Genomic DNA, 143,854 nt, shown 5'->3' with positions numbered 1-143,854 from the left:
ATCTCAGCCTCCTGAGAGGCTAAGATTACAAGCATGAGCCACGAGCATGCTGCTGCTGTGAGCTCCTTTTAGTCATTCTTGAAACACATGCTTACTGGGCCATATTCAGATATTTTGCTGAACTTAAGTGAATTAAAGACTCTTAAGACATGCCCCTGAACTCAAAGGCCTACGGCTCAGTGTGGCAGTCCTGTAAGTTGGTAAGTGTCCCAAGGAGTTATAAATGCCACAGCCAGGAATCAGTATTGGCGGCTAGTTCTCTGAATAAAGAATAGGCCCACGTTATTGAAGATGTGGCGGAAGGATTAAAAGGTTGTGGTAGGGAAGCTGCTCCCTCGGTTACCACATGACCCAGGGCAAGTCACTGCATGGTGGTGAAGGAGATGGCGATGGTAGAGATGATTTCTTGGGATGGGTGTGGAGGTGGAATGAGGAGTGGAGAAGCTAGCTTAGCACATTGTGTAGCCAAAAGAATGTGCAGCCATAATAAGAATTGACCCACGCAGGCGCCACCATGCATGCCAGAGGGAAAAAGGTGGGAGCAGAAATCCCTTCTTGCTTTTCCATATCAAGGATCACTACGAGTAAATACATGGGATGCGTTTTTAACTTCAATATACATGAAGGAATGATGAAGTCATTGCTAGACTTTTTTTCTTGTCTGTGCGTTCCTATCGTTTACCGCCTGCATAATATTTCCCGATCTCGGGGCCTAGCTCACACCTCACCTGTGAGCTGCTGACACCTGAATGCCCTCCTCCCCAGCCATGTCCTTTTGGTTTCACAGTGTTTCCTATAAATGAAATCACACCACAGAAGACCTGTATCCCCTTTGAAAAATTAATGTCACAAAATTCATCCCCATTAAAGTGTACAATTGCCTTTATTTATGAAGACATTCCTATCTGGATGAATCTTGTCCTTGTCACCTGTAATGGGATGTTGGCACATAGCAGGTGTTCAAATAAGCAGCAGTTGTTTAAATTCATGTGGGCTTTTGACCTGGAAAATGCAGTGTCAGCGACTGTGAGAGAAGATGGGGTGGGAGATTTCCTCTTACCTCTCAGCCTGGGTTCAAGCAGGAGGAGCTAAAACTGCAGATGCAGGGCCGGGCCGAATTGCACTTCCCCCTCTCCTGGCTGTGTTTGGACAAGGATGGAGTCCACGGGTCGCTGTTTGTTACATTTGGGCCTCTGAGCAGCATCTGCTTCAGGGAGATGAGATGGAAGATGAGTCCCAGACAAATTGGGGACTCCGATCTGTGAATGCTACTGCAGAGTGATACACGCAGAGTTCAAGGTGCATCTATGACAACGGTGAGGTCCTAAGCATTTGTTGTTGCCTGTTCAGCCTCTAGCCTTGCTTTATTTGGTAACAATTTGTCCCATTTCTTCAGGAAATCATCCCTTCCCCACTGTCGTGCATTTGGCTTTGATGAGATTGACTTGGATGAGTGCATGGCCCTTATTGGGCCAATGAGAAATCTAGTTTGATCTGTTCAGGATGAACAAGGCTACCATCTGGTTCAATGATGACCAATGGAACTTTCTGGAAAGGAATGCCATCTGTCCACTGGAGATATTAAGTCCAGAGCTGTGAAGGGACTGCCAGCACTTATGCAGAGAAATCTCTGAGAATGAAGTCAGCATAGAAAAAAGCAGAACCAAGAGATGGCGAGAGACATGTTCTGATGACATAGTCTGAATACCTGAAACCACAAATTGCATAACTAAAAAATGCTAAGTGACACAGTTTAACAAAATGGATCCCAAGAAGCCCTGAAGTCAAGCTCTAATACCAGGAAGGAAGGAAGGAAGGAAGGGAGGGAGGGAGGGAGGGAGGGAAGGAAGGAAGGAAGGCAGGAAAAGAAAGGAAGGAAAAAAGGAAGGAAGAGCAAGGAAGAAAGAGGGAAAATTTTTTTTGTCGGTTGTGGGGCTTGAACTCAAGGCCTGGGTGCTGTCTCGAAGCCTCTTTGTGCTCAAGACTAGCACTCTACCATTTGAGCCACAGCACCACTTCCAATTTTTGAGTGTTTATTTGGAGATAAGAGTCTCACAGGCACTTTTCTGCCTGAGCTGGCTTCGAATTGCGAGCCTCAGATCTCAACCTCCTGATTGGCTAGGATTACAGGTGTGATCCACCAGTTCCCTGGTAGGGGGAAAATACGTTGAGAGAAGAAAAAAATAGGGAGAAAGCTGATCCTTAATACTTAAAATCGCATGGACCAGAAAACCAAAGATGAAGTTATATATTCGATGAGGTGCTGTGGCTTACATTTAATGCATTGCTTTACATAATCTGGACAGCTACATAGGCATGCCACAGGCCTTCTAAAGCCAACACTGAAAACCTGAGCCAACTGCTTAATTTTCCAGATGAGGAGGCTGAGCCTTTCAGAGCAGAACTTGTTCACCTAAACTCATCAACCCATTAGTTGGGGAGACAGAGACTCAGTCCTTCGCTTCTTCCTCATTATTTATTTGCCTCCACTCCAGCCTAACCAAAGATCCATATGCCTAGTAGCAAGAGAGCATCAGAGCCGCTGAGCGGCTGGAAACACATCCTCACTGGGACAGGGCATGTCACCTCGGCTCTTCCGTGCTGATTGAACATGTTTGTCTTGGATGCCCACCAGCAATACCTGTTGGGTAATGGGCTGGTCTGTATTTAAATACCTGGTAATGTTCTGTCGAAATATGTGTTACCCATTGGATGTAGCTTCCTGGTTGCTTGGCTGTGTGGTTTCACGGAGTTATTCTTAGAGACACAGAATCTAGGTCCTTTTTCCCATTTGCTGGAGTTATCCTGGTTGGCTTCCTCATGGGGTTGTCAAGTGGAAGGTCCTTGGAATCAGGAGCTGGTTCTGAGTCTGGTCCACTAGGCTATATTGCCTTAGATAATACACTTTTTTTTTTTTTTTTGCCTGTCCTGGGGCTTGAACTCAGGACCTAGGTGCTGTCCTTAAGCCTCTTTGTGCTCTAGGTGAGCACTCTACCAGTGAGCCACAGTGCTACTTCCAGCTTTTTCTGAGTAATTTATTGGAGATAAGAGTCCCATCAACTTTCCTGCCTGGGCTGGCTTTGAACTACAATCCTCACATCTCAGCCTCCTGAATAGCTAGGATGGTGGCATGAGCCACCAGCTTCTGGCTTGGATAATAACACTTCTTTCTGGGCCTGCATCAGTTTTCTCAATTGTAAAGCCATGCTCTCTGCCAGTTCCAATCTCACCTTGGCTTGTCATCTGCTATGATTTTTCTGTAGCTTCCTGTAGGTAGTAAGAGGCTTGGGAGGAAGGTAGATGGTCAACAAATCTTTAGGGAGTTGGAGTGGTCAACAAATCCCTGCGGGGGGTTGGGAGGGGGGAAACAGAGTGGCTTCTGCTTTAGCCAAGGGTTCATTCCTACAAGAAGCTGGCACACAGTAGGTTCTTGGTAAATAGTTTCTCACTTATTGGAGTACATTGGGGAATAGTTGGTTGGGATAACACCTTGAGGAACTTCATCTGAAGTCTCTTCGATTTCAGAAGATGCCTAATACAGTAGTGAAAGAAATCGAATGCAGTTCAAAGCCAAACTTATCAGCTGAGTATCTCAAAATCAGCCCTATGAATGGCTACAGAAACTCAGGCAGTTGAGGTGAGAATCTATCACCATCTAGTGTCTGAATTTGGAACTATGGCAGCCATAGCTTCATTTTCAACTCTTGTTCCAGAAAGAACTAGTTGTACCATTTGTATTCAAATGTCTTTTTTCTTTTCATGCGATTGTTTCTAACACATTTATAAGATTATTTCTTTGTTGCTTTGTAGTGCCTCCCCCACAGTATAACCCCTGCTTTCACTGTATTTCATGTCGGTATAATTTGTGGAGGGGAAGGGCAAAAACAAATTGTTTAAATAGGGATACAGGTGGACCCATTGCAACAATGAGATGTACAAGTAAACGAACTTTACAACTTTGGTGGGGGGGCAGGGAGGATTGGGGGGGCAGGGGGAGGATGGGAAGGGAGGGGAAGGGGAAACAAAGGAGGAAGCTACAATGCTTGATAAGAAATGTACTCATTATCTTGCCCATGTAATTGTAACCCTTCTGTACAGTATTTTCACAATTAAAAAAACAATACAAAAATCCCAGGAAAGCCCACTTTTAAAAAGATGTATGATCTTGGTGTAGTAGTGCATACCTGTAATTCCTAGCACTTGGAAGAGGCAGTGAGGAATGGAGTTATTTAAGGCCAGTCTGGGTTCCATAGTGAGATGCTGTCCCCCAAACAAACAGCAGAAAACTATGAATAGCCAAGCTCATGCCTGTCATCCTAGCTGCTCAGGAGACTGAGATCTGAGAATCATGGTTCTAAGCCAGCCCAGGCAGGAAAGTCCATGAGACTTGTATCTCCATTAACCACCAGAAAACCAGAAGTGGCACTGTGGCTCAAAGTGGTAGAGCGCTAGTCTTGAGTGAAAAAGCTCCGGGACAGCACCCAGGGCCTGAGCCCTGTGACCAAAGCAAACAAAAACGAAAGGCTAGGAATGTACTTTGCTGTGACATAAACATTTTTGTACTATGTGTACAGTCTCCCTAGTTGGCCCTTCTTTAATTTTTAAAAAATTATTATGAAGGTGATATACAGATGGGTTGCCATTTCATAAGTTAAGAGTACATTTCTTTCTTTCTTTCTTTCTTTTCTTGCCTTCTTTCTTCCTTCCTATCCTTCTTCCTTCTTTCCTTCCTTTTTTCTTTTCTTTCCTTCTTCCTTCCTTCCTTCCTTTATTTCTTTCTTTTTCCTTCCTTCATTCCTTCCTTTCTTTCTTTTTCCTTCCTTCCTTCCTTCTTTCTTTCTTTCTTTTCATTTTTGCAGAGCTGAGGACCAAACTCAGGGCCTTGCACTTGACAGACAAGTATTCTTCCACTGAGCTAAATCCCCAACCTCTAGTCAGCCCTTTTTGAAACTCCAATAATTATGAAAGCGTTTCATTCCTCTTAACTTTATCTGAGATATTTAGTCCTAAGGACCTGTATTCTTCGTGTGTCCAACTAGCACAGAAGGACAGGCAACAGCTCTGAAATCAGGTAAGTCAAATGTTGGGTGCTTTGCTAATATAATAATAATACTACCCATAACTGTGAATCTGTGTTTTCATGTCACATCTTAGATTGAAGACATGAGTTATCTCATGTCATCCTGGTGATTGTCCCAGGCAATAAGAAGGTTGTCTCTGATTAGCTGACCAGTCATTACAATGGACTCAGCTCCATTCATTTTTCCTGAGATTATTTAGCATGAAGCAGAAGCAAGATTTAGACTCCGCCCTGTTCTCTATCCATTACACCACTGAGATAAAGCCACACAGGACTCATCCATGACAAGCCAGCCAAATGGGCCACTCCCCTCTGTTTTTCAATCCATGCAGATCTCTTGTCAGAGATCTAAAAGACATTTAGAATTTTGATCCTTGTAGTGTCTGAGATGAATAGATGGAAATTGTTACTCTGGGAAATGGAAAGCTTGAGCTCTTTGTGGATCTCCTTTAAGGCCTGTGATGTCATGGCTTTGTAGAGCAAACATCTCTTTACATTGTGGGATATGGTTTCTCCTGCCAAGAACAGAGTCTTCTAGGCAAGAAGTAAAGCAGGGAACTCCTCACCTCAGCACAACCCTGGCGAGGTAAGAAAGGGTGGGGTAGAGAGTGAGATACTAAAGGAAAGACCCATCCTTAGAGAGAACTCTAGAGACCCTCTGCAGTCAAAGTCTGTACCTTCAAAGGTGTCAGTAGACCAGAAAAGTCCACTAGAATCTAGTCCTGAAAATCAGATGCCTCTGAGAGGCAATTTCCCTTTACTGCCAGCAGAGGGCAGTGTAGTGCAGAGGACAAGGTGAGACCAGGTGCCCAGTCAAGGTTCAAGATTATGCTGTCTGGCAGGGCAATGGTGGCTCTCACCTGTAATCCTAGCTACAAAGGAGGCTGAGATCTGTGAGGATCAGGTTCGAAGCTAGCCCTGGCAGGAAAGCCTGTGAGACTTTATTCTCCACTTAGCCACTAGAAAACCAGAAGTGGAGCTCAAAGTGGTAGAGTACTAGCGTTGAACACAAAAGCTTAGGGCTTAGGGATGGCTCCCAGGCCCTGAGTTCAAGCCTCATGACTGATCAAAGTGACAGGAATAATAAGGACTCAGTTTACCTCCTGTCTGCAAGGTCTTGCACTCTCTAGGCAGGTGCTCTACCACTTGAGCCACACACCCTCCAGTTTTTGCTTTGGTTATTTTTTGAGATAGGGTCATATGCTTATGTCCAGGATTCCATTTTATTCTTCCAGCACAGATGGATGATAGGTACATACCACATCCAGCAGACTGATTGAGATGTGTGGTGGTGGTGGTATCTCACTAACATTTTTGCCTAGAGTGGCCTCTACCTCTGCCCCCCAAGTAGCTGGGATTACAGGCATGAGCCCCTGTGCACAGTCCTGGTTTTCTTACTGTCTTGGCTGCTCCCCCATTGGGATCCATGCAGGTTTTCTCCACCAGACCCATGGGCTGGGCTGTCCTCCCTCTTCCCTCTGAACAAGCTCCCAATGAGCTCATGGTTTATTTCTCTGAAATCTTTTTCTCCAATGAAACATACGGAGCAAAGAGCTTTTCCATCCAGAGTTTCTAACACCAGAAGTAACTCTTAAACCAAGTCCTACTGGTAAGTATTTTCCTGAGACAATTTCTTGGTCTTTAAGACCATGATTCCTGTACCAACTATCATGGTCTCTAGCCTGGACTCACAGTTACTTCCTAACAGGTGACCTTCTCCAAGGGTAGCAGGTGCGCAGACACCTGAGTGACGGACTGACAGCACTTTGTGTAGAAGCAAAATGTCGACTCACAATAGCACAAAATGAAGGGTGACATAGAAAGATGCTGTTGTAAGATTCTTATGTAATATATGAGGTAGTACATATATTACATTATAATATATAATATGCACATCATGTGGGTTATAATAGCATTATTTAATATTATAGTATATTATAATAATATAGTGTATTGTATATACTACATAATAATACATTATATATTATAATATTTATATATACTATACTATAATAATAAAGTGCACATAGTAATACACTATATTACTATATAATATATCTTTATATTATACCTGTATATACCTATATATGCAATATGTAGGTATATACCTTTATAATATCTATTATATAGAGCTATTATACATCAATTATATATTATATAATAGTATATTCGATATATTGTCAAATATATGAGGTAGCTCATATATTGTTATATATTTAAAAGTAGGCTATGTTATATATTTAAAGGTAGGCTAATCATCCATCAAACAAAGAGTTATGTATTGTAGTTCATTAGCAAACAGAGGAGGTGAAATGGGAAGGGACAGAAAATAGGGGATTCCAAAAGCATAGGAGGAAATTGAAGAGTGAAGAATATGATCGTTAGATTATTGTGATGCACACTTTGAATATACACCCTTTACTGTGTTCCAATAATACTTCAATCACACTCCTAAAAAAGAGCTCTCTCACAGTAGAGTTATGGATCACTGATTTTCTTATTATCCTTTTATCTATGTTTTTCAGGGTTAAAGAGAAAGCAAAAGCTTCCAAGCTGTTATTTTTTTTTTTCATTTTTGTTTCGTTTCATTCATTTATTTATTTTTACAAAGACTGCCTATTTGTCCAGCACTTCGTTTTCCTTTCCTTTCCCTCTTCTTATGGAAAATTCCATTTGCATTCATACCTTTTCCTTCCCCAACTCTATCCACCCAGTTCATTTCTCCACCATGTTCCTTTCCTGCATCTCTCCCTGGCTTCTAGTCACTCACAGCTTAGCTGAAGTTTGAAATTCCTTCTTATGTGTAGGCTGAGCACTTTCCTAGGGGTGATGCGGTGAGCATTTCCATTCTGCACAGTTGGGTTGGGTTGTTATGCCCTTGGCCTTTGCCCTCCAGGCCACCATTCCCCTGGAGTTCCACCTGCGGCAGGCCCTGCAAGAAGCAGGAGACTAAGGAGAAGCTCCTGCCTGTCTGGAGCCCAGAGGTTCTCCATGGAGCCCTGGGGGCTGACTCCCTCCTCCCTGTACATCTCAATGGTCCTAGACAAGAGATGGCTTCAGACTAACTCCAGTGAGCATACAGAACGTTGGCCTCTCAGGAAATGTCAGGACGTGTGTGTGTGTGTGTGTGTGTGTGTGTGTGTGTGTGTGTGTGTGTGTATACCTTTCTCCCAGCCATAAGTTCTTTTAAAAAAAAAACAACCAACAAATTAATCGAATCTCAGCACCCTTGCTTTCTTTCTCCTCTTGGTTCCTCCCTTTGTCCCCCCTTTCCTTCAACTTCCTTCCCTATTTCTCTTTGTCTTCTTCTATGTAGTTCCATCCATTCCAGCACCCACCTTCCTCCATCCCTACTTCTTGGTCTGCTCTTCAATAGCAGATGCTCTTAAAATAAAAGGCCCAGCTGCTGCAATGGCTCCCTGGTGAGGCGGTTTCCAACAGGTGCATCTCATTAAGACCTGCTTCCCCATCTCCTCCCACCCTGCACACCTGCTGAGGCTCATTTCCCTCCCCTGCCACAGCTTGGGCAGAACTCGGGAGGGCAAGCCTTTAGCAGGTAACCCATAGCAATCTATCTGGCTGCCAAAAACAATACCCGTCTGATGCCAGGCAAGTGTGTATGTGTGGGGGAGTCTTCACATGGCACCATGTTTCTGGAGTTTTGCTTCTGGAAAAATCTGAACTCTAGAAGTTTGAAACCACAGGCATCAGATAAACAATTTTCCTTCCCTGGTTCTCCAAAGGACGTTCTCCAAAGCAAAGGCAAGTGATGCTGCTTGTGGGGAATGAGGGTGGGGTGGGGGGAGCAGAAACAACACAAGAAGCCACCAATAAGCCAGGGTAATTACAGAGGAAGGGGAAAGCCCTGTTGGCCTTGGCTGGAAGAACGTTATTGTTTTTTTCCTTAGTGTTCCTTGTGGTAGGGGCAAAAAAATAAAACCCTCACAACTATACTAAATTCCTGTGGATGGTTCTGTTTTTGCCAGGATGTGTCTGGTTGGGACAAAAAAAAATCTTTTGATTCTGACTAAGGGGGAAAAGCATAAGAAGTGTTGGCTGGAAAAAGATCATAAAGTCCTTGACCTTCTCCAGGCACTGGGTCTTGGCTTCTGTGCCATCTGGCTCTCAAACTATTGAAATTGGGGACCTTTGACCTCTGGGTCATTAAGCGCTAGGTTTCGTGTTTCTTTTTCTCACCTTGGCTGCGGCTTGGACCTGTCTAGTGAGCCACTCACCTTAAACCTCAGCAGAGCCCCTGAGATGGGGCAAAGGAGGCAAGTAGGCCTCAAGTGACTATTTTAAAGAATTTCGTTAACAGTAGCCTTGCCTCAGTTTCTTGCCCTGGCTGGAACTAATTACTGCATACTTAATGCCGTAAAGCAATACAGCTGGGTGCTGGTGGCTCACACCTGTAATCCTAGCTACTCACGAGGCTGAGATTGGAGGATCATGGTTCAAAGCTAGCACAGACAGGAAAGTCCATGAGACACTTATCTCCAATTAGCCACCAGAAAATCAGAAATGGATCTGTGGCTCAAAGTGGTAGAGCATTTGCCTGAAGCAGAAGAGCTCAAGGATGGCATCCAGGCCCTGAGTACAAGCTCCTGATGGACAAAAAGTAAACAACAACAATACAGATTTATTCTCTTACACTTGTGCAAGTTAAGGTTCAAGATTGGTCTCACTGAGCTAAAGTCAAGGTATTGCCAGAGCTGTGTTCCTTCGGGAAGTTTAGCAGAGACTCTGTTTCCTTGCCTTCTCCAGGCCACCTACATCCCTTGGCTCCTAGTCTCTTCAAGGCTGGCACTGCGATATCTTTGATTCCACACGGTATCCCTCTGATCCTCTGTTTCCATCTTTGCCTCTCCTTATCTGGTTCTTTTTAAGGTTCCTTGTGAGTATATCTGGCTTATTTGGTAACTCAGGTTCTCAAGAGCTTCAGCTTAATCACACCAGTTGAGTCCTTTTTGTCATATAATATCTTCCCAGGCTTCTGGGATGAGGGGAGAGGACAATATCCAATCTACCAGGGACCTCTTTAGTCACATGGTAAGATTCCCAAGGACAGAAAACCCTGAAGGGACTTCCTTTCAATTGTAGAGTCAGTGGGAGGGGACGGGGCATTGAAAAATGGCTTAGGATCCTGTCTTTGCACTGTCCTAGGATTTGAGGATGAGCTGGGGTGTTTGTAATGCAGTTCATAGCAGTGAAGTAATGAGGTAGCCCAGCCCAGAGGGTGTTGGAAGGGATGATTTAAAATTTATAGCAAAGCTGGGCACTTGTAGTCCTAGCTACTCAGGAGGCTGGCATCTGAGGATTAAGGTTCAAAGATAGCCTGGACAGGAAAGTCCATGAGACTCTTATCTCCAGTTAACCACTCAGAAAAATGGGAGTGGTGCTGTGGCTCAAAGCACTAGCCTTGAGCTGAAGAGCTCAGGTGCCCAGGCCCAGAGTTCAAGCCCCAAACTGACAAAAAAAAAATTATAGCAAAAGTAGGTTACAAAGAGGAAGAAAAAAAAATCTTTATAAGTTCCTTTTAAATTATGCAACAAGAATTATAAGATTAGATGGTTAATGAAAGGAAACCATAGATATATATTTATATATACATACATACACATATACATATTTACCTGTTATGGTTGTTGAAAAAAATTATAACAGTGGTAAAATCAAGCATCAAAAGGCAGGGCACTATGGTAAATGCTTAAAGACCTTACTTCATAAAACAGTTCTCAGAAGAGTGGAAAGTAGGAACACCTAGTTCCTTTTTACAAGGGTGAAGTCCTAGGTTAAAGGAAATCAGATAAAGGAGTGAAACCAGTTGGCAAAATCACGACTGCCTGGTTTTGGAGCCTGTGTTCTTGTGAGTAGCTGTGGGCCTATCTGGTGACACAGGTTTTGCGCAAGCTTGATGAGGGCCCAAGGGATGAACTCAACATACTTCTGGTGGGAGAACATTTTGCTATTTCTTCTAATTTACCCAAAAGGCTGAGTTAATAACACTTAGAAGGAGAGAAGGTATTTATGGGGATAAAATCCGTACCCAGTAAGCGAATAACTCTTCTAATGTTCTACAGCCATGCAGAGTCAAGGCCAAGAGTAGGTATCTGTCAACTATGGGGGTCCCAAGCGTAAATGGGAGCATGAAAGAGAAGCTAGAAGTGGTCCCTACTTAGAGAAGGATGTACGAACAGGCGTTGAGTGAATGATCATGGTAGGATAAAGCCAGGCCTCCTCCCCATGGCTACAAGCCCTTCATGGAGACCCGGCTTCTACCTTTCCCACAGACCTCCCACCTCTCTTTTAGCTTGCTATGTCCCCTGCTTTCTCAGTCTTTTTGTTATAACACCCCAATTTCCTTCCTACCTTAGGAGCTAGATCATGCTTCTTTGCTGAGTGAGTGTGTGTGTGTGTGTGTGTGCCAGTCCTGAGGCTAACCTCAGGGCCTGGGTGCCTTTCTTGAGCGTTTGTGCTCAAGGTTAGTGCTTTACCACGAGAGCCACAGCTCTACTTTTGGCTTTTGGGTGGTTAATTGGAGATAAGAGGCTCATAGGGTTTCCTTCCTAGGGTGGTTTTGAACCATAATCTTCAGATCTCAGCCTCCTGAGTAGCAAGGATTAAGGTGTCAACTGCCACCCCTGGCACTTCCCTCATTCTTTCCTGATTGACTCACTCTTGTCATTCCGACCAGTCCTCCAGAATATCACCTCAGGCCCTGCCTGACCACCCAGCCCACACGGTCCCATTGTTTCTCATCTGTAATCACCACTAGCTGTCACGTAGCAGAGCCACTTTTTGGTTTCTCCCCAGATACTACTATTTGGTTTTCTTAGTCATTTACTTTTTGTTTGTTTTTGGTCGGTTGTGGGGCCTGAACTCTAGGCCTGGGCACTGTCCCTTAGCTCTTCAGCTCAAGGCTAGCACTCTACCACTTGAGCCACAGCACCACTTCCAGCTTTTTCTGCTTATGTGGTACTGAGGAATCGAACCCAAGGCCTCAAGCATGCAAGGCAAGTGCTCTACCATTGAACCACCCTCCCAACTCAGTCATTTACTTTTTGTGATTTGTCTCTACCTCTCTATCCTAGAAGTCTTGACTGAGTGCACTTGGGACTGGTCTGATAATTCAGTGTCCGGTGAATAGAGTGCCCTAAATAAATATTTGATGAATAAGTTGGCACTAAGATGGAGGGAGGATAGTCAGGACTTGAATAGAGGAGGAATATCCACAAATGGATGAGATGTTGAGAAAATGGAACCAGAGGCCAGTCAGATCGGTGGGGGTGGAGCTTTGGATTGAGTTGGGCTGCCATGATGGGCAGGCCAGTTCACGTGGGGTCTTGGGTGCCAACCCAAAGAGCATGGGTTTATCCTTACCACAGACATAAGGCTCTGCAGGATTGTGAGCAGGGTTGTGTCACTGTCACACTCTCCTGCTTTGTAGATCATTTGAGTTTGAAGAACGGGTTTGACCAGGGTAAGGGTGTTGAGTCAAAGATCACAGACTGTTGTATAGTCCAGATATAGGCAGAGCCTCAACGATTTGTTTAGCCTCGGGTGTTGCCAATGGTTTAGAATATCATATAACTTATACTTCGTACTTGTGTGCATTTGTTGTGCAGGCCACTAGCCTCAGTCTGTTTCAGCTGGGGAGCTAAGCGCCTTGCCTGTGGTGTCATGCCTAAGACACTCATGGCAGGGCAGGGACAGACATTTGCAGTGCCCCCTGCTGGCTCTCTCTTGGCTGCCCAGTGCACACCTAAAATAGCCTCAACCAATAGCTGATGATGTGGAAGCTAAACACCTGAAACATTAGGAGTCCATACTTACTCCTGGGCCAAATAATCTTAGGGAGCATTGGGCTCTTTGGATTTATTTCCAAAGAGAAAGAAACAGCACTTATGCAACTGTTAGGACTGAAAATATTCAACTAGCACAACCAATTCTGGTTTGATAAAACCTCTTCTCTTCTTGAACGGTCTTTCCTATTCTTCCTGCTCTGTGGATTCCCTTGCCCTGGTCTTAGAAGGGTCTAAAAAGAATGGTGATGCCAGGCATTGGTGGCTCATGCCTGTAATCCTAACCACTCAGGAGGCTGAGATCTGAGGATCACAGTTCAAAGCCAGCCAGGAAAGTCTATGAGACTCTTATCTCTAATTAACCACCAAAAGCTGAAAATGAAGCTGTAGCTCAAATAGTAGAGCACTAGCCTTGAGTGAAAAAGCTCAAGGACAACACCCAGGTCCTGAGTTCAAGCCCATAATTGACAGAGAGAGTAAGAGAGAGAGTAAGAGAGACAAACAGACAGACAGACAGACAGAGACAGAGACACAGAGAGAGACAGAGACAGAGAGACAGACAGAGACAGGCAGAGAGAGAGAAAAAGAGAAAGACAGAGAGAGAAAGAGAGAGAGAAATGAGAGAGATGCATGGAGAGACAGGGAGAGAGAAAGCACCATGTATAAATCATAGTGTATACTCAGTAATTTTTTTTAACTGCACTGAATTGAGTTGAGGGGTTTGTGTAAGTATTGGGCAAATGGGATGTGAAGTCTAGTGTTTTGGGATTCCAGTGAGGGATGTATGAACATTATCCTGTAAGCCCTGGGCTCTCATCTGGTCTCTGCTGCCAATAATACGTAAGTTACCTTATGCATGTCACTAGAACTTTCTGGGCTTTAGTGTTCAGATCCGGAAAATAGAGTCAGTTGGATCAGCAAGTGGATTCCAAATAAACCTCCTACATGCAAATCACTCAGGAAGCTTTGTAAACACAGATGACTGGGTCTGGGGTGTCTAGGATTTTAGAATTTCTTCAATACAAGCTGATGTACAAGTCAGGTTAGAAACTACTGGTTAAGGTGATTGTTAAGGTCTGTGCAAGCTTCAAGGGTCCACATTACTTGCCTTACTTGAAAAATGGGAATAATCTTAGTAGCTCTCCCCTAGAGTTCATGTCAGATTTAGATGAGATGAAGCAACTAAAGGTTGAGAATTGTTTCTTGCACATGCTGCCTACTCAGGAAGTAATCAACCCATACATTATGAAAACAGGTATTTACCAGTAGAGTAGAATCATCAGTTTCAAAATGGGTTTTAAACCCACAAATACAATGCCAAGTCCTTTTGGCTGTTTTGTTTTTTAATTTCATTTTCTTACACATTTCTAGCCTGGGACATGCTTATCCCTCTCATGTGTTTATAATTATTCCCTCTTTAAAATGTTTTCTTATCCCATCCCACCCACATCCCATGCCTGTCCTGTGTTTCTCCTTATACTGGAACTATGGATGTTGCTCACTGATTTTCCAGTTCTCCAGGCAAAATTCCATAAGCACCTCTCCCTCCCCCCTCCTCCTTAAAAAAAGCCTCTCACATGCAAGCAAGCCTCCTATAAGTTCTAGGATGAGTCACACTAGGACTCAGTAGGTGTCTGTCCTTCTGTGGTCAAGGCAGGCCTTGGGGACTGGGGAATGACTGTTGTCCTGGAGATGGGTGATCTCGGTCACGCTCAGCTTTCTGGCTGGTTTTCATTTGCGTCTTGACTTGGCCAAAGCCAAACATTTTGTGCTAGGCCAGCAGTTGTGAAATCAACGGCAGATCCAAGTAGTATTGTGTGTCTAATTTTAGATGTGTGTCCTTGGGGCCACGGAGAATGGAGGTTCTGTGGTATTTTGATGCCTCCTTCAGGCCTTACTGTCATGCAGTTGACCTCATTTTTACTCACCATCAGTAATTGACTGCAGAGCCACCTCTGGGGTTCTCTGGAACTCTCTGAGAGCTGAAAACACACTGCCTGGTTTCTTGCTTGAGAGAGAAAATGGATCTTGGCCCTAGGCACTGCTTCCAGTACATTTCTCTGAAGCTGCATAAGAATAGGCCAAAGACCAGTGAATCCCAACCCTTCTGCAGGTTCCTGATTTTACTGAGCTATTAAGGGGAAAACTAGAACTGGAGAGGTAGAATTGGGGACTCTTATTCAAATCTATCACAAACCCAATGGAAGGCAAGTGGTAGAAAGAATTTCTGCTGTTCTCACCTACCCCCTGCCTATGATAAAGGGTTCCCAATTGAACCATGGGAATTTGCATGGGAATTTGTCTGCATTCACTAGCCCAGGCTCAGACGATATGATTTAAGTGGATTTCAAATGAGCTACTTGAAGACTGGGTATGGTTCACTCTTAGTAATTGTACATGGCACTTGGTGGTTGGTCAGCCCTTACAATGTTGACAAATGAAAGAAGTTCAGCATCTGGGTCTGACAGATGCCAGCACAGATCAGTTTCCTGTCTGAGCTTTGCTTCCTCATCTGCATGACAGTGATCATAATCTCAATCCCCTATGGCAGCACTAGCTTGAGGTTGGTGGGCTACTGTACAGTTAATAAAACAATTCCTATGGAGACATCCTCAGGGATCAATGGTGAAGAAAGGCAAATTGTGATGGAAGAGAGGCAGAGTTGAGATGAAGGCCATAGCATTTGTCTATTTCTCTCAACCACAGCCCCTAATTATCTATAGGAGGATTGTCCCAACACCCCCTAATACTTACAACAGGTAGTTCCATTCATATTTTTCCTTGTATGTACGTATCTATGATAAAGTATAATGTATATACTAGACACAGTAAGAGATTGACAACCATTTCATAATTGATAATATATGGTATATTATGATGATATTTTTTATATACTATGACAATATGATGATATTTTGATCACCTGATAATATTTTATAATAAAAGTTATGTGAATATAGTCTGTTTCTAGAATTTTCCATTTAATATTCTTGGACTAGATAACTAAAATCTGCAGATAAAGGGGAACTAATGCAGTAGTCATACTGGTACCAGCCTGCATTTCACTTTGGGATCAGAGATTCAGGCTCAGGAAGAAGTGGAGAAGGTCCCTTCCCCACTATTCATTCTCTTTTTATGCTTCATACTATTATGAGAAGACAATGGATGGATGCAACAGTATGTATGTTTCTTTATTAATTCTTTGACTCAGGATTTAATTTAGTGACCTTGCTAGAAGACAATCTGTTGGTTTCTTCTTGAAACAACTTGGCTTATCAGGTGAGATTACTTTAGTAATGGGCTTTAGTTTATTGAGGTTGAGAGCTGCAGGTTTAGGGGTAGAACAGATGTCCTAACAAGTAGCTATTTTCTCTCCTTCAGGCTATGTAAAGCTTTAAGGCTAAGAGGCCTATTAATAAATGCTAGGAAACTTTACACTAAATAAATCTGGATTCTAGCCTTTAGGCAAATCTGCAGGCCTGGCTCTGTTGGGTCCATCACTTTACATCTTGGCACCTGGCTGGTGTAGAGTGGAGGCCGCAGTAGCCTTCAGGTAGTTGAGAATTCCGCATTGGCCCTAATGACCCTTTGTCCTCTGTGCTTAAAACCATTAGCTTTTCTGCTGCTGCTGTGATAAAGGTAAGCATCCTCTCCAGGCCAGTGAGGCCTGTGCAGGCTCACTCTGATCTCATCCTCTGCCAGTAATATGAGTATCAAACACAAACTAAACACAGGCAAGGCTCCAGGAGCAAGGCTCTGTTTCTCTGTTTCTCTGTCTCTGTCTCTCTCTCTCTCTCACTCTCTCTCTTTCTCAGAAACAGTAGGAGGACCTCACGCTTAGGCTGGTACTCTACCACGTGAGCCATGCCTCCAGCCTAGCCTTTTTGCTGGTTATTTTGCAAATGAAGTATTTCAGATTTTTCTGCCTGGACTGGCTTTGAACTGCTGTCCCTTGGATTTCAGCCTCCTGAATAGCTACAATTATAGGTATGAGCCACCTGCTCTGGCCTGCTTCTGTCCTCCCATTGCAGAAGAAAGTGAGGGGCAGAGAAGCCATATATCTTGCCCATGGCCAACAGTTGGGAAGAGCCAGGGATGAGACTGAAACTCAGTCTCTCAGAGCCTCTGCCCTTCACCATTTCATTCCCTCTCTTCCATGGCCCCTCTCTTCCTTTTTAGGCATATGATTCCTTCCTATGTAGGCTTTGTGGACCCCGTGCTCCTGGCCCAGAAGGTTTTTCTATCCTTCCTCAAGCTCTTTTTCTCTTAATTTACTTTCATCCTTCAGTTCTGGCTCCAATGCTGCTCCCACAGGGAAGGCTAGCACCTCAGCTTCTCATCATAGAATTTGGGTTCCTTAGGCCGGGCGCTGGTGGCTCACGCCTGTAATCCTAGCTACTCAGGAGGCTGAGATCTGAGAATCGCGGTTCAAAGCCAGCCCGGGCAGGAAAGACCATGAGACTCCTATCTCCAATAAACCACTAGAAAACCGGAAGTGGCGCTGTAGCTCAAGTGGTAGAGCGCTCGCCTTGAGCTGAAGAGCTGAGGGACAGAGCCCAGGCCCAGAGTTCAAGCCCCATGACCGACAAAAAAAAAAAAAAAGAATTTGGGTTCCTTTTCTGTCCATCAATGACCTCTGGGAAAAGCTTCTGTGCTGATGGATGGAAACACTCTAATTTATGTTGCCCAGCACAGTGGCCATTAGCCATGCTGGGTGAGTAGCTGGCCTTACTCGTTGTATTGCCTCTTGTGACTTGAAGAACAGAATTTATACTCATTTTGTTTCATTTCAATCAGTTAAATGTATATTTCAATGTCCCCTGAAGCAAGTGGCTGCCATATTGGTCCATGAAGCCTTCTGCTGGGATTCTTGTGTTGAATGTTCCTGTTGATTTGCCCCGTGTCTCTCTTAGGATCTCCATAGGGATTGGTTATTTTTTATTTAATTTTTATTTTTGTGGTTTGTGGGGCTTGAAATCTGGGCTTGGGTGCTGTCCTTGATCTCTGCAGCCCAAGGTGAGTGCTCCACCACTTGGGCCACAGAGCCTCTTCCCTTAGGATGTCCATAGGGTAGACACAGTGTTTGTTGCTCCCCATTGTGTCCCTGGCCATTTTGTGCCTAATGCATCTCAGGTGGCAGAATGGGTCAACTTCTACCCTCTTGTCTCTAGAGGAGAGAGTGTTTGGGAGAGTCATTTGATACTCCCAGGGCAGGTTGGTGACATGGCAACAGTACAGGGTTGCTTATGAACCCAGACCACAAAACTTAGGAGTTCCGCAAGCCTCAGTTTCCTCAGGAAAATGAGACATATTCTATTTTTGTGAAGAATGGATAAGTGAATGACTTGTGCTCATCACAGTTAAGACGTAGGGTGAGTTTGCCATGGGCTATTTCATCTGGCCCTCTTGGCAAGCTGAGATGTGGAAGGTCCAGGGGACATGGGGTCACCCAGGTGGTAGCACCAGGCAGGAGCTACGTGTGTGCTCAGCAGCTCTCCTCCACAGCTTCTGCTCACAGTCCCCACACAGATGCTGCTCCTGGCAGGACCCCTAGCACTTCCTACACTATCTTTGCCTCACCTGTAGCTTTTCTCTGAGTCCAGGCACAGGAGTGAATCTCGGAGTATGAGCTCCATTGGGGCAGTTCTGGGCATCTCAGGCCTCTGTGGAGTCTTCACAGTTGAGCTTACAAGAGCAGGGTTCTCCCTTCACAATAGCCCCATGGCCCTGAGGCCCCGAGGCCCCGAGGCCTAGGGACAGGAGGGCATCAGGTATCTGTGAATGGGCTCGGTTGCGCTGGCTGCTGTCTCTCTAGCTGTGACAATGTGAGGTCACGCAGAACGGCCTCCTTTCACACACCTTGCACACCCCTCTTTGAGGAACTCATTCTGAGGCAAGGGGCAGGGAGCAGAGTGGGCATGGGGGACAGTGAAGAATAAGGAAAAATGCTGGTAAACTGGACAAGTCTCACAGGCTTTTTGCTGGGCCTGTCTTTGAATCTCAGGTCTTAGCATCTTGAATAGCTGGGCTTACAGGGTGAGGAACTGAGGCCTGGCTTGTGTATTTTTTGATAACCACTTTCCTCTTTGTGTTTTCTAAATCTTCAAGTACTTGAGCTCTTTTGTAGTACTTTGAATGCTGACTGATAAGCTATCTAAGAGAAAGGAATGATCTGAGATCTATCAAGATGTCTTGGGGAAAGAAATCAACACCTATTATGTGGTAGTTATTTTACACAGAAATAAGATATGATGGGAAGGGAAAACAAAGGAGGAGGCTACAATGCTTGATAAGAAATGTACTCACTATCTTGCCCATGTAATTGTAACCCCTCTGTACAGTATTTTCACAATAAAAAAATAAAAATTTTAAAAAAAGGAAAAAAGATATGAATCCTGTGTGATTTTTTTTATCTCCATTTTTATAGTTTGGGAAACTGAAGCTCAGGGAGCAGAAATATCCAAGGCAGCCTCAGGTAGTTTTCAACCCAGATGGGCTTAAATTCAGACTTTAGGCTGGCTCCAAAGTCTGTGCTCTTTGAGCAGTGGGGTAGAACATAGAATATATGGATAGTGGAAAATGAAAAGAAACCAAATGGAGAAATGAGCAGGTTTTGGAGTAAAGGAATACAAACAGATTGAGCCCCAGAGGGGAGGAAAGTATGACTTTTGCTGGGCCCCATGTTTCTCTCTGGCCAGAGTGCTAGGACTGGAGAGATAATTGAACAAATGAAGAATAGGGTCAAAGTTTTTCTAAGGTTCACAAGCCAATAAAATGACAGCCTGCATCTAGATTATGGGATGGAAAATGGGAGTAATTGAGAGAAATTAGCTATTTCTGCTTCCTTTGGCTGTGTCTGGACCCAACATGTGTTCACTCTGGATCTATCATGATTTTCCTGCTCTGTGCTTAATTTTTTTTTAATTTCTGAAAAAGAAAATGACTTTGAAGCCAGTTTCTGAGAAATGAGTTTCATTTTGCACTGTGCAGTTTCAATGACTTTATATTACTTATTGTCATTTACAATAATCCTTTGCATATTGGAAATATAATCCTTTGGAGACAAAAAGTTACTTTCTCTTCCATCCAGGACTGATGATTCTTTTTTTTTAATAGGAAGAATGACATGAAACAGGGGAATTAAATGAAAAGAGAGGGGAAAAAAGGTCTGGCAGGCAAGCTTCTTTGGGTTCTGGTCAGAATATAGTAAAATGTGAGGCACTACCTCGCTGGTGAACTTGGGGGCAAGTTTTCTTAACTCTCTGCATCCGTTTCCTCATTTGTTAAATAAAGGTGTTAAACCAGATCATTTATAAGACTGATGTCTTCTGACTATAATATTCCATAATGATATGCCCCTTGAGCGTATATGAAATAAATAAATGTACAGTAAAATCCTGGGATTACCCATGATGCTTGCTGAGATCATGTGACCCAGTAGTTCTAAAGGGTGAAGTCTCAGTCTGGAAAAAATATCTTAGGTGCAGGTGATAGCCAGGAAACTGCTGCCAATCAGCACTCAGGTGTTTTCCATTTCTGAGATGCTCCAAACTAGTCAGTCACTAGCTCTGTCTGTCTTTCTATCTATTTGGTGCTTGAACTCAGGGCTTGGGCTCTGTCCCTGAGCTTCTTTTGCTCAAGGCCAGGGCTCTACCACTTGAGCCACAGTGCCACTTGTCACTTTTTTGGTAGTTTAGTGGAGGTAAGAGTCTTACAGACTTTCCTTTCTGGACTGAGTTTGAATGTGATTCTCAGATCTCAGCCTCCTGGGTAGCTATGATTACATGAGCCACATGCCTGGCTTACCATTTTTTTTAAATACAAAGGATTAAAATCAGCCTTACTTGGATCATGACCCCTAACCCTTTGGTTTGAATTTTGTTTTTGATATACTGTCTTATTAACTTTGCCCATGATCTTCCTACCTCTGCCTCCCAGGTATCTGTGATTACAGGTAATACCACCATGCCTGGATAAATCAGTTACTTTTAATTTTATCAATTGAAATAATGAAAGTTATTATGGTGCTGACACTGGTGTCTCACACCTGTAATCCTAGCTACTCAGGAGGCTGAGATCTGACAATTGAGGATTGGGCTGGTGAAGTTTGGCTCAAGAATCCTGTCACCTGTTATTCTCCTCCACCGGGGCATAGGCTACTTTGACTAAAAAAATGATTAGCATGTATTAGTTGTGCAAGGAGGTTTCATTGTAACATGTCCATTCTTACATACATACACTCTACCCCACCAAATTCATCCTCTCTATCATTCTCTCTCATCCATTTCCCTCTCTTCTTAAAAAAAATCCCAACAGGTTTCATTGTTTCATTTTCACACATGTTTCTAAGGTACTTCAACCACATTCACCCTCCTTTACTCTCTCCATTTGCCCTCCCAACTCTCGCAGGTAGCCCCTCCCCAACAGAGCCTGTTTTACTTCACTGCCATTTTTGAGTGTATGTTAATTGAACAAAGGCAACTCACCATACCATTTTGTACATGAATATGTTATACTTCAGTCAGATTAACACCCACTATTGCTCTCTCTGTCCTTCTAATCTCACAGTGTTTAAAATCTTTCAGTGAATTTCCTTATTCTGTCTTCCTATATAGACACAATATATTTTGATATTATTTGTCTTCCATATTTTCTTTCCCTTGTCTTTCTCATCCCCATAACAAGAACCATCATGTTTTTTCTCTATGTATATATCCACGTATATTAATATCATTCAAATAAATGAAAACATGAGGTATTTAACTTTTGAGTTTAGCTTGCCTAGCTCAACCTGATGACCTCCAGTTCCTTTCATTTTCCTTCAAATGACATGACTTTTTCTTTTTGGCTGAGTAGTATTCAGTGGTTTGTACATATTATATTTTCTTTATCTCTTCATTGGCTGTTGGGTATATCAGCTGATTCCACAATTTTGGTATAGCAAACAGAGCTGTAGTAATATGGGGATGCAGGTATCTATCTTATGAGTTGATTTATGCTCTTTTGGATCTAGCCCCATGGTGGTATGTTAGAGTTAGAAGGTAGTCTTCTTTTGGCAATTTTGCATACTGATTTCCATAGTAGTTGCACTAGTTTACATTCCACCAACAGATCAGATAATTTTTTCTTCCTAAATCTTTACCAGCATTTCCTGTTGTTTGTTTACTTTTGAGTGGCGTGAGACAGAATTTCCTTTATGATTAAGGATGTCGAATATTTCTTCATATATCTATTAGATGTTTGTATTTCTTCTTTTGAGAACTGTTCAGTTTGTTTGCCTATTTATTAATGGGGTTACTTGTTCCTTTACTATTGAAGTTTTGGGATCTTTGTATATTCTGGATATGAATCTTTTATCTGTTGAGTAGTTAGTGAAGATTGCTACCACATTGGGTGGATTGTCTTTTGGTCCTAGTAATTGCTGCTTTGGATGTGCAGAAAATTTTTTAATTTGAAACAGTCCCATTTGTCGATTCTTACTATTATTTTTCTGGGCTACTTGGATCCTATTCACAAAATAATTACCTGTGGCTATATCTTGCTGGGTTTTCCCCTGGGTTTCTCATAGCATTTTCAAAGTCTCAGATCTTACATTAAGATCTTTGATCCATTTGGAGTTGATATTTGTACAGAGTGAGATAGTGATATTTGTACAGAGTGCAAAGTGTATAACTAGTTTTGCCAGTACCATTTATTGAAGAGAATGTCTTTTCGCCAACATATGCTTTTTAACCTCTTTATCCAAATTCAGGTGCTATAGTTGTGTGTTTTCTTTTGGGTCTTCTATTTTGACCCATTGATTTTCATGTTTGTTTTAATGCAAGTACTATGCTGTTTTTGTTACTATAGTTTTATAGTATAATTTGAAGTCCAGCCTTGTGATACCTCCAACATTGTTGTGTGTGTGTGTGTGTTGTGTGTGTGTGTGCTGTTCCTGAGGTTTGAACTTAGGGCTTGTGCACTGTCTCCAGGCTTTTGTGCTCAAGACTAGTGCTCTACCACTTGAGCCACAGCTCCGCTTTGATTTTTTTGGCAGTTGATTGGAGATAAGAGTCTCCTTGTTTTCCTGCCCGGGTTGGCTTTGAATTATGATCCTTAGATCTTAGCCTTCTAAGTAGCTACGATTACAGATTTGAGCCACCAGCGCCCAGCACATTGCTTTTCACTTAGGTATTTTTTGTTTTGTTGTTATTTGGGGGAAAAAGTCCTGATTTTTATAAATAAGCCAGAACATCTGGATTTAAGAACATGAAATAACCTCTCAAGTTAAGTGATAGCAAACTTTTACTCTCTTTGAAGTTTCATCTGTTACTTCTTTGAGGGTGTCCTTCCTCTTTCCCACCAGTATGCCTCATCCGCGTGCTATCAGACCATCCCCTCTCTCCTCCATCTTACTCTATCACCTGCATGACCCCCATGTGCTGTTTGCCTCTCTTTCACACTCATCTGTGAGTCACAGTAGTTCCCTTTATCCATGACAGGTCCATTCCAAGATGCCCAGTGGACGCCTGAAACCATGAATAGTATCAAATCAAGATGGCTACTGGGTGACTAACCCACAAGTAGTACATATGTTGCAGAAACACTGGACCAAAGGATGATTTACACATGCTGAGCAGGGCAGAGAGGGATGGCGTGAGATTTCATCTCGTTACTCAGGATGATGTGCAATTTGAAACATATGAATTATTTCTATTTGCAAATGTCCTTGTGATTTTCTGGCAGTAGTTGTGAAAGAAAAGCTACAGATAAGAGAGGAGGCTAAGAATTTTGATTTGAAAGGAGCCCCCCCCCCCCCCCACAGGGTGTCAGATTCTTGGAATGACCCATTCAGCTTCCTGTAGCCTCGCACAAGACCTGGTCCATAAATGTGCCCAATAAATATGAAATGAAAATATGAGGCAATGACTAATTGAAGAGCTAAATCAATATGCTATGCTGCTACAAGAGACAGCTTACAAAGTACAGGAGCAGGCTGGTTAAAACAACATGCCCCAAATCCCTGAAGCTACCTGGACTTGACACCATAGAAGCCAGACTGCTTGTAATGTGAACAAACTTGTTTCTGTTCCATTACGTAAGTTAAACATACTGTCCAACAAAACATGCCTTGGGGCTGCCATTCTAACATCCTCGCATCTCTCAAGCCAAGTGGGAGTGGACTATATGTTATGCTCTGAAAAAACAATAATAACGTCCATGAATAAAGACATGAACAAATAAACAACAGGATATAAATGATGACATCACTTGTTATGTTGCTCAGGATACAAGTGACATTCTTTCCAAGAAAGAATGTATTATTGGATGGCAATTAATAATTCATTGAGTTGAAAATAAGTGGATAGGGGCTCATCATCTTGAATGGCTGGTAACATTTTGTCTTATGTGTTTCAAATATTTCTATGTGAAACACATACAAAATGTGAAGATAAAGTTGCATGTCTCAGCTTTCTTCTGCCAGCCTCCTTCTTCTCCCTGCCTCGCATGCCACAGGACCAGTCATGTGCAAGGAGTCAGGTTTTTCTTCTCACCTCTCGGTCACACTTGACGATGCTATTTTAAATAATAGGTAACCTGAGAAAAATGAAATAATTTCACTTTTTATAATCACAATTTCTCTGTTACTTGTCAGAACGAGAGACATAAATATTTCACTTTTAGGACTAGAATTTTCCAAAAAACATTACCAGGATGAGAGTAATTCTTAGCCCTGGCAGGGGTGTCCTATAGGGCAATGTAGGTATCCAGTGGGATTCTACCTATGGATTATGGCCAGAGAATCAACTAGACACTGGCTCTTCACATCTATGACTTCTCCATCTTGGATTCAACCAACTTCAAATTGAAAATGTTGAGAAAAATATTATCTATAGGCTGGAGGTGTGGTTTGAGCAGTAGAGTACCTGCCTAACAAGTAAGATGCCCCAAGTTCCAACGCTACCATCGCCCAAAGAAAATGGTAGCACATATGTTCAGACTCCTTATTTCTTGTTATTATTTCCTAGCTGCTATGCTGTCAAGACTGTTGATACGGTATGTACATTGTATTGGGTGTTACAGGTGATCTAGAGATGATTTGAAAGCTAGAGAAGGCTGTACATGGGTTCTATGTAAATATGGTCCTACTTTATTTAACACATTTGAGCAGCTACAGCTTTTGGCATTCACAGGGGTGAAATGGTCCTTAAATGAGTCCTTTCCAAATACGAAGAGTTGGCTCTATCTTCAAGATTTAAGGCTTCAAGGATCTGGTCACTGGTGGCTCACATCTGTAATCTTAGCTACTGAAGAGGCTGAGATCTCAGGATCACAGTTAGAAGCCAGCTTGAGCAGGAGAGCGTGATATTTTAAACTTCAATGAACCACCAAAAAGCCAGAAGAAAGGCAGCTGGGAATGCGGCTTAGTAGTAGAGTGCTTTGCCTAGCACGCATGAAGCCCTGAGTTTGATTCCTCAGTACACACAGAAAAAGCCAGAAGTGGTGCTGTGGCTCAAGTATAGAAATGCTAGCCTTGAGCAAAAGAAGCTCAGGGATAGTGCTCAGGCCCTGAGTTCAAGCCCCGGGACTGGCAAACAAAAACCAGAAGTTGAGCTGTGGCTCAAGTGGTAGAGCACTGGCCTCGAGCAAAAACAAGCCAGGTAAAAGGGCAAGACCCTGAGTTCCAGCCTCAGTACAGCACACACGTGTGCGTGCGCCCCCCCCCCCCACACACAGACACAGACACACAGACACACACACACACACACAGAGTTTCCTAGAAATCTCAAGTGTATAGCCATGTTTAATTTTTCCAGATGCCTGTGTGAGGGAGGTATTTCACTCTCATTCTGCTGATGGCAAAACTAAGACTTAGATGAAATGACAGGTTTAGCTAGCCAGCATCCGAGAGAGCTGGATTTGAACCACAGACTCCAGTGCTCATGAGAGGAGAATTGAATTCAACAACCCAGGCATCCAGCGGCCTCAGGCCTGCAGCCCAAGGCTCTTGTTCTTATTAATAATAAGGATGCCATTTGGCTCTCTGTTTTCTTTTACTCACAATTTTTCTGAAAATTTCTCTCCTTAGGGAAACTTTTTCCATCACAAAAGGTGATTTGTTTTGGAAAAGTTCGAGCAAAAACAGCTCTATTATTTCTTGAATTCCAGAGAATGGAAAAACACATGCTATTCAGTTGTATTTTTAATGGCAACTTTAAGAAATGACAGTCACTCACTCATAAATGATTTCTTGTTTGTTAATAACTCCAAATGTTATCCAATAGCCTTTCCAAAGAATCATTGGCAAGCAGCTTCTGTATGAAATATGTGTTCTCTGCTCAGAAGAGAAAGCAAACTGACTATTTCTCAGTTTTCAATTGCTGAATATTTTCAAACAACTGGCAAACTTCCAGGTGTAGGTAAGGTGGGAGCAATCCAATTAAATGGAGGTAATTCCCTACATATTCAATTTTCAACTTCGAAATCTTCTAAGATGGACAAAGGTATATGGATTTGTGTGAACTTTTTATGGCTAATAGATTTCCCAGTTGGTTTGTTTTGTTTTTGTTTTTGTGCTCATCCTGGACCTTGAATTCAGGGCTTGGGCACTGTCCCTGAGCTTTTTTTGCTCAAGGCTATTCTACCCCTTGGGCTAGAGCTCTACTTCTGGCTTTTTGGTGTTTCCTTGGAGATAAGAGTCTCAGAGTTTCCTGCCCGGGCCGGCTTTGAACTGTGATTCTCAGATCTCAGCTTCCTGAGTAGCTAGGATTACAGGTGTGAGCCATTGGCACCTGGCTTTTCCAGTGCTTTGTACTTCCAAAGCCCATTTACATACTGGGTTTCATCAGACAACCTTTGAAGGTAGAGGTCTTCTTTATCCTATCATATAGAATGGGTAAATGGCATGAGTAGTCAGTGATTGGGTGGAGGGATGGAATCACATGGCCTGGGCCCAGCTTGTATGTCATCATCTCCAGTAAAGCTGCCTAGCTGTCAGTCAGAATGAGGCCAGATTTCTTCTGTGAGCACCACAGTCCACACTCTTTCCTTTCTAGGAGCACTTCTGGTGGAGAATTCTAAGACATGTGTTTGTTTTTTATGATCCTAGTCTTTAATGATAAAGTTGTTGTTGTTTAAACCTGGACTGTCCATAGGAAAGCCTGCGCTGATCATCCTCCCTTTCAGCTCCCGTATCCCTGTGGCTGAATTAGACTCTGGATGGAAGTGACATGGGATCTTCTGGACCCTTATGGAGGGAGAGCCTGTCTGCCTTCCCCTCCTATTCCCATCAGCTGGGAGGCACATGGATGGTCAGCCATCTTGGCCCTGGACATGAAGGTAGAACCTTTAAACTTGCTGATTGTGTCAGCCATGTCCAAGCCTAGGGGACTTAAATGACGGATAACTGTTGTCTTATGGCTCTCGAGGTGTTGACAGAGGGCTGGCAAAGTTGATCTGAAGGTGGTGAGGGAAAGAGCTGCCCGGATTTTTCCAGGCAGGTGTCCATCTTCTCCTTGTGGCTTCACATCATCTTCCTTCCAGATGAGTCAGGGCCCATCTTTCCCTTCCTTGTGTATACTCCAGCCACAGGAGATTAAGGGCTCATCTGCTATCCTATCACCCCATCAAAACTTAATTACATCTGCAATAGCCTTATTACTAAGGAAAGCCTTGTTCCAGGGTCCCAGAACCTAGGGTTTCACCTATGAGTTTTGGAGGAGACTCAATGCAACTCCTAGTAGCCTGACAGTAGATACTGCAACACACTACCCAGATTGCCTGGGGGACTTAGTCCTCATGCTGCCAGCTCCCAGTCCCCAATTCTTAGCTGAGTCTAAGAATTCTTAGGCTCCAAGACCTCACTCCTTCCTAGGGTCTGGCAGTCTTTTGTCTGTGTGTAGAAATGAAGCTGGATAGACTAGGAAAAATGAGGTATGGTCAGCTAACAGCAAATGCAGGAGATATTCCTTCGTGTACTTCCCTTAAGATTAAGGGAACAAAAGTCATTTGGGGGGAAAATGAAGCAGGATAACTTATGGAGGCCTGGTGTAGGCAATTCAGAAATATGGTATCTAGAAACTTAGAAATGCTATCTTTGCTTCAAAGAGATGCAACTGAATGCATTCTTTCCTAAGGGATGTCTTTCTCACCCAAGAATTCACAACTGCCTGACAGGATGCCCCAGAATGCAGATGTTTCAAGGGTAAGGATCTGTTTTATGGCAGGATGCATTCTTACCTGGAAACTCAGAGAATAACACCAAGTGTAGTTAAAGCAAAGACAAAGTGCATAGTTTTGCATAACTTAAAGCCAGACTCCCTGCCTTTACCCTATAAATACCCAACAGCTCAAGGAACGGTGTGTCTCTCTGGGTGTCTCTGTGTCTGTCTATGTCTGGGTCTGTATCTGTCTTTGTGTCCCTATGAGAGCACCCACACTCTGCTAGAATGTGCCCCTGCCCTTCTGTTTGTCTTCTTTTTTGTCTGTCTGTCTCCTTGCTTGTTTACTTAATAAAGCTCTGCCAAGTTTTCTTACCACTGTGACTTGTCCAGAAATTCTTATTCTGTGATCGAAGTCAAGGACCCTAAGTGAAGAATTCCTATATTTAAAGGGGAGCTTCGCTAAACCTCACCTCTGTCCGGTGACTGAAAGACCTCAGTCCTTTCTCTTGTTTTGGTCAGCACTAAAAGATCATCACAGCTTCAGGTTTCTTCAGGGATTGGCTGGCACCTCCTCATAGCCTGGCTCTTTGCTCCGCTCAGTCCAGTTTTGTGTCCTCTGCTACTGGGGCAGATCCTGAAAGCAGTGGTTGCTAAGCTTCCTGCCTGCCAATCTCACCACCTTGAAATACCTCACGTGGAAGCCAAAGCTGAGGGGAGTGGTGTGCCAGTAACACAACAGAATGACCTGTCAGCCCTCCACTGACACTTGGACAGAGATGTGGACCAGAAAGAAATTTCTCCCCCAATCTAGATGCTGCTATTTCTGGTCTGGTCTGGCACCAAAGCTAACACCCTGAGCACTTGCTGAAAGCTATGGAGGATGATTTTTTTTCTGCTGAGCAGGGTAGTAGGAAGACTCTGATGGTCTTTCTAGATCTAGGTGGGCTACTCCAGATCTCTAGATCCTGTGAACAGCTTCGTGTGCATAGGGGAAGGAGGCTCTCCAAGTTTCTCTATCACTGAGAAATGCTGGTTTGGGAGTTGTATGAAAGATGTGAGAAACTTGGCTGGGTTAGTTGTAGCAGTTGAGATCTACCTGCAGTTGGTTCTTGGGGCATCCTGGTAGTGTCAGAAGGAAGGTCTGAGCTATGATTCAGGGATTTGGTTCCATTTCTTGGCTCTGTTACTTTTTTTTCCCCTGAGGCTCCAATTTCCTTATCTGTAAAACAAAATCAAGTTATTTTATTTGGAAGTCCCTTGTCTTGCCGACTTCAGAAAGTCGGTTGAGGCCAAATTGAGGCCAGATGAGGCCGGGGAAAGGTCAGTAACACCGCCTAAACACACAGGTGCTATTATCATGATTGGTTTTGACATTAAAAGGTTGTTTTGGTCATAAGTTGTATGAGCTGATGCTTGACAGATGGTGCTCCCCAAATGCTCCCAGGGGCCTTGTTGGGGAGGGGAGTGATTTTCCACTGCACACAGCTCTCTTTCAAACTTTTCTTTGTTTTGAAACCAGAGAGCCAGTGAGGAGCCTGGGTTAATCCTGGATGCTGGCTGAGTAATTCCACTAACTGTGCCTGGCACAAGCCTTTTTTCCAAGCCTGAACCTTTGGTTAGCCTGGGAAGAGATGGTCTTTCAATCTCTAAGACACCACAATTGACCACATAGGAACCTCAGGTTTGCTGCAGTTTTGAGAGATCTCAGGACTACATTGAGGTCCACACTGGCTTTGTCTTGATCTGATTTCTTTGGAGCAAGGGTTGGGAGTGGGAGGGAGAGGAAGAAGAAGAAGAGGTTCGTAGTACAGTACAGTTGGAGGGGACTTGGAGTAGTCTAATCTAATCCTGAAATAAGGATACTGGAGCAAACTGGCACCATCTTGGCAAGTAAATAGGAAACTGAGTCTGACTTGCACCATCTTGGCTTCTTGGTGGATAAAGGGAAGTCCCGCCCCCAGATGATGGACACACCTGAATACCTAGAGGCGGGGGTGGGGACCAGTAGGTTACTGGACCACCAGAACTGTACTGTGAATTCTCAGGACTCTGAACTCTGGAGCTCCCTGTGACCCTGCCCCCTGACCATGACCCTATTTAGACCCTGACCAGCTCAGCTGCCATTTTGTGCCATGCTTCTTGTCTCCTGACTCCCCTCAGTCACCATGGTGCCCCTCTTCAGTTCTCCATTAGCATTGATCTGGTTGGTTGAGATTGTTTTTCTGCTCTTACTTTATTACCCAGTTTTCTAACAGTAGTTCAGTGTATTTGAAGCTGCCAGCGTTTTGGGGACATGTGTCTGCGTGCAGTCACTGGCTTTCTAATGAAGACTCCAGTTTAATCTCTCGAAATATGGCTTCTCTGTAGCTTGCAATTGAATTCCTGTATAATGATCCAACCTCTTCATATTGCCAGTCCTGATTCAAGGCCCAGTGAGGTTTAGGATCTTGTCTAACATGACCCAGAAAACTTAAAGACACAACTAGGAGCAGAACGTAGGATTTCTAGCCTTTAGAAGTTAACAGTCACCCTAGATGGGCTTGCAGATCATAGTAACTTAAGTGTGTCATCAGAGGTGGTGGTGAGATGGAAAGGTTGGCCGCAATATCATGTCCTCCGAGATCTCTCTCATCAGGGTCCGCCTGAAGTAAGACACCTCATGGAAACTGAGTTAATCTGATATTTTAATGCGTACAGCTGTTAGTGAAGTGAGGAAACTGGGTCTAAAGAATGTGTCACAGGAATGGGGGCTGACCATCCAGCTCCAAGGCCTAGAGGTGAGACTAGTCATCCTTTAAATTACAGATGCCTGGCTCAAGGGGTAGAGCCAGGAGGGCCCTGCTTTGGGAAATATATGGGTACACTGTGTTGTCTAGCCCCAGGAGAGCTGCGCTCCCAGTGCCTATGTATAATGCTTTGCTGAGGCTTGGTCTCCACCCAAATGTGTGGCTGTTTTCCTTCAAGACTGCAGGTCCTTATGATAAGTGGCTGCCTACAGACTTCTAGGGACTCAACTTTGGCCTCTCAAAATATGGCTTCTCTATTTTCTTGTGATTGGATTTGTATCTAATGTAAGGCACAACATTAATACTCTAATTAAGAGTTATCTAGCCGGGTGCTGGTGGCTCACGCCTGTAATCCTAGCTACTTAGGAGGCTGAGATCTGAGGATCGCGGTTCAAAGCCAGCCCGGGCAGGAGAGACCGTGAAACTCCTATCTCCAATAAACCACCAGAAAACCGGAAGTGGCGCTGTAGCTCAAGTGGTAGAGCGCTCGCCTTGAGCTGAAGAGCTGAGGGACAGCACCCAGGCCCAGAGTTCAAGCCCCATGACCGACAAAAAAAAAAAAAAAGAGTTATCTGGCTTAGCAAAAATGTAACTTTTAAGGACTTAGGATCTATTTCCCTCCACTGTTAAAACTGGGACTAAGTTTCAGAAATTGAAATGTAAACTTAAAAAAATCATCATCAAAGATAATGTCCGTTCTGTTTTATCTGTCTAAAATTGCTTTAATTTCTCTCTCATTTGGGAATCAAGAAATTCTCTAAGGGGGCCCAAGGAAAAGCTTGATTCACCTAAGGAAGGAATCAAGAAAAGGCACAGTTCATCTGAGCCCTAAACGTGGTCAGGATGAACTGGCAAAGGCTTGATTCACTTCAGGAAGGAAGGAACCAAGGAGAGAGAGTTTGGTTCACTTCAGCTCCTGGGGAGGCCCAAGGAAAATGGCTGCTCACCCTGGATCTGGGGATGCCCTGTGCCAGGTTGTGGCGTGGTTATGTGTGGGAGCAAGGGGACACCCTCTCACCAGGACATGGCAGGCTGTGTATGGAGGTAAGGATACTTCGCGCGTAGGAGTAAGGGGACGCCTTCTCACCAGGACTTGGCCAAACAGAATGGGTCAGTGTTGCCTATCTTCAATGGCTAAGGCCTGGTCCATTCTGTCCAGTGGGTGTCTATGCCCATTCCAAAGGTGTTTCTATTTCTTTCTTTTTCTCTTACACTGCCCTGGCTGGCTTTGAACCACAGTTTTCAGATCAATGAGTCTTTATAAAAGACCATTCTACTCCAACTAAAGCAAGAAAGAGGTCATTAAAAAATAGTCTCCCAAGCATGGTCTTACCTGTAGCTTATTAAGGGCCAAAGTTACATCTGACATACTTATAAAAATCTTTTGTCCTTCTCTGGGCCTGCTGGAAACAGTTACAGAAAATCTGTAAAAGCAAAGCTCTATAGCAGAAACAATGAGAGTTTTGAAATAGTAATTGATTAAAAATCATATACATATATAGATACATTTATATTTGTCAGCTGGATATAGCACTTTAGGACAAAAATTGAAACCACTGTTACTAAACCAAACCTTTGTGATTACGACAAAGAATGGCTCTGTATCCAAGGCAGTTCACTTCCTTGAAAAAGGGACATGAGGAACTTGACATAAACATTGAAATAAACAGATTTAATTACCACTTAGTTTTATACATCAAAACCTAGACAAACTTACAAGACACTACGTTGAAAAACGAACTTTACAATTTAGGCGGGGAGGGGAGGGGGAAAGGGGGGAAGGGGGGAGTGTAGTTGTGGAGGTGGGAAGGAAGGGAGGGGAGGGGGAAAACAAAGAAAGAGGTAACAAAACTTGATAGGAAATGTACTCATTACCTTGTAACTGTAACCTCTCTGTACAGGGTTTTCACAATAAAAAACGTATTTAAAAATAAAATAGGAATGAAAAGTTCATTGCCAAAAAAAATTGACAAACAACAGTACACAATTTTATAGATGGACATAAACAATGAGATGTTGGTTTTACCTCAGTGTACATCTTGACCTTATTTAAATCTTAGCCAACTTAAACACATACTAATTTTACTAATATTTTATAATAATCTTTATCTTATAAAAGTTAAAACATACACATGTCATCTGCTACTTACTAGAACCTTTTGGAGTTTGTCTTATTTTTTCCCTTTTTAACAAACATTTAAGACAATTTTTACTTTTAAAATCCTTTTTTTTTTGCTAATCGAATTGCATTTTGAATTACTTTTTAGAAAACATTTCAACTCAAGTTTTTCTTAATGTAAGATTAAAAACCCCTAGATATCCTATGACATAAAATCCTTCAACAAATATGTCCAACAAGCCTTCAATGATACTGTTAAAAGAAATTTCTTTGTTAAATTTAGAGGTACAAATAATGAGATAAGTGGTCCTCCAAATAGGATGGCTTTAGACAGCCTTACTGCAGCCCAAGGAGGAACCTGCACAATTAGAAAAGTTGATGTTGTGTTGAATGTTGAATATTCCAAACAACTCAAACGCTGTCTTCTCATCCCTTCAGGACTTACACGCTCGGATTAATGCCATGTTTGACTCTGCTGTTAGCTTTAATGAGCTTGTGGTTCTCTGGAGCTATTTGGTAGGGAAAAATTGTTGTTTATCCTGATGGCATTAATATGCGGGGAAACATTAATCTGCTGTACCTTGTATTGTTTCTATGGCTTATTATCCTCCCTAATTTCTCTTCTGGCTTCCTGTCCAGTTCAAAATCTAAAGATGCTCCTAATGACATCTGATCCCAGCAATAAATGATCTTCCCATGTCACCCCTTGATACGATAGGACATGACTTTAGGTCCCTGGCTAGCCAGGGCCAATGACCTGACTCAGCTTGAAGCAGTTACTGAATATGGGTCTTCACTCATCACCTTCCCTTAAGATGAAGGGACTAAAGTCATTTAGTGGAAAATGAGGCAGAAAAGCCTAGGAAAATGAGGCATGGTAAATGGATGCTAGGGATTCAAACATTCAAGTTAAAGCTTTGTCCATCTACTTCCCTTAGGATTAAGGGAACAAAAGTCATTTTGGGGAAAATGAAGTAGGCTAGACTAGGAAAAATGAGGTATGGTCAGCTATCAGCAAATGCAGGAGATATTCCTTCATGTACTTCCTTTACGATTAAGGGAACAAAGTCATTTAGGGGACAATGAAACAGGATAATTCAAGGAAACTGAGGCCTGGTGACGGCAACTCCAAAATATGGTATTTAGAAACTTGGAAATGCTGTCTTTGCTTCAAAGAGATGCAACTGAATGCAGTCTTTCTTGAGGGATGTCTTTCTCACCCAAAAATTCACAACTGCCTGACAGGATGCCCCAAAATGCAGACAGAAGGGCATCTCCTTGTTTCAAGGGTAAGGATCTGTTTTTATGGCAGGATGCATTCTTACCTGGAAGCTCAGAGAATAACACCAGGTGTAGTTAAAGCAAAGACAAAGCATGTAGTTTCCTGTAACTTAAAGCCAGACTCCCTGCCTTTACCCTATAAATACCCAACAGTACCTCAAGCAGAGGTACTGGAAACCAAGGGCTCGGGAAGAGGGTCAGCTGCCTCTTCTGGCCATTTCTGGGGTGTAGAAAGTCCTGAAGGCCTTTCTTATGCTTGTGGCCTCAAGAAGGGAGCAGAGATTGGGCTTGGCTGCTGCCACAGTAAAAGGGTGCTGGTACTGGGAGGGTCTATTGTAAAAGCAGAGGAGGCTCCCTGTTTCTGAGATGGCTTCGGGCAAAGGAGGAAATATCTCCTGACTCCTAAAGACCACCACTGCCATTGCTTCTGTCCTCTTTGTTCAAAGTGCAACTCCTCTCTTTCCTTCCTCTCTCCTTCACCTTCCTTGCTTGCTTCCTTCCTTCCCTTCCCTTCCCTCTTCTCTTTTCCCCTTTCTTGTTATCTCTTTTTCCCTCCCTCCCTCTTTCCTTCCTTCCTTCCTTCCTTCCTTCCTTCCTTCCTTCCTTCCTTCCTTCCTTCTTTTCCTCTTCTCTCTTTTCCCTTTCTTGTTATCTCTCTTTCCCTCCTTTCCTTTCCTTCCTTCCTTCCTTCCTTTCCTCTTCTCTTTTCCCTTTCTTGTTATCTCTCTTTCCCTCCTTCCCTCCCTCCCTCCCTCCCTTTCTTCCTGCCTGCCTTCCTTCCTTCCTTCCTTTCCTCTTCTCTCTTTTCCCTTTCTTGTTATCTCTCTTTCCCTCCCTCCCTCCCTCCCTCCCTTCCTGCCTTCCTTCCTTCCTTCCTTCCTTTCCTCTTCTCTCTTTTCCCTTTCTTGTTATCTCTTTCCCTACTTCCCTCCCTCCCTCCCTCCCTTCCTTCCTTCCTTCCTTCCTGCCTGCCTTCCTGCCTTCCTTCTTTCCTTCCTCTTCTCTTTTCCCCTTTCTTGTTATCTCTCTCTTTCCCTTCTTCCCTCCCTCTCTCTCTCCCCACCACTTGAGCCAAGCCCCAAGTCCTCTCTTATACCGCTGTTATTTTTGAGGCAGGATTTCTGACTAGACTGGCTTCACCCTTGTGATCCTCCTGCTTTTGTCTTCTGAGTGGCTGGGATCACAGGTATACACTCTGCTCTGTAGCTTGTGTGAGTCTGAATTGTTAATTTACTTCCGTTTCCTCCTGTCACAATGAGATTACTGTCAGTTGCTACTGTCTTAGCTGAGTGGCTAGCTAAAGAACAACACCAGGCACAGAGTAGGAAACTAGATCAACACTTCATCTCCTTAAGAACTGGTGAATGGTTGGGTGATATTTCCTAGTAGAAAAAGAGCCAATTTTTGGGTCCTGGAGGTGATGCTTAGATCTCTTGTCACCTACTTCTCATATTGGCTCACCTCAGGTTAGATTCAGCACCTCCACCCCCAGTTCCAGATGTGGCCCCAGGGGACTTTCTCTTTCTGGTTCAGCCCTTGAAAATGAAAATCTTCCTGAGAAGGAGTGGTTCTCACTGTGGTGCTAAGAATTTAACAGATCCTGGATGGCAAGAAGGAGATAGTTACTCTGCCCAGACCCAGAAGGAGAGGCTGCAGAGAGGGCCAGAAGAAAGGAGAAGAGGAAAGGCTGCAAAAGGGACCCAAGGGACACTAAGGCCAGTTGCTTGGAGAGGCATGTGCACTCAGTTTCCCTTGCTTCTTTTTCACAAATTCCTGCTGCCTGCACTGCTATGTGACTCGGTGGGTCATCCAGTTCCTTCTCGGTGTGCCATGGGGAAAGTCCCCAAAAGAACATCAGTTCCCTTATGTGTAAAATGGGCACAATAATCTACCACGTGCATCCAGCGAGTCTAAATGGATAAGGCATCTGTGAGCTGCCAGACAGCTGCCAGCTGTCACCAGACGGAGGTGAGGTTTAGTGAAGCTCCCCTTTAAAAACAGGAACTCTTCACCTAGTCCTTGACTTCAATCACAGAATAGAATTTCTGGACAAGTCACAATGGTAAGAAAACTTGGCAGAGCTTTATTGAGTAAGTAAACAAGCAGGCAAGCAGACAGACAGACAAAAAACAGACAAGCAGAAGGGCAGGGGCACACTCTAGCAGAGTGTGCTAGACACTCTGGGGACACAGATACACATATACACTCACTCAGAGACAGACCCAGAGAAGAAGAGACAGAGACAGATACACACAAAAGAAGACACCCAGAGAGATACACAGCTCCTTGAGCTGTTGGTATTTACAGGGTAAAGGCAGGGGGTCTGACTTTAAGTTATAGGTGCTTTGTCTTTAACTACATCAGGTGTTTTTTTTCTTGAGTTTCAAGCTAAGAATGCATCCTGCCATAAAACAGATCCTTACCCTTGAAACAAGGAGATGCCCTGCTATCTGCATTTTGGGGCATCCTGTCAGGGAGTTGTGAATCCTTGGGTGAGAAATGCATCCCTCAGGAAAGAATGCATTCAGTTGCATCTCTTTGAAGCAAAGATAGTATTTCTAAGTTTCTAAATATCCTATTTCGGAGTTGACTTCACCAGGCCTCAGTTTCCTTGAGTTATCTTGCTTCAGTACCTGGCACAAAACATGAAAGATGATTGTGTGTGTGTGGTGTGTATGTGTGTGTGTGCCCATCATAAATAAAACCAAGACTCAAATAGACAGTTCTCCACAGAAGATGTACAAATGACCAATAAACACATGAAAGCATGCCCAAGCCCATTAATCACTTGGGAAATGAAAATCAAACCACAATGAGTAGCCACACTTCAAATGTTCTAGGATTGCACCCATTTTTTAAATTTTATTTTAATTTTATTATCTTAGGTTGGACAAAGGAGTGACCATTCAACACATCCATTTATAAGTATAATGCATCTTGATCAATACCATTCTTTACACCATTCTCACAACCCCTTCCAGCCCCTCCCCTCAACTTTCCAAGTTTCACAGGATATTGGATATTATGACTGTATTGATGATTATGTAACAATATGAACGATTAGGATGGTAATTTTTTTTTGTCTATTTACTACCAGAAAGCAAAAACCAAACCAAACCCAAGGAGGTTATAACAGTGTAACTAACAACAATTACTATTATCATTGTGTAAGAAGATCCTATTTTTAAAATTACTTTTTCCCTGACCCAATGTCAGGCTCCCAATACATGAACACTACAGACAAAAACAAAACAAATCTCATCATCCTAAGAAACCAAAGCCATAGTCATTTTGGAGAATGTCTCTTCCTCTGCTCATCTCCTTCTCCATGTCCCTTTCTCTAGTAGCCAGGTGCCAGGTGCTGTGTCTTTCAGTCCTATCACTGGGCTTACTACAACATTTACAATACATATATGACGAAGAAAAGACCATCTTTGTCCTCCTTAGACCAGAGAAATACCAGGTGCCTGTTGACTTGGGGGTGTTTACATGCAGCAGAGAAGAAAGAGAGCAATAAAAAGAAAACTCCTGTCCCCTGGAGCTATCAGAAGCTACCATCAATTTATCAAGTTATTCCCTTTTATGGTGGCTACTTTGAAATAGGCACTATTTATTTGGGCGCAGGGTTTATGCACTCTGATGTGTTAAAAAAAAATTCCTTCCGGGCTGGGAAGGTGGCTCAGTGGTAGAGTGCTTGCCTTGCAAGCCTGAGGCCCTGGGTTCGATTCCTCAGCACCACATAAGCAAAAAGAAAAAAAGCCGGAAGTGGTGCTGTGGCTCAAGTGGTAGAGCGCTAGCCTTGAGCTGAAGAGCTGAGGGACAGCACCCAGGCCCAGAGTTCAGGCCCCATGACTGGACCCAAAAAAAAAAAAAATTCCTTCCCTCTCCCCTCTTCTCCTCTCCTCTTCCCCCCCCCTCCCCTCTTTTCCTCTTCCTTCCTCTCCTCTCCTTTGCCCCCTTTCCCAATTGCACTTCTGGGTTTGAATTCAGCTACATTCAATATTTACATAGCTCCAGGAATGCACAAGAAAAAAGACTTCTAGATACTGCCTTCAAGGAGCTCATAGTCTAGCGGGTAGAATAAGGGCACTAACTGTAGACAAAAGAGGGAACTCAGGATGGCAATTTGAAGCCAGCCTGGATAGGAAAATCCATGAGACTCATCTTCTATAAACCACCAAAAGGCTGGAAGTGGGGCTGTAGTGAGTGGTAGAGCTCTAGCCATAGGCAAAAAAAGCTCAGGGACAGAGTAGAGGTCTTGAGTTCAAGCCCTAGGAAGGGCTTTAAAAAAATGAAGACAAAGATAGAGGTTGCTGATGTTTTTGAAAACTATGGCCAATTTTGTCTTTGTCTTGCGCTTTTTCTTGCTTTAAATTGGAGGCTGCTCCTTGCATTTCATTTCAATTTCAAAGGGACATAGAAACCCTCAACTTGGAAGCATAGCAGGCATTTCACAAGTACAAGTTCCTTTTCATTTTGATGATAGCCCTAAGGTGTCACCCCATTTTATAGATGGAAAATGAGGCTCAGACAAATTGTATGATGTGGTGGAAAGTGTTGGGGGATCCTGACTAAACAAAGAATTTTTTTTAGTTTAACTTTTCAATCCATTCACCTTCTCCCCTCATATTCTGTTCTGGTGGTGGACTGGGCTTCTTTGCTCAAAGTGGACTCTATCACTTGAGCCATACCTTCACTTCCAGCATTTTGCTGGTTAATTGGAAATAAGAATCTCGTAGACTTCTTTTCCCCCAGGTAGGCTTTGAATTGTGATCCTCAGATCTCAGCCTCCTGAGTAGTTAAGATGACAGATGCCAGCCACAGCACCAGATATTATTCTGTTTTCTTTCCATCATATCAGTTCTTCCTGGCTCCATACTTCTCTTTGAGCCTTATTCCTGGAAGTTTTCTGTGAGAGTCCAGATAGTAAATGCTGTAGTTTTTGATGACCCCCCACATTCAATTTCTGTTGAAACTAAGTGATTCTACTCCTGTAGCTCAAAAGCAGGCATCTATGCTAGAGAAGTAAATAGGCAAGAGTGTTTTAATAAATCTTTATTAGGTCACTGAAATCTTTGCTGCATGTGATTTTCATATATCACAAAATATTATTATTGTTGTTCTTGATATTAGTGCCAGTACAGGGGCTTGAACTCAGGGCCTTATGTTCTTCTGTAGCTTTTTCTGCTCAAGGCTGGTGCTTTACCACTTGAGCCACACCTCCATTTTCACCTTTATGCTTGGTAATTGGAGATCACAGTCTCTTAACTTTTGTGCCCAGACTGGCTTCAAACTGCGTTTCCTCAGATTTCAGCCTCTTAAGTAGTTAGAATTACAGGCATGAACTACTAGTACCTGGCAAGAAATATTATTCTTAATTTCATTATTTTCCCCCAACCACTTACAAATGAGGACACCAAGGCACCAAAAATTTCTCTAGAAATGTAAGGAGTAGTGACACCTTTGTCTTAGATGTACAGGGACTAAATGACATTGTCCAGAATCCATCCTTGCCCTCCCATCAGGCTATCAGGGCATGAATTTTCCGGCCTCTCAGACTTCCCATCTGTTCAAGGGTCGTGTTAGCCACTTCCAGTCCCGAGAGTCTTCTCAGCCTGTCTCCAGGGTTACCCCCCAGCTCCTGCCCCCGAATTTCCATGTCTCTTCCACGATGCCATTCTTGTTCTCAGTCCTAACTGTTGCTCACACTCAAAAAAGAACTACATTTTTTTTCCTTCCTGCTTTTTGGAGTTTTCAGTGGGCAGACATTCAGCCACTTGGTGGTGCTGTGGGAATTTTTTTTCCCCCCTGAGAACATCACCTGGATAGTTCTCCTGGTGGAAAATTTGGAGTTTTAAGGTAGAGTCAGCAGAAATGGTGGGTGTGGGGAGGGGGGAGGGGGGGGGAGATGTCATGGCTCTTCAGCATTCAGTCCACACAGTGTTAATGAGGGCAGTCAGTGGTATGAGTCAAGGTGTGTCAGGACTCTTGGAGGTGGGGCTTATATTAGAGGGACCTGGATGGAAAGCTGGATAGATCTGATGATAAGCTCCAAGTTCATGAACATTTCCAGGTCATCTGGTCTGTCCTGGAATAGATCTGTCCTTCTGCTTAGCAACTATAACATGCAGTTTCCTTTTGGAGTCCCTAAGTTTCCAATCCAATAGCCTTTATCTTCCAGTAAACTGCCCTTTTCTTTTTTTGGACTGTCCTATAAGGACTGTTTGTTAGGTGGGATATCTGGACACAAACTGCAGTGTAGTTAATACCTGAACCAGAATTCTGGCTCCTCATTAGTAAGCAGTGAGACCTCAGGTGGAGTCTCTTAATCTTACGAAAAAGGAGGAAGAAAATCAAAATATCTAAGCCCAAGTAAAGTATCATTATGAGGACTGAAAGAGACCACACTCACAGGAAGGAGGCTTGTAATCTTGCAAACTAGAAAGCATCCTCTGCATAGGAGGTCTTAGAAATCCCTTGAAGGCAGAGGACCATGTTCTGGTCCTTTCCACGCCAATCGTCACAGGCTGCATCATCACAGACGCTGAGTTCATGAATGTTGAATGAAGGAATGAGCAGGTGCTGCAGGGGGATGGCAGATTGGAAATCTGCCTGGTAAATGAAAGACTTCAAAGGATGACCTGGGAGAGGGAGCCAGAGAAACAGGCCCCGGAGAAGAATCTGGGGCTCGCACCTCATCTGCCAGGAGGACAGCTAGCACGTTCTCAGCCAGCTGGCTGTCTGGGTACCCTGGTTCCACTTTGGCCCAGTTGCCAGGCCCAGGCCATCTTAGGTCTGTGTGGCTGCCTCAGAGCAGGTGGCCTAGAGCTTTGCTGTCCATCATGGACACACTAATGACCCGCCTGGAATGTCCTCCTTCTCATGCTTGCTTTTAGAGTCTTAGTCCCTAGTGATGATAAACAGAATGGATGTAGTAGGTGATATGGAGCCGTACTGGGCCTTGGCAGGACGGAGTTGAGGGAACTGTCTCCCATGGTTAAAACACACAAATAAAAACAGAACAGGTAAATATAGGAGAAAAATCTGAGACTGGTTTTTTTTCCCCCCTGACCTAGTTTTAATTAATTATTTATTTTTGTTGTTGCTGTTTGGGATAGATAGGATTACTTGGAAAATTGCAATTGCTTCACATGGTTGCTATAGACCCAGTTTTTTTTTTAAACAAGTCTACTACTAATCTTATGAAACAGTAATAATAGCAGGTACCATTTTTGTCTGTGTTTACCATATGCTAATTTAGGTATGAGGCTAAGAACTTTCTAGACATTAGGTTCATCAGTCTCACAGGGGAAGTATGAGCCCTGCAGGATTACATCACCACTAGGAAGTGTCCCTCTTTTGCAGCTGAGGGATTTGGAGGGGGACAGTCACTTTCTAGAATCAGAGAGCAGGCAGATGAAGAAGCCAGAGCTCAAACCATTCATTCATTCATATATTCATGGTACAAGTAATTATTGACCACTTGCCTATTATGGATTCATATGTGAATAATACAGATAAAAATCCTTGCTCTGTGCAAACACAACAAGCCAGTTTCATACTATATTACATGCCAGTAAATGCAATAGTGAAGAATAAAGAGTCAGAGGGAGGAAGGTAGTGGAATGGGATGGCCATCAGAGGGTGGGCTGTAGGTTTAAACAGGAAGATCTGGAAAGATACCATGGACAAGGTGGCATCTGAGCAAAGAGTAGAGGGTACTGACTTTTTGAGCCACATGGATCGAAAAGTACAAGTAGGGGCTAGGAAGTGGATCAGTGGTAGAGCGCTTGCCTTGCATGCATGAAGCCCTGGGTACTATTCCTCAGCACCACATAAGCAGAAAAAGCCAGAAGTGGCACTGTGGCTCAAGTGGTAGAGCACTAGCCTTGAGCTGAAGAGCTGAGGGACTGTGCCCAGGCCCAGAGTTCAGGCCCACGACCAACAAAAGAAAAGAAAAGAAAAGAAAAGTACAACTGTCTGCTCTTGAACTTTCTCCAGTGGGGCAAACAAGCAAATTGGAGTTTAGAGAAGACTTTTATGGACTTACATTTTCCTTACATTCATCTTTACTCTCTTTCCCCTGGACTTCCAGGATTGGAAATGAGATAGTGAATTAAGGAGGAAGTAAAAGAAATTCATCCAATTACTCATCCACTTATCTACCTATCCATCCATTCATCCATCCATCCATCCATCTACCCACCCACCTATCCATCCATCTACCTACTCATCTGTCCAATGTATGTAAGGCACCCACTATAGTCTTGATCTGTACTTATATTAGAAGAATAAAATCTAAAATATATGTATCTTTGGGTATAGTAAATACTAGCAACATGTGGCTGTCGGCCACATAATATCTGGCTATGTAAAAATCCTATGTAATTAACTCAACTTTACACTTAAATCATGACAAACCTGTTAAACACAACTTAATAGCTTGGCTGAGATTACATTTCACTTTAATAATTGAAAATCTAGTTCTATTAGTAAGAACTATTAGTGTAAACTACTCAATGGATTTGGTAGACAGCATAAAAAATAAGTTAGGCTGTGTCAAGAATGACTTGTTTATATCATTAAATACTGCAATTATGATGTTTTCACGTATCTGGTAAAATTATTATTGAAGTTCATCTTTCTCACTTCTTTTTGCTGTGTGTGTGTGTTTTGTGTGTGTGTGTATGTGTGTTTTGGGCAGGGTTTTACCACATCACTCAGGCTGGCCTGGGAAATTGCTACATAGTCTCAAACTCTCAAATCTTCCTGCTCCAGCTTCCCAAATGCTGAGATCTCAGGCATGTACCACCATTCCTGGCAGGTTTTTTGATACTTGTTTTAAATGTGGCTGCTAGAAAAGTTTAACTTGTGTATGTGGCTAACATCATATTCCTATTGGACACCGACATTCTGGACGTGGCCATTGTCAGTCCAGCGATGACTGGGCAGCTAGGAGAAATGGAACACACAATAGAGTCATTGTAATGCCATGAGGTAACTGCTGTAACTGACCCAGGAACCAAATGCCCTGGAGATAGAGAGAGACTTTAGTTCTGTCCAGGGGAGGATCAGAGGTGACATCTTGGTCTCTGAGATGAGTAGGAATTTGTCATTTAGAAGTCAGGAAGGGAAACATTCCAGGCACTGGGCATAGCACATGCAAAGGCCAGGAGGCACAGAACACTGAGAAGTGGCCTACAATGCAGGGTGCTTTGGGGGAAGGAAGGGGAGTACAGACTCATCAGGAGATCCCTGTTTGGGTCAGACCAGGGAGTGGAAGAGAAGGGCCAACTACTCAGGGATGAAAAGGAACATTGCATGGCCTTCGTCTACCAGCCACCGTACCTGAGGCCTGCTCTTGCCTGAGCTTGTTTCTTGACTCCACACTTTTTTGCTGAGCACCTACTCTGTGATACAGCCATTCTTCCCGGTACTGAGCCAGAATAATACAGCAGGAAACAAGACAGATAAATCCTTGCCTGCAAGGAGCTGAAGTTGAATGATGTAGACAAAGTCACCCAGCTGAAGAACAAAAAGGCTGGGATTCGAATCTGGTGTTTTCTGCTACTAACACTAATGCTCTTCTTGCTCTGCCAGGATGCCTGTGTGTTGGGTTCAGGCCACAGGAGATCAGCGAGTATTTTAGGATTGGAGTGTGGTGGCCATGGGGGGGGAGGAGGCATGGTACTGCAAAGATGGAAGTACTGTTCCTTTAAAAAAAATTTTGTTCTGTTTCTGGTGCCAGGACTTGAACTCAGGGTCAGGAAGCTGTCCCTTAGCCTTTGACTAAAGGCTTGTACTTTACTGCTTGAGCCACAGCTCCACATCTGACTTTCGGTGGCTTAATTGCAGATAAGAATGTCTTATAAGAATCTTTGTCTGCTTCAGCCCAGGATCCCGAGATTTCAGCTTCCTGAGTAAGCTAAGATTACAAGCATGAGCTACCAGTGCTGGTCTTGAAATATTCTTACACATGCTAGGGGTTACATTGTCCCTTCCTTACCTCTCTAAGCTTATTTTCAATTTAGTGGCTAGAGGGAAGCTTTTCAAACTCAAGTCTGATTAGGTCATTGCTCTGATCAGATCTGGCCAATGGTTTTTCAGTCTTACTCAGACTCTATGTTCCTTGAATATGCTGAGAACATTCCTGCCTCTGGGCCTTTGTACATACCAGCCCCTCTGCCTGGAAGGTGCTTTCCCTGGATATCCAGATTGTCTTCCAGCTTTCCATATTGTCCACTTGTTCATGTCATTGGGATTTGTGCTTAAACCACCTCCCTCCAGAGAGCCCTCCCCCACCACCTTCTTCCCTCTCAGATCCCCAACACAGCTTTCTCTTTCCTGCTGGCCCCTTGCTATTAGCTGACACTGAATATCACTATTTGTCTATGGCTGCTATCTTCCATAACCCAAGGGAAAAGGGAACTTTTTGGTTTACTTCTCTATCCCCAGTACCGAGTCAGGCTGGGCCATGGGTGAGCCCTTAGTTCCTTTCATTGAAGGTATTAGCCCACTCCAGGAGCATAACGTAGAGAAACCTTGTTTACCTCTCTTCTCTACTCTGCCTGGGTCCCTCCATTCAGCCTCAATGAAACCCAAGCCTCTCCCACTGCAGCCCATTGGATTTTTCCTCCCACAGGACTCAAAACTACAGCCACACAGGACATGAATTTGCTCTCTCTCCACGCTCTAGGGTCCTGCTTTGCAAAGTGGCAGTGTGTTTCCTGCTCTGGAGTCCTGACGGTTATCTTCGCGATGAGAAAATGATCCCATTTCATTTTCAACTCCCTTCGCCCCCTAGAACCTTCTTAAGAACCTGTGCTGTTTCTTCCCTCAGCAGGAAGCCATCTTACTTTTCATTATGAAGTTGAGGATAGAGAAAACAAGACGGATGGAACTTCTGTCAATCATCCCCAGGCCCCACCCCCTTCACACCTGCGCAGAGAAGGGAGGAGGAATGGGAACTCCAAGGGAAGGCCAGGGCTGGAGGCTTAGTCCTGGGAGCCCTCTTCTTCTGTCCTGTTGGTTGTTCCCAGTGCACCCCTCTGCCTCTCAATGACAAATGGTCAGAGAAACAAAAGAGGATTGCTCAATCTAGGCGATGCTCTGAATTCTGAACTATCTACTGGTTCTTTCATCCAAAATGCTTGAATGGTTCAGATTCAGAATTTTATCAGATTGGGAACGTTTCTAAATATATATTTTTATTGTAAAGATACTGTACAGAAGGGTTAGTTACATGTGCAAGGTAATGAGTCAATTTCCTATCGAGCATTTTTACCCCCTCCTTTGTTTTTCCCTTACCATCCATCCCTTTCCTCCCCCACCTCCCACGAAGTTGTAAAGTTCATTTTCAACATAGTGTCTTGTACATCTCACTGTTACGATGGGTCAGCCTGTATCCTTATTTCAGCATTTTGTTATCCGATTGGGAATATTTCTGTATGAATGATGAGACAACGTGGAACTCAACTCTAAACACTGAATTCATGTATGTGTCACATGCACTGTGTGTGTACAGGCTGAGGTTGACTTGATATACACCTTTCCATAATTTTGTATACGCATGATGTGAGATATTTTTCCCTTCTCACCTGTTAGTCTGTTTTCTGATTGTTATGAATGACACAGACAAGTTATAAAGAGAAAGGATTGCTCACGTCTGTAATCCTAGCTACTCAGGAGACTGAGATAGGAAGATTACAGTTTGAAGCCTGCCCAAGTATGAAAGTCCATGAGACTTTTATCTCCAATTAACTACCAAATAGAAAAAAAATTCCAGAAATGGAGGTAAAGAGGTAAAGCACTAGCCTCGAGCAAAAAATATGCTCAGAGACAGAGCTCAGGGCCTGAGTTCAAGCCCCAGGTTCAGCACACACACAAATAACAGAGCAGCAAAAACAACAGAAACCACCTGTTGGAGTACGGGTTATTGATATTCCCGTTTTAAAATGGCAAAACTGAGAAATAATATGAGTTTTCCAAGACCACCCAGCCAGAAGGTGGTAGGGGTGGGATTTGAACTTGGTTGTTTTTGGTTCTGGAGCCTAGGTGCTCAGTCACTATTCTTATTGTCTCTCTCTCTAGACACTAGCTGGGGAAGAAACACAGGTGTTACTTTGGATTGGGAATAAAGCTTCATTTGTATCAATTCCACCTTCCAATAGCCTGGGTTTGCCTAAGTTTGGAGGCTGGAGGTCAGAGGACTGCTGGTACTTGTGCATCTTTCCTTAGAATGGCAGCTTGGAGCGGTACTCCTGCCCTGCACAGAGAATCCTGGCATGTCCTCAGCTCCCCATGCTTAGCGTGTATTAGGAAGTTGATATTGCTGGGTGAATCCATTTCATTCTGCTGCATGAAATTCTGTTGTTGAAATTCTTATTTGATATTTTGGTACATGTAACAATAAAAAAATATGAAAAGACCCTATTCTACAGTTTTTCTTTCTCCTCCTTCCCCTTCCCTTCTTTTTGCCCTCCTTCCCTTCCTTTTTCCCCTCCCTCCCTCTTTTTCTTCCTTCCAATACATATCTTTAGATTCTGTCCTTGAACTCAATACCTATTCGTATAGCCTAGGCCTTGAACTCAAAACTCTCCTGCCTCTCCCTTCTGAGTGCTGGGACTAAGAGGCGTATGCAACCAAACCAGCTTCTGCTGTTTTCTTGAAACAAGCAGATAGAGAATATGAATGAATTATTACTATTTTCTTGGTTCTAATGATCATGTAGTTGTTACAGTTGTCTCATTTTTTATGCATAAATATAAACTTAGTGTAAAGTGTACGCATTAGTAAGGGCACTTCTAGCTGCAGTAATGTCTAAACTGTAGTGATTTCAAGGATTTGACACAATAGAAGTTCGTCTTTCTTGTACGAGTCCAATATTCCAGTTAGAGAGTAGCATTATTCCTCAAGGTGACGGAGGCCCGCCAAACTTCTTTTCTCTTGGGATTTCAGTATCCCCTGGGGTCTTAAAAGACTTGTTTTTTCAGCTGAACCAAGTAGAAAAAAAGGTACCTCCATTTCTTAAACACTACCTGCAGACAACAAAACTCAGGAGTACACTAACATTCCATTAGCAAGAATGAGTCATGTGACCCCCTGGGCTGCAAAGGAGGCTGGGACATACATCTAGGCCAATCTACACTCTCCTCTGTGGACACAGGAAGACGGACTTTGGGGGGACCATCAGCTGTTTTCTCACATGGAGAAGAATACACATGCTCTTAGGTTGTGGTTTAAAGTGAGCTCTCCACTGACTTGTTCGAGTTAGAAATATCACAACCTTAGGGCATTTGTCAAGCCTTGTCTAGCCGAGCTGATGAACAGCATCGTGGTAGCACAGGCTCACATGAGCTGTGCCTACAGGCAGCTTCGAGTAGAGGTCAGAGACTTGGCCATTCACGTTTGCCCAATGAGGCATCTTATTGGGTGGTTTAATGGTCCTGCCAACACTCACTTTGTAGCTTCATGTTGATCACAGTCCATTATAGGTAGACAATAGATACGTGATCATTGAAGCCAAGATGTCCCTAGAAACAACATGTCCCCTTTCTTTTAAATTGCTTTGAAAATCCCAAGTACGATAAAAGATAGTAGTGAACTCATGGGTACTTAAGAAGCAGGGCACTTTTGGGCCATGTGTCCTATCTACCTACTCAGTATCCTGCACAAAAACCAGAAATCAGAGGCTAAGCAAGCTATGTCACTAAACTGCTTAAAATCAGTCACAATTCCAGGAGCCATGGTACAACAAGAAGTATAACATCAATGACTGTGACTTATTGAGCATCTATTAGATGTCGTAGGCCTCACACCAACCTTGTGGATCATACACAAAGGTTATCACTCTTTCACAGATGCGAGAACCCAAGAGGACAGAGGGGAACAGAACTGTCTGGAACAGTCATGGTAAGTGATAGGTCAGGGACTTGAGCTCTGTTTTTCTGACTCTAGACCTTACACGCTTAAGCCTTGGTTCTGGCTGGAGGAAATGCTCTCTCCCTGCAAGCACACACACACACACACACACACACACACACACGCACACTCACACACACAATGTGCCATAACATCGTGCTGACAGGTGGTTCAAGTTATAAATGCTCCAGGAATTCAGGCTACAGGTACTTCCCAGGGTTGGGCATGGCTGTGTGCCAGGCATTGTACTGTGCTTTGCATCCTTCCCATTTAAGGAGAGGTGGCGTGGCACGTGAGGAGAGCAGGTGTTTTAGACTCAGACAGGTATGGTTTAAACCCTGATGCTGTTTACCTGCTGGGTCATCTCAACTATAGGACTTAACTTTTCCAATACAATTTCCTCAACTGAAGATAGGGGTTATAATGGCTACCTTACAGGACAAAGTTTGTTGTTCAAAATGTCTTCTAGCATTTACTGTCCATACAACAGATAAGGATTAAGTCCTAATGCATTTGGGAATAACACATGTAGCTAGAGTAAGCTGGGTTATGCTGCTGTAACAAATACCTATAACCTTGCTGGTTTAACACAACAAAAGCTTAGCAATAGTTCGCCTGGAAGCTAACTTGAGAACCTTCCTCCACCGTGACCTAGAGGTCCGGGTTGGCCCTGACTCTGCACTCTCTGTCTTGCTGGTTAAGATGTGAAGAGGAAAGTCTGCTTGCTCACCATTCCAAGTTTCCACACGGAAGAGAAGAGACATACATCACTTCTACTCTCATCCCATAGCCACATCTAACCTTCAGCCAGTGGGGTAGGAGATTTCTGCCACCTCTCAGGGGATGGTGAGAAGCAGAAAAACACCACACATACATCCACGAATCTCTATTTGAAGAACAGGAAATAGATGCTGGCAGAGGTTAAGTCTCTTACCTAAAGTCATACAGCCAACCTACAGGGGGTTGGGGAAGCAACCTACACCCCAACTCATTTAACTGTGGGACCTACAAACACGAGTCTACGCGGTTGTGTGTAGAAGGCACAATGCAGTTGCAGGCTGCGGGCAGGGGAGTCCTGCAAGGGCTGGTGGGCAGAACAGATGGGAATAAACAGGGCCTTTGAGTCTGCCTCCTGGAATTGCTTCTAGGGAATGTAGGAAGGGGGGCAGAGGAGCTATGTCAAGAGAAAGAGTTTGGACAGATTTAAAAGAATAGCAAGCTGGAGTGTAGCAGAGAGCCATGCGCGAGGCCTGGCCTATCCGGCCGGTTCCTGGACAGGGTGGGAGAATCCAGGGTCAGGGAGATCATGGCGGACGGGGGCTTCAGACTTGCCTCTTCCTATCCCAGCCTGGTATCCTGCCCTATTACAGAAAAAAATAATCCCAAGAGCTGTTTTGTGTTTCGGAGGTCCTTCTTGTGGACCCTCAGCTGGTGATGGGGGAGCAACTCTCCCGGTCAGGGGAAGCTCCCAGGGCCCAACGGGGGAACAAGAGGCCTCTAAAACTCACCTTTTGCTTGGCCTAGGGGCTGGCAGAGGCCCGGGAGGCCTCCCAGGCTCCCCGGTTGCACCTGCTGGGTAGGCCGCAGGTCCGGGGACCTTCTTCGGCCTCCTCCACCCTCCATCTTCTGCACCCCGTCCCCCATCTTCGGTGTACCCCCACCGCGCCTGCCTTCCTTCTCCTACCCCAGAATCGCTCAGCCCGGCCCGGAGGTGGGGGAGGCTGGCGGGCCCGGGCGGGGGGGGGGGGGTGCCAGCCTCGGATGGCGGGCGCTGGGGGGTGGGGGGACCCGTGACTCACCGCCTGTAACCCAACACCGGGCGCCCTCCGTTCCCCCAGCCTCCCCCGGCTCCCCCAGCTGCGGCGGGGGGCGGGGGGGGGCTCTCCAGGCCGCGGCCACACCGAGGAGAAAATGAAAGGGCGTCGGGTCGGGGTTCGTGCCGACCCCCGGGGCCGAGCCCCGGCGGGGCCCGGCTCGGGGCGCTCGGGGCTCGCAGGCCGCGGGGCTCCGGGCGCCGCCGCCACCGCCCCGGCGGCGCGAGCAGGGACCGAGGCCCGGCCGGGCGGGAGCCGGAGGCGGCGGTTGCAGCCGCGGCCCGCGGGAGCGGCGGAGGCGGGTGAGCGGCCGGGGAAGGGGCGCCCGGGCGGAGGGAGGGGTCCCCCCTCTCCCGTCCCCCGTCCCCCCCCCCCCCCGCCCGGCGCCCACCGAAGGCCTCGGCCAGGACAAAGCCCTGGGATCGCGGTGGCCGCGGCCTACACCCAGTCGCACAAAGGCCCGGGGGCGACCCGCAGCACCCCACCCCTCCCCCTTCCCACTCCGTCCCGGCTGGGGAGGGGTGGGCGGGGAGGTGGGAGGTGGGGAGGCCTAGGCCGCGCCCCCCCTCCGCCCCGGACCCCGCGATCGCCCCGCCCGCCGCGCGCCCGCCCTGCGCCCGCCTCCGCGGGAGGGGTGGTGGGCGGGCGAGGAGGGGCGCGGCGCCCCACAAAACACTCCCCCTCGGAGCCACCCTCTCCCCTCCCTCGGGCAAACACCGCCGCCTCCCCGGCCGCCGCCGCCGCCGCCAGCGCCGCCGCCGCGCAGCCCAGCCCGCCGCTCCGCGCTCGCCCGGCCGGGGGGCGGTGCGCCCGTCCCGCGCGCCCCGTGCGGTGCCCGACGCCGCCAGGGACCCGGGCCGCGGCCAATGCTGCGGGGGAGACCGTGAGCCCCCGCCCCGCGCCGCTTCCCCTCCGCTGGGGGGGAATCCATCCCGACACCTCCCTCCTCCACCCCCCGTGCCCACTCCCGCCCTTCCCCGGCCGGCTCGCCCCCCACGGTTGGACATGGAAGGGGACCCCGCTGCGCCCGCGGCGGCCGACGGCCCCGACTTGGGGCTGGGGGCGCCGGGCTCTCCGCCGGAGGCGATGGCCGGGGCAGCTGCAGCTCCCGTGGCGGCGGCGGCGGTGGCGGAGCCCAGAAAGCCACACGGGGTGAAGCGACACCATCACAAGCACAATTTGAAACACCGCTACGAGCTGCAGGAGACGCTGGGCAAAGGCACCTACGGCAAAGTCAAGAGGGCCACCGAGAGGTTCTCGGGCCGAGTGGTAAGTGGGGAAGTTTCCCCGGGAGGTGTTGGGGGGTGGGGTGGGGACACACGCGCGCGCTCGCGCGCACACACACGCACCCCGGCTAGCGGCACCGGGGATCCAGGGCGTGTGGCACCGGGAAATCCGTGCGCCTTAGGGTCTCTCTGATGGAGAGGTTTCCCGAGGTGCCCCCCCCCAGACACCCCACTCTTCCCGCATCGCTCCCCGTGACTCAGGCATGTCTCTCCTGAAACACTTGTTACATCCTGTCTGCACATATTTTGGGGTTTCTCTCTCCCCCCCCCCCATACCTTTTATTCCGGCAGTAAAGTAGGATTTAGGATTTGCAAACATTTCCAGCTTTGGGATGGGGGGGGGGGGGGAGGGCTTGCACGGGGCGCACATTTACAGCGTGATCTGAAATGTCTATTTGTGCAGCTCTTCCCCATCCCCCTACACCTCCCCCCAAAGCTACACCTCCTCCGCTCAGCCTCCGGTCCTGTCTCCCCACTGCGCTCCCATCCATCCCTCTTTCTGCATCCTCCAACTCCCGTGGCCCGGTCCTCCCCCAGGCTGCTGACTCTTTCCTGCAAGGATGGCCGGACTTCTGCCTGTTTTGAACTCCTCTAGAGGGTTAGGGAGCAAAATCCATAGCCACCTTCGCTGTGTCTGAGGATTGTGACAGTTTGCACACGGTGGCTGGTGGGAAGATTGACATGGATGGCCGGGCTCGGGTTCTGGCTGCTGCCAGGCTCTACAGAGGGCCTGGGGGTCTGCATTGTCCCAGCCTCCTTGATTTGTTGTCATGTTCCTTTTCTGCAGAGCAAGGCCTTGAAATCCATGCAGCTTGTGGCTAGAGAGTTTGGTTCAAAGTGACTGACTGGCAGAAACATTTTGTGTGGTTGTGTGGCAGAAAATTAACATGGTTCTTTGACTTAAAGCAGATCAGATGTATTTTAATCGAGGCAGGGCCCAAGTCAGGATATTCCTCATGAGGCTTCTTAGGTGACCTTTGTGGGTAGGGGTGTGTGGCAGGGCCCAGGATTACTTATAAAGTCCAATACATGGCTACAGGAACAGGCAGAAGAACTGTCAGATGAAATGCTGGAGTTGACATTTTTCTTGTGCATTTGTGCAGGGACAGTTCTGTGGATGAAAAAAAAAATGGGTACCAGTCAGCAAAGTTCAACCCCCTAATTATCCAGTAACTGGATTCCCCACCTCCATTTCTCATCCTTGATTCTCTGGGTTCAGGCAAAACTTTACCTCTGCAACTTAGGTATGTTATTAATTACTGGGAAATTTAGGGGCTTGGTACTCTATTATTATTAATAATTTTAGCTTCCTCTGTAGGAAACAAATTTGATGGCACACAAGTTGAGAAATTCGCTGTGCAGGTGTTGTTTTTATAGATTAAAAATCCTAAAGCGGGGATGCCCTTTAATGAGAGAATGCGCTTTTGGGTTTGTGGAAGTGGCTGGGAAACGCGCACTTCATTCATGCTTTTCTTCTGAGGTGAGATAACCCAGGCTGAATGTTGAATAAGCAGAAACTAAGCCGAGCTCCTTGCTCATCGTGTCTCAATAGCTGTTGAAGAATCGCGCTGGGAAGTTGGAAAGCTGGATAATGAAAAGCAGATGCGGTTTTTGTGGAGCAGGTTGAGGAGGTGCGAACGTGCACAGGGTGTGTCTGCTATCTGTGGAGGGACCCCGATATCTAAGGAAAAGCTGGGAGCACACCGGAAAGAGGAGACCCTGTTATTTAATAGTAGACGACTTCCTGAGCTTCTCTGTGGCTTCCTGTCAGGCGTCCTTCTCGCTGTCTGGTCCACAGGCTGGGTTAGTCTGAAAGGCATCAGTAGGCAGGAGCCTGCCTTTCTCTTTTGGTGGGTGTCTGGCTCTTTATTGGTAGACATGGTGAACATTCCTCCAGGATTTATCCCTATTGCCACTAGGGGGCGCCCTGAGAACGCTATAGACTCACTTCTCCGCTGCAACCAGCGTCCGCTCTGCTTTTCCATTGTGCTATTGATTTCAGCTAAATTTCACATTTTACTAATAAAATAAAATAAAAAACCTGTGTAAAGATTTTGAAACTGGAAGCAGATCCAAGCCCAGAATCTGGCCATCCCCAAATGGCTTCACTTGCCTGCAAGATTTTCTCCTTGAGAGCTAACGGTAGAGTCCCTCTCCATTGAACACCTTGCGCTTAACAGATGGTAAACTGAGGTTTGGAAGGAGGCTGTACGTTCGTCCTCCTTGGCTCTGAGTCCTCCCTCGCTGAGCACACTGCTCACAGATGGTAGAAAAACTTAAGTGAGAAACAAGAATTGTCAGATGGAAAATTCCTTGTGTCTGGCTGAACAGAAAATACACACACACACACACACATACACACACACACACACACACACACACACACAAATGAAACAACCACAAAAAAACAAAACAGGTCAACAAGTTGTTCCTGCCCATGCAGTACCTGGTGACTCAGACTGTCAAGAGAAGCAAATAATAATAATAATAATAAAAATAATATATTTTTCATCTACAGTCTAAGCATAGAGTTCTGGTTCCAGGGATCCATGAGACTCTACCATTGGGTAAGGTCTCAATCCCTGCCTGCTGCATCTTGGGGTAGGGTGACTGTGATGTTTTACGGCTTATATTGGTACCAACCTTTTCGGCATCTCTCAGGAGGAACGGAGGGGTCTGCTCTGCTTTGCCAGTGTGAGTCAGGTGCTGCCCGAAATGTTGGGAAGGCCGCATCCCTGTTGAAAGCAGAGAGAATTCTCTTCTCGTTCAGAAGAGACTGTTTTGTTTTTGAGATGAGAATGCTGTGGCTTGGAGTTGCACATCTGGGAAAAGGCTTCCTTAGTCAGCTAGCCCTGTCCTGTGGTACTGTGTCACCTTCCTTGTTCCATGGAGTACAGTTGTGAGGACGGTTGTAGAGGCCAGAGCTGCGAGTCAGCTGGTCCGGTCCTCTGTCTACTCCACGCTTCTCCTTGCTTCATCCCTAAACAGGAACTCACCACCACTGTGTCAGCATGCCCATGAGATGGGGACTCCAAGTCTCTGGAGATTGTCAGGCTCATACTCTGAGCTAAGAGCCCTGAGTTGCATGTAGATCCTTTGTAATGTGCCAGTTGCTCTGTGACTTTAGCTAACTGTGTAATGTTAAAGCCTCAGTTTCCTCATCAGCTTCTTGGACTTATGAGAGGTGAATAAAATTATCCATATAAATCCCCTGAAGTGGAAACGAGCCATTTTAGTTTTTCTTTTCCAGAAGGTTTTCTTTCTTACCTTACTTAGGGTTTTATTTAGATTTTTTTCTTTGTGCCTGTTGTGAGGCTTGAACTCAGGGTCCCTGAGCTTTTTCGCTCAAGGCTAGAACTCTATCGCTTGATCCACAGCTCTACTTTTGGGTCATCATACAATAAGAGTCTTGCAGACATTCCTGCCCAGGTTGGCTTTGAACTGTGACCCTCAGATCTCAGCCTCCTGTGTAACTAGGATTACAGGCATAAGCTCTCTGCACCTGGCTGGTTTTATTTAGATTTTTAAGGCCATTCCAAAAGCAGGATGCATTGGGCAATTAGCCTTAGATTGTGCAGAGAGGGTAGGGGAAATAATCAACTTTTTAGGGTAATTAAAATGCTAGATTAATTAGGGAGGCACATGCATGGGGGGGGGGTGAGACAATCAGGCTAGATAGGATCTGAATATGTTTCTAAAGCCTGCAATTCAGGCTTCATTTATTGCACAACCTTTGTGGGCAGAGCGCTGGGGTGAGCCTCCGGGTCATCATACAGCATGCATGAGCCCTCAGTGCCAAATTCCTCGGACCTTCAGGCTCTACAAAGCATTGCCAACAACAACAACCCAGATCAAAACTCAATGTTAGCCAAGCACTGGTGGCTCATGCCTGTAATCCTAGCTATTCAGGAGGCTGAGATCTGAGGATCCTGGTTTGAAGCCAGCCCAGGCAGCAAAGTCCATGAGACTGTTATTTCCAATTAACCACCAATAAGCTGGAAGTCGAGGTATGGCTCTTGAGTGTACAAGCTCAGGGACAGTACTCAGGCCTTGAGTTCAAGCCCCAATACTGGCAACAAACCCAAACATCTCAAGACCTCCACACTAAAGGCCAAATTCAACTTTGTATCTACATCTGGTTTCTTTGGCATATGCTAGTAGGTGGTGTGTGGTGAGCTGGTGGACTGTTTCTTAGAGGGGTCTGGAATGGGGGTAACAAAGCCATAGGTCTGCCATGATGTTCCCAGAGGCCGATTTCAGAGTGTAAATCTGTCATCCAAACGTCACATCCCTCAGGTGGGGGGAAAGAAGCCCCAGAACTGGTGAAGCGACTTTCCCAGGTTGCACAGCTGGCATGAGTGAGGTGAGTGGAAGCAACCTGCTTCTTGGTTTGGAATTTCTCTGTCATTTCCTGCGTTTTCATTAGTGCAACACACAGTCTGGCCATCACTCTGGAAGAACTTAAGAGTCTAGTAGCACAGAGGAGTTGGGCCTTATAAATACAGAACTAATTCTGTTCAGTGTGACATAGATTTAGACCCCCCATCTGCTGTATGCCAATCAACTTGGGAACTGCAGAGACGCAGCGATGAGTGACCCTCGCATTCCCTAGGCCACCCGTCCCTCTCCACAGAGAGGACACAGTCATTTCCAGTGAGTGTGAAGCTTGGTGAGTTCATTGGATTCGACCCTGGGCAGGGTCCGCTTCTCCCGCTTTCACCCCAGCTCCTGTCCTTACCGCAACGGAGATTCTTTTGGAGGGTATCACCGATGTCATGTGGTACAGTGCACATGCTTTCCAGAGATCACCCCTCATTTAGCCCTGATGCCTAGGGGGTGTGCACTCTGCTTGGACCCATTTTCTAGATAGAGAACATGACATGTAGGCAGGTGCAGGGTACTTGCCGTGGGCCACACAGCTGGATTGTGGTCTTCATGTCTATCTGTTTGGAAACCCAATGGTAGAGACACTGAGAATTTGCCTGATGTTGCACAGCTGGAGTTCTCTAGATCTGAGCATGGTACTTTGACAATGATGCTAGAATCACAGTTGAGGTGATTCTTTTGTGGAGTGTTGTGGGTTTGTTTTGCTTTTGTTTTGTGTGTACGTGCATGCATGCATGTGTGTGTGTGTGTGTGTGTGTGTGTGTGTGTGTGTGTGTGTGTTTGTATACCAGCCAGTCTTGGGGTTTGAACTCAGGGCCTGAGTGTTGACCTTGAGATTTGTTGTTGTTATTGTTGTTCCAGGCTAGTGCTCTACCATTTGAGCCAAAGCTCTACTTACAGCTTTCTGGTGGTTAATTGAAGATAAGAGTCTCAGGGACTTTCCTTCCTGGGCTGGCTTTGAATTGTGGTTGTCAGATCTCAGCTTCCTGAGTAGCTAGGATTACAGGTGTGAACCATGTGCACATGGCTTGGAGTGGGTTTTTATTGCTACTTTGAAAGGGGACATAGAAAAGGGACTATGACATAGTGTGTGTGTGTGTGTGTGTGTGTGTGTGTGTGTGTGTGTGTGTGTGTGTGTGTGTGTATGTGTGTGTGTGTATGTGAAGGTAGTCTTCACCAACTAAGGGAAGGGCAAGTATTTTTCAGAGCAACTTTGGATCTGAGCTTCGAAGCCTGAAACAGTGGGTGTTTTAGGAAGATTCACTGGTGTTGTTTAGGGAAAGGTGAGCAGGCTAGGGATGGAATGCAGGCTTGGAGGCAAGATGAGTCAGGTGAGATGAGGGCAAAAATAATAATTAATGTTAACTGATGGGCTCCTCATCACAATCCTCTATCATTCCACTTTTTCATATGAAGAAACTGAGTCACAGAGAGGTTAGCCAGCATGTCCAAGGTCACACGCAACAGCAGAGCCAGGTGTTGGGCCCAGCCTTATACATGCAAGGCCTGTAGCCTTCTGAAGGTGGCTGCCCTGCCCTGCTCTGTGTGTGCCTGTGAGGATGGGGTCCTGGCATGGGAAGGGAGAAGCTCCCAAGAGGGGAGGGGTCTGCTGATGGGGCGCTGCCTGACCTGAGCTTGTTGGATCCCCCCTGAGCATATTAGAATGAGTCAGATCAAGGAATTATCCTACACACACACACACACACACACACACACACACACACACACACACACACACACACACACCTCTTTGTTCTCCAAGGACTCAGACCTGGGCATCCCTGGAGGGTCTCAGTGGGTGGGCAAGTTCCCTTCCCTGCCTGCAGACAGAAAGGCACCCACTCCACGCCAGGTTATGTTGATGGGTATTCTTAGGCGGCTGTGAGAGAGAAGGGACAGGAGTCAAGGTCTCGTGTTTGAGTTCTGCCTGGTCCGCCTTGAATCCAACCCACACTGATGGGAACCCTTGCAGAGTGCAGGCCCTCCGCAAAGGCCTACGGGATGGGACTGAGGGGGAATCAATGAAGCAGAAGGTTAGGGGTGGGATGCGGAAGTCGAGAGACTGTGGGTTATCAGCCCTGACCTCAGGAAGCATGTTCAATTGGTCAGCCAGAAAAGACGTGCCTGGGAATGAATGGATGGCTCTGCAATGAAGTCTGCAGCGGCCAGCGGACCCTTCCTGGCACAGATTGTCTCTGGGTTCCATTCGCTCATACATTGGTGAGGGAGAGACGTGGTAGTAGTTCCAGGGTTTGTCGGGGTTCCTGGCCCGTGGCTTCCTGTCCTCAGTGGCTCTGGAGTCAGACAGCAGAAGTCTCATTTGTCTTTCCCACATGAAAGTCTTGGAGAGCATCTGTAAGTTATGATTTGTGAAGTATCTGCTTTAAAGCACAATGCATTTATCATCCTGCTGGCGCAGACAAACACTGGTGAGTACAGGAATGAGAAGATCTCAGGCCCCGCCATGGGAGGAGGGGGCTGGGCCATATGACCCACCCGTGAGTAGAGTCTGGCTGAATTGATAAAATTCCCTGGAAACAGCCCAAGAACAGCCAGATGTTGGCTTCACAGTGAGACTCTTTGGTAAACTTTTAACTGGATGTTAAACAAAAAAAAGAAAAGAAAAAGAAAAGCCAGGACTGGGCAATTCCACTTAGTAAGTAGTTCTGCTTAGGAGAAATGCAAACATAGATACACATGGACATATAGATACACATGGACACATAGAAACTTGTACACGTAACATTCAGCGTGGAATCATTTATAAGAGCCTCAAAATGGAAACTCCCCCCACAAAAAAAATACATCCACCAGTTAATGAATGGAGGCATGAAATATGTTACGCTCACTTGATTTAAGGAGTGTGATTTATGACGGATCACATCATTTCGCTTTTGGAATATGTATGGAATGTAATTTAGGAGGAAGAAGAAATGAAGTAGTTAACATGCGCACACAGCAGAGGAGCGCAGTTCAGACCCACCGCAGCATCATTGGAGCTAGAGAACCTGGTGGTGAGTGAAAGGTGCTGGTAGTGAAAGCAATGTACAATTCCATTTCTCTGAAGTGTCCAAACCGAGCCATCCCGGAGAGGTTAGTGGTAGTCAGGAATATAGTGCAAGTTGGTCATCAAGAGGACAGTAGTAGCTGCTACTGGGCATGAGATTTCTTACTGGGGTCATGAAAATATGTTTCAGTTGTGATGATGTTCACCTCACATTAAAGATGGGGTACAAGGAAGGGATGGGCAGAGAATGACAGCCCGTATCTAAAAGGCCTTCAAGATGCCAATCCTCTGCCTTGGCAGCTAGTTACCACCCCCCACCTCTCTCCTGAAACTTGAACTCAGGGCCTGGATGCTGTCCTTTACCTTTTCACTTAAGGCTGGTACTCTACCACTTCGAATCACAGCGCCACTTCTGGTTTTCTGGTGGTTAATTGGAGATAAGAGTCTCACAGACTTTCTTGCCCAGGCTTACTTTGAACCATGATCCTCAGATCTTAGCCTTCTGAGTAACTAGGCTTACAAGTGTGAGCCACCAGTGCCTGGTTCCTGAGCCTCTTTTGAGCTAGTGCTCTACCACATCTCCATGTCTGGCAATGTTAGTAGTTTATTGGTTATAAATTGGATATGAGTTTCACAAACTTTCCTGCCCAGGCTGGCTTTAAATCACCATCCTTAGATCTCAGCCCCCGAGTAGCTAGGATTATAGGCATGAGCTTGTACCCAGCTTATCTGTTGTTTTTCAGATAAAGTCTCACTCACATTTCAAGGCTGGCCTTGAACTTGTAAACCTCCTGCTTCCATTTCCCCAGTTGGTGGAATTATAGGCATATACCATCACACTCAACTTCACAGAAGACTCTCAAAAACTAGAGCTGGTATTGTTACAATTTTGGAGAGAAATCTTAGCATGGAGATCCTGAGGATCTTTTGGCTTATGATCCTTCCTGTTAAAATCCTTCTGAGGGTTGCATGAGGACTAAAGTCTCTGCTTGCAAACTCCCAAGTATCCAGGCCCCGAAGTCCTTATTCCTCTTCCCTGGCATTGGGTTAGCTTCCCCCCTGTATGCTGGTTGGATTATTTGTGTGCCTGTTTCCTGTGTTTCTTCCCTGTTAGGAAGGAATTGGGCTACTGTCCATCTTACTGGCTCTGCAGCCTGGTCTGTAGTGCAGTGCTAGGCCTCCAGTGGATGCTCAATAAGAACAAATGAGTGAACCACAAGTCCCTAGAGGAGAGAGTGCAGAAAGCAGAGGCAAAAGGAAGGATCCCCGGGGCTGCGTCCTCCTTCGCAGGGTTACCTCTGTCCTCACCACTGCGCCCAGGGTAGAGATGCCAGCACTGCCCCCGTGTCTCTCCATCACACTCTACACTGAGGCTGGAGAGAGGGAGACCCAGCCCACTCCTGTAGCTTTGGGGAGCTCTGCGGAGCCCCTTCTCAGTGGGGATTGTTCCTATCCTGTCTTCTTCTGGATTTTAGCTCCAACCTCGGCCTCCACGCTCTGCTTGGGGCAGCCCTGGTTCTCAGCTCTGCAGAGCTAGATACAAAAAGGCGTCTGCAAGGTTTCCAAAACATCTCTTCCTGGGGTCGTAAATCAAGCACTTTAAGAATTGTAAACCGGCTGGAGTGTGGGCCTTATTAATGCATGTCTGGAAAAAACACCATCGTGATGTGCCTTTTAAACTGGAGGCAAGAATTCCATTTCATTGACTTTCACGAGAGCTCTCCGGCGAAGGCTCTAAGAGGAGGCTGCGGTGGGTTTGTGGTGGGGTTCAGTGGCTCTCTGCTTAACGTCCGTCTTTTCGGCTGAAGGGCAGATTTTCAGCTTAGGAAAGGCAGCCTTTTCAACAGGCCCTTGTCCCTCCTGTCTGGGCAAAACTCCTCTTAAACATTGTCGATAGTCACCTGTGACTCAGTTTCTCCATCTGTAAAATGGGAACAACTGTGAGGGTAAATGAAATGTGTGTGGCCTTCTGTGAGCTGTTTTCGGAAGAAATCCCCTTGAGACAGGCAGGCTGGAGACTCAGCCTTCTCTCCACCTCCAGCAACCTCTGATACTGCACGACACAGAGTAGGTGCCCAGTGGTCAAACTCTCTTGGCTTTACCTGTTAATGGAACAGTGGAGACAAAATGGAGGCTTCATTGCTTGTGGCTAGGCTTTCAGCAGGAATGGCCTTGCTGGGGGAAAGGGAAGTAGTTTCAGCTCTCAGGGGTTCAAGGCCAGTGCTGTACTACTTGTACCACAGCTCCACTTCTGGCTTTTTTTTTTTTTTTGTGATAAATTGGAGATGGGACTTTTTTTTGCCTGGCTTGGCTTGGAACTGTGATCCTCAGATCTCGGCCTCCTGAGAAGCTAGGATTTTAGGCGTGAGCCACCAGTGCCCAGCCCCCGGCTTTCTTAAGTAGGTCTAGGTGGTGGTTCTCAACAACCAGACTTGGTGTGAGAACGCCATGTTTCACCCTCTAAACTCCTTCCTGAGCTGGATGGTTGTTGGGACTGGGTCCCCAAATGACAAGATTATCTGCCAAGCCTGGTGCCTGTCACCTCGATAGGAGCTGGGACTGTGTCAGGTTCAGGGATGGCACACTTACATTTTACCAGGGTGCTCAGAGGGGGTCTTGACTTTTTCTTTAGCTATTTTGAGCTCCGGGGGGCTTAGTGTTTTGGTTCTAGCGGGGCCAGCGGCTCACGGCTGCCTCTGCTCTTGGTCATACATTAGAATCTCCCTGTGGACCCCATGTGTTCTCTCTGTGGCTTTAGCAGTGACTGGACGGGGGAAGAGAGGAGGCATTCAGCACCCAGAGACAACTCAGCACCACGGTCTCTGGGGTAAGACAGGAGATACAGGAGGTGAGGCTCTGGACTGAGAAGATGAAGGCGGGAGCCCTCTTCCCCAGTGAAGGCTTGTTTCTGGAAGTCACAGTTAAAGGAAGCTTTCACTAATAGGTTTGTGGCCAGCCCTTACTCAGCATGTCCCATTTGCCAAACCCAGTGCTAAGAGCATCACCCGCACCCTCGAATATTCTCAGAACCCTCCCGCGAGGTTGATGCAGTCACTGTCGTCACAGAAGTTGCTGAAGCCCAGGGCCAGGCTACTTATACCTAGAGGATGATGGAGACAATGCATGAACTCTGAACAGTGACCACAGATTACTTCCTAAGAGGAGTAGAAATACTTCTGTTACATTTCCTTATGGAAATGATTCCTCTATCTCTTCTGGGTAGCAGGTAAAAAATTATTTATTCACATAATTGTCAAGTTACTTTTGTGTGCCAGGCTCGGTCATAGGCACCGGGGCACCTACGGAAGTAAAGAGAGGGGCACTGTGCCGAAGAGTTCACCCAGCTAACTCTTGATTGTAGGGTATCTATCCAATTAACCCTTTTCCCTGTCCGGATCATCAGTCTTTGTGGTCCATACTAATCTTCCTTGCTGGTTCATTTAAGGAGATCAATTCCCTGTTGGCTTCTTTTTTTTTGCTATTTTAATCTTTCAGAGTTTCATCACTTTACATTAAAGATCCATTCTGTAAGTCGTGTCTTCCTCCATATCAATTAAAAGAGAAGCAGACAAACTTTGAGATGCTCCCAGAGGTCCCTGATGCAGCCTAATTACCTTGTGCATGCTTCTTCGTAGATCCAAGAAGTACATTGTCTTCAGCTCACAAAAGCAGTGGGTGGGAAGAGGCTAATAGTTTATTGGGTAGGCTCAGAGCCAGGCTTGTGAATGCATTCTCACGGGAAGTCATGTGATCACTCCAGATTGAGCCCCTGGTACAAGCTTAGTAGCTTAGTCCCAGGTAGAACCAGGAACAAATGAGCAGATGATAGAGCGAATGGATGTGCAGACAGCCAGGAGCAGACATCCTGGAGAGAGGAGAGGACTTACATGGAAATCTGAGTGTCAGGGGTCTTCTATGAGCCGAAGGGAATCTGCTCCTCCCCCCTTTTTTTAGGTCAGGAGTCGGGGGCGTGCTGGTACTAGGGCTTGAACTCAGGCCCTGGGAGCTCTTGGTTGGCTCGGTCATTCGGGGATGGTGCTTTTACTATTTGAGCCACTTTAGCTCTACTTCCAGCTTTTTGATGATTAATTGGAGAAGGGAGTTTCACAGATATTCCTACCCTGGCCTGGCTTCAAACCTTGATCCTCGGATCTCACCTCTCTGAGTAGCTAAGAGTACAGGCATTGACCTATAGATGCTCAGCTTCTCTAACAGTCTTAGAAACAGGAAACATTTATTGCGTGACCCGTATGTGCCAGGCACTTTATAACCTTCCCTTCCCATGTCCCCTCCTCTCTCTTCCCCTTTCCCCCCGTTTCCTCCCTTTGCTGGGGATGGAGCTCAGGGCCTTTGCAAGAGAGACAACTTTCTCTACCACTGATCTGGGTCCCCAGATCATCATCACAAGTTATTTTTGCAGACTAGGAAGTGGAGGCTTCAAGGACATCAGTGACCACAGTTATGAACTAGGATTTAGGGTCGGGCTGCCTGACTCTGGGGTTTGTGATCAGAACTTTGGCTTCATGCCCTCTCAGGTTGGTAAGCATCTGATAATCCCTGACTCAGACAGCACAGAGAAGTTGTCTCTAATGCTTCTGCAAATAGCACTTGGGAAGTAGTGAGGCTCATAGTCCCAATCATTCTGGGTCTTACTCATGTCCTCCTCTGGTCATGTGAGCCGGGCCCGGCACACAAGAGGAATGCAACAGATGTTTGTGGACTAGCCGTGGAGTGCTGGGGATCCTGTCAGGAGACAATGGTGCTAGTCCCACTGTTGTGTGACAGCTACATTTGTGTGACCTTGAGCAAGACAAGCCTCTTTGGTGGCTTCATCTAATTTTTTTCTTCTCTTACATGAGAGCTTTGGGACAGATTTTTGTTTTAGGATTTATTCTTCAACCAACAACTGGAGAGGTCCTCAACTTACGATGGAGTTTACTTCTAATAAACTGGATAGTGTAAGTGGCAAATACATTTAATACATTTAGTCTACCAAGTATGATAGTCACCTTGAACATGTGTGATCCCAGGGTTGGCTAACACCTGCGGTTCCATGCCAACACCCAGTATCGTGCGAGATGGTTACCTGGGAAAAATATTCAGAATCTGAAGTGTGGTTTCTACTGCAGACCTATGGTGTTCACACCAGGCCTTTATGGAGTGTTTGTTCCAGTCACCTACTGCCCCAGGTAATAGTGCTAGAGTGAGTGTAGCAGAAGAGGTTTCTGCATCTTTGTGCTTATGTTCTAGGCTCTTCCACCAACTGCATCTTAGGAATGGATACATCTTCTTGTCTTGTCCTCACTTTGCTTCAAAATGGCAGGGCCTGGATCCTCAGGGTAAGGGTGCTCATCAGCCTCCCAGAAATACTAGTAATAGGCATGCATGAGTGTCTTCTCTTTCTCTTTCTTTTTGTGCTGGTACTGGGGCTTCAACTCAGGGCCACTAGCTTTTGCTTGCCTTTGCTGATCAAAGCTGGTACTCTACCACTTGAGCCACACTTCCAACTTTTTACTGGTTCACTGGAGATAAGAGCCTCACAAAGATTTCTTCCTGGGCTGGCTTTGAACACAGATTTCAGCTTCTTGAGTAGCTAGGATTACAGGCATGAGCTAGCCAGCACCCAAATAATAATCATTTTTCTAATGAAATCTCAGGATGCAAAAATTCTAGGACTACCTAGAATTCAAGAAGAAAGTGAAGTCAAGCTCTGGTGGCTCAGGCCTGCAATCCTAGCTACTAAGGAGGCTGAGATATGAGGATCGTAGTCTGGGAAGGAAAGTCTGTGAGACTCTTATCTCCAGTTGACCACCAGAAAGCCAGAAATGGTTCTGTGGCTCAAAGTGGTAGAGTACTAGCCTTGAGCAAAAGAGCTCAGGGACAGCGCACAGGCCCTGAGTTCAAGCCCACAACTGACAAGAAGGAGGAAGAGGAGCAGAAAGAGGAAGAGGAAGAAGAGGAGGAGGAGGAAGAAACAGAAGAAGAGAAGGAGGAGGAGGATGAAGAAGCAAGCAAAAGAGGGAAAGCCCTATCTTTCAGGGGAAATACCACTGTGTAAGTCAGAATGCAGCTGAGACCAGGAAGGTGTCAGGATAATGGAGTCAGGAAGGACACCTTGCTTCTTTGCCTGGTGATGCTTTTTTGTAAACCACAGGCAAAACCAAGCCATACCCACTCTCTCCCCACCCCCTCCACTTTGCTTCCAGCAGAAAGAGCAGTTGCATCTTGAAAGGACTCACAGAGGGGAGAGAAGACAAAAACGAACTTTACAATTTGGGGGTGGGGAGGGAGGGAGGAGTTGGGGAGGTGGAGAGGGAAGGGATGGTAGGGGAAAAACAAAGGAGGAGGTAATAATGCTCGATAGGAAATGTACTCATTACCTTACTCATGTAACTGTTAGCCCTCTGTACATGATTTTTGCAATAAAAAACATATTTTTTTTTTTAAAAGAAGATCATGACAAATATTTAGCATTTCTCCGGTGGCAACACAGTCTGAATTCCTCTCAGTCTCACAATGAGTTCTAATTTTGTGAAATGTTTGCATTAGCCACCAATTTTCTGGTGGAATTTAGGAGGCTTGTGTTTGTACTTAGGCTTCAAGTGAAGCATGCTCATAAAAGTCCATACGGTGTATCTGTCCCAATGGGATGTTCTAGCCAAGGACAAAATGGCCATCAGCAGAGTGATAGGGAGAAGGAGAGCTCTTTGACAGCTGGGGCCAGGCTTTGTGGACAGCGTTGTGTTGTGGATCTGCAGCCCTTGGGGTTTGGCCACGCTGCATACCAATTCCAACTGATCATGGGCTATAAGAATTCCGGCCCAGGGGTTGGGGAGATGGCTCAGTGGTAGAGCGCTTGCCTTGCATGCATGAGGCCCTGAGTTCGATTCCTCAGCACCACATAAGCAGAAAAAAACAGCCAGAAGTGGCGCTGTGGCTCAAGTGGTGAAGAACTGAGGGACAGCACCCAGGCCCAGAGTTCAGGCCCCACAACTGGACCAAAAAAAAAAAAGAATTCCAGCCCAAGCACAATGCCTTGTACCTATCTTTGACCTTCCAGTTCCCAGAGAACATTAGGGCATCCGGGTAATTGGGTGACAGGAGTTTGAAGGTGCATGTGTACTCTGTATGCTTATAGCACATGCTGCCCTGGGTTCTGATGATCAGTTCCCATCTCTCCCCTCACCTGTACTGTTTACTAAGGAACTCACACGGCTATTAAAATTAATTATAATTAAATACAATGCGAAAAAATTCTGTTTCCTGGTTGCACCAGCCACATTTTAACTGCCTGTAGTCCTGGGTGACTAGTAGTTACCCCTGGACATTGCAGAATTAGTTTCTGCAGACACTCAGTTTAAGGAGAGCAGGGACAGGCTGTACCTCTTACCTTGCTGTTAGCAAGTCGGTAACTCTTGTTTTTATCTGTGTCTTGTATCTCTAGTGTATGGAATGTACTCCAGTAAGTAGAACACACCTACTAAATGACTTAGAATGCAGGAGTGAATGAATGAATAAATGAATGGAGACTTTTAGAATTGCCACGCAGTGACTCCTTTGATATTTGTTGAGTGTATACCATGCGTCAGGCAAAGTTCAAGACTGTGCGATTAGTGATTAGAGACAGATAGGGATTTCCCAGTGAAGGAGCTTCTCCAGTCAGATGATCCTTCCATTTAGCAGGATGAGTGAATCTTTGGGGTGTGCTTGTTGAAAGGCATCGTGCCTCCTGGTTTGATTCAGACAGACTGTGGTGGGACCAAAGGACACCTGGTAACCCTCTGCATTGTAACCAAGCAACTCAGGTAAATGATGAAGAGATCCATGGTCTATACTTTGAGAACCCTAAGGTAGTAGGAAACTAGTAGCTGCACTTACCTAGGCCACTTTCTTTAGTCCTTACTTTCTCTTGTATTAAGGGTAGGACTCTAAGACCTTGAGTTCTTATCTTGGGCTAGAAGCTTGAGAGCTCCTTCCTTGCTATCCTATCACAGAATAATAATCACATCAACGACTACATAGAAGTTAGTGGGTGTCAGGCATTAGTTCAAGTATGTTAAGTCGCTACCCTCAGTCTGTCCTCATGGTTAGCCCTAAGATGTACACAGTTAACACTGCCATTTGACAGGTGGTTAAACCAAGGCACAGAAAATTAAATCACTTGTCTGCATTTGCAGACTCCTAAGTGGGATTCTAACCCTGGACTTCTGTGATACCAGCCGTTCACTGCCACTGAACTTGACTTAATGGCTTCTTGAATATCAAAGTGGGTCTTCAGGGCCAGTTGCTTGGAGTCAGAGGTGGGGAACATTTATGAAAAGTCTGTTTAGAAAATTAACACACATGGCCTTATGGTGTGCACTTGCCCATCTCTGCTCCTGAGGAGCACGGTGAATTCATTCAGTGGACATTCCCCGGGGCTTGCTATGTGCCACATTTGTGCCTGTTTGGATAGGGATTTTCTGCACAAATATCTCACCCAAGACAGCTTTTCTTTTACACAGGAAAAGCCAAGCAAGTCTAAAAAGTAATTCCCACCCCCTCCCTTTTTGCTGCTTAGGATCCCTTTTTTTAAAAATATAGTTTTGATGTTTCATCCACCAGAGGTTCTTTTGTGTACGTGTACGTCTTTCTTGCTACTAGAGGTTTAGGCAACCCGTGCTGTCAGCACCCTTGTTCATGCTTGCTTCTTGGGAAAGCTATAACCCTCTTTCCACTCCCCCACTCTCACCCCTTTAAATCACTTAGGCAGGAAATTCCTTAGATTCAAGAACTGTCCAGAACTCCTGAGCCACATGAGCCAACTTTGCAAAGAAGAGAAGGGAGTCGGATTGGTATTATAGACTACACATATGTAGGTATGCATGCGTGCATGTGTGTGTATGTATCTATATCTATATTTACATATATTGCATTTGCTCAAACTTTCATTTTTCTCTTTTTCTTATTATCTTTAAGTAGTTGTACAAAGGAGCTGCCACTTAGCATAGCAGTTTATGAGTAGAGCCCTAGTTCATGGCAATACAAATGACAGCATTGAGCGTCACTGGCTGCAGCAGGCCCACAGTGGGGGGTCCAGGGTCTGTACCCCTGACTGTGTCTTCGTTCTGGCCTGGTCACACTGGAGGCCTTGCTCTCTGGGAAGATGTGCCTCCTCCGCTTTTGCTCCCAGTACATTTTCTTCATAGAGGCCAAGTTGTCCAACAAGTCATCCCACTAGGCCTGGGCCCGGGACCTTTTGCTCTTGCATCGTAGGCTGCCTGTAAATCGGTAGCTGGCTTGTTTTCTTTCTAGGCCCCAGTGTGGTGACCTTTGTGTGTTTGTTTATTTCAAGGAAATAATTCCGTCCTGCAAAACTGATTCCCGGGGGGCTACAGAAGTATATTTGGAGGCACTCCTTGTAGTGGGGTGGCCTGAAATGGCCTCTCCGAAGAAGCGACAGCTGCTTCCTTTCCCTAGCCCCTTCTGACTCTGCCCTCTGAGAGTGTCCTCCCCTCCTGAGAGTTTGAAGGCTCCATGGTAGGGCTCTTCCACACATGTCTGCACAAAGCGCTGCTTGTTAACAACTGCGATAAAAGTGATGAGAACAGTCAGCCTGTTGGCCGCATATGGAGCTGAGGGTTAGGCACGATATTAGGCTTTTTCTTTTTTTGTTGGTCGTGGAGCCTGAACTCTGGGCCTGGGCGCTGTCCCTCAGCTCTTCAGCTCAAGGCTAGGGCTCTACCACTTGAGCCACAGAGCCACTTTCCGTCTTTTTCAGTGGTGCTGAGGAATCCAACCCAGGGCCTCATACATGCAAGACAAGCACTCGACCACTGAGCCACCTTCCAGCCCTTATGACTTCTTTTTTTCTAGTTATCCAAGCTCACTCATTTATGAGCCATATCCTTTTAAAAACTGTAGACATTTCTTCAGGAAATCTTCTTCAGGTAAATGTACACCTTTTTTTTTTTTTTTGGCCCGGTTAAAACAAAGTACCTTGGAGGCAGGTTGAACCCTTTCCTTTGATTATTATTTATTTATTTATTTATTTATTTTTTTTGGGGGGGGGTCCGGTTGTGGGGCCTGAACTCTGGGCCTGGGCACTGTCCCTCAGCTCTTCAGCTCAAGGCTAGCGCTCCACCACTTGAGCCACAGCACCACTTCCGGCTTTTTTCCTTTTGCTTATGTGGTGCTGAGGAATTGAACCCAGGGCCTCAGGCATGCAAGGCAAGCACTTCTACCACTGAGCCAACTTCCCAGCCCTTGACTATTATTTATTATTATAACTATGTCTGTAATCATTTATAGTTATTTATAGTTTATGTATCACGTGCATTAATTTCTTTTCATGATCTTTTTGGAAGAAAATCCTTTGTTTCTTATAGTAAATGGAATGTTAAAAGCTTAAAGGGTAAAATGGAAGCTGTGTCCTGTCCTGGTTCTGTCAGTGAGGCTGTTTCTACTTCCATTCTAGTTCCACTTTTCCAGCTTCCCTACAGATTTGCTGTGACTAAGGCTGTTGGAATGGTCTTAGCAGGATGTAACTGCCAGTGAGCCTATGCAGAGACTCAGTGAGTAGATGCCATTGGCATTTTGGGGGGTTGGCTTTCATAGGGGTTATCCGCCCCTTCTTTGAGCAGTCTTTAAGGCTGAATGAGCCCTTGGCATGAATCTAGACAAGTTTTGTTTTCTTGAGTAAACAGGATGGGCAACCTTTTTGGGGACTAGGCTGGCCAGTCCCCCTTCCCCCCCCTACTCCCCCCCCCCAACACTGTTGTTCGCACATAGTTGTTTGGTCCCTTGACTTCAGGGCAGGTGCATTTCCTATGTTGCTACCTGTTAGGTGTGTTTTATATTGTGGATGGAAGGAGAAGTGATTTGGGAATAGAGGACAATTGAAACCAGGAAACAAACAAACAAACAAAAATCTGATCTTTACCTCAATCCATCTAGGTTGCTCCAGCGACAGATTTTTAAACTTTGTTTTTTTTTTTTTTGTCTGTCTTGGGGCTTGAACTCTGGGCCTGGGCACTGTCCCTCAGCTCATCAGCTCAAGGCTAGGGCTCTACCATTTCAGTCAAAGTGCCACTTCTGGTTTTCTGGTGGTTTATTGGAGGTAAGAGTCTCAGGGACTTTCCTGCCCGGGCTGGCTTTGAACCATGATCCTCAGATCTCAGCCTTCTGAGTAGCGAGGATTACAGATGTGAGCCACCAATGCCTGGCTAAATTTCTTTTTTGAAGGAATAAGAGGCAGAGTTTATTTTAGTCCCTTCTTGAGTACGCCAGAACCCTGTTTCTGTTGGAACATCAGTCTTAGATTAATAGTGAGATGGATTCAGAGACACACTTGAAAGCATCTTGGATTATTATCTGTACATAGCTTACATTTTATGATCTGCTTAAAGATGCAGGGAACATAAATCTTGGGGAAGGCTGTCTTATTTACTTCTTCGTCTTTTCTGCAGATGGGATGTTCACCATAGAGGCAGACTGGCCTCAGCTATCTGCTCCAGGATGTTTTAGCTGAACTATATGAGTCCATTAAACAAATGTAAGAGTTTTGGGAAAGAGGGGCTGTGTCTCAAACCAAATGTTTTACATGGAGAACATCTGGGGAAGATTGGTATTTGTGTGTACGGTACATCAGAAAGCAGCTTGGCGGGGTTCCGCTGGGATGTTTCTGGCCTGTGGTTGCTAGGTTTGACAGTTGTGTTGTAAGGCAATGGTTCTTATGAGGGTGATGCTTGATCCAGGAAGGAGGGCGTCTTTGTGGAACTGTACACTCAAGTTGTTCTGATTAGCTCCCTGACTAGATCTTCTACAGCAGTCAAACAGTCTGAAAGCCAACCTCGGTTTCCCCAAGGCTTGCTCTCCAGTAAAAGGAAGTGTTACAATGACCACGGGTCTAGGAGTTTTCTTCTTCATCAGACAGTGCCACAAATTTGACAGAATTTAGAAACAGGTGTGGGGGGGCAGTGGAAAAGCGGGGTTGATCACAGATGGGTTAAAACTAAGGTGTTGCCTTAATGAACTTTGGGGCTTTGGGAGGTTTCTTTGGGGGTTCAGTTTTTCTCTCCTGGAGAGAGAATAAAAAGCAAAAGCCTGTCTCATGGGATAGTAAAGTGGGATGACAGTGTGCTACACAGTAGGAAGTTGTTTATACAGTGTAGCCCTGCACCTGTGGGTTCACCGGTTCCTAATCTTGTCTGCAAGTACAGAAGCTACATGGGTCCCACTGGAATCTGGGAAGATTGACCTTACAGCAATTTAGACTTTCTGGGCCAACTTGGTGTTGAGGAGTGGGTTTGTAAAAATGGATCAATTCCTTTTTTTGTAATCCATACTGGGACTTGAACTTAAGGCTTTGCACCCTTGTTTGGCTTTTTTTTTTTTTTTTTTGTACAGGTCCCCAAGCATTTGTGTACAAGGCTAGTAGTGCTCTACCACTAGAGCCACAGCTCCACTTTCAGCTTTCTGCTGGTTCATTGGAGTGAAGAATCTCATAGACGTTCCTGCCTGGGCTAGTTTTGCATCTTGATCCTCAGATCTCAGCCTCCTGAGTAGCTAGGATTATAGGTGTGGGCCACTGGTGCCTGGCTTGCTTGGCTTTTTGTTGTTGTTGTTGTTCAAGGTTGGTTCTTTACCACTTATGCCCTGGCCATTCCTAGAGGGAGTGGTAAAAAACACCAATGAATGTGCTTTGAAGATGGAAGTAGAGGATAACGTGAAAGTCTTTGAGTGAGATCTTCATGTACACAGATTCCAGCTGGGCTCATAGATATCAGTATTAGCACAGACACTGTGCTGATCTCGCTATCAGTGTGGCACAGAGCGTCTACGCACTGATCACAGTGAAGACCCTTGTATGATCATTAAAAATATAAGACAAGCGCAGGGTGGGCTCTGGCCTCGGTGAGCCCCAGCTCCTCTCTTCATTAGTCGTGTGCGAAGGGCATGCTACTTCACCTTCTCAGACTCCATTTATATTCATTGAGACAGAAGGCATAATATTGTTTTTGCAAGGAATTTAATGAAGGAGAGGTTGAAAGATTTAGGGAAAAAGAAAGGAAGGAAGGAAGGATGGAAGGAAGGAAGGAAGGAAAGAAAGAAGGAAAGAAAGTAGGCATGCAGGAAGGCAGGAAGGAAGGAACCCAAAAAAACCAAAACAACAACAACAACAAAAAACGGTACTCAGTGCCTGGCACTTAGTTAAAGCTTGATAACTGGTAATTATTAGTATTGCTGTTTGTAATTATTATGAGTCATTCTCCAACCTCCCTGCAGTGAACTCGGTTTTTATATTCCTCTGAAAGACAGGAAGTTCAAGCTCAGTGATTTGGGAGTGACAAGTGGAGCTTGAGAGGTGAGAGAATGGAGCAAGACCCAGCCGCAGGAGTGGTATAGACTGGGTGGAATAAGTTGGCTCACTTCTAATATTGGGGTGCATTGTAAGAGCCACAGCTTCTTTGTTATAGACGCTGCCTTAGGACCTGCATGACCCTGGATCTGCCATAGGGAATTAAGTAGAGATATCTTGGTGCAAATGAAGTTTCCAGATAACAGTGAGCAGATTGAGATGAGGCGACCAAGATGTGCGTCATGGGAGCTTTGGCAGCTTTGGTCCATGTCTCAGGGGAAGGATATGGAGGTGTTGGCCAGCTGTCCAAGTTAGTCGCAGGTCATATTATGTGGAAGGAGCTTGGCGGAGAAAATGACAGGTGCAAATGTCCTGGGGCCTGAGCTCACTCCGCACACTCAGGTTACACCTTGGGTCCCTCTGATGACCACAGATCCTTTCCCCAATCTCTCAAGAGTAACCAACTGAAGACTGAATAAGTCTTGGTGCCTATGGTGCGGCAGGAAATGCCTACCAGAACAGAGTGCACAGTATTTGAGGGGTCACATTGTCCTTGTTTGGGCTTGCCTGTTTATAGCCAGAGGGGCCGCTGCTACAAGCACCCTGGGGCAGGTTTGTGGAGCCCTCATTAGGGAGCTGACAAACGCCCAGACAGATGCTGGGGAGCAGACCAGTCTATTAACTCTGCATAATTTCTTGTAAGAAGCAAGCAAGCATGCTGCTACTTGTGGAAAGGCGAGAAATGAGCCCAGAGGCTCCACCTGGGCGCTCTCCGGAGGGCGGAGGGGACAGGCAGACCAGGCAGAGACTGCGGCTTGTGACATCTCCCCCCTGAGCCTGCAGGCTTCCTACACATCCCTGAATGACTGTGAATCAGAGGCCTTTGGTGAGAGTAAACATCATTTGCAATTCCTTTTCTTTTCCTTCTCTGTGGCATCAGCCCTGGTGGAAATAGAAACTCAAATGTAAAACCATGCCTTGGTTTTGCCGCCTGTTAAAATGCCTGTTAAGGAATCAAACACGTTGTTTTCTTCTTTCTGCCTCCCTAGACCTGCTAAACTCCATGGACAGTTCCCTTTACTTTGGAAATCTGATTGAGCCTCTCAGGTGGTTTTTTTTTTTTGTCTTTTGAATCCTTTGCTTGTTGTTCCCAAAGCCAGTAGCGGCCTGCGGTTAATATTTAAAAGCAATATTTGCCGTGAATGAAGAAGTCACGGGTGAGAAACTCCGGGGGATGCGTGTTCTAAAGTCAGGCTTCAGCAGTTGGAGCAAGTTTTGGACTGAAGGCGGCCAACTGCACACAGCGTCTCCCTACTCTCCATGTGAGCGTATGGCCTCCCCTGGCAAGAGACGGTGGCGAAGCCATGTGCCAGGCTGTGAAGCGAGTCATAATTTGCCAGTGCACTTACAGATATCTGTCACTCCCCCATCTCGAGTTATTAATAATGCAACAGCCTGGGCCTCGTGGCCTGTCTGGGAGATGAATGTTAATAAGTCTTTGTGCAGCAGGTTTAGCCCTGCTGCTGGGGCCTGCGTTTTTAGTTCAGACTCCTTGCTCACTCCTGGAGGAGAGGCAGCTGGGTCTGTCCTGTTGCAGGTTTGCTGTGTGAACTTGGGTCTGTGCAGAAGCTCCCGGGGACACAGATTCCTCACCTGTCCCACGAGGAAGGGGCTGGCTTAGAACACTCAAAGGTCTTGATTGCTGTACCTATCAAGTCTGTGGATGTTAGCGATGCTGGCTGTGGCTTGACTTCTTTCAGTCATGACTGTCCTTGGCCTTCTGCAAATTCGATCTGATCCCTACACCATCCATGCTGAGCTCATCTTCATTTACAAGTAGGGAGAGACTAAGCTCATGGCTTGATTCTCCGAGGACCTCTCCTTAGAAGAGAGTTCTGGGAGTGCTGAGAAAACCCATGTGTGCACGCTGGGTTCTTAGCAGTTTGGGTTGGGGCTAGCACTCTGTTCATAGGAACACGTTGCCAGTCCTGGGCTTTCTACCTAAGCTGTGCTAAGAACAGCAGCGTCTGCTGGGTCAGAGGTCGCTGGAGGAGGCCATCCAACTTAGAAGAGCCTCAAGCTTCTGGCTCAACTCTTTCCCCTCCCTCTTCAGGACAATCGTGACCTTGAGGAAAGCAATTTTTGGATTTCGGCTTTCTGCTCTGGTGATGCATCTGGCTTTTGGAAATGTGCAAGGTGAAAAATAAATGACAGTTTGGCAGCAACTCCAGTCCCAGTTCCCAGGCCTTGTATTTTTGAGTCTTTCTGTGAGCCCAGCATTGTCTGTGTTAACCTCTCTCGTGTCCCCAGGGCCCTTGGCGTGTTCCAGGTTATGTTCAGACTGCGAGATAACCCTGGCCTGCCTGAGGTCATCCTCACCCCTGAGCCTGCCTCGGGCTAGGATGAGGGAAATGTTTGCTGGGAGCAAACTTTCCATTTGCCAGGGGTAAATTATCCGGGTCACTGGGGCCTTCTCCAGGAAGCAGCTTGTTTTTAATTATCCTTTTTATACCCAGACAGCTCATTACGTTCATCTGTCATCTAGTATGTAATATGACTGCGTCATACTTAAGTGTCCAGAATAATAGGAGCTGGCAGGGTTCACGCTGAATCTGGCTCAGGATGATAGTTCTCAAACCTCTCAGACTATACAATCACCTGGACCCCACCGTAAGCTCTGTGATACTGGGTCTTCTGCAGGCCTCCTCTCTTCTTTTCTCCCCTATCTGTGCAGTCTGATGTAGGTACTCACTACCTACCCGAGGGTAGAATGCTGGCTCAGAGAATCTGCCTGTCCTTGGATGGCTACTGGCTCATTGTTGGCACAGTAACCCGTGATTAACTTTCTACTTCCATTTCTCCTCTCGTTGGGTTCTTGCCTGGTCATCCATGGTCTCTATCTTATGTTGATGAGCCCCAGGGCTATTGAGGGAGTAGAAGTCTGTCTGGAGAGTTCTCAGCCATTGCTCCTTTCATTCCTTGAAGGGGCCAGGTGGAGGAGATGTGCAGGGCCAGCAATGGCAACTCATGTGGCGGGAGGTGTCCCCTGCCTGCGCCTCTGGGCAGGTCCTGGCTTGTTCAAATACAAATGGGCCTTGCTATTGGAATTCTGGAAATAGAACCCATTTTCCATAGCAAGAGACACCTCACCACCCTCGAAGGCATCTCTATCTCCCATGTGAGTTTTGGGAAATAGAAGATTGAGAAACAAGCCCCAGGAGAATATATTTTTCAGGCGCTCTTCCAATGGTGGGGTGCTCTTCTCAGAAGGAGAAGTTACCTTCTGGCCTTGGGGCCTCTGTACTCCAAACCCCATGCACACAACTCTCGGCTTCCACCTGTTCCTGCCTAAGAAAACCCCACACAACATGAATGAACAGGCCAAGGAGGAAGGGAGAAAGAGACATGTGCCTTGGGCAGAGCTGGCTTGGGGGGGAGGGGGGAGGGGGAGGGCTGTTCCATCCTGGCAACTTGCTGAGTTGGCTGGATTCTCCCACAAAGAGCCAAAGGTCACTGAAGTAATTTGGGGCCTTGGTTGCCACATGGCCTCCTGGGTGGCACCACTGAGCCGATTTCCAACAGAAGCTTTCTGAGTAAAAGCCACGTCGAGGGACCTGGCACCCCTTAGGCCGGAGTGGTGTCTAGGAAGCAATCACTGGTACCACTTGATGGGGCCCTGGGCCCCGTGGAAAGAAAAGATGCTGTTCTGACTCAGCCCCCTGCGGCCCTGTCAGTGGCTCTGGCAGGTGTGAGCTCACACCTTGTGAATGGCAGAGAGGTTGCCAGCTCCGGGTTGCTGGGATTAGATGCTTGCTTGTACTCACTAAGACGCTAATGCTGAGTGTGTATGACACGCTGCTGCTGCTTCCGCTCTGCTCATGGTCCCTTGCCTTCCTTCAGGGACCTTGGTGCTTGGGGCACCTTAGGGAGTCTGTCACCTGCCATGTGGCTCTTCTGCCTCCTCTCTTCACAGCCTCAGGAGTGCTCGGAGCATCTGGCCTTCATGGAGTTCTAGCTGTTTGTTTGACTTGAGGTTTAGTAAAGTAAGATCTGCCTCCCCACTCTCCCCACTCCGTCATCACATTCTAGATGTCCATTAATTGTTACCATGAATGTTACTGATCAGGGCTTTAAAAATGGTGGTTCTGTTGGCTCCAAAGACAAAGCCATCCAGGGACCAGTGGGATTCCTAGATGAGCATCCACAGCCCCACCGGGGAGCTCGCGAGACATCCCAGGATGATGACCGTGGCAGACATCTCAGATCCCAGGCCCCAATCCAGAACTGCGCACTTGGACAAGACAAGACGCCCAGCCACTCCCACTTGAGAGACGCCCCTGCAGTTTGACATGTGTCAGTGAATGAGTGTCCAGGGGGGTGGCTGGGGGTAGAAGAAGACACTTAAGTGTCTGCCCAGGCTCCCGCCTGCCCTTCCCTTACTAGAGTAGGACCTTCTCATGGCTCCTCAGGGGGTAACTAGCTTTTAATTTGAAACTGCATTTGCTACTGTACAGGGAAGGGTGAGGGGAGTTGGGGGTTATAGGTGGGGAGGCCTGGAACATGATTTGCTGTGGGCTTCTTGTTCCTTAAGTGTGGACCAGGACCCTGTATCTCTGTGTCCCCTGCACAAGCTTTGTTTATAATCACGGATTGAACTGGGTGCCAGTGGCTCACACCTGTAACCCTAGCTACTCAGGAGGCTGAGATCTGAGGATCATGATTCAAAGCCAGCCTGGGCAAGAAAGTCCGTGAGACTCTTACCCTCCAGTTAATCACCAGAAAACTGGAAGTAGGTGTTATGGCTCAAGTGGTAGAGTGCTTGTCTTGAGCTAAAGAGCTTAGGGACAATGCTCAGGCCCAGAGTTTAAGCCCCAAGACTGACCTCCCCCCACCCCCTAAAAAAAAATCATGGATTGAGGGAATACTGTCAGGGTGCTGGTACTTTACATCCATGATTCTCATGTCTCAACACAGCCCCAGGAAGCAGCACTTGGTAACCCCATTTACAGATGTGGAGACTGAGGGCTGTTTCCCATGGCAGGGGTGGGGAGATGGAAACGTTCACTTGGCCTATCTACCCTCTCCATCCTTGGCTGAGTTACCAGCCTCTCTGCCTTCACAGCTGCTGCAGCGGAGGAGTCCGTCCAGAATGCTTCAGAGTAGGTGGCTTTCAGTGATTATTCAAGAAAGGAAAAAAAAAATTGTCCCCCTCCCCCCAAAGAAGAGAGCCAGGCCGATTAGACTTAGCAAGAAATGGGGTTGATTGAGCTGAGCGGGGTCTCTTACCTCATCAGCCATCACAGGACGGAATGAGAGGGCCACGGCCAAGTCTGCTGCTACATAAGGTTTCGACATTAAACTATAGGGTGGCCGTATTTAAAAGCTGGCTGTTTTATAAGGCGCTCTGTGCTGTCTAGACTGGGGAGCATTTATGACAGTGGCTGTTCTGTCGGGCTCAAACACCTGTGCTCTCCGTCTCGGCCTTCTGATGACGCAGGAAAGAAGTGGATCTTTCCTTCTCCGGGGGGATGGGAGAGTGTGTGTGTGGTTTCAGACACTGAGGCATCTCTTCCTGGGGAGCCTTTTGCCTACCTCCATTTTCCTACGTAGATATGAGAGTGGAGGAAGACTGGAGAGGGAGTTTCTCTGTGATATGGCGCACAGGTTCCCGTGGTAGCCCTGGCCACTGGAGGAATTCTCTTCATTGTTGGTGTAATGTTTGGTAATGATTCACTTCCTGCCTCCATGGCTGGATTGGAATCATGCTGTCTGCTGCTGTATCGACTGGTACATGGCAGGTGCTTAGAAAAAGAATAGGTCAATAGATAGTCCACAGTCATTAAGTATGGAGTGGGTTATTATTATTATTATTATTAATTACTCCTCCTCCTCCCCTCCTCTTCCTTCTTTTCTTTCTTCTTCATCTTCCTCTTTTTCTTCTCTTTCTCCCCTTCTTCCTCCTCCTTCTTTTTCTTCTTTTGGATGGTCTTAGGGGTTGAACTTAGGTCCTGAGGCTTGTTTTAGTTTTTCCTCAAGGATACCACTTGACCCAGAATTCTGCTTCTGGCTTTTTGGTGTTTAATTGGAGATAAGAGTCTCACAGACATTCCTGCCCAGGCTGGCTTTGAAATGCAATCCTCAGCTCTCAGCTTCCTGAGTAGTTAGGATTACAAGTGTGAACCACCAGTGCCTGGCAGAGTGGGTATCTTCAGACAAGTCTTTTGAGCCTGAGCAGCCAAATTTTATTAATTTTTTTCCCAGTGTAGCCAAAGGGGCAGTAGTAAGGAAGAGTTGGGGATGGGGAGCTATGGTTCTGGGGTTGTTTTGGGGGCTCAAGTGTTTACCTTCTTACTTGACTTTGGACACTGTTGTCATGACCTCTAGCTACTCTTAGCTTTTTTATTTTTTTTTCAGATGAGGTTACCATTTAAATGCTCAGGATGGAAATGTCCTGTATTCATTTTTGGAAACAAATGTGGTCCCAATGCTCAAGACTTCTACTTCCTGTCGCTTGAGGAACCAGGAGTAATTCAATCTTGCTCTGAGGAAGAAAGGAAGGGTTTTACTGAAGGGACACTTTGGGTGCAAGTGGCACATGTTTACTGAGCAGTTATATGCGTAGGCATGTTCTTAAGCACCTGACATGTCATCTTTGCAGGAGTCTGTGAGGCAGGTACTTATTCTCTACTTGAATGAGGAAACTTAGGTCACGCAGCTAGAGAATGATTTTAGCCAGGACTCAAAAGCTATGTGCTCAACTCATGCTATCCTATCTGTGCAATGATAGTTCAGTTTACCTTCCAGCTTCAGGAACCAAGATAAGAGCTATGTTTACAGATTTTCTTTTTGGAGAAACTTTAAAAAAAGTGTCCCAACTATAGCTTGGAGTCCATGGCTCACACTTGTAATCCTAACTACTTAGGAGGCTGAGATCTGAGGATCGTGATTTGAAGCCAGCCTGGGCAGGAATGTCTGAGACTCTTATCTACTATTAACAGACCTCCTACTCCCCAGAAAAAGCTGGAAGTGCGGGTGTGATTCAAATGGTAGAGTGTTAACCTTGTGAAAAAAGAGACAATGCCCTAAGTTCAAGCCCTAGGACTGGCACGTAACAACACAAAAAATATCCCAATAATTCCTAATTCTTTGGGTCCTACAAAAACAGGTCTAATAAGCAGTAAGCAAGTGAAAAAAAGAAAGATAATGAAACTTGGTGAGAAATGGTGATTTAAAAATAAATGGGAAGGGAGGGTGTAAGAAAAAGGTGTGGTTTTGTCAACTAGAGGAGGCTGGGAGGGGTCCCCAAGGGGTGACAGGGAGCCGAAGTTGACTGACAACTTTAGGATCACTGTCGTTACTGTTTTCTTGGCTTGCCATTAGCTGGCTATCTGACCTTGGGTGGGTTCTCATGGCTGTCAGGACATGGAATCTAGTGTCTTCTGAGCCTTGGCACTGGCATGGCTCTTTGTGGTGTCTAGCATCGGGCTCTTCTTGCTTTCCAACCACCCCATTGAAACAGGAGCAGAATGAGCCCTCTGGCCTTTGCAGAGGAAGATTCATTGTAAAAGCAGCGGGCATCTTTTGTGGAGGGAAAGCCAGCTTGGTTATTAACATTTGTGAAGCTCTTGTGAGTTTCCGAAGCACTGAGTAGGATCTGATTAGAATGTAGGCACTTTTTCTGTTCATGCCCAGCTAGAAGCAGTGTCCTGGCAGTTGCACCACGAGACCATCAGCCTGTTGTTTGACTGTTGGGAGGGAAATGACAGTGGGCCCATTTTCTTAGGCTAGAATGTCACTGACCCAAGATGGTGAAAGAATGTGTTCCTATTGTAATTTGACAATAGGGCCTTCTTAAGGCCAAGTTCAGCTTGCTGCATAAATAAGGGAGGGGGGCAGATCTGTGTGTGGCTCTACCCTTGGTCCATCTTTAGTTTATGGAGGAATGTAGGAGTTGGTCCAACAGCCACCTACATCCTCCTTGTCCTGTGTGTGTTTTGCTGTCTGCTTCCTCTGAAAACAGATTCCCAGGATGCAGGCCTGATTCAGGCCTGATTCAGAACGCAGCCTGCCACTCACAGGGTGGCTGACTTCTGACATGAGCTTGAGGAGAATTCTCTTGGTGCCTTTTTTTTTGTCAGTCTGGTTTGAACTCTGGGCCTGGGCACTGTCCCTCAGCTCTTCAACTCAAGGCGAGTGCTCTACCACTTGAGCCACAGCACCATTTCTGGTTTTCCAGTGGTTTATTGGAGATTAGAGTCTCATGGACTTTTCTGCCTGGGCTGGCTTTGAACCATGATCCTCAGACCTCAGCCTTCTGAATAGCTAGGATTACAGGCGTGAGTCCTGCTCTTGGTGCCTCTTGAATGGGACTGTAGTGAGGGTCAAGGCAGCCCAGAGTCTGGCTCCATGAAAAGGAGCCTTGGAACTGGAAGGCTCATTCATCTCTGTGTATCCTCCTTTAATCGACCACAGGGTCCATGCTGGGGTCTTCCTGTGATATGGGAAGGATGGATGATCCTCTCCGGGATTCATAGCTCTGTATCCCCATGTCTCATATCTGCGTTCTCCATTTTTTTTGCCCCTCCTGGGCATGTTGGAGCAATGGAAGATCATGTTTTGCTAGTGCACCTTTGTTGTCAGTATTATTTGGTTGGGTGGTCCTTTTTGCCTGAATATTCCCACTACTTCTGTTTTTGGATCCCCATTACCCTAATACTATCACCCCTTCTTGCCTCTTGCCTCCTTCCTTCCTGCCTTTTCTTTCTTTCTTCTTCTTTGTCTTTCTTTCCACCTGCTGCCTGCCTGCCCTGAATGTTTACTGAGATAGACCAGGGGCCAAGCATGAGGGTGAGGGCTGGAGCCAGAGCAGTGAATATGATCCCTTGACTATAGAGCCCGGTACAGACCTGCGTCAGGGTGTAACCATAGATTAGGAAAGGGACTGAATGAACAAGACAGAGCACAAGAGAGAGAGACAAGAAAGAGCAGACCTAACTCAGATGGATTTAACCTGGTTTCTGGGAGCAAAATCAGGAACAACCACTTCCCTGTTCTTGTTGAATCCCGGATAGAAGGACTATCTTTTAGGAGTGGTTTTGGTTTATCAGGCTGGGTCAGAAGCTGCGAACGGGCATGTGAATCCCTTTCTGCTGTGGCTGGCTGTGGTCAGCCCAGTGCTAGTCAAGGTATAGCTAGAGGCTACTTGCTTTCCTCTGATGGTAAGTTAAGGGCATGATTTTATCATCCAGAAGCATAGGGTAGCTGCCTTTCACCTAGGAGTAGTACAGGTGAGCGTAGAGGTCACAAGAGGGCCGGCGGATTGGGAGGGAGCTTAAGCAGGCTTTCAGAGATGGCAGTGGATTGGTTGGTAGCTTTCCTTTTGACCCCTGGGTGCCCCTCCCCCATGCACTTTTTGCCCCTCTTAGAGCCAAGGCGGATGAAATTACTAACTGAGCTTGTTTATGAGCAAAGATGACTCCATTGGCAAATGTGTTTTTCCTTGTTAGATTCCTATTGTCACTTAATGCCCTTTTATTTATGAGCTGCTCTTGAGTAATCACTGTGCTGGCCTAGCAATTCTCTAGTTTAGATTTGCAGACTCCATTGGCAAGGAGCGTTTGGAATCTACTGGGCTGGGCACAGAGTGGAGCTGAGCTGGCATTCCTTTTGTTTTATCCTGGTTTGTCTCTGGAAAAGCCTGTTTGTCATGTCACACGCTGTTGAAGGTACCTGGGAAGGGAAGAATGATCTGTCTCCTGAGCAAATGTATATAGGCAGCATAGGCTGGTGAAAGTGCTTAAGGTGACTTTTGTTTCTATGGCAGTACTGGGGCTTGAACTGAGGGCCTGTGGTTCTCTCTTAGCTTTTTTTGCTCAAAGCTGGTGCTCTACTACTTGAGTCACGCTTCCACTTCTGTTTTTTTTGCTGGTTTGTTGGAGATAAGAGTCTCTGAGTTGTCTGCCTTGGCTGGCTTCGAACTGTGATCCTCAGTTTGCAGCCTCCTGTGTAGCTAAGATTGCACGTGTAAATCAGTGGCACCTGGCTTAATGTAATTGTGTGTGTGTGTGTGTGTGTGTGTGTGTGTGTGGTCCTGAGGCTTGAACTCAGGGCCTGGACACTGTTCCTAAGCTTCTTTTGCTCAAGGCTAAGACTCTACCAATTGATCACAGTACCACTTCTGGCTTTTTCTGAGTAGTTTATTGGAGATAAGAGTCTCACGGACTTTCCTGCATGGACTGGCTTTGAACTGAATCCTCAGGTCTCAGCCTCCTGAGTAACTAGGATTACAGGTGTGAGCCACAGTGCCCGGCCCCAATGTGATTTTTATTTAAAAGCCACTGTGGGCAGTTTCATGGTGGAACTGAGTGGCCCAAATAGCACCTTGCCGTGTTTCATCATCAATAACCCTGTAAATGGAGCTCACGATTTCTTTTCTTTTCTTTTCTTTTCCCCCAAAGGATCAGAATTCCCAGAGTAAGTGAATCTTACTACGTTAAACAGACTCTGCTTTATGAAAAAGAAAAATATTTTTTTAAAAAATCCGGGAGCCCAGCCCTCAGACTGTTAAAACCTGATGTCTTCTATTGCAAGTGAAGGGTGTTTTTACTACAAATAAAGGACATGACAAGGAGGGTATTTCGAAGCTTTGTTTTGATGATTGTCCATTCTGCCAACAAATAACATCTGTATTTATTTTCCAAACTCTCTCAATAGCTGATTTGCATCTGTTTAGTTCTCTGAGTAACATTTCATTTCCTGACTTTATAGGTTGCTATAAAATCCATCCGTAAGGACAAAATTAAGGATGAACAAGACATGGTTCACATCAGACGAGAGATCGAGATCATGTCATCCCTCAGCCATCCTCATATCATCAGTATTTATGAAGGTCAGTGATTTTTTTTCCCCCACTCCTGTATTAGTTACCATTTTTCATACCGTGGGAGCTGCCAAAACTTTTAGGTAATTGCCCTTCTGGGCAGGAGCCAAACGTTTTGCCTCATGATGCAAAAATAGCCTGGTGTTATCTATTTGGTTACCTTGAATGCAACCAGACACACATAGGGCAGTTTATTTGAGTCATAAAACATCACTGGCAGCTGTCTGCTTCTCTCTTCCCAGTTCCCTGGTGGTTGCTAAGCAACCTGCCTTACTGAAAGCTAGTGTTTGAGGTAGCTACTGGTCTCTGAAAACTCACTACTTGCTGGGTGACCAGCAACAGTTGTCAGTGTCATTCCCTGAAGCCGATCCCTTTGCTGGTAGTAGGAGGGAAAGTGAGGCTCTTTGAGTTGGGAATGAAGTCTGAAACAGGTCCAGAAAGCATCCCGAAAGAGGGTTAGTGCTGCAGATGCTTCTAGCTGGAGTTCAGGTCGTAGTTGGTGTTTATAAAAGCACAGGGTGGAGAAAAGCTTATAAAAATGCTCATGCTTCAGTTCATCTCTGATCCGTCAGGGGAAGAAATAAAAAAAAAAATGTAAACCTCCCACAGCCTGTAATTTTTTTTAATATCCTGGAAACAATCACACAAGCAATGTGTATTTATTATAGAAATGATTGAAAGACATGACATCTCTCAGTTTGTTATATGACTATGTTATCTGTATTTTCAATCTATTTCTCTATTTCTCAATGTGGTTTTTATCCAGAATTAGATGATAACATTTATACTGCTTTTTAGCTTGCTTTTTAAAAAGAATTTGTTATATCATGTATCTCTTCCTATGTCAATAAATATTCCCCATAAAGACATTTTAAAAGATGTTATAATATTCCATTTATGGACATACCATAGTTTATTGAATCTAATTCCTTTTTGCCAAGCATTTAAGTTGTTCCAACTTTCTGGTTATTATAAACAGGGCTTTTATTGACTCTTCTTGTACATCATTTTGACATTCATTTCTGATTAGTTTCTTATGAAAATTTCCTAGTTTTGGACTTACTGAGTCCAAATATTGCCCAGAATATTTTTTAAGATGTGGTTGAGTCAATAAAAATGAACCTCTTTTTAATTTCTGATCTGATCATAAATTATCAGGTAGGTCTAAAAGGAAACCAGACGATGGTTTCAAAATGTCTTACTTTTAGTATTCCTTCATCTGATTCCCTGATCTTTGGTCCGTTTTCCCCTCCTTTGCTGTTTCTATTTTTACTTCCTATCTAGAAGTAAAGGTTGGTCATATCATTTGTCCTGATCTTTCTGAAGCTCATTTTTGGAGCCCTCAGTGAATAAGATTTTAAAGGGAAATTTCCATTCACTCAATTATGTATTCACACACATCTTACATTGGTTCTTAATTTTGTAGACCTTGGGTCAATAGTTCACCATTGCTTGAGATGATAGACGTGCATACTCTCAGGACTCACTGGCGACCACGGAACAGGAAACTCTGGAGATAGTACTGGCAGTCTGTTTTAACAAGCTTGAGCACCATTGTTCTACTTGGTGTCTTATTTCTTGTTGAGCCTCCTGTTAAGTGAGGTTATGAAAGATGAACTGATATGTATCGTATAATTATGGCATGGTACAAGGCAGTATGAGAAATGAGTATAGGGCTAGCAGTGTAGCTTGGTGGTAGACCAATTGCTTGGCATATGTAAGACCCTGAGTTTAATTTTTAAAAAAAGTATTATGTAGACATGTGAGCAGTGCACTCTGGCACCCTTGGGCATTACATGTTTCGTGCAGAGGAATGATATCCTGGCTGAACCTTGAAGGAGATTTTAGGGGAAGACTTGGTAAAATGGAATTTGGTATTGATGATAAAACAGTTCAGATGTCCTGCACTGTATGGGCCAGTGTGGGTCCTGTGCTCTCTGAGTATTGCTGTGTTTCTGGCCTGGGCATTGTTCCTAAGGTTTTCCCATAAGGTTTGACCTCTGCAACTTGAGCTGTAGCTCTACTTGGGATTTTTTTGGGTCATTAATTGGAGATAAGAGTCTCATAGATTTTCCTGCCTGGGCTGGCTTTGAACTGTGATCCTCAGATCACAGCTTCCTGAGTAGCTAGGATTACAGGCATGAGCTACTGGATTTGGCCTTTTTTTTTTCTTTTAATCATCAAAAATGAAGAGTCACATTGCCTTGCCATGGTCAAATTGGCTTCAGTAGGACCCCTGCTAGAGGCTTCATAAAGAAGCCCTGCTTAATAGCTTTAGAGATGACTACCTGTTTGAGTTAAATTTCAAAGCCTCAGGAAGGAGCTGGGGCCCTAATATGTAAAACCCTTAGAGCAGGCAGTAGGGAGTCAGGGAATAGCTTGTGTTTGCATATTGCCCATCAGACTGACCAGAGATGAGCAAGATGGTGGTTCTAGTAACCATACCATCAAATGGACATGCAAGCCTACCTCTCTTCCAGGGCTGTAGATAGAATTAAATGGTAATAGACACCTACTACTCCAGAAAGTAATTGTTACGAGGATGGCTTCATTACCATACTTCATCAGTAACCACTTGTGACTAGCGGCTTCCATACTGGACAGGATAGATCTAGAATATTCTCAGTATTGCAGAAATTTCTTTTGGACGATGTTGATATATACATAAATGAGAGGGAATGCACTTCCTTGAAGTGTTCTGGGTCTGCCAGTATCATCCAAATAAAACGTATTGTCTTTATCCAGAAAACTCTTAGAGATGTGGTTGATTTTTGTTGTTGTTTGCTTTTAATTTCTCAGAGCTCTCTGGTTTCTGTTCTGTTCTCTTTCCCTTCTCCCATACAAGTTCTGTTTCTCCTGTGTCCATTAAATAACTGTAGGCAGCTTCCTTCTTTACTTGGGGGTCAGGAGAAAGAGCTTGCCACAGCTCTGGTCCAGTTCTTACACCTCTGACTGTCACCCCACAAGCCCCTGGTTCCATGACCAGTACCCCATGATCCAGCTCTGTGAGTGAAGTTAGATATCCTAACGTCTTTGTTGGAACTCTATAGTTTCCAAAGATCTCCCACACTAAGACTCACTGGATCCCTCCAGCAAACCTGGGAGGCAGCAAGGCCAGGTATTTCCATTTTGTAATTGCGGAAACTTGGGCTGTCTGGAAGATTAACCAGTTGTCATTTTAGTTGGCTGGGACTGCCAGGACAGAGCACTAGAGACGAAGGGCTTATTTTCGCACAGCTCTGGAGGCCGAAGTCTGAGATCAAGGTGAATGCTAGTGGCTTCCATCACATAGCTAGGAAGGAAGGAGGGGAAGCAGCCATTCCTGGTCTTCTGTCCTGGAGTTGGAGATGACCATTTTATCTCTGGGTCCTAAATAGCCAAGTCAAGCTGGATTAGGGTCCATGCTAATGAATTCATTTTAACTTAAGAATCTCTCTGAAGATGCTGTCTTCAGAGTCACCTCTTGAATGGTGGCTGTTAGGGCTTCAGCATGAGTTGTAAGAAAGGGAACACATTTGATGTTACAGCTAGCTGGTGGCCCTGACACTCACTGTGGGTCAAGCCCCCCTCCTTTCACCCCCCCCCCCCCCCCATCCCTTGACTCTGCTTTCTGATGTCATCTCTTGCTTTGCTGGCTTTGTTGCCACCTCTGAATGGCCTTTGCTTCCTGACCTTGCTGCCTGTATGCAGCGATGTGATAGGGACAAGGGTGCTAGCAGCAATGGTGGCAGGGCCTGTTGGTCCCCTGCCATTCACAGAATGGAGGGAACCTTTTTTTTTTTTGTTTCTGGAAGCAGATTGGTGACATTGCCAATGAAAAGCCTATGTTGAGTAGGGAAATGCATTTGTTTGCTTAGTAGGAACTTAATGCCAGGCACCTAAGTGGCTATTTGGCTATTAGCCAGGTAAATAGAAGCTCTTAAAGAACAGTATAATTTCTTCTTCCGGAAGAACCTTTATAATTGACATACGTGCAGAGCAATGGCTTGCCCAACCCCGTGCATTTAGGAACTTGGGCATTTCATGAGGGGTAGGCACCATCTGGTTCTACACTAATGGGAGATGTTAGTCTGGGAAAGAAAGACATTCACTCATTAAATACATGAACTCAGTACCCACAGTGCACAAGGCCCTGTTTCAAACAGTGGAACTAAAAGGACAAACAAAGCAAGTGCAATCTTTCCAGGGCAACTTTCTGACCTTCAAGAAAAGTCAACCATGTGAGCAGATGAGGTGGTCAGGAAGGTCTTTCTGATTCACTTCTGAGCTGAATGATTTTTAAGCAATTGCATCCCCCTCCCTTCTTTCAGATAAGCATTCCTACTGCTTGAGCCTCCTTCCCTTCCTCCTTCCCTCCCTTTCTTAACTGGGTCTTGTTCACTTTGTCTGGACTGGCCTGGAACTCTTTCTGCTTCCACCTACTAAGTAGCTGGGATTACTAGAGTGTACCACCATGTTTGGCTTGGCCAACTGATTTTTGAGGCAAGTTCTGAAGGAAACAATGTCTAAGCTAGGCCTTCCAGGCAAAAGGAACAACAGCACAAGCAGATGTACTGAAGAAGGAAGAGCTTATGTTGACAGAAGTGACGGGGAAAGGGAAGGAAAGCTTGAAGAAAGGTGAGGAGGAGGAAGAAGAGACAGGACTTAGGAGAGAGCCAGATATGGACCACACGAGTTAGAGGAAGGGGTGTAGATCCAACATCAGGAACAATGGAGAGCTACTGGAAGGTTTTAAGGAGGAAGTGTTGTTAGATTACTATTTAGAAGCAATTATATTTACATGGAATACGCATCTATTTTTTTATATATAATTTATAGCATATGTAAGACAATACTGATGGTTAGGAGCTGCCTCAGTGATAGGAAGTATACATACTACCTAATTTAAACCCTTATGAAATATGAACTATTAACACTTCCTATTTTATGGGAAAAGTGTTGGTTTAGAGACAAAAATTCTTTCTAAAGTTATACCAAGTAGTAAATGGTGAATTGGACTTTGGAATTTAGACAGAGGCTTGCCGAAGTCCTAGCACTGACCAGGGTCTTTGGTGTTCAGTTCTTGCTGAAGGTGACTATTTTCTTAGGTGCCATAATGCAGAGATCCTGGCATTCTGAGAATGTGAATTCCCCCAGCTCTGTAAGGATTGTTGGAAATCTTTCTGTTCACATCTCAGGAAGAAATCTTGAGGCCTTCACATCTCATAACCTCACAGGCCAAGTGTTTTCTCAACGGCAGAACACTGTGAAAATAGAAGTTATTTATAGATCATTCACAATGCCAATGGGCCCATAAAATTGTAACTTCATTGAGTGATCTCTGGTCTTTACCAGCTCTGCAAAAGTAATTTCTTTCAAATGTGTCTTTCTGGGTCCAAGAGCTTGGGGTTAACTGTCTTATTGACCCATGGGGTGAAGGTGATTTACTCTCAAATTTGTCAACTCTAGGTTAGAAGCAAGCCATCACTGACTCCTAAGGCAAAGTCAATAAGAAGCCAGACACAGGCTGTGTGGTGTGAAATTCTAGGGTAACCCAATCAGGAGAGCAGACAGAAATCTCCCACAGCATCTCAGAGGTGTGATTACTCCAAAGAATTCAATTCACTCAGCAGGGAGGTAATTGACAATTTGGGGGGGGGGGTCGGGAATCCAGCTGAAAAGGAAGTTCCTGCTGGAAGCTTTCAACTTGGTTGCCTAGGATGGAGGAGATAAAAAGGTTTTGCCTGAGGTTTTGATTTCAGGCTGAGTTCAAACATCAAAGGCAAACTGTCTCCCCTCCCCCATCACATTTCCCTCTTTGAAAGCTTAGGAGCCCCAACCTAACAAAATGCAGGGGATACCCACCTTTGTTACACAGCAGGCTAGGAAAACCTCACCCTCACCCCTCCATCTGGTAAGTCCTACAGGTGAAAGAGAGAGACATTAAGTCAGGGTCTTTAAAAATCCAGAAGAGCAGAGGAGAAATCAAGAGTCAGGGTGTCTGCAGAGAAGCTTTAGTCGGAACGGTGGAAGATGTTTCAGCAGAGTCCAGCAGAGGATCTAAGTGTGCCTATTCTACCCTTTGCCCTTGGGAAATAGAATGGCAAGACTCCCAGTGAACTTCCTGAGTGATGCATCTGAGCAGCAGTTCTCTCAAAGGGAGACCCAGGATGAGCAAAATTAGCATCAGTTGGCATGCAAGGTAATGCCACAGGTATATGCTCAAGAGTGACAACTGTGGTGTTAGAGAAACTCTTTTGTAGCAAGGTAGAAACCAAATGGTGCCACATTTCTTACATACCTTGTTTAGAAATAGTGGCATCCATTTACATCTCTTTGGCTTCAGTGCGCTCATCCAGGGTTCTCAGGCAACAAAATTTACAAGAGAGCTCTAATTTAGGCAGGGCCATAATAAGGATGGCTGACATCTAACAAGATCTGTGGTATTAGTACTACCTACAATTCTCAGTATTTGCTTGTTTAGTTGTTCATTAATTATGAGTTGTTTTGCAAAAGAAAATATTGTATTTGTGGGAGATCAAGGGGAAGGGAAGACTCATGGAGAGAAGAAGGATGGGAAAATTAGTCATATTATTCAATTGAAGATGGACAGGTAACTTGGAGGGACGGGTGGGATTGGGAGAGATGGGGGAGAATAATAGAAGGGGTAATGTTGATCAAGGTACATTGTACTCATAAACTAACATGTTGAGTCAGGCGCTGGTGGCTCATGCTTGTAATTCTAGCTACTCAAAAAGCTGAGATCTGAGAATCATGGTTTGAATTCAGTCTGGGCACTAAAGTCTGTGAGACTCTTATCTCCAATTAATCACAGAAAAATCTGGAAGTGGCACTGTGGCTCAGGTGGTAGAGCACTAGCCCTGAGCCAAAAGGGGCTCAAAGACAGTGCCCAGGCCCAGAGTTCAAGCCCCAAAAACTCTTAAAAAATAAAACAAACCTAACATGTTGAATTAAAGCCCCTTTGTACAACTATTTAAAGGTTATAAGCTTTTTTACAAAAATCATTGAACCCTTATATTTCAGGAACTACTAGTTAGGCAAGTATGTAATTTATCTTCCAAATAGGCTAAGTTGACTAAACTCTCTGAGACTCAGTTTTCTTATCTGTAAAATGGACCATTACCTAGCTATTCTCTGGATAAGACTCTAAGATTAGATGTGCTAATGAATAAAATCACTAAGCAGAATGCTGGGGTCAAGTTCAGTATATGATATTGATTATGATTATTATTTTTGTTGGTTGTGGGGCTTGAACTCTGGGCCTGGGCGCTGTCCCTGAGCTCTTCATCTCAAGGTGAGCGCTCTACCGCTTGAGCCACAGTGCTACTTCTGGTTTTCTACTGCTTTATTGGAGATAAGAGTCTCACAGACTTTCCTGCCCAGGCTGGCTTTGAACCATGATCCTCAGATCTCAGCCTCCTGAGTAGCTAGGATTACAGGCGTGAGCCACCCATGCTTGGCTGATATTGATTATTCTTGATGTGATACTTAGGAATGAGTGAGAAGTCTTTTCTGGCTGGAGTAGAATTTTTTTGTTTTGTTTTTGGGTGCCAGTCCTGGGTCTTGAACTCAGGCCTGGGATGCTGTCCCTCAGCTTCTGCTCAAGGGTAATGTTCTACACTTGAGCCACAGCACCACTTCTGGATTTTTCTGCATAGTTTATTGGAGAAAGAGCTTCATGGATTTCCTGCCAGAGATGGCTTTGAACCATGATCATCAGATCTCAGCTGCCTGAGATTAAAGGCATAAGTCCCTAGCTCCCAGCTCTAGAGTAGAAAGTTCTATCAGGAGTGGTGGAAGAAATGACTGGGGCCTTATCTTCCAGATCTGTGATTTTAAATGCTAGGTCCACACTGGACTTTCGTGAGAAATTTGCAGAATATGATTATGCCTTAGTGTCACCCTCAAGGATTCTAATGTATTTGTCAGGCTAAGAAGTACGGACTGACTCTCATACTCCTTTGACCAAGAGTATGAGAACATTGCTGGAGAGTTTGTCTGGGTCTGATCATTTGTTATCAGTGGATTCCAGAATGTGTTTCTGGCAGTGGTCACCAAGGGACAGTGAGTGACACCTTGGGTCGACATCACTAGCCCTTTGGTTGCTCCCCTCCTCAGAGACCTAGGGCCTGTTTGTTGAACTTGGCAATGAGGTGTATTATCCTTCTGTTTTCTCTCTTCTGAACCCATCGCAAACTGCGGAGCATTTAAACAGACACTCTGCTGCCAGATTCACAAGCTCCCCACAAAGTCCCTCAAGACTGGACGCAAATGCAAGAGGACTCACGCCGTTAATAAGCCAGGCCCAGAATTTTCTTCCTTTTTAATTACCGTCACAAGCTCTTTGGCTATGAGTCTGTCCAGCCACATTTCTAACGAGCTTCCTATGAAGTTAGCTATTTGGCCTTCAAGTGTATTATTTTCATTGTTTTCCTTTGATTACACCCAAGTCATTTTTTTTCTTCCCTTATTTTTTTCTTCTAGAGGCCAGAGATTAGAAATAAAACAAGTAAAAACTAACGCTACTCCCCGGCTGGGCTGCCTCACCCTCTTGGGTTTCCTGGAATTCAGTATTTTTTCAGTGCCTTAAATAATACCACTTGTACTTGAAGCAAAAATTTTTAAAGAAAAAAAAAAAAGAACTGTTCTGCATCTAATGGAGGGCCTGTTGGAATGGGCTGCAATTGCCTGCCTGCAGAGTTTGCTTAGGTGGTTATAGTGTCTATTTAGGAGGGTTCAGAGAATATGCAAGATGGATCTTGAAAGGATCCTTCAAGTCCATCCCAGAGGACCACCTGAAGGCAAGCAGGCACACCAGAAAGATTATTAGAAGGTTTATTAGAGGGGCCATATTTCTCTGAAGAGGGAGCACCCGGCACCTGTCCCTATCCAGGTAGCAGGAAGTTTGGGGGCAGGAAGTGAGGTGGGTGGGTGCTCAGTTGGGTCTGGGCGGAGACAGGGAGTGGTCAGCTGTACAGTGGGAACTCCAGGGCAGGGAGGAGCTCAGGTCTGTGTGGAGCTGAGGACCAAAGGTGGGGATAATGCTAACAGGTCTCTCTGATGACCTTGTCCATGGACATGGATGGGGGATTGGACGAGCCATCACTTTAACCTGCAGAATCTGACTGGGGAACTTGGGCTGCTTCAGTTGGGCTGCAATTTCTGACAGTCGTAGGCCATCTAGGGACTTTGAGATTGACAGATGCATACTTTGAACGGTGCTGGAGACTAAAGTGGGGATCCTAGTGAAGGGAGCCAGGCTTGCTGGCAGCTCAGCCTTTGGGTGGACCGGGCAAAGCCATGTTGGTTCACCATCTTCACCATTCTTCCACCTCTTTTCATCATGCACCACACACTTCTTGAAGTCACACGTGTGGTCCCTGGTGTGCATTCTGTGAACACAGATCACAAATCCTGGCTCTGACCCCTTTCTTACAGGAAACCTGCTGCTGGGTTGTCACAGCGAACTCCTCTTCACGTTCTCGTTGCTCTGCGTGTTGCTTAGTGGGACACAGGCAGAGGTTTGGTTTCAGCAAGTGAAGGCACTGAGGCACAGAAAAGCTAACTCTCTCGCCAAGGAGGCAAAGCCTCGATTAGAACCCAGGAGTGCCTGACTCCAAGGTCCCAGCTCTGAACTGCTTCCCGTTGATACCTTGCTGTGAGGTCAGGCAGTGGCTACAACACGCTCTATGATACATACAGGTTTGGCTTCCCACCCTGGCAAGGTGGCTGAGCTACAGCAACGTTCTGGGAGAAACTAAGTTTGTATGACCCTCGATCATATGACCCTCTAGTCATGCGACCCTCTTGTCACGTGACCCACTGACAGTGACCCCCCCCGCACGTGACCACTATCATGTGACCTCCACCACGTGACCAGTGTCATGTGCCCCTCTCATGTGGCTTCCATCATGTGACCTCCCTCATCACGTGACCCTCCTGCCTCTCCAATAGCCAAAAAATGGTTTGGTTTTTGAAGACATTGTCTGAACTAGAAAGTCTTGTATTGTCCAAATCAGGAAACAGAATGAGTGACTCAGCTGTGACGGTAGGGGAACTCCCAGTCTAGTTGAATTTTCTCACCCTCACCACACTGGGCTTCCAGACTCAGGAACACAGAAGCTGGGAGCCCCTGAGGTATTTGGCGTTTAGCTCTGGGGAGGAAGCTCTGGAAGAGTAAATCCTGTACTGGATAAATTACTTACTTAGATCGCAGAGAGGTCTTTCATCTCTCCCAGGGCAGAGCATTGTGTTTCTTTTGTTTTTCTTTTTGGTCGGTTGTGGGGCTTGAACTCTGGGCTTGGGCGCTGTCTCTGTGTTCTTTAGCTCAAGGCAAGTGCTCTACCAATTGAGCCACAGCGCCACTTCCAGTTTTCTAGTGGTTAATTGGAGATAAGAGTCTCACAGACTTTTCTGCCCGGGCTGGCTTTGAACCATGATCCTCAGATCTCAGCCTCCTGAGTAGCTAGGATTACAGGTGTGAGCCACCAGCGCCCGGCTTTGTTTTTCTTATAATATACATTGTGTCACATTGTACAAGTTCTGTTTTTAACCGGAAGACAGCAGGAGGGAATTATTAGAAGTCGGGTAATGGGTGTGGCTGTGAAAGTCAGACAATCAGAGGGCAGAACTGGACTTTCAGAGCAAACATCTGATGAAATTCAGGATTAACTTGGAAAAGTAGCCATTGCTCTGATAGCCATTGCTACCAGCCCCCATGCTCCCTGGAAATGGAAAATAAATGGAAAACAAGAAAAGTAATTCAAGTTGGGAAGGAGGAAGGCCTTTGACAGAGGAAAAAAAGGTGAGAGTTTGGCTATTTGGGGTATGCAGACACAGTGGTAAAATTATCTCATTCAACCCAAGTGAAGGCTACTTTTGCTAGGAATCGTTTCTAGGACCTATAGCGTCATCTCATGGGTCTTTGATCATCTAGGTACACTAGAAGTCTGGAATACATGGGTAGGATCCTGTATTCTAGTCATTTCCAACTAAGAACCAACTCCTTGAGAGTGAAGACTGTGTCTTCTGCTGCTTTTGTATCTGCTGTGACACACAGAAAAATGCTCAAAGCTTCAAGTAGGCTGATAAAAAGGCATTCTTCAGAAAAGGCTATGGAGTGTTTTAGGCAAGGAGAATCTTCACAGAGGACAGTGCAAGGAGGGAAAATGGGTGCTGGAGAGTTGTGGGAAAAACATTGACTTTTTTTTTTTTTGCATCCTGGGATTGAACTCAGGGCCTCACACGTGCTAGGCTGGTCCTGTGGGCCACACGTCTGCTCCTTTTGGTTTTTTAGTTTGTCTTTCCGACAGGGCTTTGAACTTTTTGCCTGGCTAAACTCAGAACTGAAGTCCTTCTGTCTCCTGAGTAGCTGGGATTACAGACATGCACTACTGTGCTGGCTAAAAACCCTAGCAACAGCAACTGTAGAGATGCATGAGTATTGCTCATGACAGTACTCTTCATAATGACTCTTCAGATACACACAGCTCAAATGTCAAGTCAGCAGTCCAGTGGTTGAACAAATCAAGATAGAATCACATAGTGGAATAATCTACAGCTGTGATAATGAACTATCTTCAACTACATGGGACTAGATGGATTATTCTCATAAACGTTGGACTGTTGGAGCCAGTCACAGAGAGTTTATACTGTATGTTCTGTTTCTTTTTAAATTCCAAAATGGCAAAATTTGACAAAGTTTCTGGCTGACGTTCAATGTATTCACTGTCTGAAATGTCTCTTGGGGAGACGTGAGCCCTGAATAGATGTAGGATCTCGGATACCACCCTGGCTCTTGTTTTTCCATCTTTTGGATTGTTCTTGGAAATGTTTGGTCACCTGTCTGATGGTCCAGTATCTCCTAGAGGGCATTCCAAGGTCTTGGTGTGTCATCTATTGCCCTCTTGTTGTTCTTTTCTTCCTTGGCATCTGGAAGTGGCTGGTAGTTCTCCTCCAACTCCTTCCCTCCTTCTCTTGACTGGTGGTCTTCTTTCATGATTCCCCAATGGCATCCACACAGTAGATGCTTAATGAAACATCGTTGCTTTTCGGCTTTGGGCCACATGGGCCTTGGCCCAGTGCTGTGGGCTGTCCAGGCTGAGCTAAGTTTCTATTCATGGCATTCAGTTTCCTGGTAGGCTTGATATGTCAAGGGCCATAGTTTTCCTTACCAATCTAGAGCCACTGACCTTCTGGGTAAAGCTGTCTGGCCAAGAGACACAAGCTTTCATTTTTCAGAAAGGAAACCCTTCCCAAGTGGTGGAAAATAGGCTTTTGCTTAGTGACTAATAACATAAACACAGACAAGACTTCTGGGCTTATAAATAACCAGTTGTAAAAGTGCCCGAGGGAAGGGGCCCATTTTGCCAGAAGAATGGCTAAGAGTGTTCCTACCACCTCGCTGGCTAACAGTGGCCTGAGCCACGGGCAGGGAGCTCTGGGCTGAAGGATCAGAAGCTGGTTATTCTTCAGTGCGAGTTCCCAAGGCGTTGCTCTTATACATTAACATCCTGGGCTATTCTGGAAAAAGTATAATCACTAGTCCCTTCCTACGTGAAAACGCTGTGGTTCTGCAACATGCGTGGCATGTTTCAAAGGATGCTGGCTGGCAAGGAGAACTCTTAGGATTTTGTTTTGCCCTAGAGGCAGGTGAAGGAATGATGAGAATAGCTTCTGTGTATTGAGCACTGGCCAAGGCACTGCGCTGATGGCGAGCTCCCTGTGTTTGGAAAGTTTTAGCCTCATTAGCTTGGTGAGGAGATTGATTGTTGTCTGTGGAATGGTAATAGAAGGGCTGAGAGTTGGGAGTCTGCCATCAGATTGTCCGAGACCAGTTCTGGCACAGCCTGTGCCTCTGTGACCATGGTAATTATGGTGAACTTAGCTGCACCCAGTCAGCTTCTTCTCCCAGAGCTGGAACATAGTAGGCCTGTAATATGTGTTACTGACGTTAAGGAAGAGCTCAAGAACACCTCAAATCTCACATAGCCTCCTTGACGAATCCTCTTGCTTCCGGTCTAGAACGCAGCATCTACATTTAGGTCCTGCCAGGTTACATGTAGGGTTATGATTATGAGACTGTGTTCCTTCCTGCGAGGGTGACAGGTGGTGTCCCAGAGCCAGGCTTGGCTGATTCAATTCTCTGATCAGGCTGCTCAGCCATGATGATGAGAGGTGATTTTTTTTTTTTTAAATCACTCAGGTGTCCTTTCATTCATCCAGGATTTCCCAGGCTGAGTCCAGATTTGTTCTTGGTGTCAGCAGGAATGTGATGTGGCCCAGGTTACCTGTAGAACTGAGTGAAGGACTAGCTGTCCAAGGGCGGTCATGTACAGGACTTGGCACTTTCCAAACATCCTACCTGTGTCTGGTCATGGCACACTTTCTCCTCCAGATGGCTTTGTGGGGAATGTTCTGGAGAATGTGCCTGTGGTGCTGTGCAGAGCCCTCACACAATCCAGTCAGCACAGTGGTGAGAGAGGAGGTGAAGACCCACCTGCCGGGCTTGTAGAGAAGATGCAGGTGCATGGACTTGTGATGTGTTTTAGAGGGAGTCTCTACTAGACCTTCCTGATGGAAGCCACATGGGAAAGAGTTGGTTGTATTGGGCTGAATAGAACTAGATTGTTCCCTGCCTGTCTGTCTCCATGGTGGCAAGTCAACCAGTTGGGAAGAGGAAAATCCCATCGCTGGAACAGTCCTTGTGTCTATGTGAGCAAGTGACTCCACCTTTTATGACAGGTCAATGGTTCCTTTTAAGGATGGGCCACACTCTGGGGGGTGTGAGGTCTTTGTTTCTACCTCCCTTGTTCTAGTCCCACTTAAAGTGAGCAAACCTGCTGCTTCCCCAGGGTGCATCACTCCAAGTTTGGAGCCGGAGCCACACATCCCAAGGCATCCTTTCCAGTTTCTAAAGTTTGCTGTTAATGCAAAGTCCACACCAAGCTAACTCCTGGTGGGAGCCGAAGCAGCAGGGTACAGCGAGGCCAGCAGACACAGGGGCAGCCAGTTTTATCTGGCAGTCCCTCCTCCTCTTGCCTGCCTTTCCTCCTTCATTTTATCAGAGGGGTTTGGCTGGACTTGAAGGAGCCAAAGAAGAACTGGAGTGGGGAGAGAGAGGGGTGTGTGTGTGTGTGGTGGGAGGTGTGGGGTGGGTTGCTGAGCTTCTAGTAACCAGTGACAATGTGGGGGAGGACAGGGGACCCAAGCCTGGGACGGGTCCCAGTTCCAGTCAGTTCTCAGTGAGTATCATGTGTCTATTTCTGTCCCCATTGTGTGTCTAATAATACTGACATCAGCAGTAATTGTTAACATTATCGAGTATGAGCTGGCTTTGCTGTAAACACTTACCTCGCCTGCAGTCAGTAATTCTCCCCAAGCACTCCAAGGAGGACCTAGGAATTCCACTCACATTTTATAGTTGTATAAACTGAGGCCCAGAGCGGGAACTCAATATCACATGGCCATTAAGAAAGGGACAGAGCTAGGAATCCTACTTAGGAATATCTGGTTCACAAATGAAGGTTTCCAGTCTTGGTTCACAGTCCAGGCTGGGGAAGTGGACATATAATGTAGGAATGAAGTTGGCACTATTAGCAAGTACTGTGAGCTAAGTATCAACTGGTGAGAGATATAAAAGTGCAGTCCAGGACAACCTGTGAGTTAGTTTCCATGACAGGTAGGTGAGGGCAAAGAGGAGAGCAGGTAGGTGGGAAACAGCTGTGTGTGTGTGTGTGTGTGTGTGTGTGTGTGTGTGTGTGTGTGTGTGTATGTGTGTGTGCATATAAGTGTGGATATTCATGTGTGCATGTGTGTGAGTGTGCAGATGTGTGTGTATGTGATTGTAAGAAGCAGCCAATAGTTTTGGAGCCTAACTGGAGGTCATAATCTCTACAGGCTTCAGTTTCCTCATTTTTTTTTTTCAAGTGGCACAATGAAGTGTGAGGTTTAAATGAGTTTGTATATCTTTATGAGCCTGGTGCACAAGAAGTGCTATGTGATGGGTTATTATTGTCTAATATGCATTCAAGTTTGAGTTTCCTCATTTAATAAATAATTAAGCTCTTCCAATATGCCATATACCATTCTGTTTGGTCATACATCAGCGGGTGTTATAGACCAGCCCTAATTTACATTTGAGTCAGGGAGACATGGTAAATGAATTCACAGAATGGAAGTGAAATCAGGCAAAGAAGGGCCCATGTACAGGACTTGATGGACCACATTAAGAAACAATGGTTCTATTTTAAGTGAGATGGGAATTCTGGATAGCTTTGAGCAGCGAGATGCCAAAATCAGGTACTCGTTTTAGAGTCACAATAGATCTGTCATCGACCTGACTATGTCAGATGCTTAATAGATGGCCAGGCTTAATGGCTCATGTTTGTAATCCCAGCTACTCAGAAGGTAGAGGTAGGAGGATCATGGTCAAGCCAAAGCAGAAAATCTTATCTTGAAGCAAACTAAAAGGACCAGAGGTGGGATGTGGTTCAAATGGTAGAGCACTTGTCTAGGAGGCACGATGCTCTAGTTCAACCTTTCCTCCAAAAGAGAGGACCAAAAAAACTTCACAAAATACCCACAACCAAACAGGCACTAAATGATCATTGTATTTGATTATTGCCCGCTATCTGATGCATAGGAGAGCTGGACTGATGGGAAGAGAGGAGAAATGACCTTGGCAAAGGTAGTCAGAAAAGAATTGCATTTCCTGCAGTGACTTCCAGTCACCATAACGGTGCGGACATCTGGAGACTTTGTCCAAGGCCTCGGGTTGGGGAATACGCCCATCTGTGCCTTCATCCCTCAGAAGCGGTTCGTCCCCTATGGCCACCTGCTCTGATGTCTCCATCATCTTTCATGAGTTGAACTTGCTGGGTTAACAGGATCCTTGTTGATTGTCCCCCTCTCCCCTACCTTCCAGTGTTTGAGAACAAAGATAAGATTGTGATCATCATGGAATATGCCAGCAAAGGGGAGCTGTACGATTACATCAGCGAGCGGCGACGCCTCAGCGAGAGGGAGACCAGACACTTCTTCCGGCAGATAGTCTCCGCCGTGCATTACTGTCACAAGGTATCACCCTGCCTGGCCCGTAGCTCCCACCACAGTTGGTTCCCAGGGCGCCCTGTGATGCTTTTCCTATTAGAAAAGTGAACTCTGTTCTTTGTAGTATGTGTGGGGATTTTTGCAAACTAGAAAGAAGAAAACGGTCATTGCTCAAATCCCAAGTGCTGAGCAAACCCCAAATGTGAGCAGTAGTTGACCTCTCTGTACACCACCATGACTCAGACCACACGCTATGTCATAGTTGATCCTCTTGGTCATTACCAAGGACCCCGGACCATGTTTTTATTACTTGAAATAGTGGATTCTGGAAGAATGAAGTTTTTCTTAGACTCATTCCACCTTAGTATGAAAACCAGGAATGTAGCCAGGTGCTGGTGGCTTATGCCTACCGTCCCAGCGACTCAGGGGGTGGAGATCTTAGGATCATGGGCTGAAGCCAGCCTGAGCAGAAAAGGCCGTGAGACTCTTAGCGCCAACTAACCTGCCAAAAGCTGGACATGGAGAGCTAAGTGAGAGTACAAGGTCTCAAGGCCAGTACACATGCACACACAAAAGAGAGACTGAGGAATGTAATAACGTGAACCAGACAGCACCCTGTGTTTAAACTGGAGTTACTTGGGCTGAGGCCTCTCCTCTAGGAGACTATGTATTCCTGAATTCAAAGCTCATCACAAGGGCTTGGATGAGGAAGAGAATAGTAGAGATACACGTGGAACCAGATACAAGTTCAGCCTCCAGCCTTGCCAGATGAGGTCACACAGTAGTACCACAGTCACCTGTTTTAGTCCCAGCTGATGCTGAGCAAGAAAGGAACGTTCAAAGTCTTTTCCAGCCAGCTACTTAAGAGGAGTACCCTGGTTACCCTCAGAATGGATTTGAATCCATTTCATGTGACTGATCGGTCCAGGCCCCTTTCCCCAGTATGGGAGGTACAGGCAGGCAAAAGCAGGCAAGGCCTGACAGCTACCCACTCTTGAGTCTGCCACTGGCCTGGGAATCCTGTCTCAGACAGCAGAATCCCATCCCGACAAAGAATCCCCCTGCTGCTCTACAAGCTCTGGGGGAGCCGGGATTCCTGTCATTTTTCCCTTAACCACACAGCAAGTGACTAATGCTGTCCTGTCGCTGGGCGCTGGTGGGGGAGTTTCCTGACAGCCAGCACAGCCCTGAAGGATGGAGGTGGAGACCACCAGGGCTGGGGCATTTCTTTCATCTGTCAGACGTTTCCTCCTTCCTCTCCCCTCTCCTCTCATCCCTTCGGCGGCTCCCAAATTCAGTGCTCTCCTGTCTTCTCATTGTAGAACGGCGTGGTCCACCGGGATTTGAAGTTGGAAAATATACTGCTTGATGACAACTGCAATATTAAGGTAAAGCTCCCTGGCCTTGTGGATTGATAGGCAGGGTCTAGGTATTCCAGCCCAGTGGGGGCTTTGCTTACAAGGCTGCAGTCTGAAATGCCGTAATGGCCTCCCTCTGCTGGCAGCAGGTTCCAGAAGAGTCTTCCTGCTTATACTCAGTCCAGTTCAGAAAGTTAAATTCCACAAGCATTAATTGATCTGCTACGGCATGCCAGATTCTATTCTTCCTGCTGGGATAAAAAGAAATGATTAAGATTTCTGTCCTCAGGAAGCTCATAACCTTTCCCATAACATAAAAGTACTTACAAATATTTCCTGCGAGCCTTCCATCCTGTTTGCCTGGTAGCCAGTCCTTAAATTCTGTCTTAAGAGCCACTGTGTGAGATAGGTACAGTTTTGTTTATGTCATTTTTACCGACAGGGAAACTGAGACACAGAAAAATCAAGGAACTTACCCACAGTAACCCAAGGCGAAGTTAGTGGGACAGTTGAGATTTGTACCTCACCAACCCAAGTTTACTGGAGTTACTTGTAGGGCTCTAAATTCTTTTAGATGTATTGTTCCTTTTCTGTTTTTTTCCCCCCATCATTTCCCAGTCTCCCCGCTGAAGTATTGGTGGGAGATGCTGCAAAAAGCTATTGGTGGTGTTTTCTATTGAGAAAAAGGCAAGTGATGGAGTTGACTTTTGTGGAGAGTATTGTTGCTGGGTGCTCCTCTAGCTGGAGAAGACTTTTCTGGCCGACAGGGTTCAACTGCCTCCCTGGGAGCTCTCTGAATGTTCTTTTGATCACGTCTGCAAAATAAGCAAATAGGGTTTCAAAATAAACGGAGCTCGCCGCATGGGTTTCATTATGAAATGGCCTTAGCACTCCCAGCAGCAGTGGGAACTCTCCAATTGGACACTTGTGACGTGAATGGCTTATCCCTGGTCCCCAGACAAAGCATGGGAACGAGCTCATACCTTTGGGGGTATTGTTGCTGTGTGTGTGTGTGTGTGTGTGTGATGGGACCATTTTCTTTCTTAGAAGGTTCTAATTACTTTGGGCTTTGGATTGTGTTTGTGGATCAAGGCAGCCACCATTTGTCTCCATCATTCTGTAGAGGTCCCTGGAAGCCGTGACCCCGGGACCTCTTGTTCTTGCAGAGAAGTTGACCTTGGTCACATATTTCTGTGTCTTCCATAGAGTAAGGAGGACATAGTTGGTCCAGGCAGTTCTCCTGAGGAACAAGAAGTGAAGTTGCAGGGACTCTCCCTTTCTGGTGAAGTGGCTGGAATTTTCTAGAAGGAGCACTGGTTGTAGAGTTCGATAACTCTGGGCCATATGGTGAAGTAGCTATTTGACATTGGGAAAAGCACGTAATCCCATTCTCCTCAACTGAAAAAAGGCTTGCTTTGGGGGTGAAATCAGGTTTTCTTCATGTTTGGTTTTGTGAGCTGCCAGTGAGCCCAGTGATCGTTTAAGGGTAAGAGGAGTTACTTTGATGGAGTTGAATAGTCAGCCTGAGGTTGTTTTGCAATCCTGTCTCTCACTAATTGCAGGATTTGGGGATAAATTGGTCTGTCTTAGTTTCTGCATATGTCATTTTTCCAGGGCTGCCAGTTCCTGTTGTTAGGATTTGTTATTGTTGTTATTTGCAGTGAGTATTTTCTGAGCAGTTACTGTGTGCCCCATATGCAGTCCTGGAGCATGAGTAGCCAATGTAAAGTCTTTCAACAACTATAGTCAACGCAGATAGCACATCATTATGACTACACCCAGCAGCCTGCTTCAGTGGCCGGCCTCGAAGAAGGAATTGAACCAGAAGCAAGCTAGCTGTCCTGTGAAGGTACTGGCTTCTGAGGCTTGGTAGGAAGGCCCAGACTGGAAAATTAGGTCCTGGCTTTCTAAAGGTTTGTGTCATTAACCCTGATGACTTTCTCTCCTGATCCTGCCTGCCACCTGCCCCCAGAACCCTCAGAACTAAATGTAGTCTTTACAAGGCCTGGAATGTGAGCCTCTCGCCTGGGGATTGGGTTCTGTGGTACAATGTGACCTCTTGGTCCCATGATGTCGTTTCAGAAGTGATAAGGCACATAGCTTCCTGCCGAGTCATAGAATTCCCTCATGGAGGAGGAGACTGGTTTAGGATTCTGAAAGCAATTGTGCAGGGGATAATGGGGCAGGCTCCTGGAAGAATGGCTCTTTTGCTGAAGCAATAGGACAGTGATGTTGAGCCTCACAACTCCCCAGATACCAGGTCCTTCAGTCTAGAATTTTATTATGTATTATACAGGCAACTACACACACACACACACACACACACACACACACACACACGAGTGTACACATCCCTAACAGAAATCAAACCTTCCCAGTTTTATCGATCATTAATTCTTCCTTTCTCTACCTATTCAAGGAATACCACTCTGAGCCTCAGATCCTAGAGAGCATGGAGAAACAGGGATGATCATTTTCCAACCCCTTTGTTTTGGTTGTCCCAAGTGAAATGCCTGAGAGACTGTGGTGGATCACTCTATTACTGTGTCTTAGTCTCCCCGGCTTGTCACCTAGTGTGTGACACACAGTAGGGATGCGAGAACCCTTTTCATTTTGGAGCAAAGGAATGATGAGCCTGGATTAGAACTCGTGTGTTTGACTTCCGGGCACATTGTCTTTTCATCATCTAGCACTCACTTCCAGGGTCTTTTAAAATGTGTTTCAGCTGGCGTTGATTTGTCTTCTGGCCATATAGGCTGTGCTCTTCCTGACTCAGCGTTTTGCCGAAGCATATTTAGAAAGGGCACTTGCTGACAGAAGCAGGCAGACACATGGCCACAAGCTGGCCTTTGTGTACACAGAAAGCCCTGGCTATTTCTGCCTGGACCAGGAGTCCATGGGCAGAGATGAGCTGCCCTCCAGCCAGATATAAGCAGCAAGGTCCTCTCACAGGCATACAGTGCCCCAAATGTAGGGCCATCTTCTGCCCGGAAGGGTGGAGGACTGTGGCCTTGGTAGTTGGGCCTTGGTAGCTCACACCTATAATTATAGCTACTCAAGAGACAGAGAGCTGAAGATTCAGGTTTGAGGCAGAAAAGTCCATGAGAGTCTAACCTCCAGTTAACCAGCCTCAAAGCTGTGGCTCAAGTGGAAGAGTACCACCCTCAAGTAGAAAAAGCCAAGTTAGAGCTTGAAGTCCTGAGTGCAAGCCCCAGTACCAGCACACAAAAAGATGCTATTGGTCCAGGTGTTGGTGGTTCATAATAGTAACCCTAGCTACTCAGGGGGCAGGAAAGTACATGAGATTCTTATCTCCAATTAACTGCTTACAAAAAAGAAAAGCTAGAAATGGTGGCTATGGCCCTAAAGTGGTAGAGCACTAGCCATGAGCACATAAGCTTGGGGACAGTTCCCAGGTCATGAGTTCAAGCCCCAGGACCAGTATCAAAAAAAGAAACAAATGCTATTGGTTTGAACTTGTCACATACTCTGCAGTTTTGCTCTGAGCTGTGTGGCTCTTCCCTGCTTGATGTTGATATGCAGAAAAGCACCTGTGGCAATGGAAGTTTATTGTGGTTGCTATCATCATTTTGCCGCGCTGGGTTTGAACCCAGGGCCTTGTGCATGCTAGGCAATCACTGTACTACTGAGCTACTCCCTCAGCTGGAAATTATTTATCTGGCCACTGCGAGAGGGTGTGGTTTCTAAAAATATTTGCACTCGCGCAGTCGGTCAGCAGAAGGAATGAAAGCAATGTGCTGCTCTGGGTTGCATTCCGTACTCTGTAGAAGCATGAACTAAAATAGCACCCAGCATAGCATTAATTCACAATTAATAAAAAATGGAGCGGCTTCTCATCCCACTCTCTGGGAGAATGGAATGCTGACAATTCCCATAGATGGCTCCTGTAACAAACGCCTCCCCAGGAGCAGAGGGCCAGGCACTAGGGTCAGCTGACCTCCTCAAAGAGTGCTGGGAATCTGCTAAGCCTCAAGGGCTCAGGGTAGAGGGGTATAGGGGAGATGGCCTGCTGCCCCTGGCGACAATGGGAGCTGAGCTGCTGGGGATAAGAAAAGGAGCTTTGAATGGCAAGGGACAAGATGAGATAGAAACCTCGGGGCCTTAATAAGCCGGAGGCTTGGGATCACAGGCCTCCGGGCTTTGGTTATATCCATGTAAGGACTGCATTCATCAATTCATTTGTTCCTGCATTTATCCATTGTGTGTGCAAGTGTGTATGTGTGTGTCAGTCTACCTTTATTCCATGTGTGCTGCCACCATCCGTCTATTCCTCCATTATAATAGGTATTGTTTATTCATTCATTGAACATCTGCTATGGACGATCTTGATTTCCAGGTTTCTATTATGTATTGGTTATTGTGGGATTTAATAGTGAATCACACAACCAGATTCCTGTCATTGTGAATGCAGAATCTAGCAGTAATAATAACCCACAAGGAAAGATAAGATCTAAAGATAAAATGAAGAAGGCACTTCTCTAATGGATTTGGAATTCTAGATAGGAATAGAAGCAATAAAGAAAGAACTACACGGTACAATTGTCTACAAAAGCACAGTGCCAGGCTAGTGCAAGGTGAGTGTGTGGTAGCCTGGGTGGTCAGAGCGGGTCCCTTGCCTGGCATTTTAGCCCTGCTAGTCCACCATGTTTTCTCTGGCTTTTTGACCGTGGACATATCTGGTTCCTTTTGTCTGAAATGCCCTTCTCACTCCTCCTTTCCCCCTCCCTCCCTTGGAGTTCCTTTGAGTGCCTCTTCTTCCAGGGAGCATTCTCGTATCCTTTGGGTGGGACCAGATGGTCCATGTCCCGCGTGTGGAAATGCTAACGAGGAAGTTGATGTAGGTCTGTGCACAAATTGTGAAGAGCTGGATTTTGAAGGATGAGTTAGGGGCTTGACAGAATGGACGGACATCAAGGGTGAGGAAGAGGGCTTGGGAGCTGCTAGGAGCCAGAGCCCGGTGTCAGACCTTCCAGGTGCCTCATTCATTTGGCCCTCAGGATGTCTCCAAACCAGGGTGGGTATGAGTCGGTGAAGAAGCTCTGCTAGCTAATAACTACAAACCTATGGTTATTTGACTCGAGATTCTACCGTCCATCGTACCACCTGAAGTTGCCCTCAGTCCGAGAGTGCATCACCTGAGCACCTCTTTGGTCCTCTCTTTTGTCAGCTGTTTCTCATGTGGAGGAGGCTTGCAGACACTGTCTCCAGATGAGCTTTTCCCAGTGCTGCCTGTGGCCCACAGCCAGACTGCCTGGGTCATAGAACAGAGGAGGCCGCCGTGGTGTTATGCAGCGAACCAACAATGGCTGGGCCTCGATCCCCAGGAGGGCTGCCCCTGGATGCGCCCTCCATTAAGAGCTTCCCCAGATTGCTGTGGATTGCTCTTTCCTGGTCTCTTGAGGAAAGCCATGTCCCTTCTACCCATCATTCCACTCCCTGTTTTGTTTTTTTTTCTTCACTGCCCAGGCAGCATGGGGCTGTCATGGATAAAGCCAGCAGTGATCAACTCTGAGGCCAGAAAAGAGCCGTGAAGCGTGTTTTCCTGGTTGGGATGGGCTGTCTTCCTTGAGTCACAGAAAGCCCATTTCTTGGGTGACCCCTCCCCGCCTGAAAGCAATGACCTTTCTTATTGTAAAGCTTCACTGCCAAAACAGGTTTAAGCTTAATAGCTGACACTAATGGAAAGCCTGCTCCGTGTTGGGTCTTGTGTGAGTGTTTTGCATGTATCAGTTTGCCTAGTTTTATACCAGCCCAGCCAGACTCCTTGAGCATCATCAGCTCCATTTTGAAGATGAAGAAACACAAGGCTAATGTCTTAAATGAGCCCTTAGGCCTTTTTGTCAAGATGTAGATTATGAACTGGGCATAGAGTAAGGGACCCAAGTTTCCAAGATGCTCCCAAGTGGTGTTGCTGCTGCTGGTCCTGGGACAGGATGGAACTGATACATCTTGAGCTGCGAAAAGAGGAGGTTGGGATTTGAACTCAAGTACTTAAGCCCTACAGTGCCTTCTTTTCCCCATCCTATAGTACAGCCTCGCCCACTGGCCATGCTTGTTTCCTACAGGAGCAGTAATAAGATCTCTTGACTCCCAGTGCCTTCAGTTCTGAGTTTGCTGTGTTTGGCAAACAGTTAAAAAGTTAAGCCACCCACCATGATGATCAAGATGGCCGTGATTTATAGTTCTCTTTACCAAGACCATTTCATGGGTTTTACCTGTCTAGTCTCTAGGCTTCTCTATACCCTTGAACTGAGGCCTGCCATGAGTCCCATTTTGCAGATGGAAAAACAGAGTGGCTTGGTGGGTCCTACCCGGGAGGTCCATAATAAACAAGGCCAACCTTGGATGGGTCAAGTGCACCACACTTCCTTTTAGACACTGCCTGTGAGTGCCAGACTACTGTTGATTCTTATCAGCTTCCTCCTTTAGCGTTAATATCAACAAGCTGATACTTCCTTTCCCCCTAGGTGAGCTCATTGCTCACAGGATCTAGGCTTAATCTGTTTTTTTTTTTTTTTATGATTACACATATTTTAATATGTGTAATGTAACATCCAGTGGACTGCATTGGTGCATACAGCACAGGGGCATTAGACATGTTCTCACTCTGCAACCATCACAGAAGAGGTTCAACCCACTCTCCCGTACCCCCTAATCCCACTTCCATTAAGCTCTGTGCTTCTCCCTCTCCCAGCCCCTAGCAACCACCGCTCTACTTTCTGTCTCTATGAATTTGTCTACCTTAGGGACTGCACACAAATAGAAGCAGACAGTGGGCCTGGATTCGTTCACTTAGCACACTACCTTCCAGGTTCATCCCTGTTAGGGTAGGGCTAATCCTTTTGACAGGTGAAGGATTACTTCCTAATTTATCTTTTGAATTCTGATTTCTACTTAGCAGAGCACATACCTATAAAGGACTGATAGTAACAGAAGTTCCTGCTCCCCCTTTCCCCCCCACCCCCCACATTAAGGAATGAGCCTCACCATCTCCATCCCTAAGCAAGAGTAGAGGCTGAACTGCTGCCCAGTGCAGGGCAGAGACAGAACAAACATGTTTCTGAACAAACACGGGACCAGGGAACAACTTAGCACCAGCAACAATAGAAGTGAAGCACCTTTCTTTAAAGCTTACTGGTGTGGCAGCAAAGTGCTGCTCTGAAAGCAAAGCCTAGTGGCCTCTTTGCTGGAAAACAATGACCTCGGTGTATAGCTGATGTTCTGTTGCTGAGAAACTGGACAGCTAGGCAAGACCCACTGGCCTGTGGCTTGCATCGCATCTTCCTGACCTTTAGCAAAGCTTCTCATGCCCAGACCCCTCAGCTGCTTCACTTCCAGAGTAAAGGGTGGGATTGCCATTATTTAAGGTTCTTTCATGTGGAAAATAATTCTGACATATGATTATTTTTGTCTTATTCTGTTTGAATTGAATACCTCCCAAATTTCAGTTTGGCTTTCATTCTTCCTGGATTATTATTATCATTATTTTTTTCCCTTTTCCTAGGCTGGCTTAAGATTTTTAATTTACTTCAAGTCATTTTTTTTTTCTAAAGTAACAATTATAAGGAAAAGAAGCCCTTGCCTATAATTGAAAACCAGTGTGGTGAGCACAACATAATCTCAAAAATAAACATAATAGAAACCAAGTAGGACCAAGTGGAATTTCAGCGTTCTGGTTTGATGGAGAGCTACTAAAGATACTAAAGCTCCTCCCTTCCCCTCCCCATGTCCCCTCCCCCTGCTCCATCCCAACAAGGCTTTCTCCTGGCTTTAATTGGAAGGACTGGAACAACATTTCACAAAGAAATGACTTCTTCCTTTTGTGATTCAAAGCCGTGCAATTCCTTCACGGGCACCTAAGCCTTCTCCATTTCTTTACTGTTCAGATCAACTCTGTCTCAGGTATCAGGAAATAAGCTATCTGAATCAAAAAGGTGGCAGGCAAACATCGATTTAGTTCCAGTTGGGTGTCTATTATTGGAAGCATCCTTATTTCTGTTGTATTGTTTATCATTAAACACTATATGGGTAGAGACTCTTCCTACCATCCCTCATAGAAAACTGAGGCCTATAAAGGGCCAACAGTTACACATAAGCTCCCTGTGTCATTAAATCCTAACAACTAAAGCCCAGGTTTGAAAGGCTTAGGATTTGAGAACCCCCCCTCCCCCACCCCCCACTGCCTGGGTTTCTCTCTCTCTCTGTCTCTGTCTATGTGTGTCTTGATTAATATTGCTTTTCCGTTCAAGTGCCAAGAACATGGGCTAATCTAGGTTTCTATTAATCTTGGGTCCGCGGCAATGACAGCTTTACGGGGAGAGGCTGATAAACATCGGTCTGTGCGGATGGGAGGGGGTCATAACATAAACACACTTCTCCACAACGGCTGCTCCACATAGCCAGGGTGCCCAGCTCTGGTGGTGCGTGTGTACACAGCGGGGACTCTCACACACATGCGTGAAGGAAGCACCAGCGTGTCCCAGACAACACAATGCACACGCTGCTGGGAGTGGATTTTCCTGAGCTGTGGCTGAGTCTGCTTTAGCTGTACCAGCCTCGGGACTTGATCCTCAGAGCTGCAGCCATACCATTCCTCTTCTGATTGACAGAACACACTTCATAAAGCTTCCAACCAACTTCCTGAAAGCCTGTGTGTATGTTGGGGGGCCGGGGCTGGGGTGGGGAGGGGAAGGCGCCTGATAAGCAAGTGGAATTCAGGGCAATTAAGTGCAATCTGAGCTCTGAGAATGTGCTTTTCTGAGGGTGGCTATACACCAGCTGCTTCCAATGACATTCTCTTCATTCAAGGATAACTGTGACCAAATCGGCTGCTTCTAGGGGCTTCATTCAAAACAGAGGCTCTGGTGGTATTCAGGCTGGGCTGTTTGCTGTGTTTGTGGCTTGTGAACCACCCAGCCTATTTATAAGCTGCAAATGGAAATCAGGTTGGGGAACTGAGAATCCACAGGAGGGTGGGGCTTGTGGGGGGCGTGGCTTCACAGAAGTGAACTACCCAGATCATTCATCCAAGGGCTCTGCGGCTTATAGCTCCATCACGGCTTACTATTTACAAGGCTTAGCAGGAACAGCCCTGTCTCCCTCCCTCCTTTGTTTCCTCATCAGTGCAATGCATTCTTAAAAGTATCCATAATGTGAAATAGACTGTTTTGAGCACTTTTCGATGTAAAGTGGATTGGTGAGGAGCTTATCCACACAGTCAAATTCACCTTGTCTTTGATAGGATGAGATTCGAGCATGGAGCTGTGGCTGATCATTGAAATGTGTTGAATAGGTGGTAACTATAAAAAGTTCATAGCCCACTGCCATTTTTTTGCATTATCTATTGGTATCTTGGGCTTTTTAGGATAGATAATGCTGTTGTGACATATGTTTGTTGGTGGGCTGATACTCAGCAGGGGATGATACAGAAATGGGGGCGGGGAAGGTATAGAACCTACCAATTGCCTCAGGACTTAGAATCTGGTAGGGAAGGTGAATATATATGCATCAATATTCATGCATATGTGTAGGGTGTACAACTATGTCTGTACTTATTTGTGTCATATACTAGGTACATCCACACATACAAGGAAATAAAATACTTGAAGCAACCAAAGAGGAGATTGATGCCAAAGAGTATGGAACAGAACAGAAGCAAGGTTAGGTGAAACATTGGTATGAAGTGTACAAGTTTTGAAACATGTTTGCCTTTATGGTCTCAACTTGATTACTATTATTTCACAATCATGTCCTGAGCTAGAACAGGGTAGGGATCATGATTCTCATTTGCAGGTGGATACACTGAGGCCCAGAATTACAGAGTTACCCAGAGGGGTAGTGTACAGGGAAATAGGGTGCCTCAAAATCCAGTCCCCTATGTATCTCACCTTGTGTCCTACCGAGGTCAAAGGTAGTTCTGACCAGAGTGAAGCAGTGTCAGTGCAGAAAGTCAGGGTTTCCCACCTCGCGATGTAGACAACATGGTGGGTGTGGTGTGATTTTTGAATAGGCCACAGTGGGACAAATGTTAAATGAACAGTTATGTGTAGTCTCCCACATTTGACATGTTACTTGCCATGATTTTAGTGGGCTACAGTCCAAAAGTATTACATGGAAAATAAACAATTCATCAGTGTTAAATTGCTGCCATTCTGGAGTAAACTTCCAACTCCATCTTACCTGGAAAGTACATCATCTTCATGTGCATTGTGTCTTCATTGTCTGTGCTACCCCCCTATCTCCCTCTCCCTCCCCCCCCCCCCCCCCCCCCCCCCCGTCTGTGACTAGCTGTCTCATTTATCTGATTGACTGTCCTGATATCATGGTGCATTTGGTCACATGGCCCTTATTTTGCTTAATCACCGCACCAAAGTGCAAGACTCGTGATATTAACAGCTAACTTTATTAGAGTCTGTTGTTAATTTTTTTTTCAGGGCTTAGAACCTGTCTCTTAGGGTGCTTGATTTATAAGTTAAACTTTATCAGGAATGTATGTATGAAAAATGGGATGTGTAAGAAAAAGAAAAAAATTAAAAACCATAGGATGCATAGGATACAGTACTGTCTGAAGTTTCAGGCATTTACTGGATGTCTTTTTTTTTTAACTATAGAAAAAACACAGGCATAGTTTCTATCTCAAATAGGACCAAAGAAGTTAATTTTTATTTTATTTTTTTGTCAGTCATGGGCTGGAATGCGGGGCCTGTGTCCCTGGGCAATTTTGCTTCAGGCTAGCATTCTATCATTTTGAGCCACAGCTTCACTCCCAGTTTTTTGGCTGTTAATTGGAGATGAAGCTAAGAGTCTCACAGACGTTCTTGCCTGAGCAGGCTTCGAAGCAGGATCCTCAGATCTCAGCCTCCTGAGTAGCTAGGATTACAGGTATGAGCCACCAGTGCCCAGCTTAAGTTCATCTTTAACATCACTACCGCACTCCAAAACTGTAGACAACACAATTATTGGGGGTCTTGGGACACATTTTCTACAATAAAGGCTTCTGTACCCTCTGTGTTCCTTAGACTATCATGTAGGTGATTGTGTCTGTATGAGTGTGTGTGTGTGTGTGTGTGTGTGTGTGTGTGTGTGTGTGTGTGTGTGTGTGTGTCTATGGTGTTCCAGTAATGGAACTTGAAGTCAAAGCCTTGCATTCTTTCTGGGCTTTTTTTTTTTTTTTTGCTCATGGCTAGCATTCTACCATGTAAGCATGCCTCCAGTCCTGACTTTTTGTTGGTTAATTGGAGATAAGAATTTCATGGATTGGTCTGCCTTGGCTGTGATTCTCAGGTCTCAGCATGTGAGTTGTTAGGAATATAAGAGTGAGACGCGAGGGCCTGGCTAAGTTGGTGAATTTGTAGAAATGATTTGTCAGTTTAAGTGTAGACTAGAGTCCGTAGGAAGAGTGGTTTTTGAGTAACAGAGCCTGCAGTCTACAGACAGGGCAGAACTTGAGATGGGTGTGATGGACTGCAGCGGGAGACACAGCCCATCCCAGTTCTGTCAATGAAGACTCGGGACAGGCGAGAAGATGGCCATCCAGGTTTCCCATCAGCTCTGTGTGGGGATGAATTGATCTATTGCTGACACTCACGAATCTTCTTGTGTTTCGCTTCTCTTTGTAGATTGCGGACTTTGGGCTTTCCAACCTGTACCAGAAAGACAAGTTCTTGCAAACATTTTGTGGGAGCCCACTCTATGCATCCCCTGAAATCGTCAATGGGAGGCCCTACCGAGGGCCAGAGGTAAGAAGTCTGCCTGGTGTACACCACATAGGGGGAGGAGAAGGATGAGGAGAAGGTGGTGGAGGGGAAGGGAGGAAGAGGGAGCAGCAAATAAGCAAAACCAAACAAAAGAAGCAAGCAAAGAAAGCTTATGTTGACTGAAATAATATCAGCTATAAAAGCAAAAGTATTTGGAAAATCCTAAGGGAGAAAATAAAGTTATCTGTAACTCTTCGCCCAGTAGAGACCACCTAAGATATATCATAATACATCTATATCTGTATATCTATGTCTATATCTATATATCTGACTCTTAGACTTTTCCAAGCTAGAATTCTGATTTCAGAAATAAGTGAGATCTCAAAAATAATTGAGATCACCTAAAAATAACTGACCTTGCTAAAAGGCAAGGTCTCCTTCCTGTGACACACATAACATGTACTTCTGCCCTTTGTTAACTTAAAATTTATTTATATTTAATTATATTGTCATATTACTTAAAATGTGATTTATGATGATCACATAACTTTATTTATTTATTGTTGCCAGTCTTTGAGGTTGAACACAGGGCCTGGATGCTGTCCCTGAGCTTTCTTGCTCAAGGATAGTATTGTACCACTTGAGCCATAGTCTTAGGGACTTTCTCCTATGTGGGCTGGCTTTGAACTGCATTCTTCAGGTCTTAGCTTCCTGAGTAGCTAGGATTACAGGTGTGAGCCACCATTGCCCAGCCATAATGTCTTTTATATAAATATATTTAAGAGTGTTTTTGGATTGAAACATTTAATTTTTCCTATTATATCCCAGTAAATAGAACAAGCAAAGATGAAAACCCTTGACTCTTCAGTGAGCGTCTCTTTTACATGTATTTTTGACAGCACATATATTTAACACAGAGATACTTTTTTTGGTCAGATATGGGGCTTGAACTCAGGGCCTTGTCGCTGTCTTTGAGGCTGGCACTGTCTCTTACCGCTTGAGCCACAGCACCACTTTTGGTTTTTGAGTGGTAATTGCAGATGAGTCTCATGGGTTTTCTGCCCCGGCTGGCTTTGCACCATGATCCTCACATCTCAGCCTCCTGAGTAGCTAGGATTATAGGCATGAGCCAGCGGTGTCCTGCCAGAGATACATTTTAATTACGTCTTTCTTTCATGAGAAAAGTATTTCATGTCTAAAGCATCCAGATACTTAGATATGAAAATATTATTTTGCAAATGGGCGAGGTGTTAAGGGGGTCACTGTCCATTAGGAAGGTGGTTCTCTTTACAGAGAAATTCACTCTGTGTCCTTTAAATAGCAGCTGCCCAGTGGGTGGAAATGTTTTCTTACAAATATTTATGTGTTTGAGAGTATTCAGGGGCAAAACTGGGTGTGGGGTGAAGGGTGCCAAGAGCTTGCACCAGAGAAGGGAAGCACCAGAATCAGTGGACATAATGGTTAGAACTTGACATTGTAAAGTTATCATAGCTCCTGAGTGCTGCTTTGGTTTCTCATGCTCTGTGTCTGAGGCACAAAGTTGGTAATCTATGATCTAGCCAAGCAAGCATGGTTTATTTGGCCACACTTGTATTTGTAAGAAAATCAAACAAGTACTTAATAACTGAGAGACTTCATAGAAAAGTCTGGGTTTTGATTTCTCTGTAAAAACTAAAGGATCCCACAATACTGGTCCTGCATTTCTTCACAGTAGCAATTAGCCAAATTTAGCTGCCTGCCCAGGATGGATGAATATACTCTACAGTTAGTTTCTGTCCCTAAACTTCCATATTAGTTTCTGTCCCTAAACTTCCATATTATGTCTCTTCTTTTTTCTTATTTCTTTCCATCTGCCTGGCTCCGGTGCAATTTGAGCTTGCAGCCTATGGTGCATTTGAATCTTGAATTGGGAATAAAGAGTCCTCCGTTCTAATTTTGCCTCCATCACTGGGAGAGAGCCACTGGAAAAGCCAATTTGTGGTCTTATGCCTCAGTATTCTAATCTATTAAAAGGAGCTGAAAATATTCCAGGCCCACCCTGCTTCAAAGAGTTATAGCGAGGACCAAAGGAGATAATCTACTGAAGACAATTCTTACGTAGGCAGGACCTGCTGCATTGATGCCTGTGTCAGTTGTCAGGCTGTCTACCCTGTCTGCCAGGTGTCTCACTCAGTTCCTAGGAGGCAACGGTGGTGGCTGCTCACAGCCTGTGATGCTGACAGTTTGAAGGATATGTCAGGAGTCGGTTTTTCAGCTCCTATGTCTCCCATCTCCCTGCTCCAGGTGGACAGCTGGGCTCTGGGCGTGTTGCTTTACACTCTCGTGTACGGAACGATGCCCTTTGATGGTTTCGATCACAAAAACCTCATCCGCCAGATCAGCAGTGGAGAATACCGGGAGCCCACGCAACCCTCAGGTACGTGTCCTCCAGAGGGCTGGGGAATGGGGAGGGAGCCCACACGCTCTCCTTCATATGTTTCTACATACGTCTTTAAGGAGTCTTCTGCTTTACCTCATCCATCTTTCCAGAAAAGTCCTCCTAGACAAAGCCGGCCTGTGAGACTGCTTTAGCGGAACTGTCCTAGGTGGAAATTTCAAAAGCAAATATTCTACATGGCAGCCTGGGGGGCTTGTATACATCTGGGCAACTCAGTCTTACTGGCTTGAGTTTCTCCATGTAGACAGATGACCCACATTTGCCTATACTGATGTGCCAAGCGAGGGTAGTGTTCTGTCCTTTTCACCTCTTTGCCTCGGCCTAGAGTCAGATTCCTGGGATCTGATCCTTCTGACCCCAAAACCAACTCAGTGGTTTAAACAACCACCCTGTAATCATCTCTCTCCATCCTCTAGGTTGAGCAGTGTCCTGGCCTTGCTTGGGGGTTGGGGGAGTGTCTTTCTATTTGTAGCCAGCAGGGGGCACTGCAGCTGGGGCTGAGCTTTGCCTGCCTCAGCACCCTTCCATGTGGACTCTGCCTCTTTGAGGCCCTCCCATCCTATGGCCTCTTTTCCAGGATGGAACCTGGCTTGCTTACATATCAGCTCAAGATTCTTAAGAAGGAAAGAAGCTGGTAGATGTTCTCATTCACTGTGCTTGGAAGCTGGGTACTGTGGCCTCCGGTGTGTTCTGGTGGTTAAAGCTACCAAGCTCGGTCTCTTCAGCGTGATGCATACACAGTGTGAATGTGTACAGATGACTATCAGTGGTGTACTTAACCCAGGATTTCACTTATCTACAACAGAGATGTGTGCATACTGACTGAGATACACACAGCTGACTCTCATTGCTTGCTATAGTTATGCTTTATGAAGTTGCTTCAAGCACTGAGAGTTAGTGGATACAGATCCATTTTTTTCTAGGGGGAGAAGCAGGGAGGGAGGGAGAAGCAGGTGAATTCTTGTCATAATATTTTTGTCTATTAATCAACACTCAACAATGTTTGTGTATTTATACTTAAACACACCTTGTGAAATATATGTTATTAGCGGGGCACTGGTAGCTCACGCCTATGATCCTAGCTACTCAGGAGGCTGTGATCTGAGGATCGAGGTTCAAAGCCAGCCAGGGCAGGAAAGTCTGTGAGACTCTGGTCTCCAATAAAGTACTCAGAAAAAGCCAGAGGTGGCACTATGGCTTAAGTGGTAGAGTCATAGCCTTGGGCAAAAGAAGCTCAGGGACAGCCTCCAGGTCCTGAGTTCAAGCCTCAGGACTGGCAAAAAAATGGAAAAGAAATAAGTTATTGTCAAATTAACTTTGAAGTCGGTGATCAGTAGCAGGCCTGAAGTTTGTCTAACACATCCTTTCTCTATAAAGCACATCAAGGTCTTTTTGGACTTAGGAGTGTTAAGCAGCACTTCTGCACTCTGCTTTGGACCATTTTAAGCAGAGGAATCACAGCAGAAAGTCCCCAGATGTAAAATACGCTTGCTCTCCTAAGTAGGCTAAGAAAAGCATGCTCGTGTACTGGCTGAGAGCTGAAACCAGCTGCTAGCACACGTAGGTTTTGGGGCCACTCAAACATTTCACTGCTAGGTGAATGTGCAAAAATGCCTACAAGAGCTGGGAGTGGCGATTTGGGGATTACAAATAACTTTTGCTTCGTAGGGGAATTGGTAAATACAGCATCCATGGATAATGAGGACTGACTTGCCTATGAATTTATAAACACATATATATTTATATATAAGGTAATATATATGATACATGCACACACATTTGCACATCCATACACATATGGATGTTTGTATATCCATATATCTGTATATGTTTAGAAACATACTGAGACAGAGTGAATTCCAGAGAGAAAGGGGAGGAAAGAAGTACATATATCCTATATCTAGCTGTAGATATATATTTGTTTCTCAATAAGCTAAGCTGTTCTTTTGGGAAATTTTTGGAATAACTTCTTTGGTGGTCTCATTTGCTTTCCTCCTCCTCCTCCCCTCCTCCTAACTGGTGCTGATAGAAATCCTGGCACATTGTGGGAGTTCAGGAAATGCTTACCGAATGACTGAAGACCATCCCATTGCTTTTCAGGGGTGCAGCTCTCTGGTCCCCATTGCCAAACCTTTGCCAGCTGCTCAGCAGCCTTCCTAGGTGGCCGGGGAGGGGAGTCTGGGTGGGAAGTGGCAGCTTCCCAAGATATAATCCAACCCCAACTAGAGGAACATAGTTTGACCTAACACTCAGCTTGTTGGCGAGGAGCATCCTTGATCATCCAACCCTCTGGCCAAAGAGATGTACAAGGAGAATGTTTTTGAGACAGGCTGTGGATAGAAGAGTAGATAGCAGGTACAGGTTAACTCTCTCATTTGACATCTCAGTGAATACCAGTATGGCTTAGGTCAGACAAGGAAAAGAGGTGAGCTCATTGGGTGTGGCTCTCAGAACATGGCCAAGACCTTGGAGTGAGGCTACCTTTGGGGACAGCTGCTCTACTTGCTCAGGTGTGTCAGTGAGCACCACACCTGACACCCTTGAACTCCTCTCTGCCCTTGCCTCCAGGACCTTTTCCAGGGATTGGAAGCACTGAGTGTTTATAGGAGCCACAGTGCTCAGCCACCTGTTTTCTGTGTCGGTAAAGTGATATCCACTAAAGGAATAGCGAGATCAAGCCTGAATTCTTTCCTAGTTAAACCTGGCCTTCTGTGCTTTTGGAAGGTCTGGGGTGGTGGAAAGGTGGGTAGTTACAGGACATTTTTTTTTTTTTTTTTCTGTCATGGAAAAGCAGGATGTGCTAGTTTCCTGGCTTGTGGGTATGGGCCTTGGTTGTGCTTTTTGTTGTTGTTGTTGTTGTTGGTCATGGGGCTTGAACTCTGGGCCTGGGTGCTGTCCCTCAGCTCTTCAGCTCAAGGTGAGTGCTCTCCCACTTGAGCCACACCACCACTTCCGGTTTTCTGGTGGTTTATTGGAGATAAGAATCTCACGGACTTTCCTGCCCAGGCTGGCTTTGAACTGCAACCCTCAGACCTCAGCTTGATCATGCTTTTGATGTCCAGTATGAAGAAAGGGCTCTGGCTTCTTGCTCCATAGTGAGACAGGCCCAGGCTTCCCCATGGCTTTTTCCTAAAGTGAGTGTGTCTATTAACTGCTTCTGGAGATCATTTCTACCCAATAGCCAAAAGATCCCATGCATCTTTCCAAATCTTTCTGTCTCTCATCCTCTAGATGCTCGAGGACTCATTCGGTGGATGCTGATGGTGAACCCCGATCGCCGGGCTACCATTGAGGACATCGCGAACCACTGGTGGGTGAACTGGGGCTACAAGAGCAGTGTCTGCGACTGCGATGCCCTTTGTGACTCGGAGTCCCCGCTTCTGGCACGGATCATCGACTGGCACCACCGTTCCACTGGGCTGCAGGCTGAGGCTGAAGCCAAAATGAAGGGCCTGACCAAACCTGGAGCGTCGGAAGTCATGCTGGAGCGGCAGCGATCGCTGAAGAAATCCAAGAAGGAGAATGACTTTGCCCAGTCTGTCCAGGACTCGGTACCGGAAAGCCCATCCAAGTTGAACTCCAAGAGGCCCAAGGGCATCCTGAAGAAGCGAAGCAACAGTGAACACCGGTCACATAGCACGGGCTTCATTGAAGGAGTGGTAGGTCCTGCCTTACCATCTCCTTTTAAGATGGAGCAGGACTTGTGCAGGACTGGTATGCCCCTGCCCACCTCTCCTGAGGCAGACATGCAGGGGAAGCTCAGCCCCAAGCAGTCAGCCACTATGCCCAAGAAAGGAATCTTGAAAAAAACCCAGCAGAGAGAATCAGGTTACTATTCATCACCAGAACGCAGTGAATCCTCAGAGCTGCTGGATGGTAATGACGTGATGGAGAGTGGTCTCCCTTCCCCCAGCCTCCCAGACCCAGCCAGGGTGACTTCCCACAGCCTGTCCTGCCGCAGGAAGGGCATCTTGAAACACAGCAGCAAATACTCAGCAGCCACCGCAGACCTGGTCCTCGCTAGTCCCGAAATGCCCACACTGGAATCTTTGTCAACATCTGGGGTCCCCACCGAGGGCCTATCTAGGAGCTACAGCCGCCCTTCCAGCGTCATCAGCGACGACAGTGTCCTGTCCAGCGATTCCTTCGATTTGTTGGATATGCAGGAGAATCGTCGCGTCTGCCAGCGCATCCGCAGCTGCGTCTCTGCTGAAAACTTTCTCCAGCTCCAGGACTTTGAGGCGCTCCACAATCGGCCCAGACCCCAGTACCTGAAACGGTATCGGAACCGGCTGGCAGACAGTAGCTTCTCCCTCCTCACGGACATGGATGATGTGACTCAGGTGTACAAGAAAGCGCTGGAGATCTGTAGCAAGCTCAACTGAGCCCTCCAGGGCACCCAGGATCGGGGCGGGTGGGTGCAAGGGAGGATAGGGAGCAGGACTTGTACTAACAGGCTGGTTAGTTACCTCTTTGCTGGCCACAACCACAGACTGAAAAAGGACTGGCGCCGTCTGGCTTGGCCAGGTTTGCAATCTTGAGCCAGCGCCTCAGAGGGAGAAGCAGCTCTCTGCCAATTCTGCCAACTGCCAGTCTGAATAAGCATCCTAATTGGCATTTGCATATGACACCTTGTGGAGGACCAGCTGTCCCAGGAAGGGAAGGTGGTATTGGCTAGCACTTAGTGGAAGGGGAACGGAGAGGGAAGATCACATTCCCCAGAAGCATTTTTAAATGCTTTTGGCGGTGGCATAAGAGAGACTGGGGCCATCCATTTTGGATGAACCCAAAGAGCTTGCTTGTTCTTTTTTGTTCTCACATAAGCAAGCTTGGTCTGATTGCATGGGTTGGCAAGATTTCATCAATTTGAGCTTGAATCAGTGATCAATTGTTGATGTCTACAGGATGTGCTGATCTGAGTGGCCCAAGCACATCCGAGAGTGCTGTGACTGATAGTAATGGCTGCTGTGGGAACAGGAAGTGGGAAAGTAGCAATCATGCTATGTAGTTGTCATTTTTGATATGTCTAAGCCCTGGGAATCAGGTCAAAGCATTTTATGCTATGGGATCTGTATTAACTCTTTCATGCCATTTGTTCATTTGCTACTCAACTTTAAATGGGAAACAGGGCCTTAGTGAGACAGAGAGTCAGGGAGAGACAGAGAGAGAGAGAGAGACACACACACACACACACACACACACACAGAGAAAGAGAGAGAGAGAGAGAGTTAGTACGTGTGCTTTTAGCTCTATTAGGGACACAATCAGTCCATGGCAATTTTTTGATTCCTTGATGTCTGCTTCCTCTTTCCTGATGTCTGCCTTGCTCTTTAGCACAACCTCTTGAAGATGGACAGGAAAAAAAGATGGCAATATATCAGAGTCTGAAACTAATAGTTGTGATTAGAGCACAAGACCCTTTGCGGTTTTTCACAGTTGGATGGAAGGTGAGCCCCACCTGTAAGGGACAACTTGACATTTTTCTTTAATATCTCCATAGGAACTAGAATTTTCTCACCTGCCTGAATGGATGTGGTACCTCCCAGTCTCCATGGAAGCAGCTGGCCCAGCTTTTAACCCCCAGGCCCTAATAGAGCGCATCTACAAAGTGTGAAATCCTCAGTGGTAGACGAATTTGCATCTAGAGTTGGTGTGTAGGTGGCTAGTTCAGCGAGGAAAGGAAAATCAGGCTGAAGGAACTTCATTCCCCAAATCTAAGTATTCTGTATTGTGGTCTTAAACTTTGACATCCTGGGCTTGGGGGAGAAAGCATGTTCTACCTGTTTAAGGGAACAAAGTATTGAACAAGGAGAGTGGGTCAGGAACCAGCTCAGGAGAGGACTGCTTCCTGAGGAGTCATCCAGATGGCTCAGGAGGAGGCAGAAAACAAGTGTGACAGGACTCTTAAACTACTTATATAATTGATAAATTTCCATGTGATAAGAGATGAATATTCCCACAATAGGCTTGAAATTCAGATTCCATGGGCTTAGGCAAATCAAAATCTTCTTCTCAAGATGGCGCCTTACTTAGAAAGATTGGAAGATGGGTCTCAGGATATCATTGGAGAACCTAGAATATCATTGGAGAACCTTATAGCACTGAGAACAGTAATTAGGATGACATCGCCCCTTCCTTATGGAGACAGTTCTGTTTCTTCCTTACCCACTAGCCCTGGTGGCCTTCCTTCAGGCTGAGCTGAGTAGTGCATTGTGGGAAGCTGCTTAGTTTATTCATTCAAGTTCACCTCTTTCCTGAACTCCAGTAAAGACTAAAAGGGAGAAAAGTCTATAGATAACTCACTGGAGGTGTGGGGTGCATGGTGGGAAACCCATAACCTCTGAGTTCCCATCTCCTTGCCTCTTTGTATGCAGCCTTTTGTGAACTGCCTCTGCTGCTTCACCGCAGGCCTCCAAGCATGGCTGCTGGCCTCATCAGTACCTTTCAAATATGGCTTAGGTGTAACATCTACCTACTAGTTGATGTGATTTTTTTCCCCCCCATTTGCCAAGTGATCACATCTGGTTTGTGTTTTCCATCCTTCTAATCTTTAAGCAAAAACGATGTGATTCAGGAAAAATCCTTCTCTCGTCTCCTTCCCCGCCAACATCAGTATGCTCTTACCACAGATGGTGGCAAACAATATCCTCCAGCCAGAAGCGGGGACTCTGAGCGGAACCCTGCCTGCCGGTGACATCTGATGGTCTCAGATACCTGAGGGGCTGTGGGAGAGAGCTGATTTTTTTCTTTGTAATCCACGAGGGCGGAAGTGGTGAACAGGCTGGTCACCCAGACCCTGCTCTGTTCCGACATCTCTTTCTAGATGTGATGTGAACTGTGCTCTCTAGGAAAAACTTAGACTAGAGGGGAAATCTCTTCAAAGCAACGTTTCCATTGCTTCTTAAGTCTTCTCATCCCTACCAGCCAAACTCCAGCCAAAGAATTTATGCTTGATGAATTTCTATGGAATTACAAGTGACAGACACTTGAGGACCTGGTGTCCTGGCTTTTTTTTTTTTTCCTCTGGGGCCCTTCCAGCTCTTAGTTTACATACCTGCCAAAGGGGTGGAATAATTCTTCCTCTTCTTCCTTCTCCTCTTCCTCCTCCTCCTCCTCCTCTTCCTCCTCCTCCTCCTCTTCCTCTCCTCCTCCTCCTCTTCCTCTTCTCCTCCTTCTTTTTTTTTTTTTTTTTTAAAAAAAAAACAGGTAAATTTCAAGGCAAGATCAGTTTTCAGGAAGTGCTTCAAGACCCCAGGCGAAATGAAAAGTTTTAAGCACCTCTGAATTTCCATCCCTGTTAGCAAGCGCTCTTCCTTGCTCAGCTGAACAGAGCGCTTTGCAGGGTGAAATTCAAGTGAGTTTTGCCCAGGCCTGCTGTCTTGAGTACAAATGTGAATGATCGACTGACTGCTTGTTGCCAAACTGGAAATGTTCTGTAGGGAATTTACTGGCATGGGATCATTCCTAGGAGAAAAAAAGAAAAAAAGAGAGAGAAACTTGACTGCACATTTTTTTTTTAAAAAAAATCCGTGTTGTGACTTTTATTTAATTTCTATTTTTTTGGTAATAAAAAGTTGACTTTTTCATTTGAATTTGTCTTTTTTTAATTTATTGGTCTGAAAGGCATTTCAAAGGTATAATAATATATTGGTGTAATTTAATTGGTGCAACATTCTCTATGGCTCCAGTCAAAATTGGTTTTCACTCATTTGATTGGTTTGAGAACAGGGGAAGGTGGAGAAAAAGCTGGATAACTACCCAAAGTGTTTGTTCTTTATTGGAAACTGATTTTTTTGTTTATTTCTATTTTTATTTTTAAATTAAATAAATTGCAGTGAACCAAACTGAACTGGGACCTTGCTTCTTTATATATTATTTAAGTTAGTCACATATGGGATGGGATGGGTGTAGGTGATAGAAACTTACCCAAGATGCCATGAACATCTAGAGCACATTTATTCTGCATTCTCAAGGGGACACAGCTCGGAATGCACTGGAACAGATGGCTGGAGGCAGTGGGTCCCAGAATACTAAGTGCTCTCTCTTTTGTTTCTCCTTGTACATCTCTTTCTTCCTTTTCAATATCAAATGACATCAAACCCTACCTTATTACCAGATATTGGAGTCCTATTCTGCACCTAGTAGTAGATCCAAGCAAGAAAAGCCTGCTTCTGCAAGGAAATGATCTACTGGAAGAAGCTTAGCTGTGGTATTGTCATGGGTGTGTGTGTGTGTGTGTGTGTGTGTGTGTGTGTGTGTGTGTGTGTGTACACACACTAGTCCTAAGGCTTGCAACTCAAGCCCTGAGCACTGCTCTTGGCTTTTTTACTCAAGGCTGGTACTCCATCACTTGAGCCACAGATCTACATCCATCTTCTTGATGGTTAATTGTAGCTAAGAGTGGTTGGCTTTCAACTGCTACCTTCAGATCTCAGCTTCCCGAGAATTATGGGTGTGAGCCACTGGTGTCCAGTAGCATTGTCATGTTTAGCAAATAAAACTACAGGATGCTCAGTTAAATTCTAAGTCAAGATAAAGGGTCATTTTTTTTTTTAGCATAAGTCTATCTCATACAATATTTGGATCATGTTTATTGCCTGACATTCAAATTTAAGTGTGCATTCTATATTTTGTCTGGCAACCTAATCTGATGGTACTTCCTTGGCATGAATAGACCAGGTCTTGGGTGTCATAAAGGTTGGGAGTATATGCTAATGTTGAGGTCAAGTGGAGTGTAGAACAAAGAACCCCAATTCCAGTTTGGACTCGGTGATCATTACGGAGTCCAAGTGCTCTTTGGGACTTGATTTCTTTCAACTGTGTAAGGACTTTCTTAATTGCTATCTGGAGGAATAAGAGAATTTCTATGATGTTACTCGAGCACAGAACTCAATATGAATGAGAAAAATAGTCCTCTCCTTACAAGGCAATGTCCATTGACTATTAAGAGAGACCATTCACTGGCAATTCACGTGGCCCATAGGCTCTTAATTCTTGCTGAAGTCCCTGTTGTCATTAACAAATGGGAAGTCATGTGCAGAAGGGTCAAAGTGGAAAGATGTTGACACTCGGGAAAGACAATTCTGCATCTAGATCCGATTGGTATGTTAACAACTCTTGATGGAGCTAATATAGGTTGTGGTCCCTTTAAAAGAGCAGAATTGGAAGAAATAACATTTATTGAGTTTCTACATGCTGTTCATGCATTCTTAATTGTAATTGGTGACAAGTGGCAGAAATCCCTTCACAGCATCTTAAGTTATAAGAAAAATTCACTGTGTCATGGAACTGAGAATTCCAGGTACAGCTGGAGGCGGGGGGCCAAGGGAGCATATTCTTTTTGTTTTTGTCCACTATTTTCACTGAATTTGAGCTTCTTTCCTAGATAGAATCTCTCTGCATACATCAAGATAAGTCCTGGCAGCAGGAGAGTTAAGAGTTCCTTCTATTGTACCATCCTAGTTCAGGTTGTGTTGCCCTGTCCCAGAAGGTAGGCAATAATAAAGGACAGTGGTTGGGTTTGCTTGAGTCTTATGGTTCCATCTGGTCCCATCAGAGTGCAAGTGGAGATCTACTCTGATTGGTCTGTCTGGACCATATGACTACCCTTGTGGTATACTTGAATGACAATTGCTTTAGAATCACAACAGAGTGTGGGAGTGCAGATACCCAAAAGGATACAGAACAGACAAAAAGTTGCCCATTAGTTACACTTTTTTTTTTTTTAGCTTCAAGTATATAATAACATTAATCTCAAATGTGAACAGTACATGAAATAAAATACCTAACAGTGCTTGGCACACAGAAGATTTTTAATTTATAGACAGTCTCAGTGAAGATAGTAGTAGTAGCAGTACTGTAGAGAGGAGATATATTTGTTAAGGAGATTTTAGCTGTAAAATCAGCTATCATATCAGAAAATTCAGCTGAGGAGGGCTTAAACAGTGCAGATGAGCTCAAATACTGGAATTCTAAAGGTAGGGGCAGGTTTCTTGGTTTTTTAGAATGAACAACAAACAAATACAAAACCTCTCCAAGTTACAAACAGCAGTAATGTGTTATAAGAGAACTCAATAGGGTACAGAGAGAGGAATGTGGAGGGCTACTTCCTGTAGGAGTAGTCAGAGAAGGTGCCTCAGAGGAAATGGTCTTTGGTCATAGATCGGAAGAAAAGAGTCATGGGAAGAGTAAGCATTCAGATGGGGAATGGTACATGCAAAAACTCTGAGATCTTCAAGACAGCTTTACAGGGTTGATTCTGGTCTGTCGGCATGGGACAGCCATGATGTAGAGAGTGGGGTGTGTGTGTGAAACGTGTGGCCACATGCTGACACCGACTGGCTCTGATGAATCATGACTTCGTGTGCCCTTAATTACAAATGGCAGCTTCCCTCAACAGGTGGTCCCCAGACGAGACTCGTGCTGTGATGTGAGATTTTAAATGAAAAGATGTTTCCGCTGCAGATATTCACTGCCAATTTATTGAAATGGAAAGGATGTTTTTAATCTACAGATGCATGCAAAGCTTGAGACATGGAAATGGAATGGCAGGGATGCTCTATGCAGATTGGAAGGTACAGACTAAGGTGTTAGTGTCAGTGTGCATCTCCCACATAAGTGCCACAGCCTCTTCCCAACAGGAAAATATGTGAGAAATCAAGCAATAATTTTGTTTCAACTTTGTGACCATTACATTCTTCCTGATAGGGAGATGTCTCTTGGGTCATGATAGGCTGGGCCCCTTAGCCCAATGTCTCTGTCAGTTTTTGTTTAGTTTTGAGTTGGTCTGAATAGGCTACGTGATGCTGAAGTAACAAGTAAAGCTTGACATGTCAATGGCAACAATGTAATAAACATATTTTTTCCTTGTACTAGTCTATGATGGGCTGGGCCGTCCTCCTTTCACACAATCTTAAGTAGACAAGAGATTTGAGCTTGCTGCATCCTTTGGTTCTTGCCTTTCAGGGTCTTCAGTCCTGGGTCTGTAAGTGAGTGAGAAAGCACAAATTAGAGTCTCTAAAGATCTGGATGTCACACTGGCCAGAACTCAATTCCCTAAGCCCAACCTAACTTAGAAGATAGTCTTTGCATCAATAATGCTTAAAAAGAAAAAAAGAACCAAAGATAAATCACACGATTCCATTAGGACACTAAGCAATGTTTCTGCCGCAGTTTTTGCTTACCATGAGGATCTCCCAGCAAAAAGGAAAAAAAAAGTAATTACTGATATTACTAATCAATGTAGCAATCTGACTACCTTTTCTATATGTGACATCTTTTAATGCTCCTCATGTTTGCTTATATACATTTCATTAGATGAAGGGGCAGTCAGTGACTCGCTCAAGTCACCAACTATTATGTAAGGAGCTAGATTTAAATAAGAGGTCTGGCTGGCCCACTTCAGAGCTCAAGCTGTTGATTGTTCAGTTAGCCACCTGCAGTGGTTCTTCTGCAACTCCACACTTGTTGATTATAAGTCCAAACTTGTTATCACCCCAGTTTGTGTAAATAGTATTTCATTGCAGGGGCTGAAAAAAGATCAAGAGGGAAGACACTGGCCCAAGACAATGAATTCTCCAAACAAATAATGAAGTGAAGAGCAACACTTTCATTAGTTTTGTATTTATGTCGAGTTCTAAAAGAGTCAATCTACAGAGATGGAATTAGTAGAATGATTCAAGTTTAAGTTCTTGAGAATGGAATGGGATGGAAGAGTTTTTCTTTTCCCTATTGGAATACCTGAAACCAGGTACCTGGTCTTCAAAATTGTGCACACAAAAAGAAAAAAAAATGGTGTACACATGCATCAAATGACCCCACATACTCTTTCCTGTGCAGCACAAGGCTTCAGGAACTTCTGCTTCTAGAGGCTGGAGAGCTCGTATCAGCCTTCCTGGAGCACTATGCAAGCCCAGAAGTGAGGCTGGGCTGCATGAACCTACCTTTCCTCAGGTACTTACAACAACATATTTCATTGTACCATAAACAGAGCAGCACCCAGTTTTTGAGCCCTGAGCATAGGTAACTCAGGCAGCATGCCAAACCAGACATCCAAAGAACACTTCATTGTTGGGTGAAACAGGGTCTAGGGGACAGTTCATTTTTGAAGCTATTGGAGAAAAAAAAGCTCCAAAAAATATAGCTAGCCTGAGAACAGTCTGCAAGTTGGAATTTGTAAATCACTGAAAGCTGAAAAACATCTGATTCAGCAGAGCCCAGGGCATTCCAGAAGCTTCAGCCATCCAGCTTTGGAGACCAGACAAAGCATATGTGCAAAGCCGAAAGCCAGATGCAGACCTCAGAACTAGCCCTTGCCAGTCTGCTCCAAAGAGGTCCTGGTTGTATGTAGGTTCAACCCCTGTGAAGTGCAGCCGGTCCTGGAAGTGAGCCTGCCTGCATTGGCTTCTCAGAAACACATGTCACTAGGTACCATGACAATGAAGTGAAGAGACATGGAAGGCTGGGAAGAAATTGCCTTCCCTTTTAGATAAAAAACAGTCTATAACCGCATACCAGCTCCTCCTCAAATTCAGAATGGTGGGCTTGTGTTGCCATGAGGTGAAGCGGAAACTTCTTACGGAGAAAAGGGTTTCAAAGTGAAGAAACTGTTTGAAAAGGCAAGCTATCCCCTGAGGGTCTAGTGTGGTTGCACTTGTGTTTGCCTTGGGGTCTTCCTTTCCTGGCCCCTTCCATTCTGGGATGTCGCCCCCGGAGTCCAGACCTATTGCATGTCCTTCCAGCTATATTGCTTGAGGCCTAAGTCCTGGACCTCATTGCTCTGAGTCCTTCCTCCCCTTCACCTGCCGAACCAATGCTACCTTCTCTTGACTCTTGAACTCTGGCTTTGCCTTTGTTTATAGCCTCACACCTTGCATGGGACTTTTGGATCTGTCTGTATCCTCAATCAATGTGGGACAACTTTGTTGTCTGACCCATTGCCTAGTAAGTGATCAAGAATCATTCTTTCAAGCTAAAGGAAGTCAGAGTGTATAGTCCATTATAGATATCCATGATGAACTGGGAGCCAGGAAGTCTTAGTTCTATTGTTGTGATCTTAATCCATTGCTTTCCATTTCTGGATAAAGGGAGGAGTTGCATTGAAATACTGATGTTCACATTGTTCTTGAAAATCATCTAAATATGGCTTGGAGAAACCTAAGCTGGTTGATTTAGAAAATCTCCTTCTGCATTCCATTTCATCTGTGTGTATATTGTCTTCTTGAAAGCTCTTTGTTTGGAGAGTAAAAGTCATGCTTAGAAAATCTTCAAGAGTACTGGAAGAGAGCCTTTGCCAGTGACAATATTGTAAACAACGCTTACCAACCTGTCCGCTGGGGCCAGAGCAGCTGGGCACTGAGGGTCGGAGTAGAGTATGAGGTGAAGTATTGATCTGTAGCATTTGCCAATTTAAATCCTCTGACCCCAAATAAGTACCGCTTAGCAATGTGATATCAACCAATGAATTGCAGGAAATTAAAAAAAAAAAAAAAGGTTCTTGTGAGCCTCCTTCTATACTAGGCCTTCCCAAATAGAAGTTTCTGAGGAGTGTTGGTGTTAGTTCTTTTTTTTAAGGTCTGATAAATTTAGCTGTGAATCCATTGGTCCATTGATTCCCTGGGCTTTTGTTTTCTGGGAGACTTTGTTATTACTTCAGTTTTATTGCTTATTATAGATTTGTCTATATCTATATTCTGATGTTTCATTGTTAATTTTTTTTCAAGTTGACCTATTGTGGGTCTTTTATTTTCTTGGAGACTTTATTACTACTTCAGTTTTATTGCTTGTTATAGATTTATCTATCTCTATATCCTGATGTTTCTGTTGTTGATTTTTTTTGTAGTTGACCTATAAGTGTATAAGAGTGTCATACTCGAAGTCTCCCACTATTACATTGGAATCTCACTGTACTTTTAAGTCTAGTGGTGTTTATTTAATAAAATTGTGCCAATGTTATCTCATCTTGATGGATTGGTCCCTTTATTAATATGAAATTATCTTCCTTGCCTCTCCGGACTAATTTTAGTGTAAAGTCTGTTTTACCTGGTATGAATAAGTGTCTTCTGACTAATTGTAGTTTAAACTCTGTTTTATCTGGTATGAGAATAGCTACTTTTACCTACTTTGGAAGCCCATTTTCTTGGAAACATTTTCCCATTCTTTTATTATAACCCAGTGTTTATCTTGGCCAATGAGATGCATTTCTTTTATGCAACAAATGGGTAGGTTTTCTTCTTCTTTAAAAAAATTATACATATATTTATTATTTTTAAGTAGTTGTACAAAGGTATAGCTATTTAACAAAGCAGTTTATAATGCATTATATCTCGATCAATGTCAAAGTCTTCTTAATCCAACACACCATTCTGTCTTTGATTGCTAATTGAGAGCATTAACAGTTACTATTAATATTGAACAGTGTATATAAACTTCCTGTCTTTTTTTGGTGGCATTTGCTTCTTTTCTAACTCTCGTTTGCTAGTTCTCTTATCTTGTGGGATATATTTTCTCCTGTATTTCCCTAGGTGCACTTCTTCTTCCTCTTTTGTGTGTGGTATTTCTTTAAGTATCTTCTGTAGTGCTGGGTGAAAGGTCATGAATTACTTCAGTTTTTGTGTATCCAAAAGAGTTTGTACATTTTCAGATATGAAGGATATACTAATCTACATTAACAATTACTTTCTTTCAGGGCTTGGAAAATATAATTCTATGACTTTGACTTCTTGCTTTCTTGAAAAAATAATTTGCTGTTATTCTGATAGATTTACCTGTATATCTGACTTGTTGCTTCTCTTTGCAGATTTCAATATTCTTACTTTCTTTGTGTATACACATTTTATATCTTAACTACACTATATCTAAGAATTTTTCTTTCCTGATATAGTGCCATTTTGCTTTTCTATAAACCTTCTGTACCTGAATGCTCTTTTGTTTTCTGATACTATTTTTGCATGTTTTGTATGCCATTAACCTTTATCTCCTCTCCTGCTTCTATATTCATGATTTATAAGTTGGGTCTTTTGTTGGTATCCATCCCAGAGTTCTCTCATTTTCTACATGTTCTTGTTTGACTGACAGATCCAGTCCTTTATCTTCAATCCTCATTATTTTATTTTCAACTTGTTCCATTTTATTAGTGAGAGTATCAGGAATTTAGGTTATTGAGCACTTTATTCCTAGTATTTCAATTTAATTCTTTCCTCAGGATTTCTATATCTTTACTGAAATTTCCCCTTCATACTATTTCATTCCTTGTTTGCCTGAATATCTCAGCTATTTGTTTCTATCCTATTTGATTTCATCAAGGTGCTTATATATGTTCTCTTTAATTTTGTTGATAATTCTTATTCTGTTCTTTTGATATGATTGTTTAAAATTTGACACAGTGGTGACTTTTTCTTGTTACTTTACTTTGTCCAGACTCCTTGGTGTGCAAATTAGTATGAACCCTAAGCCCAGAATGCCTCTAATATGGATTTTTGAAGCTCTTTCTTTAGTGCTTTCCTCTCTAGTACTCTGTGCCTCCAAATCTAGGTATGGACTTCCTAATCTCTGCCACCTGCTTTGACTAGGTTCTTGCTAGGGGCAATTCAGTGCAGACATGGGGTTTGTCTTATTTTTTCTTTTATTCAGAATCGTGGTCCTCTCTTACCTTTTGTCTAATATCTGAAAACAATTCTATAATATATTTTGTCCTACACTACAGTTTGTTTTTCCAGTGAGCAGGGAGTATAACATCTGGAGAAGCAGAAGTTGGAATTCTCTTGTCCATTCACAGCAATTAGAAAAACAGATATGGCAGACTTCAAGCTTCACTATTATCAAGATGCCCTTCACTATTATCAAGATACCATTTCTTCCTTTTTGATCATGTTCTGGGAAGTAAGCAGTCAAAAAAGCAAATTATTTGTTTTGCTTGTTGGCAATTCTGGTGTAAAAAGGATTAGCCAAGGGGCTTGCTGTGACAGTTGGCTGCTTCTCAGAGTTCCCTGCAGGTTCACTGTCATTTATTTTCTTCTTTGTGAGTAAATGAAGACAGGGCAGGTCTTTATGTGTTTGTTCACTCATTCATTAATTCTATCACCCATCAATCAGATTATTTATGGGAGGTTTTTTTTTTTTTGTGGTTCGAAAACCATAAGTATCAAGCTTTTTTTTCCTTTTTCTCTAAGCACTGGGCTTTCTTTCCCCTTCTTTTTCTTTTTCTCTTTTTCTTCTCTCTCTCCCTTTCCTCTCCTCCCTCCCTTCTTTTTCCCCCTCCCTCTTTTCTTTCCCCTCCCCTCTCCTTCCCTTTATATGACACCTACTGTGTTCTAGTCATTAAGTTCCCCTTGCTTTCTTTTTCTTCCTCACTTTATGTACTATTACATGCCTTCAATGTGATCACATAGAACAGGCTCAGATGGTGACATTGTAGGGATGTCTTGCTGGACCCTGGAGGAAATTCTGGGCAGTTACCAGGGAAGTTAGGGGCTCATTCTCTATAAAATAAATCTCAGTACTCCTAAGAAGAATCACGTATTAAGCTACTGTCAGATAAGCCATCCAGTCATTAACATTTCAGGAGAGATTGATGAAGTGTTGATTTAGAAAAACCCTGTAAACAGAAGTGGCTGCCAAAGGCAGAGGGGTGTTGAGAGACTAGAGAGAAAGGTGGATAACTCCAGATTTTAACAAAGTGCAAATTACTATCAAATTATGGATAGACGTCTACCCTCTGTGAGTGGCAGCAAGACAAGTAGATCCTCACACCCTAGTGAAGTAAAAACGGTTTATATATGTTCAACCAGGCAAACATAGGCCAGTGCCAATTGGAATATACCTGGCTTTTCTAAAAGCAACAAAATAACCCCCCCAACAACTATTAATAGGTTTATTAAATGGTTTAGAATAAGTGACCATCACAACATTTCAGCTGACTGTCTTAATGAATCCGTAGTCCTATAGGTCTGGCATATACCCAAGGTCATTTGTGGACAAGAGGTGGTTGTGACCATAATGGGTGGTCAGATACAGTGGGATCCTTACAAATATTGAGAGTAAAAATGGAGAGCACCACAGGCTTTTTAGGATATGGGAGAGGAGGACAAGGAAAAAGTGTTCTCATTGGAAGAAGGTAAGAATAGAGCCTAAAAATTAGTCTCCCAGCTAGGTCATTTAAGTGAATAACCCCTCCTCATTGTATCTGGCCAGGGTGTCATGACTAACAAGGCTGGGTTGCACTCAATTTTTTTTTTAATTTAATTTAATTTTATTTGAGAACATACTGTACAGAGGGGTTACAATTACATGGGCAGGATAATGCATACATTTCTTACCAAGCATTGCAGCCTCCTCCTTTGTTTATGCACTCAATTTTTTAAATAAATCTGCCTCTCAATCGATCTTGAAGGTGAGCATCTATATTACTGATGGAAGGGAAGCTAGGAGAAGAAAAGTCACAGGCTCAAATGGTCCAGCTGGAAGTTCATGGCACAAATTTGAACCCATGCCATCTGTCTCTGAAGCTTCTGATCCTGATTCTGTTCTGTTGTCCAAGCATGCAAATACGCTTGCTGCGACCAAATAGTTTCTATCTTTATTACTGCTGCCATCAATTAAACATTCTGCATGTGCAGCCTTTCCATAGTGTACCAGGTTTTATATCCACGGTCATCTGGGCTCTTTCCACATCATCCAGATGTTTGTTGCCAACTTTGAGAATTTCTTTCCCTTTGTGGCTGGTGGATGGGAATGGAAGTGAAAAGGCAAGTCGGGCCAGCTACTGCCTGAAAGACCAAGGAATGTCAAACAAAAGGACAAAGATGTTCTCATCTTAGAGGTCTGCAAAACATCTGGGCAACTCGACTAGAAAGAAAGGCTTTCTGAGGAAAGCAGGAGTCAAATGTGAGTCTATTGCAATGTCTGTTGCTGCAGGAAAATAGAGCATAGTATACTTAAAGTTGTAAGTCCACTCATCAAAGAGGCTGGAGTGAAGGCTAAATGGGTTAATGAAATCAGTGCATTTCCTGCTTCTTCATAACTTCATTTCCAAGGCAGCACTGTATAATAATTCAATAAGGCTGCAATGGCAGGAATGTCTGGCCGAGTCTTTTGCAGTAGGATACTTATCTCATTAGGGTGGGTCAATTTCAGTATAAGCTGGGAGAAGAAAAGTCATAGGCCGATGGGTGAGGTACAAAGGAACATCAGAAGCAGTGTTATGTTTTCCTCGTTCAGTATCTACTACCTCAGCACTGCCTATTCCAGCTTAACTTCATTCATGTGAGCATAATACATTATTTACTGACTGCTTCCTGAAGCTTAAGGTCTATTTGAGAATGAGGTTTTCACTGCCTGCTAGTCATGCTTTTCACAATTAGGAAGTTTACGCCTCAGTTAATGGTTTCTCTTTTCCTCTTGCTGTAACAAGAGACTTCAACTCTTTCCCCTGAGTAATGCCTGGGATCAATGCTCAGGGCCATTTTCCATAGCAAGGGCTCTGGCGACTATTTGAAACCTATTCCTTGGGTGTGGGAGTGAGAGACAGTGTGTGTGTGTGTGTGTGTGTGTGTGTGTGTGTGTGTGTGTGTGTGTGTGTATGTGTGTGTGTGTGTATGAGAGAGAGAGACAGACAGCCAGACAGACAGACAGACAGGAGGGTGGTATTGGAAATTGAGAAGAGGGAGAGAAAGAGAAAAAGAGAGTAGAGGAGAAGAGCTAATAACATTAGTCAGAGTTTCCATTATGGTATTTATTGAACATATACTATGTGTCAAGTGGTAGAAATCTGCTCCATTTTTTGTAATCAATTCTTCATGTTCTTGTGTGTACTGTTTCTCCTAATGCAATGACACTATAGGAATATCACCCGACCATAATTACTTCCTGCACTACAAGTGTATATTCTATGTCTCTTGCTACATGGATTTCTCTTTATCTAGATCCATGATTGATTCTGAATTAATCCAAATTCTCAAATGTGTCCTCTCAATGATATTTGGTTTAGCTTGGTAGGAATGGTGGGTGAGAGGGATTTGTCCTTCCTTCCTTCCTTCCTTCCTTCCTTCCTTCCTTCCTTCCTTCCTTCCTTCCTTTCTTCTTTCCTCATTCCCCTCCTCTCTTCTGAATTGCCATGAGAAGGATGGCATCAGCCTAATGATATAGTAGTGTCTCTACTACTCTCAGATTTTTTTCACCAGATGGTAAGAGAGATGGGCTGCTCATGTAGGTGACAAAGAGAGAAAGAGAGAGCAAGAGGTGAGGGGGACCAGAACTAAGAAAGTAAGTGCAATGTGTGCTAAAAATCTTTGAGTTTGGCTGTCCCCAAAGAAAACACTGAGGTGAGACTTCATGGTGCTGAGATGTTGAGAGGTTTCCCCTGCTTTGGGCTTTATTTATTTATATTTTTTATTGTGAAAATACTGTACAGAGGGGTTACAATTACATGGGCAAGATAATGAGTACATTTCTTATCAAGCATTGTAGCCTCCTCCTTTGTTTCCCTTTCTCATCTCTTCCCATCCTCCCTCCATCCCCCCACCCAATCCTCCTCCCCCCTCTCCTCCACCAAAGTTGTAAAGTTCGGTTTTGACATAATGACTTGTACATCTCATTGTTGCAATGGGTCCACCTGTATCCCTATTTAAACGATTTGTTTTTTCCCTTCCCCTCCACAAATTATACCAACATCAAATACAGTAAAAACAGGGGTTATACTGTGGGGGAGGGACATACAAAGCAACAAAGAAATACTCTTATAAATGTGTTAGAAACAATTGCATGAAAGAAAAAAAAACATTTGAATACATATCTTAGGGTTCATTTCCCTAAGATCACCTTATCTGACCTTTTCTGCTTGACTCAGACATATACTAGAAACTGCAAATAAGGGAAACCATGGGACCTATGTTTCTTTGGGCCTTGCTTACTTCACTTAATATAATTTTTTCCATGTCTTTCCATTTCCTAACAAATGGGGCAATGTTATTCTTTCTGATGGAGGCATAGAATTCCATTGTGTATATATACACCACATTTTCTTGATCCATTCATCTACTGAGGGGCATCTGAGTTGGTTTCATATCTTAGCTATGGTAAATAATGCTGCAATAAACATAGTTGTGCTGGTAGCTTTAGTGTGGTCTTGTTTGTAAACATTTGGGTAAATGCCCAAAAGTGGGATTGCTGGGTCATAGGGGAGGTCTATGTGAAGTCTTTTGAGGAACCTCCATACTGCTTTCCAAAGTAGTTGAACAAATTTACAATCCCACCAACAATGCAGTAAGGTTCCCTTCTGTCCACATCCCCTCCAGCATCTGTTGTTAGAGTTCTTGATTATAGCCATTCTAACTGGGTTGAGATGGAATCTCAATGTTGTTTTGATTTGCATTTCTTTTTTAGCTAGGGAGGTTGAGCATTTCTTCATGTGTCTGTTGGCCATCCTTCTTTCTTCTTCAGAGAAGTTTCTCTTTAGCCCACTTATTTATTGGGCAGTTGTTTCTTTGAAGATTTGTTGTTGGGAGATTTAAATTTTTGAGTTCCAGGTATATTTTAAATATGAGACCCTTGTCCGTTGTATGGCTAGTGAAGATCTTCTCCCAACCCATGGGCTTTCTATTGATCTTGCTAGCTATGTCCTTTGCCATGCAGAAGCTCTGCAATTTCATGCAATCCCATTTATCCAACCTTTCTTTGATTTGTTGTGTTGAGCTCGATTTATTTGATTTGGGCTCTGTCACTTGCAACCAAAGGATTTTTGACTGATAAAGCTGCTGAGCATAACATGGGATAAGAGGATGGGGGAAACTCTTAGCGGTAACCAAGACAATGGTCTGTACATTCACATTGTTTATAGTGAAGGGAGATGTCATTTCACTGGTTATATCTCATCAGAATTCTCAGTTTCAAATGCCAGAAGCAAATTTTGTATCTTTTAAGTAGAAATAAAAGGTATTCAAAGTTCTCCAGTAAACTTAGACTCTTCTAGAAGACTAGGCTGGGCCTGTGTGTGCAAAACCAAAACTCTATTGTAGAACTTGTCAGCAAGAGACCTCACGATCACAGTCATGCGAGGAGGTGATCTTGAGGACAGGGCACTAATGGTACATCATTTGTTGTGGTGTCTCTGAAAATCGGGAGGTGTACGCCATTGCCCTTTCCTGACTGTACTATGTGATAAGGTGTGTGTGTGTGTGTGTGTGTGTGTGTGTGTGTGTGTGTGTGTGTGTGTGTGCAAAGAGAGAACACAATGGATTCTGTGATTAGACTTGGGGACCATTCAAAAGCTAGCTCATAATGTATGGACAAGTATTTCAAAAGCCAGAAAGTCTGAAATCTGAACCATGTCTGTCCTCAGACATGGTTCAGATAAGAGATAACCAACCAGGATCTTTATCAATGATGAAAACAGAGTTCAGAGAAGTCCCACAGGTGTTGGGATTGTATGAAGAAGTGGCTGAGTCAGATGGCAGACAACTCATTCTTCCTGACTATTCAACTCTTCCTGGGACTCCGCCTCTGAAGACAAGCCACATCCATTCAACTTTTACTTGGTGTCAGGTAACTGTTCACGATGGTGCCACTGAGTTAGATATTACTGATTCCATTCTAAATGTGGATGACCAGACCATTAGAGAGGTCCAATAATGTGCTCAAGGCAACACAGCCGGTGAAAAAAATAGCTTAGCTCTAATGAGATTCCAGAGGCCATGATCTTTCCAGTGTATGCCAAGGCAGGGGCCCAAGGAAAGAATGGAAGGGTGAGAGGGAAATCAGAAACAGGCTGTGGTGGGGCATATTTTGGAGATGAGAGGCAGGAGTGGAGAACTCAGGTGGCGGTGCCCTACTTGGGCTAGGAAACGTAAGGGACACAGGCAGGAAGCCCAGAGTGTCATCTGGATCTCCAAATCATCCGTGAGCAGCATGGTGCAGACTTGCACGGAGGCAGTGAGCTCGTGTTTCGGAGGAGAAGGCCAAGCTGGCGTGGAATGCTGCAGCAGACGGACGCCAGGCAGACGCTGGCTCCCAGCCACCCCGTGGGTGTGCCTGGGAGGGAGGCTCATCCTCATCCTTGCTCCGTGCTGGTACTTTCTACTTTCAGACCTCCTCCCCTTCCTCCTTTTTCCTTTGCTTTCCTTGCTTTTATTCTTTAATTTACCTTTGGTTTTCTCAAGTTCCTTTGCCTAGGCATGGGATGTGGGCGGGGAGGGGTGGGGGTGGTGGCAATCTTCACTCTGCTGGTTCTTCATTCTGATGGTCCACAGGGTTTCCAGGTCCAGAGTATTCAAATCAACACCACATTCTCCCCACCTAGAAAACCCCTTTCTCCCTCTCCCCTGGCTTCCCATTTGGCTGACTTGGCAGTGGATACTCAGGAAGGACAGCTGGGAAGATCAGCCGGCTTCCTGCCCCTCCTCCCTTTTCCACCTCCCAGTTCCAGTCATTTTCTATCATATTGCTGCCTGGCCCAGTTCCACTTTCTCCATCTCCCCCCTGGAGAGTTCAGAAGGTTTTCCAATCTGAGTCCTTGACTGTACTGTTTCTTCTCTTCCTTGGGCATAGCGTCTTGGCACCGACTTTACTTTGAAACATTTTCTAGACAACACAGTTTTAGCAAGAAGAGCAAAGCAAGGCCTTTGGGGAAGGAAGGGTTGATGGGCAGATTTATAACTGTTACCTATCTCCTGCTCTAATCCTTAAGGTCGGTCCGTTATGCCCATGGCCAACATGACTTTGCAGATGCCATTTATGTTGTATCACCAGTTGACTGTGAGATACAGAGATGGTTCTGGAATAACTAGCTTGGCCAATGTGATCACACAAGCCCTTAAGTGTGGAAGAGGAAGGCGAAAGGGGAGCAGAATTATTTACATAAGGATTTAATGCTCGGGTGATGGTTTGGAGATAGAAGAGGGCATAGATTTTTTTTTTTTTTGTAAAAAGAGTCTTAGTCTTATAGCTTCAAGGAAATGAGTTCTATCGAGATCCTCACTGACCTTGGAAGTGGATTCTGCCCCAGAGCTTCCAGCAAGGAATGCTGCCCTCGCCAAGCCCTTGATGTTGGTCTTGTGAGACGCTAAACAAAGAACTCAGTCATGCGGGGCCAGACTTCCAAACTACAGCATTGTTGCACAATGTGTGGGTGTTGGATCTTAGCCCCTAACTTTGTAGCCCTTTGCGATGGTGGCCTGAATGCCACTTGACACAAGCAGAAAGTGAACAGAGAAATGGGCATTTCCCTTTGCTTCTGTCCAGGCACTGTAATGTCTGGTGAGCGCTGGGCTGGTCATGGCAAGAGAAAGGAACTTCTACTGATCTAAGTGGAAAATAAAATCTTTGAAAGGATCTGGTGAGACCCCAGAATCCTCAGGAAGGCTGGGAAGCTAAGATAGGAGAAAGTTGGGCACATGAAGGAAGCAAAGATGGGCAGAGTGGAGCCACAGGGAGTTTGCTGAGCTGATCATCGCTGCTCAGCCCTGGCACTGTTGCTCCAGCCAGCTCTGCCCCTGGGGCCGGGCAATTGTGCCCAAAGTGAGTGTCTTTTGGTCCCATACCTGTGGTTCATTACTTGTGGACTTAATCCTGAGTTTGTAGATTGACCACCAGAATTTTCTGAGGCTGGGCAGGCAGAAAATGGCCTGCTATGAGTGACAAATCACTCTACACCATCTCATCTCAGTTAATCCATAGAACAAACTGGCAAGGGGCTACCCCTATCTCACAGATGAGGAAACAGACTTCAGGGAGAGGAGACTGCTTCCCCCAGCTCCTCAGCTCATCCAAGCTGGAGCTAACACATACACCTGGGTCATCTTTATCTGTGCATCATGTGATCCCTTCCTGTGGGGATTGGAACTGGTCCAAGATCGAGAGGTTCAATGGGATGCAAGACTAACACCCAGTTGTGCTGAGGTCAAGGATACAGCTGGTTCACTCAGTGCTCAGCCCATCCATCCAGTGTCCTTGATCTAGTTTTTGTTCCCTACCCCTAGCCAGGCCCCAAATGGGGAGAAAATGGAAAGAGGCATTTATTTGGATTTGTAGAGCAAATCTAGCCACAGGCCAATGATGAAAAAGAGATGAGTTACCTGTGTAGAGTGAGGGCCAGGCTGAATGGAAACAAGCTAGGCTCAGGTCTCACAGCAAGGAAACCCCAGTTCCAAAGTGCCATGTGATAAACCCCAATAAAAGCCATCTGTGCATGTGACTTGCAGTGCTTGACAAGACTTGGTCATTTAGGCTTCTTCCTCCTTCTTCTTCCTCCTCCTCCTCTTCTTCCTCTTCCTCCTCCTCCTCTTCCTCCTCCTCCTCTTCCTTCTCTTCCTCCTCCTCCTTCTCAGTCTCCTCCTCTTCCTCCTCCTCCTCCTCCTCCCCGAGGCACTGAGCTTTTGTCCTCTCTTCCTTTCCCTTCCCTTCCCTTCCCCTTCCTCTTCCCCTTTCCCTTCTACTTCCCCTCTCCTCTGTCCCTCTCTCTTCTCCTCTTCTCTTTCCCCCTCTCTGGCCCTCCCCTCCCTTCTTTTCCCTTCCCTTCCCTTCCCCTTCCTCTTCCCCTTTCCCTTCTACTTCCCCTCTCTTCTGTTCCTCTCTCCTCTCCTCTTCTCTTTCCCCCTCTCTGGCCCTCCTCTCCCTTCCTTTCCCCTCCCTTCCCCTCTTTTTCCCTCCCCTCCCCTCTCCCTTCCCTCTCCTCTTCTCTTTTCCCCTCCTCTCTCCCCTTCCCTCTCCTCTTCTCTTTTCCCCTTCTCTCTCCCCTTCCCTCTTTTCCCCTCTCCTTCTTCCGCTCCCCTCTTCTCCTTTCCCCTCTTCTCCCTTCCCCTCTTTCCCCCTCCCCTCTCTTTCCTTATTTCCTTCCTCCCCCTCCTCCCCTTCTCCTTTCCTTCCTCTCTCCTCTTTCTCCTCTTCTACCTCACTCTATTTCTCTCTCTCTCTCTCTTTTGCTGGAACTCAGGATCTTGTACTCTCACTTGGCTTTATTGTTCTTGGCTGTTGCTCTACCATTTGAGCTACACCTCCAGTCATGCATTTTGCTGGTTAATTGGAGATGGAGTCTCAGACTTTTCTGCCGGGTCTGGCTTCAAACTGTAACCCTCCAGGTCTCAGTTTTCTGAGTAGGTAAGATTACACCAGAGCAGGAGTAATTTCTCTCTACTCTTGTGGTTGTAGGCAGCCTCTACTTATTTGAGCACTTATGAGGTATAGGGATCTTAGAGACATCCTTCCTAAGCCAAAGTCCATAAAATAGCAATTTGTAGCCAAGTCAATTGAGACTTGAGAGGTCATTAAACTTGCCACCTCAGGCCATGTGAAAATGAGATTCAATGGGGCTGTTTGGTTGCAAACTCAAGCTCTTTTAGACTGCTTTCGAAGGCCTCAGGCAAGCATTGATAGAGGTTCATTGGGGCTTTTTTTTTTTTTTTTTGGTCCTGTCGTGGGCCTGAACTCTGGGCCTGGGCACTGTACCTCTGCTCTTCAGCTCAAGGCTAGCACTCTACCACCTGAGCCACAGCGCCACTTCCGGCTTTTCTTTATTTCTGCTTATGTGGTGCTGAGGAATTGAACCCAGGGCTTCATGTATGCAAGGTAAGCGCTCTACCACTGAGCCACCTTCCCAGCCCAACATTGGGGCTTCTTTATGGAAGTCCTTCTGTATTTTCCTAGTAGAGAATCTAGTGCAGAGCAGTGACAAAGAGCTCCTGTACTCATGATGCTTCCAATATAATTGTGAGCTAAGACAATAAATGAGCAAATAAATAATTTTGAACAGTACCAACTATTTTAAAGGAAAACAAAGTCAGGTAAAGCAATAGAAAGGATAGGAGGCTGGGAAATAGAAAGGATATGAAGTCATTTTGATAAGAAGAATTCCACCCTTGAGACATTAGGAGAAAAACCTCCTTGGTAAAGGAAGAGCCAGTAGAGGAACTAAGACAGAAGGAGCTTGAAAAGGAAAATCTGGGTATTCAAGGAACAGAAAGGAGGCTGAGGTTTTGTAAGTGAGAGAGTGAGGGGAAGGAATGAGTGGACCGTGCTGGAGATGTAGACTTGATCTACCTTCAAGGCCTTAAGAAAATCATAGAAAGCAGAGCCTTTCCAACACCACTCTCCTCAAACAACTAGGCTACATTTCCCAGCCTTCTTTGGGGTCACGTGTCAACACGTGACTGAATTCTGGCTCACGGCATCTCTTAAGCTTGGTACTTCATACTCTGTCTTTTTCAAGGTATCGTTAGAAGTCACGGACTTGAGGTGGCAGAGTCGGAGATAGACAAGATTAGGGCAGGGTAGAAATTCAGCTCGGTCAGCTTGCCAGCACTCAAGGCACCAGTGGTGCATCTCCCAATAGTTAGCCTCAGTTCTCTCCTTGGATATACGTATAACGCTTTCCACTCTTGTTTCTCATCCTTCACACTGCTTGAGCTCAGTAAATGGCACCCTATCTCAGGCCCCCAAACAGTAGCCCCAGAAAATGAGTCATTCAAACGGCTTACCTCATGAACAAAGCCCTCTGAAATGGGACTCTCTTTTTTCTTTCCTGCATTCCTGTGTTGCCTCTCTGAACCCTCTTGCCTTGGTTCATTTAATGCTGTACTACTTTCCCCCTTTCTGTACCTCAGATAACTCGTTTGCATGGCTACCTCACGGCATCATTTAGGTCTTAGCTCAAATATCGTCGAGAAAACAGCAACCCAACTCACTGCCCTCAGGTCTTGTGGGTATCATTTCTGTGTCTCTCTTCCTGCCTGGCACTTCTTGCTTTCTGAGGCATAGATCCAGGTGCGAGGCCACAACGATGCAGTAGAAAGAAAGGGTAAGCTGGCTGTGTCTGGGGCCCATTCCTAACGCTGTGACTCAGATCTGTCTGTTGCTTTCAGAAGATGCTAGAGTGAAGGGTGAATCCCGTGTGCATCGAGTTAAACTGCAAGCGGAGTAGAAAATAAGGCTCTCAGATATGCGGGAAAACAGAAAATCCATCCCTGGAGTAGGAACCAGGGAGCAGCTGTCTGGTGGTTGAGAGGGTGATGTTGTTATATTCATTTATGTCCCTGAACACTCCTCTACCTCATTAGGAGGACTCTGGTGGGAGTTCAAGTTCCCCTGGCTATGTGGCATGGAACAAGATAAATTCTGCTGTTACTAGTATTGCAACGTGAGGAAAATTGCGGCTAAGATGATGGACCCTCTTCTCCGTTGAAAGTAAAGTACAATTCACTGGACTAAGGCAGAGACAGAAGTAAAGAATGCTGACTCCACTCAGTGCTCCGCAGCCAGCCCCACAGGACATTTTTGTGGGCCAGTTGTAAGGGGAGAGCTTAGCCAGTGAAGGACTTTTGGTCTTATCAGTCTTCCGGCTGCGTCAGTTCTGAGAGCATTTGGTGTGGGGAAGAATCTCGCCTCCAGCCACAAGTGGTTAGAGGCTTTGACCCAGAAGGACCTTCAGCAGAAACTTCTTCCCTTATTTTCCTGTTTCCATGAGGAAAGTGGGGAAAATGTCCAGGATGTGAATGGAATATTTGGGAATAGTAAACTTGCAGCATTTGGTCTGCCAAATCAGAAGCAGGGAAGGTCTGATCTAATTAATTGATCAAATTGGAAAGTGTGCTAGTCCCTTCTTCCCTTCAGACTTTTTTTTTCATGGTCTACATAGGCTTTCTCACAGCCTACATAGACATTTTCTCAAGCGATGCACTGCAAAACGCTATAGAATTCCACCTGCGTAGAGGATGCAGGTGGTCTATTGTAGGGTTGAGCCCAGTGCAGGAGCAGAACTACGCTGTAGTTTCAGCCCCCCCTGTGGGACTAAACTCTCCAGTGTTTATTCCCATGGGGTGAAAACACCTTGGAATCAGAGTCCAGAGCTGGGCTTTAATGATAGATCTAGAAAGCCATCTCTTATTGTTCCTGTAAAGGGCTCTATGGTGTGCAGAACATTGACACCTTTCCCTTACTTCAAGATGTCCAAATGCCAATCACTAGAATCTCAGAACATACTACAACAGGGCCTGGCAGACATTATTTGGAGTCTAAAAGCGGATGCTTGTTATGAATGCTCTTGGAGAGGCCCATGTGATCACAAGGCTCTTCTCTGTTGGTGTGATGACGTGAGGAAAAATGAACAGAAAGACTCAAGGATGTTCTGCTGTTGACTTTGAAGGTGAAGCCAAGGAAATTTGGGGCCGAGGAGAATGTGACTGCTGCAGATTAGGGACAAAATTAAAAGAAGACAAGGGCTTTGCCTTGTGATGATAGAAGAGAAGCCTTGGAAGCATTTCCAGACTGGTGGAATCTTACTCGCTGTCCACACTCAATGGTGTAAAGCCTAACTCATTGGAAAGATTTTGATTTGGGAGGCAAGCTCCTAGGTGCCCTGCCCACATTTAGCCATCTAGACACTCAGAGGTAGGTACAGCCATGGTCCACAGGGCTTGGCTACTGTTTGAGCTGGTGGGAGATGCTGGCATCATCCATGTGATGTTGGCTATGCAGGTACTCTGAATACAAGGGTTCTGGGGTTATGGAGACTTCCACCCAGATATCAAAGGAAAGCACAGAAGACCTGCCAATACATGGAAGACCAGCGTTTGGTTCTGCAAGCAGCCCCTGAGAGGTGTGATGTGTAAATTTAACAGAGTAAAGGCTATAAGATGATGAGACTCCAGGAAGTTCAAGATACCAGGAATGTAGACTGTCTACCAAGGAAAGCTGTAAGCAACAAGCTGAACCAGTCCAGGAGAGAGCATGTGTGCTGCAAATGACAGAATCATGGGGACAAGACAAGCCTTTGGAAGTTCACATGAAGCCACCATGTGCTACAGCAGTGCCAGACATGGAGCTCCAGGATTTAATATTCGCCCTGCTGGATTTTGGTCTTGCTTTGTTCTAATTCCTCCTGACAGTTTTCTATTACTCCTTTCCATAATGAGAATGTTGGCCCTGTGCCTTTTTTTGTGTGTGTGGGGGGGGGGAGGAAGATGGGGGAGAGTAAGACACTTGTGTTTTGATTTTATAGTGGCTCACAGCTAAGAGTTTGCTTTGAGTTTTGGAGGAGGCTTTGAACTTGCACTTTGGAACAATGTTGAAACTGTTAAAAGACCATGGGGCGCTCTTGGAGATGGACAGAATGCCTTTGAAATGATGAGATGACTATGACACGTTTGGGAACTGGAGGTGGAATATTATGAATCAACAAAATGCATGTGAGTGTCACATTTACAAAGGATGGATTGGATTGGATTGAGAAGTGCCTAGGAGAGTGGAAAGTCCATATTGGGTGACTCTGCCAGGATGTTCCTAGACAGGCTTCACTAAAGGAGGAAGATCCTCACTGAATTGGAAAGCACCATTGCAAAGGCTCTTTATGTCTGCTCAGCTTCTGGTGCTGAAGGTTCTACCACAAATGGTACCTGTCTCCTCTCTGTCTCCTCTTCTTCCTCTCCCTTCCAGACCTGAGGACTCCTGAATGGGAGTCCAAGTTGCTA

General features: G+C 45.2%; 1 protein-coding gene across 2 annotated transcripts; it reads left to right on the top strand.

Moving 5' to 3' along the window:
* The first annotated feature begins 50,950 nt into the window (after positions 1 to 50,950).
* On the top strand, positions 50,951 to 121,486 carry Nuak1 (NUAK family kinase 1). 2 transcript variants are annotated; one of them, XM_042693345.1, is made up of 8 exons: positions 51,170 to 51,214; positions 70,072 to 70,157; positions 82,731 to 82,851; positions 98,768 to 98,919; positions 100,215 to 100,280; positions 111,890 to 112,009; positions 114,251 to 114,383; positions 117,636 to 121,486. In XM_042693345.1, the coding sequence occupies exons 3-8, from the start codon at positions 82,779 to 82,781 to the stop codon at positions 118,787 to 118,789; spliced, it is 1,698 nt and encodes a 565-aa protein (XP_042549279.1). In that variant the 5' UTR covers positions 51,170 to 51,214; positions 70,072 to 70,157; positions 82,731 to 82,778; the 3' UTR covers positions 118,790 to 121,486. The 2 variants fall into 2 exon arrangements, with proteins under 2 accessions (XP_042549278.1, XP_042549279.1); XM_042693344.1 differs by lacking the exon at positions 70,072 to 70,157 and having other exon boundaries at positions 50,951 to 51,214.
* The last annotated feature ends 22,368 nt before the right edge of the window (positions 121,487 to 143,854 follow it).

Source organism: Dipodomys spectabilis, unplaced genomic scaffold (genome assembly GCF_019054845.1).
Source record: "Dipodomys spectabilis isolate Male_0828 unplaced genomic scaffold, ASM1905484v1 ptg000163l, whole genome shotgun sequence".
NCBI classification, from domain to species: Eukaryota; Metazoa; Chordata; class Mammalia; order Rodentia; family Heteromyidae; genus Dipodomys; species Dipodomys spectabilis.
The sequence above is the reverse complement of the archived record's forward strand: the minus strand, read 5'-3'. Positions and strand labels throughout refer to the sequence as shown.

Coding starts and splice junctions, on each gene's coding strand:
- Nuak1 (XM_042693344.1), top strand. CDS start 50,951: ATGGAAGGGGACCCCGCTGCGCCCGCGGCGGCCGACGGCCCCGACTTG. Junction 51,215..82,730: donor AGAGGTTCTCGGGCCGAGTG/GTAAGTGGGGAA, acceptor CTGACTTTATAG/GTTGCTATAAAATCCATCCG. Junction 100,281..111,889: donor ATGACAACTGCAATATTAAG/GTAAAGCTCCCT, acceptor TTCTCTTTGTAG/ATTGCGGACTTTGGGCTTTC.